Genomic DNA, 144,179 nt, shown 5'->3' with positions numbered 1-144,179 from the left:
TGAAATATTTTTTCTGGGCTTTTCTCACATCGTACACTTAGTCATGCATTTTGTTTATTGTTAAAAGATGTTTGAGTGATTTACACACACACACACACACACACACACACACACACACACACGCACAAAACACTCTCTCTCTCTCTCTCTCTCTCTCTCTCTCTCTCTCTCTCTCTCTCTCTCTCTCAAGCAGATAAATTTTGCACGAGAGCACTGATAGCTGTGTGGTGGTTGTGACGGTGGTGATGTCAGCGGTGTTGGTGGTGGTGGTGGTGTGTGGTTGTGATGGTGGTGGTAGTACGTGGTTCTGGTAGTGGTGATAGTGTTATGCTAGTAGTTGTGATGGAGTGTGGTTGTGGTGGTGGTGGTAGTCGTGGTGGTAGTGTGGCTATGGTGATGGTACAGTATGGCTGTGAAGAACCTAAAGGAAGGAAAGAAGGATGTGTGGAATGGGAAGGAATTGGGTGACAAGTTGGGGTTAGAAGACATTGACTTAAGTTTGCAATATAATGTTGGCGTTATGTAAAATAAATCTCTCAGGGAAATGCGCTACGAAGCCTCCTATGCCACCCAGAATACGGGACATAGGCTCAGCAGTAGCATATAGTACGAACTTTGGCCTAATTGATATTTGCTCCACAGAAAACGATGGAAACGCCGGAGGACGAGATGTCAACCCTGGCCAGCGAGATGGCAACTGCAGGCGAGGGGGAAGGCGAAGCTGCAGCCCCAGAAGACAAGGTTGGAACTGCAGAAGAGATGACAACCTCAGAAGATGAATGGCAACCTCAGAAGACATGGCAACCTCAGAAGACATGGCAACCTCAGAAGAAGGGATGGCAACTACGGAAGAAATGGCAGGTGTAGACGACGAGATGGCCGCTCGAGAACATGGCAAGCCCTGCAGAGGAACTGGTGCAGCGTGTGTTGTAGCTTGTACTGATAGGTGATGTGGTAGGGAGGGTAGCAGCAGCTGTGGCGGCACCTGTATAGCGTTACTCTGGTAGGCATTGCATTCCTTAGGCACCTTTGATGTTCCTGTATTTCCCCAGGCGATGCAGAGACGGCTGCGAGGGAGAGACGAGACGGCCGAGAGACCAGGGGAGACCGGAGAGCCTGCAGGGAGATCGGAGCGCCGGACAGGACAGGTGACAGGTTGTATTTTTCTTTGTATTTTCCTTTAGGGTGTGATTGTGTGTGCGTGATTTTTTTTTTTTTTTGCGTGTGTGTGTGTGTGTGTTTAGTTCCCAGCATACTAGGCTGGGTGTGGCAGGTAGGTGGGTCTGGGGAGGGAGGTGGGGTGGGGGGAGGCGGGAAAGGGGGGACTTCCTTCCACTTCTATCTTCCTCTCCGTCTGTCCTGTCTGCCTGTCCTCAGCGCAGCCGAACGTGCTGGGATGGTGTGTCTGTCTGTTAGTGTCTGTCTGCTTTAGTGCTTCTTTCTCTTCCCCACCTTTACTTTTTTATGCGCTTTTTCTTTTTCTGTCGTTCTAGAGTGAGCGTGATGGAGAGAGGGTAGAGGGGCGAGTAGGAGCGAGGGAGCGAGTTGGAGATAGACATAGGACCTACTACATAATTTTAATTGCTAAAGGTATCTTGCCCGTATTTAACTGATATACTTTGATAATACTTGAAACATTTGCTCTAGTCCAATACTTTTGTGATATACTTTGAGATACTTATACTTTAATATATAAAATCTTCTGCCAGAGTAACCTAACAGCTGCTGCCATTGCTACTTGTATACTTTGTAAATGTATTGTAATTGTAAACTCTTGTAAAACACTAAAGATAATAAAAGAATCAGCTGTATATCAACTTTACTTTGCCCTTTATGGTATTACAAATGACTAAAATACAATATCACAGAAAAAGTAAAGTATGCAAAGAAAGCATACAATGATATACTCTAGTTCCCAAAGACATGGAACAGAGTACACAGTAGACTCCAGCACGTTAACTTGCTGGTATAAACTCTTGGGTATAAAAACCCACAATTCAACTTTGACTTTATACCAGTTCCACCATCTCGAAAAATCCTAAGTCCAAAAAGCACTCCAATTTGGACTTAGGATTTTTTCGAGTGACTGGATCTGGTATAAGTCTTAAGGGCACCAAAACCCTTACTTCGGACTTAGACTTTATACCCACCAGAGAAGTGGGTATAAAGTCTAGGGATATAAAAGCCCTACTTCAACTTAGAAACTGTGACCAAAAGAGGGGGGGGGGGTACAACACCTACTTTACCTTAAAAAACTCTACGGATGTAAAACCCCTGTTTCAACTAAAAACTCTACGGATGTAAAACCCCTATTTCAACTTAGAATATTTTATGGAGTTTGGTATAAAATCTACGGATGAAAAACCCTTAATTCAACTTAGAATCTGACGGAGTTGTGAAAAAACTCTGCGGATGTAAAACCCCTATTTCAACTTAGAATATTTTAGAGCTACTGTGTGTAAAAATCCACGGATGCAAAACCCTTATTTCGGACTTTTGCAGACCCCCTCCCCCAGGTACAGCAAAACCAGTACTTTGGTCAGCTATGGTTTATTGATGGGTAACTACAGTATTTGTACAAGACTGACTAGCTTCATTACTTAGTGCAATTAGCACTGCCTTGACTAGCAGTAATAGCCTTATTTCGGCTGTTTATAATCCTCCAGAGTTATTTCCTCTGGTGCCTGCAGTTTATTCATGTTACTGCCAGACTGTTTTATATATACTCTGGTGCTGAAGCTCCTGTACACTGGCCCTCCAGGTCATCTCGCTGGTTGGTAGTTTTCATAGTACTTCTTACCTTAGTGTTCTCCATTCAGGTTTTTTCCCATGTGTACTTAAGGTATCTTGATAAGGAAACCTGCAATGAGTGTACTGCAGACACACTGCATGTAAGTCTGACCAGCTATTGTATCCAGTGTAGGTAATGGTGTTCTTTACCCATGTCCTATTTCAGAGTAGATCCAGATACTCCTATGTATCCCTTCACTAGTGCTGTTATCAAAGCCTTCTTGCCATCGTGTCAGTGAAAGTTCTAAGTCTATTGTGCAGTCAGGTTTACCCTTTCGTCAAAGTCCAAATGAGGTACTGAAGTGGGTATACTACACCTTTATCAGAGTTCATTCATCAAGCCAGATCTAAAGACTATCAGTTCTCAAAGCAGCTAAGTTAAAGTATCAAGGCTTGAATGCCATAGGTAGTGTTAAGTTAATATTAAGGCTTGCATGCCATAGGTGATGCTAAGTTAATATGAAGGCTTCAGTGCCATAGGTAATGCCAAGTTAATATGAAGGCTTGAATGCCATAGGTAATGCTAAGTTAATATGAAGGCTTGAATGCCATAGGTAATGCTAAGTTAATATGAAGGCTTCAATGCCATAGGTAATGCTAAGTTAATATGAAGGCTTGAATGCCATATGTGACGCTAAGTTAACATGAATGCTTGTATGCCATAGGTAGTGCTAAGTTAATATGAAGGCTTCAGTGCCATAGGTAGTGCTAAGTTAATATGAAGGCTTGAATGCCATAGGTAATGCTAAGTTAATATGAAGGCTTCAATGCCATAGGTAATGTTAATATGAATGCTATGGTAATGCTAAGTTAATATGTCTTCAATGCCATAGGTAGTACTAAGTTAATATGAAGGCTTGAATGCCATAGGTAATGCTAAGTTAATATGAAGGCTTGAATGCCATAGGTAGTGCTAAGTTAATATGAAGGCTTGAATGCCATAGGTAGTGCTAAGTTAAATATACGAAAGCTTGAATGCCATAGGTAGTGCTAAGTTAAAAGCATGAAGGCTTGAATGCCATAGGTAGTGCTAAGTTAAAAGCATGAAGGCTTGAATGCCATAGGTAGTGCTAAGTTAAAAGCATGAAGGCTTGAATGCCATAGGTAGTGCTAAGTTAAAAGCATGAAGGCTTGAATGCCATAGGTAGTGCTAAGTCAATATGAATGCTTGAATGCCATAGGTAGTGCCAAGTTAATATGAAGGCTTGAATGCCATAGGTAGTGAAGGGAGGTGTGACTCACTGGGTAGATTCACTATCCTTTGGTCCTATTCACCCCTATTTAGTAACCATGTGGTAGGTAAGGTCCAGGGATAATAGGTAAAGTATCGATCTCCTCTAATGGCTCGAATAAAATTACTATTATTTACTGCATGTGTATAGATAAGCTGGTCAGTTACAGTATTTGTACATGGTTGTCCTATTCAGATTAAATTTTCAAAGTAAAACATCAGTGGGAATTAAGCTTTGTCTCTGGATCCTAACTCTGCAGTTCATACCATATTGTTGTTTGTTGTCATCCTAAGTAGGTATTTAACAACACTAGTCCAGTCCTTTATTCCGGCAATCTTTACAAGGTGTTTTCCTCTATAGGATAAAAAGCGTCAGCAACCGTAGTCCTAACTAGTTGGTTCATTATTTCCAAGTGTCATTTATCCGATGCAAATTCTTGTGTTTCCTCCAAGACCAAGGATCTTTCTGGCCAGGACAGGTTTCTCATCAGGTGAAAGGCGAAGAGAGGCAATGTGTGGAGGTCCAGTTTTATTGTATCCATGTCATATATAATCTGGCCAAAGTTCTTCAAAGTCTTATAATCCAGGACTTAAATAGATATCTCTCTGGGCAGGGTGGCGAATTCTGATCGGCTGAATGGCGAAGAGGCGAGTAGTGGTGGTGTCATCGATGGAGTGCCTAAGACAGGCGAGGAGTGGAGATGTGGATGGAGTGGCGAGAAGTATGGCCTCTGGAATGTCGGTCTGGCTGCTGTCTTCCCACGCGACCACACCTGCGGGAGAAAGTCTGAGGAAATCACACTGCACAGGTAGAGTTTGTTTTTAGTTATGTTTTCATCAGTGTCTGTGTCCTCCACCTGTACTGAAGCCAACTGGGGTTTAATATTCAAGGAGAAAGTGTTTAAAGTGTGGGAAATTTTCAGAGTAAAAGAAAAGAATCAGTTGTAATAGTCCTAGAGAGGGCCCTGGGGTGTGGTGAGGGGTAGGGCGAGGGGTAGGGCGAGGGGTAGGGCGAGGGGTGGGAGGAGTGGGGTGAGGGGGGTGAGGGATGGGGTGGGGGAGGGGGACGGTGGGGGGAGGGGGGCGGTGGGCGGTGGGGGGCGGTGGGCGGTGGGGGGCGGTGGGCGGTGGGGGCGGTGGGGGGCGGGGGGATGGGAAGTGGTGGGGAGAGGGGGGAAGTGGGTGAGGGGGGAGTGGGTGAGGGGGGAGTGGGTGAGGGGGAGGGGAGGTGGTGGGGTAATGGGGGGAGGGGAGGTGGTGGGGTGAGGGGGTGAGGGGAGGTAGTGGGGTGAGGGGGTGAGGGGAGGTGGTGGGGTGAGGGGGTGAGGGGAGGTGGTGGGGTGAGGGGGGGAGGGGAGGTGGTGGGGTGAGGGGGGGAGGGGAGGTGGTGGAGGAGGGGGGGAGGGGAGGTGGTGGAGGAGGGGGGGAGGGGAGGTGGTGGAGGAGGGGGTGAGGGGAGGTGGTGGGGTGAGGGGGGAGGGGAGGTGGTGGAGGAGGGGGGAGTGGGTGAGGGGGGGAGTGGGTGAGGGGGGAGATGGGGTTGGGGGTGTGTGGGGTGAGGGGAGGGAGAATAGGGAAAAGGAGAGGGAGGTGCAAGGGGTGGGAGAGTAGAAGCCAGCAGCTAAACGAAAGAGGGAGAAGGGGAATAGGGAATAGAGCATATCCATTCCAGTACTCAGTAATACACAGTCCAACCCATCCACTGTATCCAATCCAGTCCATCCCATCCCCACGATATTCAACCCAACCCAACCCAACCCCACGACATCCAAGCCAGCCCAACCCAACCCCACGACATCCAATCCAACCCTACGACATCCAACCCAACCCAACCCCACGACACCCAACCCAACCCAACCCAACCCAACCCAACCCCACGACACCCATCCCAACCCAACCCCACGACCTCCATCCCAACTCAACCCAATCCCACGATATCCATCCCAACCCAACCACACGATATCCCTCCCAACCCTCCACAACATCCAATTCTTCCCTCAGTATAAAAGTCCTTTCAACCAACCCCACCTTATATAACCATCCCAACCCCACAATATCCACACCAACCCCACATCAAATAGTTTTCAGGTATAAAGACAGAGGTAATTGAGGTATGATAAAAGATTTCCAGATTTTATTAAACAAAAGTAAGTTTTATTTTGAGCTGGCTTCATCAGTAGAGTTGTCAGCGATCAGGAAGGCTCTGGTGGGTAGGTGGGTAGGTGGGTGGCAAGTGGTAGGTAGGTGAGTGGCAGGTGGCAGGTAGGTAGGTGGCAGGTAGGTGGGTGGCAGGTAGGTGGGTGGCAGGTGGGTGGGTGGCAGGTGGCAGGTGGGTGGGTGGCAGGTGGCAGGTGGGTGGCAGGTGGCAGGTGGGTGGGTGGCAGGTGGCAGGTGGGAGGATGGCAGGTGGCAGGTGGGTGGGTGGCAGGTGGTCGGTGGGTGGGTGGCAGGTGGTCGGTGGGTGGGTGGCAGGTGGTCGGTGGGTGGGTGGCAGGTGGCAGGTAGGTGAGTGGCAGGTGGCAGGTAGGTGAGTGGCAGGTGGCAGGTAGGTGGGTGGCAGGTGGCAGGTAGGTGGGTGGCAGGTGGCAGGTAGGTGGGAGGATGGCAGGTGGTAGGTAGGTGGGAGGATGGCAGGTGGGAGGATGGCAGGTGGTAGGTGGGTGGGTGGCAGGTGGTAGGTGGGTGGGTGGCAGGTGGTAGGTGGGTGGGTGGCAGGTGTTAAGTGGCAGGTGTTAAGTGGCAGGTGTTAAGTGGCAGGTGTTAAGTGGCAGGTGTTAAGTGGCAGGTGTTAAGTGGCAGGTGTTAAGTGGCAGGTGTTAAGTGGCAGGTGGACGACAGGTGGACGACGGGTGGCAGGTGGGAGGTGGGTGGCAGGTGGGAGGTGGGTGGCAGGTGGGAGGTGGGTGGCAGGTGGGAGGTGGGTGGTAGGTGGGTGGTAGGTGGCAGGTGGGTGGTAGGTGGCAGGTGGGTGGTAGGTGGCAGGTGGGTGGTAGGTGGCAGGTGGGTGGTAGGTGGGTGGCAGGTGGGTGGTAGGTGGGTGGCAGGTGGGTGGCAGGTGGGTGGCAGGTGGGTGGTAGGTGGCAGGTGGGTGGTAGGTGGCAGGTGTTAAGTGGCAGGTGGGCGGCAGGTGTACGACGGGTGGCAGGTGTACGACGGGTGGCAGGTGGGTGGGAGGTGGGTGGGAGGTGGGTGGCAGGTGGCAGGTGGCAGGTGGGTGGCAGGTGGTAGGTAGGTGAGTGGCAGGTGGCAGGTAGGTGAGTGGCAGGTGGTAGGTAGGTGGGTGGGTGGCAGGTGGTAGGTGGGTGGGTGGCAGGTGGTAGGTGGGTGGGTGGCAGGTGGTAGGTGGGTGGGTGGCAGGTGGTAGGTGGGTGGGTGGCAGGTGGTAGGTGGGTGGGTGGCAGGTGGTAGGTGGGTGGGTGGCAGGTGGTAGGTGGGTGGGTGGCAGGTGGTAGGTGGGTGGGTGGCAGGTGGTAGGTGGGTGGGTGGCAGGTGGTAGGTAGGTGAGTGGCAGGTGGCAGGTAGGTGAGTGGCAGGTGGCAGGTAGGTGAGTGGCAGGTGGCAGGTAGGTGAGTGGCAGGTGGCAGGTGGGAGGATGGCAGGTGGTAGGTGGGTGGATGGCAGGTGGTAGGTGGGTGGGTGGCAGGTGGCAGGTGGTAGGTGGGTGGGTGGCAGGTGGTAGGTGGGTGGGTGGCAGGTGGTAGGTGGGTGGGTGGCAGGTGGTAGGTGGTAGGTGGGTGGGTGGAAGGTGTTAAGTGGCAGGTGGGCGGCAGGTGGACGACAGGTGGACGACGGGTGGCAGGTGGGAGGTGGGAGGTGGGTGGTAGGTGGCAGGTGGGTGGTAGGTGGCAGGTGTTAAGTGGCAGGTGGGCGGCAGGTGGGCGGCAGGTGTACGACGGGTGGCAGGTGGGAGGTGGGTGGCAGGTGGGAGGTGGGTGGCAGGTGGCAGGTGGGTGGCAGGTGGCAGGTGGGTGGCGGGTGGCAGGTGGGTGGCGGGTGGCAGGTGGGTGGATGGTGGCAGGTGGGTGGCAGGTGGATGGTGGGTGGCAGGTGGCAGGTGGGTGGCGGGTGGGTGGTGGCAGGTGGGTGGGTGGTGGCAGGTGGGTGGGTGGTGGCAGGTGGGTGGGTGGTGGCAGGTGGGTGGGTGGTGGCAGGTGGGTGGGTGGTGGCAGGTGGGTGGGTGGTGGCAGGTGGGTGGGTGGTGGCAGGTGGGTGGGTGGTGGCAGGTGGGTGGCAGGTGGCAGGTTGCAGTTGGTGGTAGTGGGAGGTGGTGGGTAGGTGGTGGTAGGTGGGTGGCAGGTTGCAGGTGGTGGCAGGTTGCAGGTGGTGGCAGGTTGCAGGTGGTGGTAGGTAGGTGGGTGGTGGGTGGTGGGTGGGTGGCAGGTTGCAGGTGGTGGTAGGTGGGTGGCAGGTTGCAGGTGGTGGTAGGTGGGTGGCAGGTTGCAGGTGGTGGTAGGTGGGTGGCAGGTTGCAGGTGGTGGTAGGTGGGTGGCAGGTTGCAGGTGGGTGGTAGGTGGGTGGCAGGTTGCAGGTGGGTGGAAGGTGGGTGGCAGGTTGCAGGTGGGTGGCAGGTTGCAGGTGGGTGGAAGGTGGGTGGCAGGTTGCAGGTGGGTGGTAGGTGGGTGGCAGGTTGCAGGTGGGTGGCAGGTTGCAGGTGGGTGGTAGGTGGGTGGCAGGTTGCAGGTGGGTGGTAGGTGGGTGGCAGGTTGCAGGTGGGTGGTAGGTGGGTGGCAGGTTGCAGGTGGGTGGTAGGTGGGTGGCAGGTTGCAGGTGGGTGGCAGGTTGCAGGTGGGTGGCAGGTTGCAGGTGGGTGGTAGGTGGGTGGCAGGTTGCAGGTGGGTGGTAGGTGGGTGGCAGGTTGCAGGTGGGTGGTAGGTGGGTGGCAGGTTGCAGGTGGGTGGCAGGTGGCAGGTGGGTGGTGGGTGGCAGGTGGGTGGGTGGTGGCAGGTGGGTGGGTGGTGGCAGGTGGGTGGGTGGTGGCAGGTGGGTGGGTGGTGGCAGGTGGGTGGGTGGTGGCAGGTAGGTGGGTGGTGGCAGGTAGGTGGGTGGTGGCAGGTAGGTGGGTGGTGGCAGGTAGGTGGGTGGTGGCAGGTAGGTGGGTGGTGGGTGGGTGGCAGGTTGCAGGTGGTGGTAGGTGGGTGGCAGGTTGCAGGTGGTGGTAGGTGGGTGGTGGTAGGTGGGTGGTGGTAGGTGGGTGGTGGTAAGTGGGTGGTGGTAAGTGGGTGGTGGTAGGTGGGTGGTGGTAGGTGGGTGGTGGTAGGTGGGTGGTGGAAGGTGGGTGGTGGAAGGTGGGTGGTGGAAGGTGGGTGGTGGAAGGTGGGTGGTGGAAGGTGGGTGGTGGAAGGTGGGTGGTGGAAGGTGGGTGGTGGTAGGAGGTGGTGGGTGGTGGTGGGTGGGCTGTACGTGGGTGGTGGGTGGTGGCGGGTGGGCTTTAGGTGGTGGTGGCGGGTGGGTGGTAGGTGGTGGTGGGTGGTAGGTGGTGGTGGGTGGTAGGTGGTGGTGGGTGGGTGGTGGTGGTGGGTGGGTGGTGGTGGGTGGGTGGTGGTGGTGGGTGGGTGGGTGGTGGTGGTGGGTGGGTGGTGGTGGTGGGTGGGTGGTGGTGGTGGGTGGGTGGTGGTGGTGGGTGGGTGGTGGTGGTGGGTGGGTGGTGGTGGTGGGTGGGTGGTGGTGGGTGGTGGGTGGTGGTGGGTGGTGGGTGGCAGGTGGGTGGTAGGTGGTGGTAGGTGGTGGTGGGTGGTAGGTGGTGGTGGGTGGTGGTGGGTGGTGGGTGGTGGTGGGTGGTGGGTGGTGGTGGGTGGTGGGTGGTGGTGGGTGGTGGGTGGTGGTGGGTGGTGGTAGGTGGTGGGTGGTGGTAGGTGGTGGGTGGTGGTAGGTGGTGGGTGGTGGTAGGTGGTGGTGGGTGGTGGTAGGTGGTGGGTGGTGGTAGTTGGGCTGTAGGTGGTGGTGGCAGGTGGGTGGTAGGTGGTGGCAGGTGGGTGGTAGGTGGTGGTGGGTGGTGGGTGGTAGGTGGTGGTGGGTGGTGGGTGGTAGGTGGTGGTGGGTGGTGGGTGGTGGGTGGTAGGTGGTGGTGGGTGGTGGGTGGTGGTGGGTGGTGGTGGGTGGTAGTGGGTGGTGGTGGGTGGTAGTGGGTGGTGGTGGGTGGTGGGTGGTGGGTGGTGGGTGGTAGGTGGTGGGTGGTGGGTGGTGGGTGGTGGGTGGTGGGTGGTGGGTGGTAGGTGGTGGGTGGTGGTAGGTGGTGGGTGGTGGGTGGTGGGTGGTGGTAGGTGGTGGGTGGTGGGTGGTGGGTGGTGGGTGGTGGGTGGTGGGTGGTGGGTGGTAGGTGGTAGGTGGTGGTGGGTGGTAGGTGGTGGTGGGTGGTAGGTGGTGGTGGGTGATAGGTGGTGGTGGGTGATAGGTGGTGGTGGGTGATAGGTGGTGGTGGGTGATAGGTGGTGGTGGGTGATAGGTGGTGGTGGGTGGTGGTGAGTGGCAGGTTGCAGGTGGTAGTAGGTGGGTAGTGGGTGGTAGGTGGGTAGTGGGTGGTAGGTGGGTAGTGGGTGGTAGGTGAGTGGTGGGTGGTAGGTGAGTGGTGGGTGGTAGGTGAGTGGTGGGTGGTAGGTGAGTGGTGGGTGGTGGGTGGGAGGGGGGTGGGTGGTGGGTGGGTGGTGGGTGGGTGGTGGGTGGGTGGTGGGTGGTAGGTGGGGGGGTGGGTGGGTGGGTCTTAGGTGGTGGGTGGGTCTTAGGTGGATGGGTGGGTCTTAGGTGGATGGGTGGGTCTTAGGTGGGTGGATGGGTGGGTCTTAGGTGGGTGGGTGGGTGGGTCTTAGGTGGGTGGGTGGGTCTTAGGTGGGTGGGTGGTGGTAGGTGGGTGGGTGGTGGGTGGTAGGTGGGTGGATGGTGGGTGGTAGGTGGGTGGATGGTGGGTGGTAGGTGGGAGGGTGGTAGGTGGGCGGGTGGTAGGTGGGCGGGTGGTGGGTGGTAGGTGGGTGGGAGGTGGGTGGGTGGTGGGTGGTGGGTGGTGGGTGGTAGGTGGGTGGGTGGTGGGTGGGTGGTAGGTGGGTGGGTGGGTGGTGGGTGGTGGGTGGGTGGTGGGTGGTGGGTGGGTGGTGGGTGGGTGGTAGGTGGGTGGGTGGTGGGTGGGTGGTGGGTGGGTGGTGGGTGGTGGGTGGGTGGTGGGTGGTGGGTGGGTGGGTGGTGGGTGGGTGGGTGGTGGGTGGGTGGTGGGTGGGTGGTGGGTGGTAGGTGGGTGGTGGGTGGTAGGTGGGTGGTGGGTGGTAGGTGGGTGGTAGGTGGGTGGTAGGTGGGTGGTAGGTGGGTGGGGAGTGGTAGGTGGGTGGGGAGTGGTAGGTGGGTGGGGGGTCGCAGGTGGGTGATGGGTGGTAGGTAGTGGCAGGTAGGTGGGTGGTGGCAGGTAGGTGGGTGGTGGCAGGTAGGTGGGTGGTGGCAGGTAGGTGGGTGGTGGCAGGTAGGTGGGTGGTGGCAGGTAGGTGGGTGGTGGCAGGTAGGTGGGTGGTGGCAGGTAGGTGGGTGGTGGCAGGTAGGTGGGTGGTGGGTGGTAGGTGGGTGGTGGGTGGTAGGTGGGTGGCAGGTTGCAGGTGGTGGTAGGTGAGTGGTGGCAGGTAGGTGGGTGGTGGGTGGTAGGTGGGTGGTGGGTGGTAGGTGGGTGGTGGGTGGTGGGTGGTAGGTGGGTGGTGGGTGGTAGGTGGGTGGTGGGTGGTAGGTGGGTGGTGGGTGGTGGGTGGTAGGTGGGTGGTGGGTGGTAGGTGGGTGGTGGGTGGTGGGTGGTAGGTGGGTGGTAGGTGGGTGGTAGGTGGGTGGTAGGTGGGTGGTAGGTGGGTGGCAGGTTGCAGGTGGTGGCAGGTTGCAGGTGGTGGTAGGTAGGTGGGTGGTGGGTGGTGGGTGGGTGGTGGCAGGTAGGTGGGTGGTGGGTGGTAGGTGGGTGGCAGGTTGTGGTAGGTGGGTGGCAGGTTGCAGGTGGTGGTAGGTGGGTGGCAGGTTGCAGGTGGTGGTAGGTGGGTGGCAGGTTGCAGGTGGTGGTAGGTGGGTGGCAGGTTGCAGGTGGTGGTAGGTGGGTGGTGGTAGGTGGGTGGTGGTAGGTGGGTGGTGGTAGGTGGGTGGTGGTAGGTGGGTGGTGGTAGGTGGGTGGTGGTAGGTGGGTGGTGGTAGGTGGGTGGTGGTAGGTGGGTGGAGGTAGGTGGGTGGAGGTAGGTGGGTGGTGGTAGGTGGGTGGAGGTAGGTGGGTGGTGGTAGGTGGGTGGAGGTAGGTGGGTGGTGGTAGGTGGGTGGTGGTAGGTAGGTGGTGGTAGGTGGGTGGTGGTAGGTGGGTGATGGTAAGTGGGCTGTAGGTTGTGGGCTGTAGGTTGTGGGCTGTAGGTGGTGGTGGATGGTAGGTGGTGGTGGTTGGTAGGTGGTGTTGAGTGGCAGGTTGCGGGTGGTGGTGGGTGGGTGGTGGGTGGGTGCTGGGTGGGAGGTGGGTGGGTGCTGGGTGGGAGGTGGGTGGGTGCTGGGTGGGAGGTGGGTGGGTGCTGGGTGGGAGGTGGGTGGGTGCTGGGTGGGAGGTGGGTGGGTGCTGGGTGGGTGGGGGGGGGTAGGTGGGTGGGTGGTGGGTGGTGGGTGGTGGGTGGTGGGAGGGTGGGGGGTGCGTTCTTATGGAGGTGGGAGGGAGGTGGGTGGGTGGGTGGTGGGTGGGTGGGTGGTGGGTGGTGGGTGGGTGGTGGGTGGGTGGTGGGTGGGTGGTGGGTGGGTGGTAGGTGGGTGGGTGGTAGGTGGGTGGTAGGTGGGTGGGGGGTGGGTGGTGGGTGGTAGGTGGGTGTTAGGTTGCAGGTGGGTGGTAGGTGGGTGGTGGTAGGTGGGGGTGGGGGGTGGGTTGGTGGGTGGTAGGTGGGTGGTGGGTGGTAGGTGGGTGGTGGGTGGTAGGTGGGTGGGTGGTAGGTGGGTGGTGGGTGGTAGGTGGGTGGTGGGTGGTAGGTGGGTGGTGGGTGGTAGGTGGGTGGTAGGTGGGTGGTAGGTGGGTGGGTGGTAGGTGGGTGGTGGGTGGTAGGTGGGTGGTAGGTGGGTGGGTGGTGGCAGGTGGGTGATGGGTGGTAGGTAGTGGGTGGGGGTGGTAGGTAGTGGGTGAGGGGTGGAAGGTAGTGGGTGGTGGGTGGTGGGTGGGGGGTGGTAGGTAGTGGGTGGGGGGTGGTAGGTAGTGGGTGGGGGTGGGGGGTGGGAGGTGGTATGTAGTGGGTGGGGGGTGGGGGGTGGGGGGTGGTGGGGGGTGGGTGGTGGTGGTTGGTGGTGGGTGGGGGGTGGTAGGTGGTGGGTGGGGGGTGGTAGGTGGTGGGTGGGGGGTGGTAGGTAGTGGTTGGGGAGTGGGTGGTGGGTGGTAGGTAGTTGGTGGCAGGTAGTGGGTGGCAGGTGGTGGGTGGGGGTGGTAGGTAGTGGGTGGGGGGTGGGGGGTGGTAGGTAGTGGGTGTGGGTGGTGGGTGGGTGGTGGGTGGGTGGGGGTGGTGGGTGGTGGGGTGGGGGTAGTGGGTGGCAGGTGGGTGGTAGGTAGTGGGTGGGGGGTGGGGGGTAGGTAGTGGGTGGCAGGTGGGTGGTGGGTGGCAGGTGGGTGCCAGGTGGGTGGCAGGTGGGTGGCAGGTGGCAGGTGGGTGGCAGGTGGGTGGCAGGTGGGTGGCAGGTGGGTGGTAGGTGGGTGGCAGGTGGGTGGCAGGTGGGTGGCAGGTGGGTGGCAGGTGGGTGGCAGGTGGGTGGCAGGTGGGTGGCAGGTGGGTAGTGGGTAGTGGCAGGTGGGTAGTGGGTAGTGGCAGGTGGGTAGTGGGTAGTGGCAGGTGGGTAGTGGGTAGTGGCAGGTGGGTAGTGGGTAGTGGCAGGTGGGTAGTGGCAGGTGGGTAGTGGCAGGTGGGTAGTGGGTAGTGGCAGGTGGGTAGTGGGTAGTGGCAGGTGGGTGGTAGGTAGTGGCAGGTGGGTGGTGGGTAGTGGCAGGTGGGTGGTAGGTAGTGGCAGGTGGGTGGTGGGTAGTGGCAGGTGGGTGGTGGGTAGTGGCAGGTGGGTGGTGGGTAGTGGCAGGTGGGTAATGGCAGGTGGGTGGTAGGTGGTGGGTAGTGGCAGGTGGGTGGTAGGTGGTGGGTAGTGGCAGGTGGGTGGTAGGTGGTGGGTAGTGGCAGGTGGGTGGTAGGTGGTGGGTGGTGGCAGGTGGGTGGTAGGTGGTGGGTAGTGGCAGGTGGGTGGTTGGTGGTGGGTTGTGGCAGGTGGGTGGTAGGTGGTGGGTAGTGGCAGGTGGGTGGTAGGTGGTGGGTAGTGGCAGGTGGATGGTAGGTGGTGGGTAGTGGCAGGTGGGTGGCAGGTGGTGGGTAGTGGCAGGTGGGTGGCAGGTGGTGGGTAGTGGCAGGTGGGTGGCAGGTGGGTGGTAGGTGGTGGGTAGTGGCAGGTGGGTGGTAGGTGGTGGGTAGTGGCAGGTGGGTGGTAGGTGGTGGGTAGTGGCAGGTGGGTGGTAGGTGGTGGGTAGTGGCAGGTGGGTGGTAGGTGGTGGGTAGTGGCAGGTGGGTGGTAGGTGGTGGGTAGTGGCAGGTGGGTGGTAGGTGGTGGGTAGTGGCAGGTGGGTGGTAGGTGGTGGGTAGTGGCAGGTGGGTGGTAGGTGGTGGGTAGTGGCAGGTGGGTGGTAGGTGGTGGGTAGTGGCAGGTGGGTGGTAGGTGGTGGGTAGTGGCAGGTGGTGGGTAGTGGCAGGTGGTGGGTAGTGGCAGGTGGGTGGTAGGTGGTGGGTAGTGGCAGGTGGGTGGTAGGTGGTGGGTAGTGGCAGGTGGGTGGTAGGTGGTGGGTAGTGGCAGGTGGGTGGTAGGTGGTGGGTAGTGGCAGGTGGGTGGTAGGTGGTGGGTAGTGGCAGGTGGGTGGTAGGTGGTGGGTAGTGGCAGGTGGGTGGTAGGTGGTGGGTAGTGGCAGGTGGGTGGTAGGTGGTGGGTAGTGGCAGGTGGGTGGTAGGTGGTGGGTAGTGGCAGGTGGGTGGTAGGTGGTGGGTAGTGGCAGGTGGGTGGTAGGTGGTGGGTAGTGGCAGGTGGGTAGTGGCAGGTGGGTAGTGGCAGGTGGGTGGTAGGTGGTGGGTAGTGGCAGGTGGGTGGTAGGTGGTGGGTAGTGGCAGGTGGGTGGTAGGTGGTGGGTAGTGGCAGGTGGGTGGCAGGTGGGTGGTAGGTGGTGGGTAGTGGCAGGTGGGTGGCTGGTGGGTGGTGGGTAGTGGCAGGTGGGTGGTAGGTGGTGGGTAGTGGCAGGTGGTGGGTAGTGGCAGGTGGTGGGTAGTGGCAGGTGGGTGGTAGGTGGTGGGTAGTGGCAGGTGGCTGGTAGGTGGTGGGTAGTGGCAGGTGGGTGGTAGGTGGTGGGTGGTGGGTGGTGGGTGGTAGGTGGTGGGTAGTGGCAGGTGGGTGGTGGTGAGTGACAGGTTGCAGGTGGTGGTGAGTGACAGGTTGCAGGTGGTGGTGAGTGACAGGTTGCAGGTGGTGGTGAGTGACAGGTTGCAGGTGGTGGTGAGTGACAGGTTGCATGTGGTGGTGAGTGACAGGTTGCATGTGGTGGTGAGTGACAGGTTGCAGGTGGTGGTGAGTGACAGGTTGCAGGTGGTGGTGAGTGACAGGTTGCATGTGGTGGTGAGTGACAGGTTGCATGTGGTGGTGAGTGACAGGTTGCATGTGGTGGTGAGTGACAGGTTGCATGTGGTGGTGAGTGACAGGTTGCATGTGGTGGTGAGTGACAGGTTGCAGGTGGTGGTGAGTGACAGGTTGCAGGTGGTGGTGAGTGACAGGTTGCAGGTGGTGGTGAGTGACAGGTTGCAGGTGGTGGTGAGTGACAGGTTGCAGGTGGTGGTGAGTGACAGGTTGCAGGTGGTGGTGAGTGACAGGTTGCAGGTGGTGGTGAGTGGCAGGTTGCAGGTGGTGGTGAGTGGCAGGTTGCAGGTGGTGGTGAGTGGCAGGTTGCAGGTGGTGGTGAGTGGCAGGTTGCAGGTGGTGGTGAGTGGCAGGTTGCAGGTGGTGGTGAGTGACAGGTTGCAGGTGGTGGTGGTGAGTGACAGGTTGCAGGTGGTGGTGGTGAGTGGCAGGTTGCAGGTGGTGGGTGGCAGGTGGCATGTGGCAGGTGCGTGGTAGGTGGATGGTGGAAGAGTAGGTGGTAGTCAGACTGGTGGTAGGTGGGAGGTGGGTAATGGTGAGTGACAGGTTGCAGGTGGTGGTGAGTGACAGGTTGCATGTGGTGGTGAGTGACAGGTTGCAGGTGGTGGTGAGTGACAGGTTGCAGGTGGTGGTGAGTGACAGGTTGCAGGTGGTGGTGAGTGACAGGTTGCAGGTGGTGGTGAGTGACAGGTTGCAGGTGGTGGTGAGTGGCAGGTTGCAGGTGGTGGTGAGTGGCAGGTTGCAGGTGGTGGTGAGTGGCAGGTTGCAGGTGGTGGTGAGTGGCAGGTTGCAGGTGGTGGTGAGTGGCAGGTAGCAGGTGGTGGGTGGCAGGTGGCATGTGGCAGGTGCGTGGTAGGTGGATGGTGGAAGAGTAGGTGGTAGTCAGACTGGTGGTAGGTGGGAGGTGGGTAATGGTTGGGAGGTGGGTAATGGTTGGCAGGTGGGTGGCAAATGCGTTGCAAGTGGGTGGCAAATGGGTTGCAAGTGGGTGGCTGGTGGGTGGCTGGTGGGTGGCTGGTGGGTGGCTGGTAGGTTGGCTGGTGGGTGGTGGGAGGTTGCAGGTAGGTGGGAGGTTGCAGGTAGGTGGGAGGTTGCAGGTAGATGGGAGGTTGCATTTAGGTGGGAGGTTGCAGGTGGCAGGTGGTAAGTGGCAGGTGGTAAGTGGCAGGTGGTAAGTGGCAGGTGGAGGGTAGGAAACTGAAAATAACAAATCAATACATGGTTTAAATAATCAAACATTTCACAGAGTTGTCTCTCCGTGAGCGTAAAGCTTAACTGGACCAACTGAATCAGTAAATATAATGACAGTCAGTTAACGTATACAAGTACTAGGCCTGTACTGACAAAGGTACTGACTGACTAACTGGTAAAACGAATACTGACAGGAAGAGAAGTCTGAGGATGTAGTCTACCTGAATCAGCTAAATATGTGGACTGCCTGACTGTGGGTGTGGACTGTGGGTGTGGACTGTGGGTGTGGACTGTGGGTGTGGACTGAGGGTGTGGACTGAGGGTGTGGAATGAGGGTGTGGATTAACCGATTAACTCAACATCTGGACGGTGGGTCTGGATTAACTGAACTGGACGGGAGTGGACTGAAAATGTGGACTGAACTGGACTGAATTGTGGGTGTGGATTACGCAGATTGAACTGGAGTGGACTGTGGATGTGGACTGACTGGTTGGACTGGACTGGGGGTGTGGACTGACTGGACTGGACTAGGGGTGTGGACTGACTGAACTGGACTGGACTAGACTGGACTAGGGGTGTGGAATGACTGGACTGGACTGGGGGTGTGAACTGACTGACTGGACTGGACTAGGGTGTGGACTGACTTGGCTGGACTGGATTGTGTGTGTGAGTGTGGACTGGAGTGGACTTTGGGTGTGGACTGGACTGGACTGGACTGTGGGTGTGGACTAGACTGGACTGGACTGGACTGTGGGTGTGGACTAGACTGGACTGGACTGGACTGTGGGTGTGGACTGGACTGAATTAGGGGTGTGGACTGACTGACTGGACTGGACTGGGGGTGTGGACTGACTGACTGGCTAGACTGGGATGTGGACTGACTGGGCTGGACTGGATTGTGTGTGGGGGGGTGCGGACTGTGGGTGTGGACTGGAATTGGGGGTGTGGACTGACTGACTGGATTGGACTGGGGGGTCTGGACTGACTGAGTGGACTGGACTGGGGGTCTGGACTGACTGAGTGGACTGGACTGGGTGTGGACTGACTGGACTAGACTAGGGGTGTGGACTGACTGACTGGACTGGACTGTGGGTGTGGACTGACTGGCTGAACTAGACTAGGGGTGTGGACTGTGGCTGGACTGGACTGAGGGTGTGGACTGAGGGTGTGGACTGAGGGTGTGGACTGTGGATGTGGACTGACTGGACTGAACTGTGAACTGACTGGCTAGCTGGACTGTGAATGTGGACTGGACTAGACTGTGGCTGTGCACTAAGTCGACTGGACTGTGCACTAAGTCGACTGGACTGTGGACTAAGTCGACTGGACTGTGCACTAAGTCGACTGGACTGTGCACTAAGTCGACTGGACTGTGCACTAAGTAGACTGGACTGTGCACTAAGTAGACTGGACTGTGCACTAAGTAGACTGGACTGTGCACTAAGTAGACTGGACTATGGACTAACTGGATTGGACTGTGGACTGAGTAGACCAGACTGTGGACTGACTGGATTGGACTGTGGACTGACTGGATTGGCTGACTGAAGGATTAAAATGACTGATGCTGACTGATGCTGCTAGGATGTGGACTGTGACAGTATGGACTGAGTGATGTGGTGTGGATTGTGACAGGGTGTGGACTGTGATAGGGTGTGGACTGAGTGACAGGGTGTGAACTGAGTGACAGGGTGTGAACTGAGTGACAGGGTGTGGACTGAGTGACAGGGTGTGGACTGAGTGACGGTGTGAAATGAGTGACAGGGTGTGACTGCGACAGGGTGTGGACTGCGACAGGGTGTGGACTGCAACAGGGTGTGGACTGCAACAGGGTGTGGACTGAATGACACTGGGCATAGACTGACGATCTGACAGTGAAATATAATTGGGGAGTCTGATTGGCTAAGGGGCTGGACTGATAGATCATAAGACTGGGCTGACGGGTTTACAAGGCTGTGGACTGACAGGGGTTTACAAGGCTTTGGAGTGAATCAGTAAAGGTATGTAGTAATGCAGGCTGTGGAGTCAATCAGTAAGGGTTTGTGGTGATAGTGGGTGTGGACTACCTGAGTTTTTGAAGGTGGGGACTGTCCATGGGTGTAGGACGACTGACTGGTTGTGGGTGAGTCACTGACGTGTATTTTGATTGAACTGACCTACTACCAATGACTGACTGACATGATGAGGACTAACATAGGGTGTGGACACACGGGTCAGTGAGGCTGTGGACTGACTGGGTCACTAGGGCTGTGGACTGACTGAGTCACTAGGGCTGCGGACTGACTGGGTCACTAGGGCTGCGGACTGACTGGGTCACTAGGGCTGCGGACTGACTGGGTCACTAGGGCTGCGGACTGACTGGGTCACTAGGGCTGCGGACTGACTGGGTCACTAGGGCTGCGGACTGACTGGGTCACTAGGGCTGCGGACTGACTGGGTCACTAGGGCTGCGGACTGACTGGGTCACTAGGGCTGCGGACTGACTGGGTCACTAGGGCTGCGGACTGACTGGGTCACTAGGGCTGCGGACTGACTGGGTCACTAGGGCTGCGGACTGACTGGGTCACTAGGGCTGCGGACTGACTGGGTCACTAGGGCTGCGGACTGACTGGGTCACTAGGGCTGCGGACTGACTGGGTCACTAGGGCTGCGGACTGACTGGGTCAGTAGGGCTGCGGACTGACTGGGTCAGTAGGGCTGCGGACTGACTGGGTCAGTAGGGCTGTGGACTGACTGGGTCAGTAGGGCTGTGGACTGACTGGGTCAGTAGGGCTGTGGACTGACTGGGTCAGTAGGGCTGTGGACTGACTGGGTCAGTAGGGCTGTGGACTGACTGGGTCAGTAGGGCTGTGGACTGACTGGGTCAGTAGGGCTGTGGACTGACTGGGTCAGTAGGGCTGTGGACTGACTGGGTCAGTAGGGCTGTGGACTGACTGGGTCAGTAGGGCTGTGGACTGACTGGGTCAGTAGGGCTGTGGACTGACTGGGTCAGTAGGGCTGTGGACTGACTGGGTCAGTAGGGCTGTGGACTGACTGGGTCAGTAGGGCTGTGGACTGACTGGGTCAGTAGGGCTGTGGACTGACTGGATCAGTGGGGCTGTGGACTGATTAAAGCTGTCGACTGACAGACAGTAAGGGTTTGGAGTACTGGAGAATGTGGGGTGAATCATGAAGGGCTTGGAGTGATGGATGTGCACTGAATCAATAAAGGTTTGAAGTGATAAAGTGTGTGGACTGACTAGAGTGAATGTGATCGACTAGAATGTAGACTGACTAGATGTGCCGACTGCTGATCAGTGAGTCAATTGGTTAAAGGTACTGAGAGGCGGAATCAGTGACCGTGGAGTGACTGGGCCTGTGACTGCCTGACTGACTGGGGGTCAAACAAAGAGGGAAGATGGTTAAGTAATCAGGACGGGGCGTGATATAAATTTATAAAGGGCCAGTGATGAGGCAGGACTTAGCTAACCAACTGACAAAAGAGGCAAACGACTTGAGTTATTAAAAAAAAGCAGAAAGGTGAAAGCAAGTCCATAAGGTTATAGAGTTATTTATGAAACACCTTTAATTCATGTGATCAGCCTGCATTCCACAATATAGTGTAGTTAGCAACGACACAGAAAAGCCAGGCATTCATTACGTTTCAAGAAGTAATAATATGGGTCATGTCTACACCTTGGTGCTCTTTTAAAATGATACGACCCTATGACAGAACTGACGACGACTAAGGGGTGACCAAAGCCTAGAAATGATTAACTGAAGGCCGAGTGTTTGGAGCTAAGCCGAGTCGTGAACTAAATTTACTATATCCTGACTAACGACTGATTGGTGTTAAGTCAACTAAAATATTGTGAGGTTCAAAGTCCTCGTACATTACCGGATAAGAAAGATGAGGATACTTCTGGGTAGGCAGCGCATCCTCGGAGGGGTAAATTCAAGACGAGGTATCAATGGCACCGAGCAGTATGTTGAGGTGGTACAAGCTGGATGATTTCCCTCCTGTAAATGCCATATAAAATTAGCAGGACTTACATCAGTGTATTCGTTATTTCTGACTGTCTCTTTGTTGAAAATATCCACACTTATTTTATCGTCAAATATGTTCACATTATTTTGGCTTTGTCACTTACTGTACTAGATATTTTGCCCTTGTTATACTGTCTCATTGTACGTAGTGTTTTGCGAAGTACTTACCTAATCTTCCCTTCAGATGACGTTTTGTTGAGGTCCCTCCCACGGTCGCTGTCAGCATCATCTCCCACGGTCACGGTCAGCATCACCAGTGTCCCTCCACCATCGGCTTCTCTTCAGCATCCCAGCCTTCACTCCACCTGCCAAGTAGGTATCTTATTTATTTTTACAGTTCATTCGTCAATTTAGGATTTTTTTTTTTTTTTTTTGCGGTAATATTACGTAGCTCAGACAGACTACGAAAGACCTACGGTGTTGCCCATCCATAGCACTTTTTCGTAACTGGCACAAAGTTCTGTGTTAATTATGCTACAACTTATCAATCAAGACGGGGATTCAATTTTGAGCCAAACTAAAATTAAAGTATCGTCTCCATAAAATAAGCATGTCAGATGCAGCCATTCATTATGTCAGCTGGATTCCAACATTTTTCTAATATATTAAAACTACAAATTCAAGAAACTAGCAATTTAGTTTAAAGGTAGCAGTAGAAATTTGACAAGCAAAGTCTTCCTAAATAATTGCAATGTAACGACCAAGAACGTTGAAAATGCTCTTTATGGCGAGGACTTCCAGTTCTTTAATAACTGTACTGAAACAATCTTATTTAACTCAATAATTTCAAGGACTGTGGTAGGTGGTGGCGACCATCATCCATTCACTTGATGTAGTGGTGCCTACTTCTTCCTTAGCCTTTATCATTCTTTTTCTGTGCCTGCCCTCCTCTCATACTATTTCTCCCATCTTTCCTGTCACTTCTTATTGCTTTTCTTTCCTTTACATGTGCTTTATACTGAGTGACAAGCCAAATGGTTTCCTGTAAGCCAAGAAACCATTTACAACGCTGGGTGTTAACCATATAACCAAACCATACATGCTGCCTACGTGTCAAGTGGGTGGGTGGAGGGTTAGTGCCCCTCCCCGTAAAACAAATAACTCAGTAAAATGGCCACCCCTTACGGGATTATAGCGTCTGGCAATAGATAGATAGACTGATTTCAAGGCCGAGACGTGTAAGCATTTTGGAGACGAAACTAAATTGCTGATCAACGTATGCAACGGTATAATCGTTATATTAAACAGTATAATCAATCATATGCCATACCTGTATCAAAAGCCATAACTAAACTGTACCTGGCGTGATGAAATGCCAACACTGCTCTGGCATCCCAGTTCAGTTATCCTCTCATTTTATCTCCGACCTCTTGTGTCATAGGCATGATTTCTTGTATTCTTTGCTCATCTCGTCCTCTGGTTTCCTCTCGTAGTACCTTCTTTGCTGTTCTAGCCACCTCGGTAAGTGCACTTCTGCTCACACGTCCCTCCCTGTAATAAGTGTCTGTGAAGAGACAGATCTCTAGTCCGATAAGCTATTTCAGAGTTATTTCATCTGCTACATAAACTATTTGTGTCCATAATTATTCGCCATCTATAACAGGACACGGAATCTGAGCGGTAATCTTGTTGGTCTATTTCATTAACGCCTCTTATGACAATGATATCTTAAGGAAATTGTTGCAAAATACTTAATGACACTAACAATTTCAGTTATGCCGGAAGTATATCTATTTTTCACATAAAAGTATTGAAGTGACAAGTAAATCACTTAGGAAGAGGCACCAAGTCCATTATGCCAACAAGATTACCTCTGTCAACAAAACTGTTCATCATTGCAGCTGCCAGCAATACCACAGCTTCCAAAGGCTCCGACGACTCCCCCACAGGCCAGACGATGCCCACACAGGCCCGACGAAGACCCCGACAGGCCCCGACGACGCTCCCACGGGCACAGACGACGCCCACACAGGCCTCGGCGTCTCAGGTCTGTACTCCGGCACCGATCCTCAGCATCCGCCTGAAAGATGATCGTATTTGTAACAGACATCCAAATTATTTTTCTACATGGCTGTTTATTTTCACTGTCGTGCAGATATTTAACTGACCAAGACATGTAATTAGAGTCAGATAACACTAAAACACATCTTACCATTTACAGCTTCCACAGTTCCCCACGCTGACGCTTCATCTCCCGCCCTCATCTAATCCTGGCGACATCACAGCTGTCTCGGCAGCTCCTCACCCCCTGCAAGATGAACGTACTCTCAGCAGCAGTTCTCTTGAGGTGTTTGTATGCACAAGGATGTTTTAGTTACACATGCAGATATTTTAAAAGTTTAAGGTCAGCAAGTATAAGCAGATTTATCATACAGCAAATTTATCTTACCACTGCAGCATCCGAACCTTCCGCCGGCCACACAGCTTCCGCCCATGACGACGACATCTGCCCACGCCGCAGCTTCTGCCCACATCACAGCTTCCGCCTCTTCCCCAACGTGGTGGGTATGCCGTCTGCATCCCTGTGGAACATGAACACTGCTGCATCATTTCTTCTAAGTTTTATGATCAGTTATTTTATGGGAATGTTCTTTACAGTATTACGCAATGCACTTTTAAAGGTTAAATGCTGGAAAAAGATATGTGGTCTTGAACTTACGCATGTGCAGACAGATAGAACTTTTGATAGCATGTTACATCCCCAAAGACGTGAATTGTTTATTTGTTTAGTAGTATTTTCACAATTATTCTCTCTGGTTTGCTTAGTGTTTGGTAGCTGTGTCAAGTTGAAAGTACAAGCTAGCAATCTTATGAACAAACTTTAGCACAAGACTGAAAACTTAAATGATTTCTTACCATTGCAGCTGCTGTTGACGTATTTGTTGCACTTGCACACCAGCACTGAAGCTCCACTTCGACGCTGCAGTCCCACGCTGACGCCGCACACAACGCCGACACAGTAGGCCCCAACGACGACCCAGCTCTAACGCCGACCCAACGACCTTCACGCCGACACAACGACGTCCACGCCGACACAACGACGTCCACGCCGACCCAACGACCTTCACGCCGACACAACACCCCCACGTCGACGCCACAGGTTGCGCCCCTCGTCGTAGGCTCTCGTCTGCATCAGTCTGTAAGATTAACATAGTCACAGCAACAGTTCTCAGTTATAATTCTCCATCAGTTGTCTTAATTCAGTATATGTTAGTGATAGCATAGTGACGTTCCCATGAGATTAGATTTCTTTAATACCTCTTCCTTCACGATTTGTTTTGCATAATTGTGCCATCTTCCTATACATTTTGTCCAGTATCTACACAGTGCCTAAGTTAAGTAACAGAGTAACATTTAGCACCTACAAGTAACGTGATGCTATAGCCTGTTTTCACCTGCCTTTATCACTCACACCTTTACTGGTATGTGTAATATATTAACTATTTCATTACGTATGTCGTGGCTACATGAAATTCGATGGACTTACGCTAAAAGATAGGATTTTTTTTTTTTTTTTATATGTCCGATTCTGGGCATAGGCTTCACAGCCTGCTCTCAAGGCCCAGTAGTCCTCCTACATGCCATACACCTCTACATGTCACCACTTCGACGCTAACACCCATCGTTCATATTGAATACATAGCTGGGCTGTCTCATATTGGTATTAGCGGGGATATTTTTTCGACATGTCGGCGGGTATTCTGGTAGATCTGTAAAGTCTGATTTTATGAAATTCAGATCCTTAACCTGTTCCCTGTCCCAGCAGGGATTTGAACCTGGGTCCGGTAGGACTGCAGGCCACCTCTCTACCGATTGAGCCACCGCCTCCCCTTGATTATTAGTCAAAGTCTCCAGTCTGATTACACTTTGCTATCCACTGAGCATGGAGAGATTATGGATATCTGTCAGGTTAGGGTACACGGACTAGAGATATCCTACTGAGCTAACGAGAATACGGTCACAAGGGAAAGGTTGCTAACAGCTTACACACCAGCATCCCGTTGATGTAGTAGCTCGCTCCCTCGTGGGTCTTATCTCCTCGCTCCTCTGCCCATCCGTCCTCGCCCCCTCGCCCGTCCTCTCTTCTCCATCCTTCCTCGCTCGTCCGTCCTGCTCCATCACCCCTTCTCCCGTCCTCGCTCCCTCTCAGCACATCGAGTTCAGGGAAGCTGCGTGGTCGATGATGCATCTCCGCTCTTCTGTGCTCGCCTGTGAAAAAAACAATTATCAAAACCTAATCTGCTTTTAGTGCTGTCTTATATCAAAATAAGGCCACATACAGGTTTAGGAAAAAACATATGTACATTAGGTGTTTAGGTCTTTACTCTTCAAGATTAATATTCAACCATTATTCAAAATTGAATTTTGTCATGTGTTACATTTGGCTAATTTCAATTCCATTTCAGGATCATCCAGTTACCTGTCTCATCGCTGAAGTTACTGCTGCTGCTGCTACTGATGACGACGGGGACGGCGACGATGCTGCTGCTGCTGATGCTGTCGCTCCTTCGTTGGTGGTGTATCGCCGCTCAGACAAAAACTCGTGTCCAGCAGCCAACAACGACAACCACAGACATGTCCGGCCGGACAACCATACAACCATCATCAACGAAGTAAGCTAATAGATGACCTAAGACTACCACGCCTAACTTTACCCGGCCTAGAAAGCCAACCTAGTTGCCAATAACTCTGCTGCCTAACCCACCTAAGCTTGCCCCATGACCCTCCCTGCTCCTGGCTATCCCCCACCCCCACCCCAGCCTGCCCTCCACCCTACCATCACTACACACCAGCGAGGCAACCTGTGGGGAAAAAGATTAAACCATATAAGTATAAAAGGTTAGGGCATATTATTACAAGAGATTAATAAGTGCATGTAAAGGATTAAGTAGTGCATTCAAGAGTTTACTCGTTTGTTCATATAATTATAGATGCTTACTTGCAACAACGATTATCGCAAAATTATAAGCAAATATAATAGCAATTTACAAAATTATTGCATATACCTGTTGCTGAAGCTGCTGTGTTGATCCTTCAGTACGATGACGCCTGTATAATTGTATTCTGGCTGCCTCTGACGGATTTATTCAGATCAAGAAGGGTGTCCAACAGAAGGGATTAAAAGCAGCCTCCATCCATCCATTTTGGTGCTGGAGAGGGACACCATGTGGTGGCACTGACGGTACCAAAAGGATGGTGGGCTGCAGGACGGGTAACTTCATGGTTCATACATGCATCTCTTGTAGTGAAGGTGTTAATTCTTGCTTGACATTCACTCATCACTGCTGCTGAACATTGTGCCAGCGACCGAAGTAGAGCCTGGAAAAAAAATGCAGAGTTTAGCTAATTTGTGGAGACGAAGATTGAGGCGAAATACGAATATGTCATTTATATTACTGAGACTTATTTAGCCATAACATTTTCTATTTCTGCCACTGAGCTTGGTGACAGAGGAAGTAAAACAACGATATTGTGGACCAGATTAATGAGAGAACTGATATAAAAACGACCCAGAAATCAGGGTATTATTGCCAATTATTACAGTCAAGCCCGTCGGGTATTCCAGCCTTTCCTATGACAAATTCCTCAAATTAGAAGAGGGAGGGGGTCTTCTCTATGACATATCCTTCGCAAATGTGTCTTAGGTTAGGGGTTAAGTTTGATTACGTTAGGTCAGGTTAGGTTACGTTAGGTTAATTTAATAAAGAAAGAAATAGGCGAGAATTAGCCTCAGAAACATTCGAAATATGGGTAACTTCTGCCCCTAGTGAAAAAAAATGAAAAGAAAAACTTATCTCGGTCGATTTCAATAATTTTATTTCGTATTTGACTTCAACCCCAAATAGGGGTTAGGCATCACTTGTGGTGGAAATTAATCTAAATCATTCGAAACAGGGGTAAGTCCTACCCCTAGTGAAAGAAAAAAAAATGAAAATACCCCGACTGTAGTAAACGATAAAAAAACCGAAATCAGTTTTAACCTCTTCAGTTCTATGACAATCTTTTTTGTTTGGAGCATGCTGGCTTCAGATGATTTATTGAACATAGGACTTGTAATAGTGAAGGGGTTAAGGCTATACCAGACCCCACTAGACAAAAAATTCTCTTAAGCGGATTTAAATAGCGAGAATAATAGGCAAAATACGCTATATTGAAGGAGATGATTACATTGTTGAAGGCACATCAGTGGCAGAAATTGATCCTGTAATAAACCCTTCCAGTCTGCTATCAGGCAACCACCAGACGATTTTATTCAGCTTAAGGGATCTCTCGTAGTTAAAGGATTAATGAAGGCTGTGTCTAACCTCTCCAGTTCGAAAAAATAATCCCCATATTTTGAAAACCTATCCCTAGTTTCAGAAAAATACCCATAATTCTTTTAATTCGTAAAAATAAGGTAAATGCGGTTGTCTTCAGATGCGAGGAATAAAATCGGATAATTAGTCATCGGTTCACTGGAGTTAACGGGAGGATTTAGTCACGATCAGGCACCAACATACGTGGCCTATTGCCAGTCTTGCTGTTTGTGGTAGAGTAGGAAAAATTCTTATTGTAAAACTATATATACTAAAAATGAATTAGGCAGACAGCAGGCAGTAATGAGGACAAGAGTCTTGGTGTTGGCAGCATTGATATTTCACCAAGTTGAAAATACAGTCTGCCGGCTTCCTTCACCTCACTGGCAGACATATTACAAAGACCGGTAAATTTCCTAAGAATATCTGGCTATTTCTTAAAAAAAAAATAATATAAATTAAATTCGAGCTTCTTTTCCCCCCGAAAGCCACCAAAAACTTGGAAAATAAGTCACGCTTGAAATGATACACTTTTAAATTCCCTTAACAGACCTGAAATGGAGAGGAAATATCGCCAAAGTCATCAGCTGGGCAGGTGGAGCCAGGAGGTCCGTCTTGTAGGGCGTCTGGGGTTCAAATGAGAGGCAGTGGTTGCCGCCATAACGTCATCAGTTTGGTTAGTTCACCGCACCGCCACCAGAACCACACCCACCTACCCACCCCCACCTGCGCTTGTTTTCCGCCATTTTAAGGTCAGTTTATGCTATTATTACTACTTCTAGTGCTATATTCCTATATTTTTTCGTAGAATTAATACAGCTGACTTAGATCTCGTGCAAATCATATCCTAGGTTAAATAATGGGATCATATATTTGCTTGAAACCAGTGTTACGAGTCGAACTCCATCCTGTACACTTTTCCATACGTATGTTAATTCCCAAGCCCATGTTTCTTCTTTCTATATTATTTGCTGTTGATTATGCCCTACCAAATTACTGATACTAAATTAAATAGATAAAGTTAATAAGCTTCGTTTCACCTTATTCTTCGAAGCCTCATATTTGGATCGTTATCTTGGTACTGTTTTACTCTCTTGATCTCCATTCCTAACTCTGTATAAAACTAGGCCATAAGAGCATATTTCTAGAGCATTCTTCTAGAGCATATATCTTCCGGTAGTCATAAGGTGTGATTTTGATATATAGATTATTTTGAAACATTTTTAGGGAGATAGTACTGTCTTAGATATTTCATACAAGCATTCCTACTGTGCTGGGCCTTCTTTCCTTTATTTTAGCTAACTCAGACTATTTCTAGAGCTTAGATAGAGTCCTAGGAGCCAGATAGTGTTAATAATGGTACCATTAACCCTGTCATGGTCGGGACAGCTCCTATTCTAGTCGACATCAGGGTATTTTATTAAGTAGAGTGAGTGAAAGTGGTCTAACAGTGAGGGTGTGTGTGGGTGCTTGGTGAGTGTGTGGGGGTTGGGTTTGTGTGTGTGTGTGTGTGTGTGTGTGTGTGTGTGTGTGTGTGTGTGTGTTAAGTCATGGTATAGATGTTATGTTTATACTGTGTCGATGGAATTTCCCAACATGATCTTTATCCCCAACAGCACCAGGGGCTGAACCACACAACCAGCAACACCACCACTCTCATCACCCAGGGAGGTATGCGCTCCACGAACACAACCAGTGGGGAAGAAGTAGCCTGTTTGGAGGGCCTTGTTCTCGTCACGCATACCATCTCACTCAACGGATGGGGGTATAGTGTATGTTGTTTTTGTGCATGTGTGTGTGTGTGTGTTTGTGTGTGTGTGTGTGTGTGGGACAGAGAGAGGTTGGGAGGTGCATATGTTAAAGAATGATACAGTATATAATTGTCAATGGTGTAAATGACGATAGTATGGTGTAAAACTGTGTTTGTGTGCGTGTATGAGACAGACAGAGATAGAAATGGAGATAGACAGCGATAGAGATAGAGACAGAGACAGCGAAATAGAGCCAGTGAATTTGGCAGAGTAGAGCTGCACGCCAAACCTCACACCACAGAGGTCTGGCTGCAACTGATGTCTTTCTCGCTGCCACACTCGCCCCGACTCCACTCTGACCCCAACTCGAAGGATTTTCCAGTCTATTCTCCCTAATTTGCTTGTAATTCCACCTGATTTTCCACTATAAGGTAATACACTAGCGATAAATTAATGTATTTAGAGGGATTTTGATGATCTGGTAAAGTTATTGCGTTATGTGTGCTGTACGGTCGAGTGCCTGAAAGATTGGTTTGCCAGACGTAAAACGGAAGGTTGGATCAATAATTGACGTATTTTTTACTGTTTATATTTATTTAATGGGTAGTTTTTGTCCCAGCACAGCACACCATATCACCACACACACAATACATGCATCACAACACACCCCAGCACACCACAACAGGCTGTGCAGCTGCCAGGTCATATAACCACCCCTAAACGTCCCCTATCTCCCTGCAGGAGGACGGTGGACTTCAGGAAAGGGAAAATTCAGCCTGCAGTCCACTGGGATCACGTACAGACCAACCTACGACCACAAGAACAGCCGGAGCAAATGCAACAAGGGGTGATTAAAACGAAGTCTATGAGTGTGTAATTGATTTTATTGCAATCTAATAAAGGGAATACACCACAGAGTAACATTCATTGCACCCTCAGTAGCGTAGGAACCCGAGGAGAGGCGTTTAAAAACAATAAATTTACCCTAGTTACCCCTTTATTAATCATAGAAAACGGTTGGATCGGAAATTTTAGGGGTAAAAAAAAGATATTTGGGTCTTCCCTCATCACCATCATCATACGACACATGATATCCGAAGCAGTGTCGACCATAGCTAACGATGCAGGCGTGTGTGTGTGTGTGTGTGTGTGTGTGGCGATGACATGTTTGGTCAGAGGCTATGACAGTGAAACAGCTGGCCTGGCAGCTTAGTTCTTTGACAGACGTAGACCAGATTACTTGGCCTGTCACTCTGGTCTGGCTCCTCTCTATCGAGGCAGGTAGTGTTCTTATGGTATTACAGTGTCCCAGGATTTATTTTGGGGTGTTTTATTTTTCCGAGACCCATCAGTTGTGCCCCGTATATTCTATCAATCCAACTTTGTCTCGACTTTAGTACAGTTAGTCCTTTTGATTATTTTTGATAAATCTATAACTTTTCGTGTTTTCGTAAAATCTAGCCAATCTGACCTTTTTTCGATACATCCAGAAAGTCAGGTATTCAAAGACATTTTGTCGTACATGGGGGTCAGTAACATACTCAGAACTCGTAACATAAATTTTATTGGTTACAATTACTCGTACATCTGAATGTAATGACTTAATAATTACATGTTGATTTATGGCTCACGTTTTCACTAAGTAATTAATAGACTCAGATCTGTACCTAACAACTGAGGCTCACATAGGCTTCAGAGACTTGAACTGGGTGAAGACTAGCATAATTTCCCTCTTTCCTGATATAAAATACATCACTATAACTAAGCTCTTCTAGCCTTAGGTCCCTAAATGTTAGACTTATTCACTTGGTTTAGTGAGGATATAAGGTACATATTCCCGTTGTCTGAGACTCCCTAGCACCTCTTTCTTGCCTGTTTTGCATATTACACATTAAGATACACTAATAACATACGTAGAAATAATCTTAAGAAAAAGGTGCTACAAGGAATAGTGCCAAGATGGTGATAGCCAATATCCTCTTCAGGCATAAAATGATCCACAGGTATACATGGCGAGTGATGAGAAGGGTGGGTGGTGAACTTAATGAAAGGAAGGCAATGATTGATTATGTGTGTGTGGATGAAAGGATGCGAAGATGTGTAATGGATGCAAGAGCTTATAGAGGTTGGGGGAGTGGACTTTCTGACCACTACTTGGTGGTGGCCAGAATTAAGATTCAAGTAAGATGGAGGAATAGAAAAGGGAAAGACGAGAGGAAGGAGTAGTTGCAAGAAGAGTGGAAAGGTTACAAGAGGATGAGAAAAAGGCAGAGTATAAGAGAGAAGTGGAGGAACGATTGGGCAAATATGAATTGGAGCAGATGGGAGACGTGGAAGGTGTGTGTAGGATATTTACAGAAGAAATATGTGCAGCATGTGATGTGGTGTGTGGAAGGAAGAGAAGACGGAGAGGGGTGCAAGGAACAGCGTGGTGGACTGAAGAGGTGAGACAGGCTGTGGCACAAAAGAAGAAAGCATACAATGAATGGATGAGAAATAGGGGCATGGAAGAAGTTGAGAGGCGGAAGAGAGAGTTATATGTAGAAAGAAAGAGAGAGGTGAAAAGATTAGTAAGAGAGAGTAAGAATAGAGTGGATGAGGAATTGGGAAGGAATTTGAGTGTAAAATGGAGGGACTGTAAGAAAATGTTCTGGAAAGAGGTGAAAAGAGTAAGACAGGGTGGAAGTGAAGTTAGCAGGGGAGTGAAAGATAAAAATGGTAGATTACTAGTGGAGAAGGGAGAAAAAGTGAGCAGATGGAGAGAACACTTTAAGGAATTGTTGAACATAGAGGATGGAAGTAATGCGAGTATAAGTGGCTGGGGAATGGCTGGGAGAAGGAGGGAGGTGAGAAGACAGGAAGAAATCAGTCGGATAGAAGTTGTGGAAGCAATGAAGAAAATTAAATCGGGGAAAGCCCCAGGAATTGATGGAGAGTGTGGTGAAATGCTGAAGCATGGGGGAGAGATAGTAGTAGAATGGATGTGGAAGATGTGCAGATTGGCCTGGTAGGAAGGTAGAGTCCCGGAGGATTGGAAGTCAGGTATAATTATTCCCTTGTACAAAGGAAAAGGGGAAAAAGAAGTGTGTGGTAATCAAAGGGGGATTTGTCTTCTTAGTATAATAGGAAAAGTGTATGGTAGGATACTTATTGACGGAATTAGAGAAAGAACAGAGAAATTAGTTGGAGAAGAACAGGGAGGCTTTAGGAAGGGAAGAGGTTGTGTAGATCAGATATTCATTCTTAGAACTTTAGTGGAAAAGTTTCTAGAGAAGGGAAAGAAGTTGTATGCGGCTTTCATGGATTTGGAGAAAGCATATGACAGGGTGGATAGACAAGGATTGTGGAAAGTGTTAAGAATATATGGAGTAGATGGGAAGTTGTTGAATGCTGTGAAGAGTATGTACGATGGTGCGAAGGCTGCAGTGCGTGTGGATGGTGAACTAAGTGAATTTTTCTCTTTGAAAGTTGGGTTGAAACAGGGATGTGTCATGTCTCCATGGTTGTTCAATCTGTACATGGATGGGGTAATAAAAGAGGTACAAGGTAGGGTAATGGATGTTGGAGTGGCCCTGGTGAGAGTAGATAGTGTTTGGAAACTCCCTGTACTGTTGTTTGCAGACGATACTGTGTTGTTGAGTGATGACGAAGGGGAGCTGCAAGGCTTGTTGGATGAGTTTGGGAGAGTGTGCAAGAAACGGAATCTAAAGGTGAATGTAGGGAAGAGTAAAGTGATGGTCTTTGAGAAAGGTGAAGTCAGTGAATGGACAGTGAGGTTGGATGGTGAGGAATTGGAAAATGTGAGTACGTTTAAGTACTTGGGTAGTGTGATGAGTAAGGATGGAGGTTTGGAGGGTGAAGTGCTTGAAAGGGTACACCAGGGAAGAAAGGATGCTGGTTCTTTGAAAGCAGTGATAAGAAACAGGGAAGTGAGCATGGAAGTGAAAAAGTTACTACATGACAGTATTGTGATACCAACTCTAACGTATGGAAGTGAAGCTTGGACGTTGTTGGAAGGACACAAGTCAAGAGTGAGAGCAGTGGAAATGAGTTATTTAAGAGGAGCCTGTGGAGCCACAGGGAAAGACAGGCTGACGAATGAGGATATAAAGGAGCGTTGTAGTGTGGATGTGGATGTGATAGGAAGCGTTATGAGAACACACTGAGGTGGTTTGGCCATGTGGAGAGGATGGAGGGTGAAAGACTGACGAAGAGAGTGTATGTAATTGAGGTGGAGGGGGGAAGAGGGAGGGGGAGGCCGAGGATGAGATGGAGGGATGGGGTGGAGAGGTATATGAGATAGGGGAGTGTAAGTTGGGAGCAGGGTAGTGAAATGGCGGGGGACAGGGCGACTTGGAGGCCACCCCAAACGGGATTGAGGCGTCTGGCAATAGATAAAGATAGACAGAAGATTAAATAACTAAAGCTAACACTGATTTGAACTAATACACATCTGGTCCACAGGTCGTGCTGGAGTGTGCTGCCTTGACGCTGCTTCCTTGCCACACTGCTGAAGTTTGGTCTGCCGTGGCGTGAGAAGCCTGACGGTGGTGTGGTGTCTTCCCCTACTCTGACATGCGTGGTGGTGGTGGTGGCGGTGGTGGTGGTGGCGGCTGTGTTGGTGGCGGCGGCGGCGGCGGCGGCGGCAGGGTGTCGTGTCTTCCCCAGCCGTGAGATTACTTGCTGCTGCTGCTGGTGATCTGCCCTGACCTGCCGAGAGAAGCCTAGTGGTGATGGTGTGATCTGCCTTGCAAGTCGGGTCGCTCCCCTCCAGGATGTTCTGTGGACAAATGCTACTTTTGAATGCATATTTTATATTGCTGTCTCTATTAATGTATTTTATACTGAAGTATTAATAATGAAAAATTAAATTTTCTGTCTTGTTTCATTCCTTTTTAACTGTGGCTTTGACTTAATATAGGTGGTAAGTATATTGCGCTCTGCAGTCTTGTGTGTTGTGGGGACGGCTTTTGTGATGAGCCAAGACATTCTGATCGCTTCACCAAATTACTACTCAGCCTTGTGATCAGTGGACATAAAAGATTATACAATACAATGATATACAGCTAAGCATAAAAAAGGTTATGGGAATTCTCCACCATGCAATCAATGGACCTAAATTAAAGCCTATATTATAAAGCTAAGCCTGAAGAGGGTTGTGGGAAGTAGATAATGATGCAGGATAGATACTGGTAATGTTCACTGAGCCGTGTCCGCAACACACAAGAACTGGGTGGCGTAATATATGGACCACCTTGTATAATGAGAGGCCGTAAGTGTGTGCTGACTCACAAACTTGCCATCAATGCCCCGTCATAACTATTATTGTGTCTTGTAGGAAGCACAAAGAAAACAGGCCACAGAAAACCTCCTTGTCTCTTGTTCCTCCTACACAAACATACACGCCTTTCACTTTAACTTGGCACAGAGTTTTATTTAAAGCATACCAGAATGTCAGGCAGATCAGTAGCAGAAATAGACAATACTACAGCCCTACATTCTTTCCACAGCACTCATTCGTGACTAACATCATATTCTAGTGGTAACTATCGCTACTACTCGGCAAACTGTATGGAAACTATAAGCTATCTGTCTATCCATCTATCTATAGCCAGACGATTTAATCCCGTAAGAGGTGACCACAAACAAGTCGCCTCTATGCCACCCTGTCATTCTGCATCACTCCCCCTAATTCACACACACGCTCTCTCATATACATCCCAACTCCATCCTCCACTTACAAGTAATACATTAAAACAACCGTGAATTACTGCCGCACAAGCTGAGCCGTTATCTTATCCAACACAAACACGAAGGAGCTTTAAAGAACAGAAAACAATACCTTGATAGCAGAAGACACTAAGACCACAAGTACTGACAACCTACACCAAGAAACATAACTAATTTCAGTCAGAGACCAAGTGAATATGAAAGGCACACAGTTCATCACTTCAGCTCAAGATCCGTCCCACCTATGTAACCTTAGGTTGCATCATCCTCTCCACAAACAAAATCGAACAACCGCCCAACACTGCACAGAATATCTTTGCAACATATCCCCTCCTCCACCCAACTCTACACTTGCCAGACACATACATAAACACATAGACACCGCAGCCAGCCAAATCTTTCTATACCAAACACATACATAAATACACAAACACCCCAGCCAGCCAAAAATTTCTTTACCAAACATATACATAAACACACAAACACCCCAGCCAGCCAAAACTTTCTATACCAAACACATACATAAACACACAGACACCCCAGCCAGCCAAAACTTTCTATACCAAACACATACAGAAACACACAGACACCCTAGCCAGCCAAAGCTTTCTGCCAAACAGCATCCTTCATGTCCCACCATCAGGCATACACCCTTCAGATACTACCGAACCCAGAGACACGAGTACACCAACCTTCCCTGCTACAGTACTAACACAAAATATAACACACATACAATCTCCTGTGCTCATACTGCAAAGAGGCACCCCCACACCACAGCACACCCACTCACTTCCTGCACCACAACACAGACAGTCCTTCAACATAGCACAGGGTTCACATCCAGAGGAGCCTAAGATGTAACAAGAACAACAACAACAACTCAGGCCAAGTAAGAGTGAAACGAGTATAGTTACGAAAGGAAAATTATTTCGAGTTATTTTGTAAGCGCTTCGGGTACATAGAGTTACAAGGCCGCAGGGAACGGACTACGTACCGAGGGTTATAATACTGTGGCGGCTTAGGGGGCTTTGTACCACCTTTTCTTCAGTGATTTATTGTTCAAGCGAGCGAGCGTACTGAGCAAGCGAGCCAGAACACTATGTGACATGGTATAATAGGGTGGCAGAGAACAGCGCCAAGACTGTGTTGTCTAGGAAACTGTTCAAGCCACAACGGATCTAGGGACGTCATTAGAAACCTAGTAAAAGAATAACAGGAGTTACCTGAGGAACTTTTCTCAAAATTTGCCGCGCCAGTGCTGATAAAATGAAAATAAAAGTACCAAACTGAGCACCAGAACCGAGTTATTCTAGAAGTTAAAAGCTACTGCAGATCTGTTCAGACAGCTGGAAAGCTTATGAAGAAGCAATTGGTACTACTTAAGTTAAATAGACTTAGCTTTTAACATCAAGCGAGATGGATGGATGGACGGATGGATGGACGGATGGGTGGATGGATGGATCGATGGACGAATGGGTGGATGTGGAATCGTGGATGCTTGGACCGATGGTAGAGTTCCTGCTGTTTCGTCCTTCCACCTGCCGACAAAAATCATCATCAATATCATCATCATCATAATCATCATCATCGTATTTCTCGTCCTCATTACCACCATCATCATCATCATCATTATTTACACCGTCATTCTCATTCTCATTACCATTCTTCTCCTCCTCCTTATCATCATCATCATCATCACCATCATATTATCATCATCAACTACCTATTTATCTATATCTGTTTATCTATAGCCAGACGCCTTAATCCCGTAAGGGGTGACCACAAGTAAATCGCCTTCATGATGTACTGTCCTCTGCCATTTAGCTCAAGTATCCCACTCATATGTTTCTACTCATTCCCTCCATCTCATCGTCGGTCTCCCTATCCCCCTCTATCCTTCCAGCTAAGTCATGTGCACTCTTCTAGTCATTTTCTTATTCGCCATCTTCTCCACATGGCCAAACTATCTCGAAGTATTTCTCTTAACGCTTTCAGTCTCATCCACATCGGCATCACAACGCTCCTTCGTCTGCCCATTTGTCTGTCTGTCTCTCTATGAAACTCCACATGCTCCTCTCAAGTAGCTCATTTCCACTGCTCTCACTTTTGACTTGTGTCCTTCCAACAAGATCCAAGCTTCACTTCCATACTTTAAAGTAGGAATCACAGCATGCAGTGCCCCCCCCCCCTTTTTTTTCATACTTTCATCCTCAGTTCCCTCTTCCTAATCACTGCTTTTTAGAGAACAAGCAACCCTCCTTCCCTGGCGTATCATTTCAGTCACTTCATCCTCTAATCTTCCATCCTTATTCATCATATTACATAAATACTTAAATGCACTCACATTCATCCACTTCCTGGCTATCCAGCCTCACTGTGCATTTTGTAACCTCATACGTTGAGATGTTAAAGCATCACCACCATCAGCATCAACATCATTATCACCATCAATATCATCACCATCAGCCTGTGACACACCACTGCATGATAAGGACCCTCTCACCTTTCTCCACTCTGATCCATTGATTGTTAGCTTGTTCCGTCCTTGCTCGGTAGATCTGCATCATATCATCTCTCCATCTTGTTCTCTGTGCACCTCTTCTTCTCAATCCATCTCTGGCTTGCCATTCAGTTACGCTCGCTGTCCTTCTGTTATCTCTTCTCTGAAAGACGTGACCTGAGGCGTGTGTGTGTGGAGTTACCTGGAAACAAGCTCAGAATTACTAGATGCGGGAGCTTCAGGCCCCTTAAGTTAATCTCCTTGGTGTGGTGTGGTGTGGTGTGGTGTGGTGTGGTGTGGTGTGGTGTGGTGTGGTGAGGGGGGGTTGTGGTGTGGTATGGTGAGGTTTGTGTGGTGAGGGTTGTGTGGTGTGTGAGGGTGGTTATGTGTGGTGTGGTGTGGCAGGGTGGCTTTGTGTGGTGAGGTGTGTGGGAGGGTGGTTATGTGTGTTGTGGTGTGGGAGGGTGGTTATGTGTGTTGTGGTGTGGGAGGGTGATTTTCTGTGGTGTCGTGTAGGAGGAGGATTTTTTTGTGGTGTGGTGTGGTGTGGGAGGGTGGTTTTGTGTGGTGTGGTGTGGTGTGGGAGGGTGGTTATGTGTGGTGTGATGTGGGAGGAGGATTTTTTTTGTAGTGTGGTGTGGTGTGGGAGGGTGGTTAAGTGTGGTGTGGTGCGGGAAGGTATATAATTCTGTGTGGTGTGGTGTGGTGTGGTGTGGTGTTGTGTGGGAGGAGGATTTTTTGTGGTGCGGTGTGGGAGGGTGATTTTGTGTGGTGTGGGAGTGTGATTTCGTGTCGTGTAGTGTGAGAGATTGGTATGGTGTGGTGTGATACGGTGTGGGAGGGTGGTATGGTATGGTGTGGTGTGAGAGGGTGATGGTGTGTGACTTAATGTGTGGGATTGGTAGAACGTAAGTTGGCTCCACTATAATCTCTAAAGCCTATATGAGTACAACACCTCTCATCCGAAAATGGTTAGTGAGAAGCAGACAGTCAGGGCCGGTCCTAGAGCTACTGTGATAAAATGTAGAAAATCATGTGTTGTATCCTTAAAATTAAAAAGAATATGTGAGGTTAATTCTTACCTTTAAATAAAGACCAAAATATATGTATTACTTCACTCATATTCATCCACTTCCTAACGATACATAAAGAGACGGTGACCAGTGACTTATGGAACCCTGTGCTGTGGTCTATGGGATGTAATAAGCTTTTCAGAATATTGCGTAAGTGTCTCTTAATTGTATAGGTAAAAGGTCCTATGTTCTTGGCCTAATATTTACCCTTGAAATAAAACTATGAATGTGTGGAAATAATTCTGCCATTTGAATAACTATGGTATCATCAACCAAGATATATATACACGAACAGAAGCAAGCACACACACACACACACACACACACACACACACACACACACACACACACACACACAGTCACCAAAACACGAAGTTAAACAGAAAGGAAAGGGAGAGGTGACTCAGCCAATGACTTGAAGATCGTCGTCATCATCATCGTCGTCGTCGTCTTCGTTGTCGTAATCATCACCATCATCATCTTCCTCGTCGTCATCATCATCATCATCACCGTCAGCAGCAGCAGCATGTCATCACCATCCCAACACTGTTAAAAATGTACCGTAGTACAGAAGTTATATCAATATCATCACCATTATCATCAAATACATCACTATCATCTAACCATATTCTAGAGTTTGCATCAACATCATCAGCAACAACATCCGTCTTCATCAGCATCATTATCATTATCATCATCATCATCATCAGCCTGTGACACCACTGCAGGATAAGGACCCCTCTCACCTGTCTCCACTCCGATCCTTTGGTTGTTAGCTTGTTCCGTCCCAGCTCGGTGGATCTGCGAGTATCATCTCTATCTTGTTCCCTGTGTGCCTCATCCTCTCACTCCATCTCTGGTCTGCCATTTAGTTACGCTGGCTGTTCATGTGTTACCTGCTCTATGGAAGACGTGACCTAAAGACTGCGTGTGGACTGACCTGTAAACAAGAGGACAAATATTCGTGTGTTACAGCATCACTACTATACCCTGTTCACTCTAACTTGGCGTAAAATTGCAATCTCTTTCTTAAATTTTGCGTTGTGACAAGGGGTTAACACTAGAATGGTGCTAGTCACGAAGAAGTGGTATGGAAATGATGTAGAGCTGTAAGTTTAATTCTTTCACTGAACTACGGGAAATAAGCTGCAAAAAAGACAACCATCTTGGTCTTGGTAAAATGAAGGAACACCACCACAATATACGTGTACGTGTGTGTGTGTGTGTGTGTGTGTGTGTGTGTGTGTGTGTGTGTGTGTGTGTGTGTGTGTGTGTGTGTGTGTGTGTGCTCTTCAGGACAAAATAATTTACATATAATTTTTTTTCCATCACATTGTCCCTCTGAAATCTGAATCGCTCTTATCAGTTTACATTCAGGTCCCAAACTGTACTGTTGGGTGGACAGGGACAAGGGGGCAAGCAAACCTAGTCCACCAGTCTGATCGGCACGAGAATCTACAGGATGACACTCACACTGCTATTTCACTGGTGCTGAGACACCAAGATTGAGGCGGTACAAGGCCTCCTCATCTCCCTCACACCAACAGCCCCCTTGTCTCATCAGAATTACGTCTAGTAGCCTTATATAATATTATTTCTTTGGGCCTGTCAGTGCGATATCCTTGTGTCCTAATGTAGTCACCTTAATGGCTAAAAACAGCAAATATCCAACACTTACCTCAGGGGAATGATGCACAGCAACACACAAACACCCTCGTCCTTCCACTGTCATACGGCCACTAGCAAAAGTAGCCCAGTAGCGACGCTTACCAAGACGACAAACTTGTCCAACTACTTTTACAACCACTAGATGGTACCCGGGCCTTCTCATGGTAGGGGCAACTCTAGTATTTTATTCCAGGTACTGCTTGGCGATAGCATTCAGCTGAGAGTGAGTCATACTGCTATGAGTGTTAATGCTGTCTCTATTAACTCTCATGATTATACAGGTCTCTTTACCAGCCCTACCCAAAAATAAATTGTGTGTGTGTGTGTGTGTGTGTGTGTGTGTGTGTGTGTGTGTGTGTGTGTGTGTGTGTGTGTGTGTGTGTTGTGTGAGTGTGGTGCGAGGTGCCTGTGTGTTACCATGGCAACCTCCCGACACCATCACAGTTACATACACACATTTTCTCACCAGCAAGTTCCACTAGAGAGTACTATGTGTGTGTGTGTGTGTGTGTGTGTGTGTGTGGATGTAGGTGGGTGGATGCATGTGTTGTTTGTGGAGGGTGGGGGGTGGGGGTGAATGGTTTGATGTGGTTGCTGTGTGTGTGTGTGTGTGTGTGTGTGTGTGTATGTGTGTGTGTGGATGTTTGTGTGCGGGGGGGTGGGGGGTGGGGTGTACAGATTGATGTGGTAGCAGTGTGTGTGTGTGTGTGTGTGTGTGTGTGTGTGTGTGTGTGTGTGTAGGTGTGTGTATGTGTGTGCGGGTGGGTGGGTGGGTGGGTTTGGATCCGATGGCGTGAAACCCTGGAGGAATTCAATTATGAAATCATGTACCGCCCCAGCAAATTCCATACCAACGCGGACGCCCTCTCTCGGCTCCCCATCCACGCTGCCCAGCTGGAGCCAGACCTCCTCCAGCAGTGGCATCGCAAGGAGCGACCTCCTTGGATCCCCCAGCACCTATTCAAGAAACTGTATTGCTAGGGCGACCACCTACTGACCCCATCAGGCCATATCCTCCTAGCCCCTGACACCGCCCTCGATGCCCTACGACACCTGCACACCCACAACGGCATTCACCTGGGTACAAAAAAAAACACTGCAGGTCTTCATTGACACCTACTGGGCGCCAAATCCTTCCACCCTTGCCAAGGAAATTATCCAAACCTGCCGCGCCTGTGCCCTTGATAAAGACATCACCCGTACTGCAGGTCCGTCGGGCCATATTACCGCCCACAAACCTTGGCAGCTGTTAGCGATTGACGTGGTGGGACCCTTACCTCCAAAATCAGGCTATAGGTAAGTTATCACTTTCATCGACACGTACTCCAAATTTGTCGTGGCCTGCCCAGCAAAGGAACACTACGGTGTCGCAGTGGCCGATGCCCTCCGGGACGTGTTCCCTTACTTTGGCATCCCGCAAGCGATCCACTCAGATAACGCACCCGAATTCACCAGTAAGATCTGGGAGGAGCTGGCCTATACCTTTGGGTATAACATCTCCCACTCATCTCCTTACTGGCCCCAAGTAAATGCTGTATGCAGGCGGAGCCATCGCACACTAATGAATCGGCTCCGCACCCGGATAGAAGCCACCAAGAATGATGACTGCCCCGCCCATGTAAAAATCGTGCAATGGGGCATCAACTCCTGCCCCCGAGAGGACGGAATTTCACCATATGAGCGAGTTTTCGGGGAAACACCCCTCCTCCTGCCCCTTCGGCAACATTTGCAACCCCCCACCTCAACCCCCACAACAGATCCATTACACCACCTCAAAAGCGGCCTGACCCACCTTCAACACAACCTGGACCTCAGCCTCGACACTGCCTCCAACCCCTGTAAGCCGGGTGACACAGTTATGATAGCCCAGCTCCCAACCCCCCACAAGCTCACGCCGCGTTTCACGGGACCCCACACCATCATCCACGTCCCTAACCCCTATCAGGTAACCGTCGAGTACCACGGCACTCCCTGCACCCTCCGAAACTGGCACGTGCACTCCTTCTGCACTCCTGCCCCCACCACCCCGGACCTACGACCCGTCCCACCCTCTGCTCCCGCGCCGCCCCCTCCTACCACCTACGACTGCTACATCTCCTCCCCATCTCTCTCTCCCTCCCCCTCCCCCGCTGCTTCCACCTTGCCTTCCATCACGCCGCATCACACCTCACCTGACAACCCACCACCACCACCAACACCCTGCCGCTCTCCCACCTCTTCCTTACCCGCCACCCCCTCCCCCATGCCCAGCACCGTGTGTCCTGCCAACACCCCCACACCCCCGCCCCAGCTGCCGCCCACCACCGCCCCCACAACTCCCAGCCCACCGCCCGCACACGCCCCACCTCCACCTACACCACCCACGGCCCCACGACACCACTACCCACTCACCCCACACCCCGCTCCCCACGCTGTGCCGCCCACACCCCTGCCACCCCACGCACCTCACACACACACCAACCCCGCACACCCACATCACCCTCAAAACAACCATCACACGCTCCGGGCGCCTCTCCCGTCCACCCGCCCGATACACCCACTCCCCCACTCCACCTGCTTCGCCGCAAAATTACACCCCTACCCCTGCCCTAAATCATCTCACACTCATGATACACCAAGGATATTATATATATATATATATATATATATATATATATATATATATATATATATATATTATACTGTATACAGTATATAATTATGTTATGCAACGTATTCTGTCCCGACTTCTCGGGCCCAGTTACGATGCAACTCTGGGTCCGTATTTCCTGACCGGGTCAGCTCTAGCAAGGAAGGGAAAACACAAACACCACGGGTAGACAAATACACTAGTATATTAATACAGAACAATTACACACACACACACACACAGTGTTCTATGATCAGAGTCGAAGTTACACAATGCTTTCCACTGATATTTATCTCAATCACTTGTCCATCTGATACAGAATCTTTGTCTCACATCTGGGCTATTTCTCTCATCATATCACAAGCAATATGTCGCCAATATAGGTAGTACATGAACACAGACAAATGGACATATAACAACCCAGTATACCCAATTCTTAAGCCTAGGTGCTCGCGGAACACAGACGGGTCCTACCTAATACATCATCATCATCATCGCGTGATATATACGGAAGTCCCTAGCTAACTTTGCTTCTCTACACGTATCACACAGGCCGAGAATATACCATAGGTCACACGGGGCGCGTAAAGGGAAGAGGGGCTTAATGCGGATAGGGAGGGTTACTCTCTGGGGAGTCGGCCCGGGGGTAGGGAGGAGAAGAGGAGGGGGGAGGGGAGATATAGCCTGAGATCTTGCTGTTATGTGAATGGTGCGGGCTTGTCTGTCACTGGTCGAGAGAGGGGGGGGGTGTCTCAACCCGGGGCTGGGGCTATACACTCCGCGCGATTCATAGGGGTTTGATTCATCGATGGAGGGGATACTATAATGGGGGGGGGGGAGAACGTGCCGCGTATGGGGATAGGAACAAAGGATAACAGTTTGTTGGTAAGTGGGGGCGCTCACCATCCACTCACTCGATGTAGTGCTGCTGTCGGGTGTCTGCCCTTTCCTCTCCTCCATCCTTCTTTCCTTCCATCCTCTTCTGTCTTCCTTTACTTCATTCTTTCCTTGTCCTTCTGCCTACGGGTAACTTTACACTTCCTCTTCTGTCTTTCTTTCCTTCATTCTTTCCTCTTCCTTCTGCCTGTGGGTGACTCTACACTGAGTGACAAGTTAGATGGTTTCCTGTACACCAGGAAACCATTTACTAAGCTAGGTGGTAACCATATAACCAAATTTTGGCGCCTGGTGGTTTAGTGAGTAATTATTGCGCTCCAATCGGATTGAGCCAGTGAAGGTTTATATCCAAGGGGTGGTTGGGGTTGATTGCTTATGTAATGCCACTCAGGGATAAGTGAGGCTGGTCACTCTCATCTTAAATGTTGGGACCAACTGCTTAGCCCTGGACTCCTCTGCTCCTCATGGGGCAATGTAGGATTGGATGATGGATGGATGACAGGTCACTGAAGGGGAGGGGTCCACGACACTGGGGAGGTATATGATCACGAGACCTGTCACTCACGGTTCTGAGGAGGGGAGGCCACGGCCCCTGGGGAAGAGGGCCTATGCAGGGAGCTCCAAGTGGCAGCCGGGCGTGGGAGGCAGGCCGTCCGGGGAGCTGTACAGGACAGTGGGGCCCATGGAGTTGCCACTAGTCTGGGAGTAATGGGGCGGTGTCTGGGGCGGCTTCCTTGCTGCATCGGCCCTGCAGGAGGCAGGGCTCTCGGGACTGGGCCCGAAGCCGGGCAGTGTGCCATCGGCCCTTGGTTGTCCTTGGGGTCCGGGGTAGGGCCTGGTGGAGTCCCGGCCCGAGTGTCAGCCGGGAGTAGGATGCTGCCGAGGTAGGGCAGCCTATACCCTGGTCCGGGGTGGCTGTCAGGAGAGAACTGCGACCGCCTGCGCCGAGGGAGGCCCACTGGTTCTGGGGACTGCAGCCTCTGCTACAGGGGGAGGCTGACAGGGGAGAGCTGCGGCCTCTGGTCCTGCCGGAACCCGTCAACGTCTGGGGTGACCCAGGCTGCAGGGACCAGACTCCAGGACTTGGGGGCATCTCGTCTGGTCTGGACTCAGGAGGGGAACCTGTAGGAGAAGAAGCTCCAGCCCTCCAAGGAGAGAGCTGGAAAGAGTGGCACCTCGCTCTAACACCAGGGCGCTGGGGCAAGCCGGAGGTGACTCCTTCCGTTAGGCAGCCCCGTCAGGCACTGCCTGTGCTCCTACATGGAACAGGGGTACGAGGGCATTCCAGGCACTCCTGTTGTAGGGCTAGGATCACCTGCACTGGAGACGTCGGAAGAGGTCGAACGTACACTCTCTGCTAGTGCCGCAGCTCCAACTGAGCGTGCCCTCCCTTTGTTGGGTTGGGGTTACCTGTCCTGGGGACATCAGGAGGAAGAGGCCAGACGTACACTCTCGGCTAACACCACAGCTCCGACAGAGCATGCCCTCCTACCATCTGGGAAGGTCCTGTGCCTGTAACATCGGGAGCCAATCCAGAAGATTCGGCGTCTGAGAGTGTGTCTGGGAACTTGCCACTGCAAGTCCCACCCCGATTCTGGCGAGCACTTCCTCTGCTGGAGAGTAGTGTACTCTTTCCGTACACTACTAGGTGGTCTGGCTGCGCAGAAGAGGGGCGCCAGGTCATGAGGGAGATGTGTCGTTGCTGCCTGGACACCTGCCCAGGTAAGTCAGCCCCTCCATTGTCTCCTTGTGGGGTGGGTGTCACCCCCTCACTCTCTCCTCTTGGGGTGGTGGTGTCGGGCTCATCCCGCCGCGCTGGTATTTCAATATATATATAATATATATCCATCATCCAATCCTATGTCACCTCATAAGGAGCATAGGAGCCCGGGGCTAGGCAAACTGGTCTTGACATTTAAGAGGAGAGTGACCAGCCTCACTCATCCGAGTGATATTACATGAGCAAAAATCCCCATCCACCTCTTGGATATAAGCTAGCCTGGCTCAATCTGATTGGAGTACCTTAATTACCCACTAAACCACCAGGTGCCATAATTTAGTTATATGGTTACCACCCAGCATAGTAAATGGTTTCCTGGTGTACAGGAAACCATTTGGCTTGTCACTCAGTGTAAAGTCACCCATAGGCAAAAGGAAGTGGAAAGAATTAAGGAAAGAAAGACAGAAGAGGACAAAATGAAGAAAGTGTCAGAGATGAACTAGTACAGAAGAATATGAAGAAAATGATGCCCAAACATGTGGTACATAGATTGAAAAGGCTTCACTGAACCATCCATCATCCTCCATTCTCTGAGCTATATAAGGAAGAGGAAAGAAAGAAGAAAGGCAGAAGAAAAAAAAAATGAAGGTAGTGTCAGAGATGAACCAGTACATGGAAATATGAAGAAAATGATGCCCAAACATGTGGTATAGTACATGGATGAAGTGGCTTCATGAACCATCTATCATCCTCCATTCTCTTAGCAATATAACTATGGATCTGGGTTGAAGCCTGACTGTTGTCGAGTGTATTCTAGGGAAATGTGACAAAAAAAAAAAAAAAAAAAAAAAAAAAAAAAAAAAAAAAAATGCAGCAGTACTGTTGGGGACCTAGATGCAAATTTGACATGTTGTGTTCTAGTGGAATTTTGTGGCTTTGGGTTCAGCAGGTTAGGTTTAGTACTGTGACCCAAGATAAAAGGGAATAAAGCTGGGTACATGAATTTAAACATAACACAGATTGATAACTGGGTCTGATATGTGAGGCCCGGGATCGAAACCATCATGGCCAGTTCACTTTCTATGTCACTCTCATCTTAAATGTCAAGACCAACTTGCCTAGCCCCGGGCTCCTATGCTCCTCATGGGGCAACGTAGGACTGGATGATGGATGGATGGATTGCGACTGTAGCAGGTTATGTTCAGGGGAAATATTGTGACCCAACATAAAAGGGAATACAGTTGGGTGCCTGAATTTAAATATGACTGCTGTGGACTGGTAGACTAGTGCAGAGATTTGCTGATGTCCGTGAATGACATGTCGTGACAGTAAATGTAGAAAAGAGTAAAGTGATGGTTACTGGGAGAGAAGGTGACTCCCAGTGTGATGTTACAGTGAATGGAAAGAGACTGGAATTGGTGAGAGAGTTCAAATACCAGGGTACAGTGATAGAAAGGACAGGAAAATGTGCAAAAGAAGTGGAAAGTAGAGTGACACAAGGAAGGAAAGTAGCTGGTGCTCTGAAAGCCTTGATAAAAAAACATAGGCTTGAGTGCTGCAGCTGCACGAGGCTTACATGAAAAAGTGTTAGTGCCAACTTTAACATATGAATGTGAGACTATGGTGTGGCATGAAAATGAAAAGTCAGGAGTGACAGCTGTGGAGATGGGACTGCTGAGGAATGTGTGTGGAGTACAGAGAGTGGATAGCATATGGAATAATGTGATGCGTGAAAGATGCGGAGTGAAGAAGTCTGTGGACACCAGAATCAAAGAGAGTGTACTGAGATGGTGTGGTCATGAAGAGAGAATGGAAGACAATACAGTGGTGAAAAAGGTATACCTGAGTGAATTTGAAGGAGGAAGGAGGTGAGGTAGGCCAAGAAGAAGGTGGAGGGATATAGCGGGTGAGTGTGCAAGGAAGAGGTATGGAAGCTTGTGAGGCTAGGGGACTGACAAAAAACTGAGCTAGCTGGTTGAATTTTGTGCGGAGAGGCACATAACCAGGGATTTGGCACCACTTTTAACGTGACAGCGTTCAGATTGACTCTATCAGATAGATATATGTAAAGCTACAGAACGTGGTGAAAGGGTTTTGGCCTATATGATGAAGCCAGGATTCCATGGGCTTGATTGATGAGTGAATGGAAGCATGGCCCATTGATCTGAGCAAACTTGGGCTGTCTGGACGTTGATACTCCTCACCCTGCCCTAGGGTGGGAAAGGAAGTCTGGATGATGATGATCAAGAAAACAGATGTAAATGTTGTCCCCTGATTGGAGGTGTTAATAGGATGGTTATAGTATGGGTACCCTGTCAGTATTACACTTTATAACATTTTTATTTTTGGTCTAGCTATCTTCAAGCTGTTTTACAAAGCATAGGAAGGATCTTTAGTACTGAATTGGGTAATGAAAGCTATATTTAACCATTCTAGTTTGAAAAGTCTCAGAAGGAGTTGTGGTGTACTGAAACACATCCCTTACACAACATAGACTTACTGTTTGGTCTCCATTGACCTTTAACCCCTGCTGTGCTTATTATTTGTAAGGTAGTATACCTCCACTTAATCACCGTTTTATGACCATCGTAAACTGTACCTTGTAAGAGGTTTGCAGCAAGGTCTGTGCACACCTTCATTGTGTCTCATAAGGTCTGCAGCTCAGCAAGAGTTAACCTTCCTGTGCTCTCACAAGTTCAGCATTTATTTTGGCTTGCATCACGGAATGACAAGACTGAGAACAGAGATAGATCTGGCATAGGATATATGAAAGAAGTGACGTAAATAGGAAAAGAGGAGGGCAGACATGGAAAAAAAAATGGTAAAGGATAAGGAAGAAGTAGGCAGCACTACATCATCATCCACTCACTTGATGTAGTGCTGCCTACTTCTTCCTTAGCCTTTATCATTCTTTTTCTGTGTCTGCCCTTCTCTCTTCCTGTTTCTCCCATCTTTCCTGTCACTTGTTATTGCTTTTCTTTCCTTTACAGGTGGCTTTACATTAAGTAACAAGCCAAATGGTTTCCTGTAAGCCAAGAAACCATTTACAACGCTGGGTGGTAACCATATAACCAAACCATATGTGCTCCCTACGTGTCAACAAGTGGGTTGGTGGAGGGTTAGTGCCCCTCCTCGTAAAACAAATACTGTAACTCAAAAGTCAAATGGCCATCCTTTATGGGATTATGGTGTCTGGCAATAGATAGATAAACAGATAAAAGTAAACCAGTACATTAAGGTAGTTTGGATATCACAAAAGGATACTGAGGACAGCAGGTTGAGGAAAGCCACAGGTAAAAATATGGAGGGAAGAATGCCCCAAGGCAGAGCCAGGAAGACATACAATGAAATCCTGAGTGGAAACCTCTGGGATTAGGGACTGAGTAGGGCAATGGCTTAAGATTGCAACACTTGAAGAGCTGCACTCATGTAAAAAAAATGTACACATATTAGCCCGACGCCCTAATCCCGCAATATTAGCACTGTCAGTTATCTCTACACATAAACATAACATAATGGAAGTCCCTGACAAATTTATTCAGGTAAGAGTATGTCATAGGAGCCTGTGAATGTCTTCAGTAACCCTCTCATGATCATGAAAATTTTAGTATTCTATTCCAGCAAACATCATGTGATTTTATTGAGCCAAGAGTGAGTCATAGGAATTTTAGCATTAATATTTTCATCATAGTGATCCATCCATCCATCCATCATCCAATCCTACATTGCCCCATGAGAAGCGTAGGAGCCTGGGGCTAGGTAAGTTGGTCCTGACAATTAAGATGAGAGTGATCAGCCTCATTCATCCCTGAGTGGCATTATGCGAGCAATAACTCCAACCACCCCTTTGATATAAACCTTCACCATCTCAATCCAATTCGAGCACCGCAATTACCCACTAAACTACCAGGCGCCAAAATTTGGTTATATGGTTACCACCCAGTGTAGTACAGTATATGGTTTCCTGGTGCACAGGAAACCATTTGGCTTGTCACTCAGTGTACAGTCACCCATAGGCAGAAGGAACAAGAAAGAATGAAGGAAAAAAAGCCAGAAGAGGGAGCGCAAAATCAGATGTAGGAAGAAGGACAAGGAAAGAATGTTGCAAAGAAAGACAGAAGAGGAAGGATGGAAAGGAGGAAAGAGAGGAAAGGGCAGACACCTGCGTGCAGCACTACATTGAGTGAGTTGATGGTAAGCGCCCCCAACCTACCACCATGTACATTATATTCATGCTATTTTAAGGCAAATTTGTTAAGCTTAAATGAAGAGTATGGCTGGTAGAGCATATCACATGAGAAGCTTTCCTTGAAGACTCTTGAGCTCATTCTGTACAGTCTGTCGCAATATAGTTTTTTCCTTCTGGTTCATGAATGTGGCTTCCACTGCTTGAAGGCATAAATCTTGTATATCCTCCTCTGGAAGGCTGAATGTCTGAAAGCAATATATGGGTACTTATGTCAATGAAATTATTAACTGATTTTTCATCATAATAAAGAGCTAGTTTCCATGATCATAAAGGGTGGGGTAATGTTCATAACACCCATCTCTATTCCTGTACACAGATTCAAGACCTGTGAGACATAACACCCACCTCCATAACTGTACACACACTCAAGACCTAAAAGACCCACAGATGTATGCTCAGTTAGTCAGAATTATGTGGGAATAATGTGGAAATTAACACAAAGTTTGGAAAACCCTTGGATGTATTTATTCCAGAGTAGCTTTTTTTTTTGTTTTTCAACAAGCAGTTACCTGAATTTGTGGAACTCAAATACTCTTGTTAAGGAACTTTCAGCCTAAATTCTTTTCCCAAAACCTTAACAATGCCTTTACCACCTTCAACAGAATCATTTATATATGCACGAAATCCCACATCCCGAGTGGGAACATTTAAAACTTTAACCCTAGCTTATGACACTGAAGGGTAGCCTACCCAATGTATGACTGTGCACCCCAGATGAGGAGGAACAACTGTGACCAAGTATGGATGCCAAACCTCCGCAACCTACCCCGCATATTGTGAGAAGGACCTCAGTCTGCCTGACAAGGTGCCATCTCCCATGTGGGGGCAGTTGCACCCTATGAAGTTTTTTATAGAATGGGAGATGGTTCTCTGACAATGATTTCCCTCCTACTTACACTTGCCAGAGACAGTGAGTGCAGTCCTTGGGCCTTAAACATAAACAGTATGCGATGGGGTAATGCCATGTGAAGATTCAACTGTATATCGATTTATTGTATATTGATGTCTATTTAACATGAGGTCAATGGGGATACAATGGGGGTCAAGGACCACATAACCTAAATTCTCAAAAACCATTTCTGCCACCCACCTGAAGTACTGTATGTCCTAGGTTGGTCCAAGTCGTCACAAAAGTACCCCCGAGGCTACGAGAGTGCGACACAGTATTTTCCATGTCACAAATTTCAGTATTTCACACACAAATAATTCATCTCTCCCCTTAATAACACACACTGCACTACACCAGCACTAACATTTAAGTGGGATATATTCCTTAAACCCTCGGGAATGTAGAATTTTGCGAATAACTTGTTTGCTCTCCATATCTTATTTTAGTATCATTTTTGTAACTGTTAAATTCTAGACATGAGCTGCCAAGTACGAGCCACCCTGTCTTATCCCCCTTTGTTTATCAGATGGCCTTTTACATTATATGCAGCTTTAAATTTTGTTTCTAAATCTTTAAAAGGTCATTAAGTACTGTACAATATTGCTCATTACAAGCTTAAAATCATTATATTATTGATAAAAAATATGAAAATAAAGGCATGTGAAATACTGTTTGTAACATCAGCTAAAAGAAAAATATGAACTACAGTACACTTCACACCTGAAAGAACTTGAGTTTGTGTAAGTGAAACGGGTTATATTTAAACCTCCAGTCTGAAAAGCCAACTAAACAGCACATTTCTAATAATGTATTCTTTTTAATGAAGTTGAACACTGCAGCAGAGGTAAGTTTCATAAGCTGCTATTTTTAATATTCATAAAGTATGCACTTCTGAACAATGAATTAGCATAAATTCTACTGTACCATCACCAAAGCTATGATGTGTTTTACATAATCATAACAGTAGCATAAAAGTTTTGTTACCGGGAATACATCAAAACATGGCAACATCTGATCAGCTTAGCACACCAGGCCTGTTGCATATGTGCAGCCATGAGCAAAATTTCTATTTCATAAGCATTGTTGGTATTACATAACTATTTTTGTCAGAGCTATGTGAATTACACAAGACAGTGCTCACTGCTGGGAGTAAACTGCCAGTTAAATTAGCTCATGATTGTATACACTGTACTGTAAACATGCATACCAGGCTGCCCTTCTTGCTTCCTCACAAGAACACAGCCACCCAATCCACTGCTCCACTGGCTGCTAAACACATATCTGTGTAACATCTTCGCTTATGTCAGGACATTAGTGAAATAAGTAATACTGTATATGAATGGGTGTGTGTTTTATGGACGGCATGTTTGGCGGAGGGTTAGTGCCCCTCCCCGGAAAACAACTAACTAAAAAAACAAACAATAAGCCTCGGACAAGGACTGACCAAACGATGACGACCAAGGACCGGACAAAGGACATGGTTATTGGAACGTGGAGTGTAAGGGGGAGCGAATGATGAGGTGAATGAGAGAGAGATTGTCCAGGTGATTGAGGGTGCGAAAGTGGATGTATGTGGAATAAATGAAACAAAATGGAGGGGAGGAAGTGTGAGAGAATGGGAGTATGAATGGGGTATAAGAGCAGGAGTAGGTGAGAATGAGAGGGCAAAGGAAGGAGTATGTATAGTTGTGAGTAAAAGATGGAAGAAGAGCATAAGACAGTATGGATCAGTTGGGTCAAGGATTGTGTGGGTAAAGTTGAAAGTTGGAATACAAATGTGGGCGATTGTGTGTGTGTATGCGCCAACGCAAGATCATGCTAGTAGAGTGAGAGAAGAGTTCTGGACAAATGTAGAAGTGTGCATGGAAAAGTTTGGAAGGAAAGAGAGACTGTTTTTGATCGGTGATATGAAATGTAAAGTTGGGAATGTGAAGGTGGATGGAATAGTTGGTGAGTGGGGTGTGCCTGCTGAGATAGATGAGAATGGGAGTGCATTAGTGGACATTTGTGCTGGGAGGGGGTTGGTGATAGCCAATACCCTCTTCAGGCATAAAATGATCCACAGGTATACATGGCGAGTGATGAGAAGGGTGGGTGGTGAACTGAATGAAAGGAAGGCAATGATTGATTATGTGTGTGTGGATGAAAGGATGTGAAGATGTGTAATGGATGCAAGAGCTTATAGAGGTTGGGGGAGTGGACTTTCTGACCACTACTTGGTGGTGGCCAGAATTAGGAGTCCAGTAAGATGGAGGAATAGAAGAAGGGAAAGACGAGAGGAAGGAGTAGTTGCAAGGAGTGTGGAAAGGTTACAAGAGGATGAGAAAAAGGCAGAGTACAAGAGAGAAGTGGAGGAACGATTGTGCAAATATGAATTGGAGCAGATGGGAGACGTGGAAGGTGTGTGTAGAATATTTACAGAAGAAATATGTGCAGCATGTGATGTGGTGTGTGGAAGGAAGAGAAGACGGAGGGGGGTGCAAGGAACAGCGTGGTGGACGGAAGAGGTGAGACAGGCTGTGGCACAAAAGAAGAAAGCATACAATGAATGGATGAGAAATAGGGGCATGGAAGAAGTTGAGAGGCGGAAGAGAGAGTTATATGTAGAAAGAAAGAGAGAGGTGAAAAGATTAGTAAGAGAGAGAGTAAGAAGAGAGTGGATGAGGAATTTGGAAGGAATTTGAGTGTAAAGTGGAGGGACTGCAAGAAAATGTTCTAGAAAGAGGTGAAAAGAATAAGACAGGGTGGAAGTGAAGTAAGCAGGGGAGTGAAAGATAAAAATGGTAGATTGCTAGTGGAGAAGGGAGAAAAAGTGAGCAGATGGAGAGAACACTTTAAGGAACTGTTGAACATAGAAGATGGAAGTAATGCGAGTATAAGTGGCTGGGGAATGGCTGGGAGAAGGAGGGAGGTGAGAAGACAGGAAGAAATCAGTAGGACAGAAGTTGTGGAAGCAATGAAGAAAGTTAAATCGGGGAAAGCCCCAGGAATTGATGGAGTGTGTGGTGAAATGCTGAAGCATAGGGGAGAGATAGTAGTAGAATGGATGTGGAAGATGTGCAGATTGGCCTGGGAGGAAGGTAGAGTCCCGGAGGATTGGAAGTCAGGTATAATTATTCTCTTGTACAAAGGAAAAGGGGAAAAAGAAGTGTATGGTAATCATAGGGGCATTTGTCTTCTTAATATAATAGGAAAAGTGTATGGTAGGATACTTATTGACAAAGTTAGAGAAAGAACAGAGACATTAGTTGGAGAAGAACAGAGAGGCTTTAGGAAGGGAAGAGGTTGTGTAGATCAGATATTCATTCTTAGTTCTTTAGTGGAAAAGTTTCTAGAGAAGGGAAAGAAGTTGTATGCGGCTTTCATGGATTTGGAGAAAGCATATGACAGGGTGGATAGACAAGGATTGTGGAAAGTGTTAAGAATATATGGAGTAGATGGGAAGTTGTTGAATGCTGTGAAGAGTATGTACGATGGTGCGAAGGCTACAGTGCGTGTGGATGGTGAACTAAGTGAATTTTTCTCTTTGAAAGTTGAGTTGAAACAGGGATGTGTCATGTCTCCATGGTTGTTCAATCTGTACATGGATGGGGTAATAAAAGAGGTACAAGGTAGGGTAGTGGATGTTGGAGTGGCCCTGGTGAGAGAGTGTAGTGTTTGGAAACTCCCTGTACTGTTGTTTGCAGATTATACTGTGTTGTTGAGCGAAGACGAAGGGCAGCTGCAAGGCTTGGTGGATGAGTTTGGGAGAGTGTGTAAGAAACGGAATCTAAAGGTGAATGTAGGGAAGAGTAAAGTGATGGTCTTTGAGAGGGGTGAAGTCAGTGAAAGTACAGCGAGGTTGGATGGTGAGGAATTGGAAAATGTGAGTACGTTTAAGTACTTGGGTAGTGTGATGAGTAAGGATGAAGGTTTGGAGGGTGAAGTGCTTGAAAGGGTACAGCAGGGAAGAAAGGTTGCTGGTTCTTTGAAAGCAGTGATAAGAAACAGGGAAGTGAGCATGGAAGTGAAAAAGTTACTACATGACAGTATCGTGATACCAACTCTAACGTATGAAAGTGAAGCTTGGACGTTGTTGGAAGGACACAAGTCAAGAGTGAGAGCAGTGGAAATGAGTTATTTAAGAGGAGCCTGTGGAGTCACATGGAGAGACAGGCTGACGAATGAGGATATAAAGGAGCGTTGTGGTGTGGATGTGGATGTGACAGGAAGCGTTATGAGGAACACACTGAGGTGGTTTGGCCATGTGGAGAGAATGGAGGGGAAAGACTGACGAAGAGAGTGTATGTGAGTGAGGTGGAGGGAGGAAGAGGGAGGGGGAGGCCGAGGATGAGATGGAGGGATGGGGTGGAGAGGTATATGAGAGTGGGGGGTGTGCGTTGGGAGTAGGGCAGTGAAATGGCGGGGGACAGGGCGACTTGGAGGCGATTTGTTTGTGGCCACCCCAAACGGGATTGAGGCGTCTGGTAATAGATAGAGAGATGTTTGGTGACACTGCAATGCTGAACTTCCTGGCTTCTGTCTCAGACTGTTCCTTTGCTCATTTACCCAACAGTTTCACTGACCAATACACACTTTGCAGCACCAATGACCAAACATACACACACACTCACCCTCACATTACTGTGTAGTGAATGTGCATACAGTACTATACATTAATATTCTCAACACGACTCATTCACCTGACACAGTTTCACTCACTGTCACACCCACTGCTGTATCAATGATGGCTCCCTCCCCCTGTGCACATACATGCTCGCAGACATGCATGCATGCACGTGCACACACACACACACACACACACACACACACACACACACACATTAACAAGACAGTTAGAGAGACATAAATTCTTGACTAACATTATACAGATGAGGAGATGATGAAAAAATTTATAGTGACCATGATCCATCCCAGGTGAGAATATGCAGCTGTAGTGTTGACCCCACACAAAAAGAAAGATATAAACAAGATTAAGAGAATACAAGGAACAGCAACCAAGATGGTCCCCAGCCTGGCAGGTCTGTTGTACACAGAGAGACTGGAAAAGCTGGATTTGCCTTCCTTAGAGGAAAGGAGAGAGAGGGGCATCATGACTGCAGTGTTCAGGGCCATGATGGAAGTAAATACAATTGACAGAGAAGATCTATTTGTATAGGATACAAGAGTAACAATAGGACACAGAATGAAACTGAAGAAGCCAAGCTGCTTGAAGGATATCAAGAAATATAGTTTTTCTTATTGATGCATAGACCTGGAGAATAGCCTGGACAAAGAGATCGTCCAGCCTAAGAACTTAAACAAGTTTAAAGCAAAATTTGACTTTCTGAGAAACAGAGATGGGACCCCACAAGTGTAGCTCATTTCCTGTATATCACAATTAGATAAATACAACTAGGTAAATACACACACACACCAAGGGTCAATTCCCAGCATTGTACAGCATGATTTAACATCCCTCCTCATGCAACCAGCACCACACTTCACAATAATTCAGTATACAGAAAAACAGCCATCACAGCCATCCAAAATCTCTAGTTACAAAATATCCTTTATGAACCCCACCAGACATTTATCTTCAGAAACTCTCCTTCCCATAGATAAACTAGTTAATACTGCCAGGCTATGATGTCCCCATTTTAGTACAATGCAAAATACAATTAACAACTGCCCATTATATCCTCACTGCAATTCAGTCCCTTACATGACAACACACTTCTGGTACAGTATGCATCTCATGCACCTTAATTGTAACACAACACATTTCTGGTACTCATCTCGTGCACCTTACTTACACGGCAGCACACTTCTGGTACTCATCTCATGCACCTTACTTTCACAACATAGACCTTCAGCATAACCATAACAAAGTATCTCTGAAAATGCCCAATTAAGTGGGCAAGTTCTTGAAGAGTACAGGGTTTAGATCCAGATATGATTGGGTCCACAACAACAACAGTTTGAAGATTGATATACTAATGACAAACACTGTTAACAGATGTTTCAGGGAACACTCACCTTGGCACACAGATAATATTCTTCACTCAAGGTGGTGCAGAACACGCCTTTGTCATCAGTCTGTGTCAAACAAAATGGCATATTAGTTTACAAACTACAGTAAATTCATTTAAGTAATCATCATCATCATCCAATCTCAAGCTGCCCCATATAAATAGCAGTGTAGGGGTCTGAGTTCACCCCACTGTGACTGGACTCCATAAAAACCAGGTCCAAAAATTATCCATAAGAGCACAAGACATGTCTACCAAGCAAATACTGTTCCTGATACTTACAGAAAAAGATGGGCAGCCTAACAATGGAGAGGGGCAATGTACAGACACCCCCCACACACACACACAAAAAAAAAAAAGAGATCTGAAAGGGGCAAAAACTTGTGGCTGAGCAGAATGCAGTCATGAAGAACAATGAAGACTAAACAGACCCTACATGCCAGCATCACGAAGTTGCATCACCTACAGTGGCACTAGTTTAATTCAGCCGATGAAACATCAGTGACCTTGAAGGAAGATCATCATATCATCATATCTGGAAACAAGAAGAAATGCACCCTCTACTCCATTCTCTGGGTCTGGGATATCCCCCTGCCCTCTGCCATGTAACCATTTCTAATGCTTGTGTAGTGTTGAAAGTGGCTTGAAATCTCTTCCTTAAGGATGCCTCCTAAAGAAGGTGCACAGAGTGAAAAATAACATTCAAATAAACTCACACAAATAATCAGTGGATGCTTAAGTTCCTTCCAGCGTGCAAAGTGATGCTGCTCTACAGTCTTCACAGTTCCTGATTTAACATTTGAGGACAAACATATCTCTGAAATATAAACAAGACAGTGTTCATCATCTAAGGGAAGAAGAGCTCCATCAGGTGAATAATGTTGCATTGTAATCCCTAAGTATCCCATGCATCCCTTTTGAATTAAAAGATATTTACAGGAATGTTACAAAGAATATGTACAATGTATGTTGATACTCTACTTTTAAATCCACTCAACAACAGTCATATTAGTCCAGCTGCCTAAAGTTTTTTTGTGACTGAACTGTGCTTGGGATTATGGATGAAGTTTTATTTATGATTCTGATACTAAGGCATGTCCTTAGCTGGGTACCACTCTGGCACTATTGGGAAAATTTAACATGTTAACTGCCTGCTGTCCTATATTGGATTTTGATAATACATTACTCCCACAACAGCAACTAGTAAATTGTGTGGATCTTGAACCAAAACAGTTTTCTTCAATTTGACACACAACTACATATTTACAAACCGAGAGGTATAAGCTTATTCCTGACAACTGTCAGGTGATCTTGTGTACCCCCACTGCCAGGGTGGAGGAAGGTCCCATGTCCAATACGGTCCACCAGCCCAGCATTCAGTATTGCCTGCACCTCATCTTCATTTGGCACCTTATTTTAAGGGAGGGAAGCACCATGACATTTCACAATACTGTAAATTAATTTAAAGTTACTGGTGACACACTCTGCAAGTTATCTATCTATCTATCTGTCTATCTATCTATTGCCAGATGCCTCAATCCTGTTCAGGGTGGCCACAAACAAATCGCCTCCACGTCGCCCTGTCCCCCACCATTTCACTGCCCTGCTCCCAACTCATACCCCCCTCTCTCATACACCTCTCCACCCCACTCCTCCATCTCATCCTCAGCCCCCCCCCCCTCCGCCCCTCCACCCCACCCACACACACTCTCCTCGTCAGTCTCCCACCCTCCATCCCCCCACATGCCCATAATGCGAGTATCAGTGGCTGGGGAATGGCTGGGAGAAGAAGGGAGGTAAGAAGACAGGAAGGAATCAGTAGGATGGAAGTTGTGGAGGCACTGAAGAAAGTCAAAATGGGGAAAGCCCCAGGAATTGATGGAGTGTGTGGTGAAATGCTGAAGCATGGGGGGAGAGACAGTAGTAGAATGGATGTGGAAGATGTGGAGATTGGCCTGGGAGGAAGGTTAAGTCCCGGAGGATTGGAAGTCAGGTATAGTTATTCCCTTGTACAAAGGGAAAGGGGAAAAAGAAGTGTGTGGTAATCGTAGGGGCATTTGTCTTTTTAGTGTAATAGGAAAAGTATACGGCAGGATACTTATTGACAGAGTTAGGGAAATAACAGAGGAATTAGTTGGGGAAGAACAGGGAGGCTTTAGGAAGGGAAGAGGTTGTGTAGATCAGATATTCTTAGATCTTTAGTGGAAAAGTGTCTAGAGAAGGGAAAGAAGTTGTATACAGCCTTCATAGATTTGGAGAAAGCATATGACAGAGTGGATAGACAAGGATTGTGGAAAGTATTAAGAATATATGGAGTAGATGGAAAGCTGTTGAATGCTGTGAAGAGTATGTATGAGGGTGCTAAGGCTGCAGTGCGTGTGGATAGTGAACCGAGTGAGAGTTTCCATCTGAAGATTGGGTTGAAACAGGGATGTGTAATATCTCCATGGTTGTTCAATCTGTATATGGATGGGGTTATAAAAGAGATACATGGTAGGGTAGTGGATGTTGGAGTGGCCCTAATGAGAGAGGGCAGTGTTTGGAAACTCCCTGTACTGTTGTCTGCAGATGATACTGCATTGTTAAGTGAAAACGGAGGGGAGCTGCAAGGCTTGGTGGATGAGTTTGGGAGAGTGTGTAAGAAACGGAATTTAAAGGTGAATGCAGGGAAGAGTAATGTTATGGTCTTTGAAAGAGGTGAAGGCAGCAAATGTACAATGAGGTTGGATGATGAGGAAATGGAAAATGTGAGTACGTTTAAGTGCTTGGGTAGTGTGATGAATAAGGATGGAAGTTTGGAGGTTAAGTGCTTGAAAGGGTACAACAAGGAGGAAAGGTTGCTGGTTCCTTGAAGGCAGTGATAAGGAACAGGGAAGTGAGCATGGAAGTGAAAAAGTTATTACATGACAGTATTGTGATACCAACTCGGACATTTGGAAGTGAAGCTTGGATGTTGTTGGAGGGACACAAGTCAAGAGTGAGAGTAGAGGAAAATAGTTGTTTGAGAGGAGTCTGTGGAGTCACATGGAGAGACAGACTGACAAATGAGGATGTGAAGGAGCATTGTGGTGTGGATGTGGATGTGATAGGAAACTTTAGGAGAAACACTCTGAGGTGGTTTGGCCAAGTGGAGAGGATGGAGAGTGAGAGACTGATGAGGAGAGTGTATGTGAGTGAGGTGGAGGGGGAGAGAGGGAGGGGAAGGCCAAGGATGGGATGGAGGGATGAAGTGGAGAGATATATGAGAGAAGGGGGTGTGAATTGGGAGCAGGGCAGGGAAATGGCAGGGAACAAGGTGACGTGGAGGCGATTTGTTTGTGGCCACCCTGTATAAGGGATTAAGGTGTCTGGCAATAGATAGATAGATAGACCTTTCATAAACTGTACTGTATATACTGCAACAGATTTACCTCTAAATAACAGTCAATGATAACATTACTGTACAAGTCTTAATTCCTGCCCATCTATTCTCTAGTGTTTTCAGTAATTTGTTTTTACTATTCACTACTACTTTAACCTCCTGATATCAGCCTCCCTGCACCCTATCCCCTTCCCACAACAACTGGGAATTTTCATAACTTGGATTTTCCAAAAAGAAGAAGAAAAAAAAAAAAAGTTTCATACAAATCTATCACAAATGATACAAACACACAAAAAATGTGTGTACTTATCCTCTGTTGCCATTGTAGTGATGTCAACTGGCTAAGTGTATATCTACTACAATATATATATATATATATATATATATATATATATATATATATATATATATATATATACAGTATGTATATACTGTATATATATACAGTATATCCGTCCATCCGTTCGTCATCCAGTCCTACATTGCCTGCCCCATGAGGAGCGTAGGAGCCTGGGGCTAGGCAATTTGGTCCTGACATTTAAGATGAGAGTGACCAGCCTCACTCATCCCTGAGTGGCATTATGTGAGAAATAAACCTCAACCACCCCTTGGATATAAACCTTCACCAGTTCAATCCGATTGGAACGCCATAATTACCCACTAAACCACCAGGCACCAAAATTTGGTTATATGGTTACCACCCATCATAGTAAATGGTTTCCTGATGTACAGGAAACCATTTGGCTTGTCACTTAGTGTAGAGTCACCCATAGGCAGAAGGACAAGGAAAGAATGAAGGAAAGAAAGACAGAAGAGGATGGAAGGAAAGAATGATGGAGGAGAGGAAAGGGCAGACGCCTGAGAGCAGCACTACATCGAGTGAGTGGATGGTGAGCGCCCCCACCTACCACAATATATATATATATATATATATATATATATATATATATATATCAAACCTCGATTTAAGGGACTTCCATTTAAGGATTTCGGATTTAAGGGACTCCATATTCTACCTGACAAACGGACAAGACCATTCAAAACTATGTATTGTCTAGGTTATATACATTAATATGTTTCTTTATACAGTACTCATAAAATAATATTCATAATCATAAAAATAAGTGAAACAATCACTGCATTTCATATGTGGTAAAACAATGGACATTTTCAAGTAAGGGACATTTTCAATTAAGGGACAAGTTGATTCCCCATTTAGTCCCTTAAACTGAGGTTTGAGGGTATACAATACATCAACTGGCTGGTGTATATCTCTGCTGGTGCGTGGGTGGCTGACTGCTGTCAGTGCACGTGTACTCTGCCCCTCCAGGCGCCTCTCCCCCACCCTCCTTTGTCCTTGCCTGCCTCTCCCCCACCCTCTTAAGTTCCCCAGGTGGGCCTCCCATCCCCATCCCTGTCCCAGCTAGACTTTCTCCATACCTTCATGCACACGAGAAAGCCTGCCACATTACTCTCAGTGAGTATGGTGGCAATGACCAGGAAATATTAAAACATCCTCAGATGTGAACCGGCGCCTGTCGACCACGTCCTCTGATGTGAACTGGCATCAGGGGGTTAAGGAACACTTAATGATCCACTATCTCACCTCTTTCTCAAATGCAGATGGGGTGAGGAGTAATAGTTAAACTATCTATCTATCTATTGCCAGATGCCTTAATCCCATCAGGAATGGCCACAAAAAAATCGCAGCCTTTGCTTACTTCTTCCTCACATAAAAAAAAAAAAAAAAAAAAATCGCCTCCATGTCGCCCTGTCTTCTGCCATTTCACTGCCCAGCTCCCAGCTCACATCCCCCTCTCTCATATGCCTCTCCACTTCATCCCTCCATCTCATCCTTGGCCTCCCCCTTCCTCTCCCCCCTTATTAAATAGTTAAAAATTGTTGCCATGCATCCTCAAAAGGAGCCCTTATACTGTGGCTGGCTTTGGTAGTGCTGATTATTCTATGGAATGGAAGCTTACCCTTGAGACAAAACCAGTTAAATACTGTATTCCTAAAAATTTGTTGGAAAGTACTAGAAAATTAATTGCAAGATGTGTACTGTAATTAAATCTGCAATGTGTGAGAAAGGGCTGTATTTGGAAACTTCCTGATCTGCTCTTTGTAAATGATACTGTATTTAGTGGAGACAAAGGGAAACTGTAAGGCTTGGCGAATGAGTTTGGGAAAGCATGTAAGAAGCAGAATTTAAAGTAGACTGTAAAGAAGTGGAAAGTTGTGGTATTCGAGACAAATGAAGTCAATGAATGCACAACGAGGTTTGATGGTGAGGAAATGGAAGGTGAGTGTGCAATTACGTACTGTACTTGGGTAGTGCGATGAGTAAAGTTGAAAGTTTGGAAGATGAAGTGCTTGAAAGGGTACAGCTGGGAAGAAAAGTTCTTAGTGCATTGAAAGCAGTGATAAGAAACAGGGAAGTGAGCATGGATGTAAAATGTTGCTGCATGACAGTATTGTGATCCCACTCTAATGTATGGAGACGAAGCTTGGGCCTTATTTGATGGACACAAGTCAAGAGTGAGAGCCCTGAAAATTAGTTATTCGTAGGGAGCACATAAAGTTACGTGGAAAGACAGACTGACAAATGAGGAAGCGAAGGAGTGTTGTGGTGTGGACGTGGCTGTAAATGTGACAGAAAGCATTAGTAGAAATACACTGAGGTGGTCTGGCCATGAGGAAAGGATGGTGAGACAGACTAATTAGGAGAGTGTATGTGGGTGAGGTGGAAAGGGGGAGAGGGAGGGGAACCAAGGATAAAATGGAGGGATGAAGAGGAGAGGTATATGAGAGAGGGAGGTGTAAGTTTGGGGGAGGGCAGTGAAATGGCAGGGGACAAGGTGATGTGGAGGCAATTTGTTTGTAGCCACCCCTAATGGGATTAAGATGTCTGGATATGGATATATACTGTAGATAGACAGACAGATATTCTAAGTGTGAACTTTGCTCCTGTTTGCTTGCAGCTGAATTTCTTGCCTAAAAAAAGATCACAGTATGGATGATTTTTTGAGACCACATCCCTTACAGTAGTACTTCATAGGATTGGCAATATGCACCCACCTCCTATTTATAAAGCCTTAAAAAATGAAAAACCAAATGCTTTTCTGCTCCTCTTTTTAACTGGTTGAGGTAGGAAGTAATGGCGAGTTCTACTCCTCTTATAAGTAATGCTTAGTGCAACTGGGCAAAAGAACCAGCTCATTACGTTAACAAAGCTGAGATGTGCATTCATCCTATATACAGTATATGGATACATAGGAAACTGCTAGTAAGTTCCATGATGTTGCATAGTGGAGGTTAAGATTCAGTGATTTTTGATGAAGAGGAGAGACTACCATAAAGCTGGAGGACAACAATTTGTTGCATCATTGAAAGGATGGACGTTAAAATCTCACTGCATGATGGTCTCTTGTTACTGATAATGATAAACAGTACAGGTATAAATGATGGGAAGGAATAAATCAAATGATTTACTCTTGCCATGAACCAGATGGAAGTCAATTATGAAAGGTGGAGAAAAAAAAAAAAATCTACGCTGCTACTGTACTGTGGTTGATTGACTGACTACCTGATTAAACAAAAAATTTGTGACAGGATTACAACAGAGGTCCCTGCTGCCATACAATGGAAGTAAATGCAGAACAAGGACAGCTACTGTATATACAGACATATACGTAAATAGATAACATAACAACAAAAACTGCGAAGTGTATATAAAGTGACAAGGTCTACTGTCATAGTTCTTTAAGATCAAAGATATCATTATTATTATAATCTTGCAATTACACGGTTTAAATCGGTTCGGGAGAGGCCCCTGATAATGATGGGGTAATTTAATACCACTTACTTGAAAACCCCCTCCTAAGATGAATATATTATTCTGCAAATGGTGTTCTACAAATAAAACAGAAAAACACCATCTCTGATTGAAGACATCAAGGAAATGTATAGATGTTCCAGTGCTTTAGTTGCATAAAATGCAGTATTAGAATAAAATAATATGTGTAGTGAAATGAGCGGGATCAGAGGATACACAAATTAGAAGTGAGTGGGAAAATCAAGGCTGGGTAGCGAGCCAAGACAGAAAATCTAGTTGTATTCATACCTCTGCCAGATGTACAGCCAACTTCAACCCACATTTTTTGGCTTCTTCAAGGACTGGGATGTAGTCAAGCAAGGACCCAACATGAGGGTTGCCACTCACATCCAGCCCACACACCAAGTCCTTGTACTCAGTCTTGGAGTCAAAGTGGTGAAGTTCAAGGTTAGAGGCCTCTTCTTTTTTGTAGGGAAAATAAAATCAAACAGAAGTCATATCATGACTTTTAACAGTTCATACTGTAAACTATCAACTGAGGTATTTATGGTATGGCGGAGTCATCTTGGATTGTACTACTAGTGGAAAAATATTTGTATAAAATCTTAAAAATAATGGAAATCAATGACAACATCTGTCAATGAAACTTGCCATAGTTACCCCTCTTTAGAATGACTGTTGAGGTAAATGCAATATTTGCAACACACAGAAGAAAAAAAAGAGGCATTTTGAGTAGACCATCACTAGGAGGTGATGGTCCATAGAAACCTTGAGACACCAAAAGGAGACACCAAAAGTAATATTAAACATATGCACAGACACATAGATCAGTGAAAATGTTTCCTGCATTTATGCTCATTTCTTGGTAGACAGGAGAAAAATGTTAGACTAGAAAATCATGAATCGGGTTCGGATTGGCTCTATCAAATGAGTATATGTGAAGCTAAAGAGCGTGGTAAAATTTTTTGGCCTATTAGATGGATCCATGATTCCACGGGGTTGAATGATGAGTGGATGGAAGCGTAGCCCATTGAATTAGGGCAAACTTTGGCTGTCTGGATGCTGCTACTCATCACGCTGCCTTTGGGTGAAGAAGGATGTCCAGATGATGAACCATACTCCTAGACATTAATGAATAATGAACTGAGAAAGAGAGAAGGGAAATTTTATAAAACTAGCACGTCTTTTGGTTGCTTATCTGGTTGCTGGGAAAACTCCTTTCACCTTACTAACTCTACTTACTCCTTACTCTGGAATATGAGGGAATACAAAGAAGCCCTTTCCCCCCGATCCAATGCTGAACCTGAGATACAACTTCAGACACAACAGCTTTCTTTTGTCCACATAGTTGTCAATTCTTTTTTCATTTTCATTTTTTCCTATCTTTCAGATCCATTATCTGTCAAAGCACATGATTTAAATTTTTTTTATTCCTTCACCTGTACATTTTGTTTCAGTGTTATAGTGCACAATATTATCCATCCATCATCCAATCCTACACTGCCCCATGAGGAGCGTAGGAGCCCAGGGCTAAGCAGTTGGTCCCGACATTTAAGATGAGAGTGACCAGCCTCACTCATCCCTGAGTAGCATTACATGAGCAATCAACCCTAACCACCCCTTGGATATAAACTTTCACCGGCTCAATCCGATTGGAGTGCAATAATTACTCACTAAACCACCAGGCGCCAAAATTTGGTTATATGGTTACCACCCAGCATAGTAAATGGTTTCCAGGTGTACAGGAAACCATTTGGCTTATCACTCAGTGTACATTTACTTAAATACATTATGATTTTATCACATTGAAATAAGTAACCACGGATCTTCTTACAACATAAGAAAATCATAAATACATGTTAGTGTGGGTATGATGTTCTGTATGTGGGTGCAATGTACCAAACACTCTTAAATCATCATGTACAGGTCATGACTCATGTGGGACAGGAAGTAAATTACATCACTATGTAATGCCACAACTTTAAACCCATTTTTATTGTCGCTTATCACAAATATTCACCAACTTAACCACATCAACATAATACTGAGCAGTTTAAAGAAATAAAGAATATTAATACAATGAAAAATTATATCACTTGGGGGTGGGGGAAGACAAAACCCTCACACCCACCAAGACACACGGGAGGTTGACATATGCCACTCGGTGAGCTGACTGGCATCCCCACAGCACTGCTACAACTACTGGTTTCATTTGCTTCATTGCATATATAACGATTTTGGTAGATTTCTGTTACATCACCTTGTACAGGGCAAAGGCAACACTACCCTACATACAGTATTATTCACAGAACTTTTCCAACTCAATCCACTCCTATCTCTAAACCTACAGTAATGCTCCAATATGTGATGGGGTTAAGGCAAGTGAAAGCAGATCGCATACTGAGAAACTGCATACTGAGGCCAATTTAGCATGGATTCAACTGAGACAGGGAGGGAGTTATGGGCCACAAGACCTAAAATCTCAAAAAATATTTTTGCCACCCACCTGAAGCATGGTATGTCCCAGACTGTTATTGAGTAGTCATCAAGGGTCCCCCACTGAGGCTGGGTGAGAGTAATGAAGTGTTTCCAAAGTCACAGTTTCAGTATTCACACACAGAAAGTTATCTCTTCACTTAATATTGCAAACTACATTATTTTTCATGCATCTGCACTGTTATTTTGTGACAATGGTGGGGATTCAAATCACATGCAAATACTGAGTGGCAGTCTTTGCTAATACATATGTCTGTTGGCATATGTCCGTAAGGGATCACCGCTGTTAGCCATAAAAAAAAATGTATAAGCGACTTTTGCTTTTGTTAATCCGAAACTGGGTATAAGTTTTCATCAATTGTTCTAACGACTGAATGCATACTCAGCCATCACATACCAAGGTGTTAATGTACAAACGTCTCTAAATTCCTTCCCTATCACCTGAAACAGGGATGGTGGATTGCCAGAGAATGGCAACTTTAGCTTCCACTCCGTGAGGTTCACATTTAAATGAGCCTAGAGCAATAACCATAGCTCTAAAATTTAGTTTTATCTGCCTTCATTTCATAGAGACACTTAAGGAAAAGAGGTTAACCTTCTCTGAAACCACCATTTGTATTTTGGGGAGGTCTCACAGATGCATCTCAGACCAAAGGCCTGAATGCAAGAACAAGGACTGAGTTGGACTTGAGGCTTGGGTTGGTCTTAATATGGACTAGAATCATACTTGCCAGAATCCAACATGCAGAAACAAGGCTTGAGCTTTTCACATCCCGATTCAGTGCTCTTAAGTCCAAGCTGCCTCTGAGTGGGGTTGAGTCAGACTTAAGCCTTGTGGACTTATTATTTAATGATTCTGATGGGTAGATTCACTTTTAAAATGATGAGTACTTAATCAACAACCCAAAGTACAACAACAGATGGTGGCTGATAAGAACCTTAGCAAAAAAAGAATCTGAAATTTATAGAAAATACTTAGCTGTCAAGAAGATAATACTCTAGTGTTGCTGGCAATGCCGTATGATATCCATATTTGCCTTATGTTGTCATACGGCCGGCAGTGCCTATGTGGAACCAACACCACTCTGAAACCCACAGGCATCACCAAAGCTTTTGCATTTACTGGACGAATACTAACTCTATCCCTGATTTGCCTTTTTATCTTTACTGCATGCAGACATAATTAAGACCCATTAAATGACAAGTTCAGGTGCACCAGCAGGTCTGTCAGGACTGCTAACGGAATACCATCCTTCTCCCCTGTAGACAAGACATGGTGGTGACTGGACTCGTTGGAGTTATGGGACCTAATTTTTCACCTAGACCTCCTCAAACGTGCATAATGGCCTGACTCACTGCACTGTCACACTATACTTTTTGCTAGGACAATTCTTCACTGTTCTTCATATATTAAATATGTTTTCTGTATTATTTGCATTCTATATAGTTTTAGAGAACTCTGACAAATTCATAAATGGAAATCAGCAAATAACAAAACAAAATCATGACACCCACCAACTGGCCTAGAAGGGGGAAGGATGGGCAATGACTTCAATTAGACCATGTTATGCGATCCTTTACTAGCTTTCTTGATTGAAATGATGTAGGTTATTCTTACAAGGATTAGTCATCATTAAGGAAATAATAACATTGCCTGTTGGACAGTTCTTGTACAGTAATTTGCAATTTTTATAGCCTACTATCCTTCCCTGTTGGAAAATCAAAGTACTGTATAGGTTATTCTCTAGCTTAGAGCTATATTCTCTACCTACTTTCAAGTAAATTTATTTATTTCTGAATAATTATTGTAACTTACTGGACAAAGGGAAAGTAAGCATTATCACACAGGCTACAATAATGCTTGTATAATATTTGCAAATGAAATGTGACCTAACCAAGTCTCAGTAAGGATAATTCATCTTGATGATGACACATGACTGCAGATATCAGTTAATTAATGTTTTATAAAACATCTTTTGGTTTATTTTACCTTATTTGCTAGATTTAGTATTCACGAGTTGGCATAATGACTGGTAGATTTGAAAATAGTCGAGGGTTTGCTACAAGTCTCCGACCTGAGCCAGACTTTGTGAAACCAAACTTGAGCTTTAATTCAGGATATGGCAAAGTCAAGCTGGCTGAGGCCAACTTGAGTATGCCATGAGTCTGGGCATTGGGACCATCTCAAGCTCAACTTCCACGTCCAACTCAAGCGTCGTTCTGGCATTTGGACCTAAAGGGTGTGGCTATGGTCTTCACAATTCTGCCAAATGCCATAAAGGCAGAAAAACCTATCCCAATGTTCCTAAGGAAATATTGGCACTTCAAGTTTTTCTGTATGGTACATGGGTAGTTCCCCCCATCCTGCAACATCCCTTGAGGGCCATTGTCAAGCTATCCTACTATCCTACTGCAGTACACATTCAATTTCTGCACCATGGATTTCTATTCTTTTCTTTATTTTGCAGATCCTGCTACAAAGTTCTCTCCTATTCTCTCATGTATAGCTTCTTGGTACACTCATAAACAGATTTTATTGTTTCTTCTCTCTCAAGTGCTCATGACTTGTATGGATCCTCCACAGTAACTACAAAGTACTCTATTGTCACCTGTCACCTAGTTTCACACAACTACTTCAGGAAATGATACATAAAGCCTTGCTGATCACAGCTACTGCCATGGACATGAAGACAGCAGAATTGCAAACCACAGAGCAACAATTTGGCATTATCCAGTAAAGAGGGAAGTGTAGCTTAACATCATTACATCTTATTTATGATTCATCCACAAACAGAAAGAAAACCTGGAGGAAACCCCCAGCATCCTCCTGGTTTGGAAGCAACATGGCAGCTCACATCCCTGCTGTCCAATCATCATCCTTTTTCAAACTATCTATTCCTCATAATCCCAACCTATGCACAGATGTTTCACCTGAACTCATGGAGTAGTAAACTGTATAGCTATCCTTAATGGTCCTAAGTACTCAGCTAAAACAACTGACTATGGTAGGTGATCCAGTGGGTACCTTTCAATAAATGACACCAGGTGGCATATGACCACAGAAAACTAATTTGACAACATGTCTATTCAAATACTAGATGAAGTTGGCTCTAGGTAGATTTGAAAGCCTCCTTAATGTGCTGCTGTTCTACAGTACTTCAACATACACCACAAACAATGCTACTCTTCCAGCTTACATTCTTTATGCCTCAATGATCTGGGACATAAGGTCTCTATGTTGCATTGGTATGACAGTGACACAGTGAACATCACAATGGAAATGTATGGGAATGACATATCCCAATATTTTAAAGTGAGGAATGGTCCTTACATTTGTAATGCTGTAACAGATTTCTCTATCTGAGTGAAATAACACTAACCAATGAAAGATGTTGCTCAGGGTTTGAATATATTTTCTGACTGGGATAACACGTATACAGTGTACTGTATATGTAAAAGAATGCATCTTGTCACTGTGAACTCCCAATATCACAAGCCACTGCAGATGTGGCTGTAATACAGTAAATCCGTGACCTTTACATACTCCTTGTGTTACATCTACAGTATATACCACATGAGAAGGGATTCCCTTAAGGGGGGTCCCCTCTCAACCTGCAGAGATATCTATAAGACAACCCAGTCTTTCTCAGAGGCTGCAGGTTCAGCACTTCAATCTATGTACACCAAGTCTCAGTAACTCAGCCATCTCAAGTTCTGCTATTTTTCACACACAACAGGCCTATGGGGTAGGCAGAGTCAAGTGATTTTCAAGACTCCTCCTCCCTTCCATCATCATCTCAGTAATTGGACTACTTTCAGGCATGCAACTTTACACTTTAAACACTCTTATGGTTAAGGTGAACTCAATTATTATGAAGAAACTGAGGCCCAACATCCCCAACTCCCAACACCCCATCATGTATTACAGCTTGTGGAAACTGTATCTCTTCCCATATCCCAGCAGACATGCCATCTCTCACTGTCCTACTTTACATACCCATCACACACATGCAAACATGCAGTATACACATGGCATACAAATACACACACACACACACACACACACACACACACACACACATGCACCTTGTGGATACCATGTCTTAATAACAGGATCACCTATGGTCATGCAACTTTGCACACACACACACATAGTAGGCCTATGGTAGGGTCTTGGCTTATTAATTTTCAAAGTTCACCTCGATATACAGTAAAAGGAAATGGTCACCAGGAGATACAACAATATTTGATAGCAACTGAACAAGTTGCGTCTGGTTCATACTTACACTCACACGATAATGTTTGGCAAGGGCAAGTGTAGTATGTGCATCTTCCACCCCACGGGAACGATCCACTGACAGCAAGAGCCGCACTGTTATCTTGTTGTGTTCCATTTCGCTCCTGTCCCCCAAAATAAAAATCAGGTAACACATAAATGATGATAAACAGTTTTTGTAGATCCCCAAATCCATTTGTTCTCACACTTAGAAAGACAGAGACACCCAGAAAGAATATGCATCAGACCCTCTTTAACCATCTCCAGGCACCGAGAGAAGGTTAGAAAGAATCTTTATCTGAACTACTAAGGCTACTATTTCCCCCAGACTCGTATGTAATCAACCTACGCCCTCTTTTCCTAAAATGCGTTTTGCACACAATCACGTTCATTGCCTCCCCAAATACGAGTATCCGTTTGCACTCCACATTCCTCGTATGATATGTGCATCCCCCATGTACCCCTGCATATCCTTAAGCTGCTTCACCCACATGACCATTTAACTCCCCTTCCAAAACTGCAATCTTATCATCCTCTACATCTCTCACTACACCTATTAAGTCGTCCCAGAATCTATCTTTTTCTATATCATCCAACCGAGCCTGTGGAGTATACACCCACATAAATGAAATTGAGAGTCTACTAAACAAAATTTTCACTTGAGTCTACTAAACAAAATTTTCACTAGTATTATCCTTTCATCCTCCTCATTACATTCATGACATATTCCACCCATTTTTCCTTAACCCGCACACTCACACCACCATATCCATCTGCACTTCCATACCAAAATAGCTTAAATCTACAATCCTCCCAGCAATCATTCTGGTTGATCCTCCCCTGTACCTAACCTCCTGTACACAACCAACATCGATCCACCTCCTACTCATTGCCTCAACTCCTTTCCTCGCTCTATCCTTCAACCTACCCACATTCCAAGATGCCACCCTGATCCTCTTTGATTTAGTTTCCTCAGGCTTTTTGTCATGTCGCAAACTTAAATAATGGGGAAAGACAACCCACAGGTCCCACCTACCTATCCAGTCCCAAGTTCAGGCATAGGACTTGGAACCCATAGCCCACCAGTCATGACCAGTGGCTCTGGCAGAGGCTTTGGGACACCCTGCCAACCATTCAAAGGTCTGGTTCAGTTGGCACTGTTTTAGTTGGGTGACTATGGGCCACTGAATATGATGAGTCTGATTGCAAGGTACCTTTCATATGCATTTATCATAAGGCAAGGCAATGATGAGCCAACTGTGTGGGTAAATACCAAGCGCAATAATGAGCAAATTTTGTGAGTAAATACCAAGGGCAATGAAGAGCAAATTGTGAGGGCAGATATTGTAAGAAGTTCCACTCCTAACAGGGTGAGCAGTTTTTAGACAACTCTGGTATGTTTTCTGGCAAATTCTGCAATGAATAGTCTGAAGGGTATGGTTAATAAATTACAGTTCTTGTTTCTGACCATGAAGGTGGCATGAACTGGAATGTGCCAAAATTCACCATGCAGACTCATTAGCACCACATACATTCTGTGGTACTGCCGTGGTCTCCATCCTGGTATGCAATCATAAGGAACTCTGGGCTTTCTATGTAATGAGGAAGTGGTAAATCCAGTACAGCAATTCCTTATTCAACACCACAAGTATGTTCCTAAAACTACTGTGCTGCATTGTAACCATACAACCAAATAATGGGGCTATGTGGTGTCTACTATGGTGTCTCTGTTAAATGGTTGAAGAGATGCAAATGAGATATCCATTTGGGAACCAAACCTCCACACTCTTTCCTGCACCTTATTGTGGTTAGGCACTGTCTACCGTACAGAAACATCAGTTCACTGCAACAGATCATTAAGACAGCACTGAAAGGACAGCTCTTTGCCTGTGACTGATGGGTCTTTTCAGAAAGACAAACCAGGGTTAACAATGAAAATAACAACATGAACATCATGAACAATCAAGTTATTATGTAAAGTGACAGTTGGGTTACACCAAGAACCACCATATTCTATCTATCTATCTATCTATCTACAGCCAGACGTTATAATCACAAAAGGAGTGGCTATTTGTCTTAGAGCTAGTGGTTTTACAAGGAGGGGCACTAAATCTCCACCAACCTGTTTGTTGACACATAGGGAACACGTGTGGGTTGGTCAGATAATAAAACAATATTTTATCTGTTTATTTATTGCCAGATGCCTTCATCCGATAATGGGTGGCCATAAACACATCACCTCCATGTCACACTGTTCTCTGCAACCTGGTTGCCCTCTCTTAAACTTACACCCTCCTCTCTCATATACCTCTCCATCCCATCCCTCCATTTCATTCTCAGGTTCCCCTTCCCACCCTCCTCTTTACTCACATGACTACAAATATTTATCAAAATGAATCTCATGTTGTGACTGGGCATACAAGTTAAAGTCTGTAATTAAATTAGCCCTCTGGCTGCATTAGGTGACAGTAAACACCAATTATTTTTCATGATGCGTCAGGCAACTACAGTCCACACCTGACAAAAAAATTTTCCGTCCACATATCTGTTGTTTTTGTACAAATATGGTAAGTTTTGATTTCTTTTATGTGACAACATACAGTGTACATGTGTCTAGTGTATACATACAAGTGAAAAACGTTGCTTGAAATAATCTTGTCATTATTGCAAAATTTTTCTCAGAAAATGACAATTTTCTTGTTCAAATACAGTAAGTTTTTACTTCTTTCATGTGACAACAAACAGTGTAGATGTGTCCAGTGTACATATACAAGTGAAAAACCTTTCCTGAAGTAAATAATCTTGTCATCATTGCAAAACTTGACAGTAGTAAAAATTAATTATTTTTGCATTTTTTCTCAGAAAATGACAAATTTCTCTTAGAAACATGCCTTTTTTACCACTATCACAGTAAATAAAGGAAACTTTGTGGTTATTTCCTATAAGAAAAGTAGCAACAAAGTTATAATTAGAGTTTTCATTTTTAGGGACAGGCCACATCCAGGGGAATGACCGAGAAATGCTAAGTCCTGAGCAAAGGGTTAAAGAAAGTTACATACAATGAGATTAAAGCTAGTGTGAGTTGTATTAACCCTGGCCTTTCAGTGGACATCTTGACCACTTAATACTGAATAATGATGTGTTGAGTGAAAACTGTTCCTATGTTAAATAAAAAGTGCATGCATCATCCATCCATCATCCAATCCTGTGTTGCCCCATGAAGAGCGTAGGAGCCTGGGGCTAGGCAGTTGGTCTCGACATTTAAGTTGAGAGTGACCAGCCTCACTCATCCCTGAGTGGCATTAAATGAGCAATCAACCCCAACCACCCTTTGGATATAAACCTTCACCGGTTCAATCCGACTGGAGTGCAATAATTACCCACTAAACCACCAGGCGCCAAAATTTGGCTATATGGTTACCACCCAGCATAGTATATGGTTTCCTGGTGTACAGGAAACCATTTGGCTTGTCATTCAGTGTAGAGTCACCTACAGGGAGAAGGAAAAGGAAAGAGTGAAGGAATGAAAGCAGCATAAATGGGGAATTACAGTACAGTACAGTATCACTTTTTTCTTGGATAACCCTATTTTTCTTGCTCAGAGAGGACTGATGGATATTGAGAGGCACTGCTCAGCACTGTGTGGATGATATCTGCTTGGAGAAGGTCACTGATGTGACCCTAGAGGAGCATGCTGAGCTGTGATATAGGCTGAGGATGGTGTGGAGGTCTGGTGTGGGGCTATTACCAAAATGAGGTCCTGTTTGAGCAGTCTATGTGCTAACTTGTTTTCTCTCTACTAACAGTACCAGCCTTGCAGTAATCTCAGCTATCTGTCACTCTGAGGAGGATTTATTGCCCTTCTGTATGAAATAGTTATTCCTGATTCTGACATCTCCTAAAAAAGTGAACTTTGGTCTGCACTTCTTTAGGGATACCTGTACTTGTCCTTCCGACTTTTAGATGACATGGGGCATGTGGTCCATGGCTTGAGGAGGACTGTCTATTGTCTGATGTTTGCTTTTTCCTATAGGAGTGCTTAGGTGGGTTACTAAATATGTCAACACTGGGGAGATCCAAAAAGGATTTTTCAAGGAGCTACTTCATTTGTGTGGAAGCCAGTTCCTCAACTGCCCTGAAGTCACCCTCCCAGTGTATCTTAGATGTCAGTGAAGCAGGTAATATTAAGTTGCTGTGGTCCCTTTGGTATTTTCTGTCAGCCCAGGTGTCTTAGTTGTAAGCTGGGTCTATTGCCCAAGGTTTGCTGGTAGACGTGATGAGGCTGCATAGGGCTCTTCTGAAATAAGTTGATGGGAAACCTATACAGGTACCGCAACTGAATTTAGGTCTGTCTACCAAAACATTTGCTTTGCCAAAAAATCAGGTACAGCATACCTTCATCATCTGTGCAGGATATGTACTTAACATATGTGTGAATACTCATCTTACTATGGATGTGCGTAATATGAACTTAACATCTCTCCTAGTAAGTGGACTAATATCAAGACTACATCTGGTGTTATAAAAATGACAAAGTTTTATTCTCAGGACAGGCTGTTCTTAGTATGACCAGATAAAAGTGAATATCTTTAATTAGGTGTATACCAATTCTGGGCCATTTATATACCATACAATATTATGGTCACAATGATTTAACTTGAATTCATAGGAAGCTTAGTTAAAAGCAAATTATTTAACTTCCATTATACATTGGAGGGATACCATGGGATATGAAGTATAAGAATGTATGGCTGTGTCATAAGTAACTGCTAGATATTTCAATCTGTTCATGAAGAGAATAAGCATTACCCACATTACTTGTGGCAACACTGCTGATGCAGCCAAAGAGAATGGAGTATTGCATCATATTTCTCTCTTCCTTATGGAGGAAAATGGTTAGGAAAATTATACACGAAATAAAACAATGAACTACATAAATTCATGCACTGAAAATATCTTTTTATACATGAAATTTAGATATGAACTACACATATTCATGCACTGAAAATATCCATAATACAAGTCTAAAAAAGAAACTGTTTAATTAGACTCACAGTGAACATTGCATAGCAGGACTCATAAACCGGGCACTTATTTTGCCAGCCAATAATACAATAGTCCCTCAATTATCCGACGTCACAAAGCCAAAAGCATGTCAGGGCAGTGGCAGTGTCCAGATAATGAACAATATCCCCCCGTACTATACCCAGACCCTACCTAAACCCAACCTCCAAACTATACCTAACCTATTTGTACAATATGTCTGCTTACTTTGGCAGTGTTTTCCAGTCATTCAGGCAAATTTAGACCAAGAAACACATAGGAATATCCAAAATAATTTTAAACACCAAGAAAACCATGCAAAAAAACTACTGAAAACCAAAAAACACCCTACCTATACACTATTGTATGTACCGTACCCCTCCCTAATTTTGGCAGTGTTTTCTGGTCATTCTGCCATATTTAAACATCAAAACACACACAGGAATATCCAAAATAATTTTAAACACCAAGAAAACCATGCAAAAAAAAGAAAGAAAAGAAAACAAAAAAATATCCCACCACTATGGCACTGTTTTCAGGTCAATCTACAATTACACATCCAAACACACACAGAAATATCCAAAGCAATGCTAAACACCAAGAAAACCATGGAAAAAAAAAAAAAATGCCTATAAGTACAGTACCCCTCCACATACTGGCAGTGTTTTCCAGTAATTCTTCCATACTGAGATATCAAAACACATATAGGAATATCCACACTAATGCTAAATCCCATAAATACAATACATAAACAACAAAAATCCACGAAAAAAACAAGATGGTTGGAAAATCAGTTATCACTGACACTAGTGATGGCTGCACATACACACACACACACACACACACAGCCTCACTTTCCGACTTTCTAACACACTGTTCATAAGATTAAATCACAATTCCGCAATAAACTTAGAATGTGCAGTTCCGCTTCCTCAATAACGCAGCCACAATCCAGTTTCACAATTTTCAATGCAAAGTATACAAACAGGGGGTAAACCCATTGGTAATGTAGTGAATTATTGTCTTTATAACGTTTCCACTGTGAATACTCACTGCTAACTTGGGATACCACGTGTTGATACCAGTGTTGCCACATTTTTAGATGGGAATTAATGTACCAGCTCTTCAAAATTATCGTTTTTCACTGGATTTATCATACACAATTAAATTAACTTTTTCATAATGTTTAATAATCTGATGTATTTTAAACCTGCCGCTGATACCTTGGTGTATTTACTGAAACCGTACCAATTACAATTATCTTCCTCAGAACCGTACGTTTGTAAGGTACTGACGTATATTCAGATGTATATCTATCACTTTCTATTTTGCATCAGAGTTAGGGCATACCATAAAAATCTCACAATGCTAATTTTATAATAATATAATCATATACCCCAGGGGGGAGGGGGGGTTTCAAGAATACTCCCCCAGTATCCCTGCTTGTCGTAAAAGGCGACTAAAAGGGTTGGCGGAGGGTTAGTGCCCCTCCCCGGAAAACAACTAACTAAAAAGACAAACAATAAGCCTCGGACAAGGACTGACCAAAAGATGACGACCAAGGACCGGACAAAGGACATGGTAATTGGAACATGGAATGTAAGGGGAGCGAATGATGAGGTGAAAGAGAGAGAGATTGTCCAGGTGCTTGAGGGTGCGAAAGTTGATGTATGCGGAATAACTGAAAATAAATGGAGAGGTGAGAGTGTGAGAGAATGGGAGTATGGATGGGGTATATGTGCAGAAGTGAGAATGAAAGGGCAAAAGGAGTATGTATAGTTGTGAGTAAAACATGGAAGAAGAGCATAAGACAGTATGGATCAGTTGGGTCAAGGATTGTGTGGGTAAAGTTGAAAGTTGGAATACAAATGTGGGTGATTGTGTGTGTGTATGCGCCAATGCAAGATCGTGCAAGCAGAGTGAGAGAAGAGTTCTGGACAAATGTGGAAGTGTGCATGGAAAAGTTTGGAAGGAATGAGAGAGTGTTTTTGATCGGTGATATGAATGGTAAAGTAGGGAATGTGAAGGTGGATGGAATAGTTGGTGAGTGGGGTGTGCCTGCTGAGATAGATGAGAATGGCAGTGTGTTAGTGGACATTTGTGCTGGGAGGGGGTTGGTGATAGCCAATACCCTCTTCAGGCACAAATTGATCCACAGGTATACATGGCGAGTGATGAGAAGGGTGGGTGGTGAACTGAATGAAAGGAAGGCAATGATTGATTATGTGTGTGTGGATGAAAGGATGCGAAAATGTGTAATGGATGCAAGAGCTTATAGAGGTTGGGGGAGTGGACTTTCTGACCACTACATGGTGGTGGCCAGAATCAAGATCCAATTAAGATGGAGAAATAGAAGAAGGGGAGGACGGGAAGAAGGAGTATTTGTAAGGAGAGTGGAAAGGTTACAAGAGGATGAGAAAAAGGCAGAATATAAGAGAGAAGTGGGGGAACGATTGGGCAAATATGAATTGAAGCATATAGGGGACGTGGAAGGTGTGTGTAGGATATTCACAGAAGAAATATGTGCAGCATGTGACGTCGTGTGTGGGATGAAGAGAAGACGGAGGGAGGTGCAAGGAACAGAATGGTGGAATGAAGAGATGAGACAGGCTGTGGCACAAAAGAAGAAATCATACAATGAATGGATGAGAAATAGGGGTGTGGAAGAAGTTGAGAGGCGGAAGAGAGAGTTATATGTAGAAAGAAAGAGAGAGGCGAGAAAATTAGTAAGAGAGAGTAAGAAGAAAGCGGATGAGGAATTTGGAAGGAACTTAAGTGTAAAGTGGAAGGACTGTAAGAAAATGTTCTGGAAAGAGGTGAAAAGAGTAAGACAGGGTGGAAGTGAAGTTAACAGGGGAGTGAGAGATAAAAATGGTAGATTACTAGTGGAGAAGGGAAAAAAAGTGAGCAGATGGAGAGAACACTTTAAGGAATTGTTGAACATAGAGGATGGAAGTAATGCGAGTATAAGTGGCTGGGGAATGGCTGGGAGAAGGAGGGAGGTGAGAAGACAGGAAGAAATCAATAGGATAGAAGTTGTGGAAGCAATGAAGAAAGTTAAATTGGGGAAAGCCCCAGGAAATGAAGCGTGTGGTGAAATGCTGAAGCATGGGGGAGATAGTAGAAGAATGGATGTGCAAAATGTGCAGATTGGCCTGGGAGGAAGGTAGAGTCCCGGAGGATTGGAAGTCAGGTATAATTATTCCCTTGTACAAAGGAAAAGGGGAAAAAGAAGTGTGTGGTAATCATATGGGCATTTGTCTTCTTGGTATAATAAGAAAAGTGTATGGTAGGATACTTATTGACACAGTTAGAGAAAGAACAGAGGAATTAGTTGGAGAAGAACAGAGAGGCTTTAGGAAGGGAAGAGGTTGTGTAGATCAGATATTCATTCTTAGATCTTTAGTGGAAAAGTTTCTAGAGAAGGGAAAGAAGTTGTATGCGGCTTTCATGGATTTGGAGAAAACATATGACAGGGTGGATAGACAAGGATTGTGGAAAGTATTAAGAATATATGGAGTAGATGGGAAGTTGTTGAATGCTGTGAAGAGTACGTATGATGGTGCTAAGGCTGCAGTGTGTGTGGATGGTGAACTGAGTGAATTTTTCTCTTTGAAGGTAGGGTTGAAACAGGGATGTGTCATGTCTCCATGGCTGTTCAATCTGTACATGGATGGGGTAATAAAGGAGGTACAAGGTAGTGTAGTGGATGTTGGAGTGGCCCTGGTGAGAGAGTGTAGTGTTTGGAAACTCCCTGTACTGTTGTTTGCAGATGATACTGTGTTGTTGAGTGAAGACGAAGGGGAGCTGCAAGGCTTGGTGGATGAGTTTGGGTGAGTGTGTAAGAAACGGAATCTAAAGGTGAATGTAGGGAGGAGTAAAGTGATGGTCTTTGAGAGAGGTGATGTCAGTGAATATACAGTGAGGTTGGATGGTGAGGAATTGGAAAATGTGAGTATGTTTAAGTACTTGGGTAGTGTGACGAGTAAGGATGGAGGTTTGGAGGGTGAAGTGCTTGAAAGGATACACCAGGGGAGAAAGGTTGCTGGTTCCTTGAAAGCAGTGATAAGAAGCAGGGAAGTGAGCATGGAAGTGAAAAAGTTACTACATGACAGTACAGTAATCACTCCAATATCCGACGTAATAGAGCCATAGGTAGGTCCGGATATTGGTTCTGTCCGGATATTGGGCCCCAGCTTATGGACTTGTACTTATGGACCCAAACTCAGAGAACACCTATACAACTCCCTCTGGACATGCATAGCACCTATTTAAGACCCAAATCACACCAATAAGGCACATAAATGACTGAAATAAATGCAAAAGAAACATAAAATGAGGGTTTAGAAGTAGGTTCATACATTAATAAACATTCTGGTGACTGGCTCCTGGACTGGTACTTATAGACCCTAACCTAGCCTAACTCAGAAAAGCACCTTCCTACTGCACATGCCTAGCTCCTAACACCCTATTCACACCAATAAAGGACATTAAAGAGTGAAATGAGGTAAGTATAGTATGGAAAAAAAGTAGTGTATGAAACATTCTTATGTCCGGATAGTGGGGATGTTCGGATATTGGGCGTCCGGATATTAGAGTGATTACTGTATTGTGATACCAACTCTAACGTATGGAAGTGAAGCTTGGACGTTGTTGGAAGGACACAAGTCAAGAGTGAGAGCAGTGGAAGTGAGTTATTTAAGAGGAGCCTGTGGAGTCACATGGAGAGACAGGTTGACAAATGAGGATATAAAGGAGCATTGTGGTGTGGATGTGGATCTGATAGGAAGCATTAGGAGGAATACACTGAGGTGGTTTGGCCATGTGGAGAGGATGGAGGGTGAAAGACTGACGAAGAAAGTGTATGTGAGTGAGGTGGAGGGGGGAAGAGGGAGGAGGAGGCCGAGGATGAGATGGAGGGGTATATGAGAGAGGGGGGTGTGAGCTGGGAGCGGGGCAGTGAAATGGCGGGGGACAGGGCGACGTGGAGGCGATTTGTTTGTGGCCACCCCGTATGGGATTGAGGCGTCTGGCAATAAATAAACAGATATCATTTAATACAAAAATAAAATTACAAGGAAAAGAAATAGCCTTTCTGCCACTCAGGAAAATCAGTCTGACCAGCAAAAGAATGCAGTCCACAGAATTTAAATGGATAATTCATAGAAATGTGCTTACTCTTGCAGGTAATAACCCAGTAAGACAATAAAAAAAAAAGTATTTTCCGTGATCACCATTACATTAGCCCTTAAGATCGTCATTTGTAAAACTGTGTAACAACTGTGCATGATTAGCTATGCGTGCCACAAATTTTACTGCCATGCTGGCTTATAGTATATCGTATCGTATCATATAAAATCATCTCTCCTGGTGTCGCCCATCCCTACTGCTAACTGACACAGCGACGCCTCACCCGCCACCGCTGCTGGCCGGGAACCCTGTTCAAGCTTGATATTCAAGAGCCATGCTGTAGCCTGTACTGACCGATATCAACCGCCAAGTGGGAGATTGTGATTCCGGAAGTACTTCTGTAACACAATACTGCAAGTTTCGGACGAGTTTGACGCAATCACAATTCCGTAACTGAAATCATGCGGTCCACAACTGCGGATTGCGGAAATGACTGCGGAGGTGCCCAGCTCTGCCTCAGTATCAACTCAGCCACCATCTCTCGCAACTTATGGTGGCAATAATGAGTCTGACCCTTCAACCTAATGAGTGTCTCCACAGAGCAAATGCAGAGAGATTTAATCCTTATCCCTAGGTCCTGACCAATCTCCTAATGTCTTTTAATGCTTATGTCTTCATCCTTGCACAATAATATAATGTGCTTAGATGGGACCATTATACCATCCAAGACTTTGGTCATTACTTCTAAGAGGCCATGTTTTAGCATGGCCTACTGGTTCCTAATGCTACTCACTCTGTTTCACAAGATTTTTCTTCCTTTTAAAATATGCACCTTTCTTTGCACTTCTTTCCAGTAATATATCACAAAAACAGCCTGTGCTGCCTCTCCAAGTCTCCTATGAGGCACACTTACTTCTAGCATTACTGTACTTAGTTTATGTGAAATCAATCTCTCTGCTCGTTACGTAAACCCTGAGTTGCATAGACTCATGTTCAGTGTATCGTTGAATTCAAGTACAGGGTATTCTTACTTTCATCATTCATACTGTCATATCCCAGCCTACTACTATACATACTCCCTCACTGCCTACCCATAGCTTATTCAGATCTCCACCTAACATCATGACTGCCTCCACAACTAACTTGGACATCACAAAAAAAAGTTTATCCTGATTCCTATTCTTCACCCCCCTACATTGCCAAGCCTGTGAGGTATATGTTGGTACAGGCATCCCTTACGTTAACAATGCTGATTTTTAAAAAAATCTCTTTTCAGTTAATGATGATCAGTTTAATTTTAAATGATAATATGATCATTAACTGTTTTTGATTTGTGAAGTGAATATAAACCATTCATATGTGTATTCCTGGGAATAAATGACTGCAAGTTGACCTGGCGAGCTATTACCATCATGTTACCTGAACTGTACCAACAGAAATGTCTGGCACTGACAAGGAACCAACTCATGGTGGTGTTGTGTCTATACACTGGGTGAAGCAGTTGTGGCATCCACCTAGGAGCAACCTCCTTGCCTTTTCCTGCAATTTGCTATGAGGACACTGGTCCACCTTGGCATGCATTGGATACAACAAGGGAAGACCAGATCACTACATGGTTTATGTGCTATACTGTACAAGTAAGACAGCCCCACAGAGGCAGCTGTTTACCTGTGAATGACTGGTCTGCTCAACCAGACTGACCAGGGTTAATGACGACGACAATCACGAGGTGTCTTTATCTCTTATAAGCTATATTCTCTTAAGTCTACAGTCGTAGCCCTGTAAGTAATTCATATGACTGAAAATTTATTCTAAAAGACTTAAAGTCCAAAAATCCACCACCAATGATAATTCACCAGATTCATTTATTTGTTTCACTAAAGTTAGTACACTCTAACAGCACCCACATCTGTTCAAAAGATACGTAAAACAATATGAACACTAAAAATACACACACCTTTGAGTTGTGAGAAAGGATGCAATCTACAACCAAATGCAGACATATCACTTCTCATGCTTTTTTCAATGTTTTACTACAACCTTTTAATTCACACATCCCATAACTTCTACAACTTATTATATATTCCGAGGATGAGGTGGAGGGATGGAGTTGAGAGGTATATGAGGGAGGGGGGGGGTGAGTTGGGGGGAGGGGAGTCAAATGGTGGGTGACAGAGTGACTTGGAGGCGTTTTGTCTGCGGCCACCCTTTGCAGGATTAGGGCGTCGGGCTATAGATAGATAGATAGATTATACATTCTTAAACTGTATCTTCCTTACTTACTCTAATATCCTCCTCCCATATACAAAACCTCTCTTACAACACTTTGTTGACTTCTCCCACAACTTGCCCACCTTTAGCCTAATTTGTAGCCTACCCTCCCTGTAAAACAACTAACTCAGTGTCAAATGGCCACCCGGATTGTGGTGTCTGGCAATAGATAGATAGATAGACAAAAGTGCAATTAGAGCCTTCTCTTAATTCCATAGGCACTTTCTGATATATTTCCATTAAAATTTTCCTTCTGCACTCTCTGAAAAGGAATGTGGTAGGTGTGGGCTCCTTCCATCCACTAATTCAATGAAGTGCTAAATTCACGTGACTATACACTGTGTGAAAAGCCTAACGGCTGCTACAAGCAAACCCAAGAAACAACTTACTGTACTATGTTGAGCGTTAACCATAAAATCCACAACTGGATGATTCATGGTCTTGTGACTTTAGGAGTTCCAATCAGACATGGCCCAAAAGGATTTAAGTCCAAGGGATTGATGACAATTACTGCATACGTAATGCTGCTTAAAGATAAGTGACTGGTCACCATGGCCTTAAATATCTGGATTAAACAGCTTCATCAAAGGACTTTATGCTCCTCACTGAACATTAAAGATTGGATGATGGCTGATGAAAAAAAAGAAACTTCACTCTACTGGAACATTACTTTCACTTAAACTTACTCTACTGGAACATTACTTTCACTTAAACTTACTCTACTGGAACATTACTTTCACTTAAACTGATTTTCATTTAGCATGGCATTTTCTAGGAATATGTCAACAGTTTTAAGCAGGAAATGATGTACTGTAGTGTGAACATTTAACTTTTTAATTTTTAAACAGAGACCATTCAGTGCAGCAAAAATGTCAGACCCTAAATTTCATCCCCCCATTCTCTTATACTGAATGGGATTATGTGAAATCACATTCTCCAAGTCTTCACTTCAGATGCCTCTGATTATTACCCAATTATTTGGTACCTTTATTTCTGGTGCTACCTATGACAAAGCAATCCTGATATCAAAATACAGTGCATCAAAACTTACCTCACCACTTTGAGAACAGTATCCATATACTGCTTCTTGGTCATCTTCCCTGGAATATGTTTAGGCGTAGTACGCAATTCCAAGTACCAAACATTGTCTGCAGCAAACTCCTGTATCACATTCCTGGTTATATTCTCTACTGCTTCCAGACTGTCAGACAGGTAATGTAGGATTCCAAACACTTTGAAGCACCTGTAAGTCAAGTAAGCATAGTCTGTGTAGCTGATGGATAGTATTGAAGACAAAAAGGTAGTGGTGTACAAACGATACATTCCAGGTGAAACTTAAAAATGGACAGCCTCACTCTTATGCAGCAGAAATGCCAATTAACTCTTCTATAACCAACCATTACAAATGATGATCATTGTCATTATTCAACACTGTACATAGCTGCTGTTGTTGCTGAGTAACCCTGGTCTGTCTGGGCATGCAAACCCATCAATTGCAGGCAAGCAACCATCCCCGCAGGATTGTCCTGTTCAATGAACTGCTGTTCCCATGTGATAAACAGCACCTCACCATAGAGAGTCATGGGGAAAAGTGTGGAGGCTCGGTTCCCAGGTGCATGCCATTATTTGCATTCCTCCATCCAGTTAACAGGTGCACCAAAGTAGGTTCCACACCTCCCAGTTATGTGGTTACCACCCAGCACTGTAAATGGTCTCCTGGGTTACATGAAACCATTAGGCATCTCACTCAGCGTAGAACTGCATGAACTGGAAAGAAGAGTATTAAAAAGTGACAGGAAGGATGGAAGAAACAGGAAGAGAGGAGGGCAGACACAGTAAAAGAATGATAAACGTGAAGGAAGAAGAAGGCAGCACTATATCAAGTGAGTGGATGATGGATGCCACCATCTACCACCTAGGACTGTTCAATCAGGGACAGAAGTTCAACTAATATTTTATCTCTCCTAATCTTACTTTAATTTTTTGTTCTTTGTTGGCTAATATTTCGAAGATGAGAGAATCCGGGTATGTTCCTCTTTGATATGCTTCACAAAGGAATGTCATGGACATGCCCTAAGTGTGAAGTGGAAGCAGCGAAACAGCAGGACTTCACAAAGGAATGTCATGGACATGCCCTAAGTGTGAAGTGGAAGCAGCGAAACAGCAGGACTTCACAAAGGAATGTCATGGACATGCCCTAAGTGTGAAGTGGAAGCAGCGAAACAGCAGGACTTCACAAAGGAATGTCATGGACATGCCCTAAGTGTGAAGTGGAAGCAGCGAAACAGCAGGACTTCACAAAGGAATGTCATGGACATGCCCTAAGTGTGAAGTGGAAGCAGCAAAACAGCAGGTGAACTTTTTTCTCTTAGAGTACTGTGCATCCTCAAGCTATGTGCACTCTGAGGTCCAATGGTTTTCAGACTGAACATTCTAAATTCTGCTTACAGGGGTTTGGGTGCTATACAAAGCTCTCCTCTGTCAGTCTTCTTTTTAATGTTCATTTCAGCAATTAAGTCCATTGTATGGTATTGCTACCTATAAAGTTGATTTGGCAACTTTCCTGGATAACAGTATCATTTGTGGGGAAAAATTTCTGATATCCAGGAGCACATCAACAACATACAATGAGACCTTACTGTACTGGTAATTACAAGTGGAATATCATACGAATAATGATACTCACTTTCAATTTTCAGTTCCATAAACATATGGAAAAACTGTATAGTACACTGTCATACAGTTTTTGAACAAGGAGTTACAAGAATATCCCTATATAAGTGGTTCAATAAATGCTGATTTGCATTTGTGAATATTAAGAATAAGGGAACTTGCTCAAAATGCTACAATATATGCTCTGCACTTGTGACGTTAGGTAATTTGAAATATGCACAACCTCAGAGACTGGATCGATGATGCTTATACAGATTCTGCTACTCTCGGTCATGAACTGAAAATGACCCTTTTCCCTCACATTTCTCATAATTAGTGAGTTTGCATTCTTAACCATCCAATTTTGTCTGTGTGAATACAAAAGTCTCACAATTAACCATTCTCAACCATCAAATCTGCACTAGTGAATATGCCATTTCTCATAATTCAAGCAACATTTTGAAACAATTTAACTAAATTTAGCCTAAAACAACACAACCAACACTTCATTTTAATCTGAATTATTACCCCATTCAAATAAAAAGCTTTTCTCCAACTCCGATATCTACTGAAGCACTTCATGAGTGAGTGTGGAGTGCACGAATCATCACACTTCATGGCTGGTGGCATGACTGGAGGCTGGTAGCTGGGGCAAGAAAGCTCCAAAGAAAACAATGTAACCAACACATCAATGCAGCATACTTATGTTTTGGTTTTAACATGGACACTATAATCTCTCTTAACATCCCCTCATCCATAACATTACAAGCTACTCTCTCATGTTTGTTAAGAGTCCACAAGTCCCTCCAGTAATCCTAATGCTGTAATACCATATAATGGAGTACAGTATTGTATTATCGAATTTTTGTGGTAATATTGGCAACTTGACTTTTTTTTTTTCTATTTTAATTCAGCAAACAGAAGAGAATACTTTCCAAATATTTTTCCCTAATAATGAGTGTGTTCCTTATGATGAAAGTCTTAGTCTGAAACCATTTTTGAGTTCATCATGTTGTGGACTGTTGGCTGACAAAAAGAAATAGCAGAAACACTAACAAAATTAAAATTGTACTGGGAAATAAGTTTTTGTGTGGCACCTGGACAGCCTACTTGAATCAAACCTGCATACCTCCTGCATACTAAGGATTCTATAAGGTACCTTTTGTCCCAATACGGTTAGCTGATATCTGGTAACATATAGAGTTACCCTTGTTCCACGGTGGGGTAATATTGACACCTGGTGGGATGATATTGGCATCAGCTTAAATATTGGACTTCTGCCGTGATTATTATTTTGTAACCTTGTTTACGTATGGAGAGGAGAAAGAGTGATACTGAAGACCGTCATCATCTGGTAATAGTTGATTTAACAGAGGAGTCACATGAGGAATCACTTGTATCTGTAGCTGTCCCTGGGGTCCACAGCCAAGTTGGGGATAAAACCAGTAACACAAAGGACAAAACAAGGACAACAGAGCAAAGACTCTAGTGACCAAAGATTTGGAGAAAAAGGAAGGGGAAAAGGACTGCGTGCTGACAGTATTCACCTACAGCCAGCACCAGAGTTGTATGCACTACAGAGGACAGATTCTGATGATCAATGTGAAAGTTGACAAGTACGGTGAAAGTCCTCTCATTCGGCATCTGTCTTATGGTATTTCTGGTCTTTCGGCGGTTATCATAAATAGTCCCATCACAAAAGTTCTCAGCTATTCCAGCACATATGCTGAGCCGATCAGCACCCACAATGGGGTTGCCAGTCATCGCTGGTAAACATGAGCCCACAGTTGCCAATTTGGCGCTATTACGGTGCGTTCACAGAGAAAGCGGGTTACCAACGCCGACCTGCGCCAAGAATTAAACCATACAAACAAGTGGGGGTGTTCATAGAAGAAGCAGGGCTGAGCGTGTCAGAGCAGGAAGCCTGCTTTAACCTGCTTTCGGGAATCCTAGGACCATTCTTGCCTGCTCAACCCGTGCGGGTAGAGGTGGGTAGAGGTGTACAGACTGGGTCTGCGCGAAATTGTGTAGATCGCGACATGCCAGTAATATGCAGAAATCATTTTTTTTTTTTTTTTGCCTTTTAAAAAATCAGAATCGGACATTGTGGACTCAGGATTAGTATGGAACAAAGATAACGAAATTTAAACATTTTGTGATGGAAAGGCTATTAGTTGTTCCCGCAAGAAATTGCAGGAATAATATATCTCCTTTTAAGATCACAAAAAAGATGGTGATATTCTCCAAGCTCTTCTGTCATGCAGTTCATTTCATGTGTTGCTATTTTTTCCCTTTTGATCTTTGGGTGAACACTGTCAAGCAACATGAACTCATCAGACGAGCTTGGCATCTTCACTGTATGCTTGGTAGATCACAACTGACTGCTACCTTGTCCCTTTAAATACCTTGTCCCTTTAACGTCGTACGGGTCGGAGCTGGTTACCTGCTTCCTTTGTGAACACCTACCCGCGCAGGTAACCAGCGCGGGTCGGCACCAGAAACCAGCGCGCAGGCAACCTGCTTTCTCTGTGTACGCAGCCTTAGTGCAAGATCTAGCACTTTTCATAATAATCAAGCACCATAAATATTACATTTTCTTCCACATCTAGCACGTCTTGAAGTCCAATTTAGCAAGAAAAATTAAACAGTTCATCTATAGCTTAGTGCATTTAAAAGTTGAGCTTAGCACTTAAGAAGATTTCTGCTTGCCAAAACTGCATGTGCCATCGGCCATCATGACTGGCTTTGTGAGCGGGACCTTTCGAAAGCTTGAAAACTTTGTCGTGCTATTTTATGGTGTATGTATGTAAATAAACCTAAGCTATTGTAAGTTCATGTGTAGTGCATCATTAAATACACTAAATATAAGATGCTTATTAAATATTTAGTGCTTAGGGTTGACCAATAATACTTGCTAGACAGTGTGATTTTGGGTGACAGACCATCACTGCTAGAAACTTTTTGGCAGGCTTTCCCGGTCATCTGGCAGTTTCTGCTCTTCCGGCACCTGCATGGTCCCAAAGATGCTGAATGGGGGGACTTTTAATGTACATAGTGAAATATTAAAGAATGCTTCTGCTTATGGGTGACTCTACACTGAGTGACAAGCCAAATGGCTTCCTGTACACCAGGAAACCATTTACTATGCTGGTTAATAACCATATAACCAAATTATGGCACCTGGTGGTTTACTGGGTATTTATGGCGGTCCAATCGGATTGAGCTGGTGCAGGTTTATATCCAAGGGATGGTTGGGATTTATTGCTAACGTAATGCCACTCAGGGATGAGTGAGGCTTGTCACTCTCATCTTAAATGTCAGGACCAACTTGCCTAGCCCTGGGCTCCTAGCTCCTCATGGGGCAATGTAGGATTGGATGATGATCATGATGATGAAAGAGACAAATGGCAAAGATGAAGGTTTCTTTATATTCATGGAGCCAGAATCGGAAGACCACTGCCCCAATGACAAAAACTGTACTGTGAGAAACCTGATGGTGTACTCTTTTGTTAAGAGTAGGAAAATGTTATTTAAAAAGCAAAAATGACTTTGGGTTACTAATAACTTGGTAAATAAATGGAGTAAAAAAAAAAAAAAGTGCTAAGTGATTACTACCAATTCATGAGCTGATGATGGATAGTGAAAATGTTTAATTTTTAAGGAAAAGTTTAACTTAAAATATTGAAGCTGTGAAGCTTTTGACAAGTGTCTTTCTTACTGTATTTAGAAAGTAACAATATGTAATTTATGGTACTACAAGACTTACCAGTACAGTCTGTTTTTTTTATCCTTGAAGATCAATTGCAACCATTGTTCTTTCCCTATCCATGCATAATGAAAAGCTTTCTGAAGGTTGTGAAATGATCTGGCACGGTTCCTTTTTTTTTTCTTTTCTTTAACAAGCTTAGGGCATTATTTACTTCAAAGACAATACATACAGTAGTAACTGAATTTACATGTTTTGCTAGAACAGCTTTGATGAATAACAACCACTTTCATAAGCATCTGTACCCCATTTTATGAATAAAAAACCCAGCATGGTGATAACACCCTTTTCATGGGCTAATGTTGGCAGGGGTTTTCAAATACTTCCAAAAATTATTTTAAATTTCATGAGGAAAGTATTGAAGAGCATACCTTTAAAATACAGTATATTGTTTCCACATATATGGGAGTGGGGAGCAATGAAAGGATATGGAAAGAAATTGAAAAATACAAGTTGCCTGAGGATATCAAGAAATCCAGTTTTCCACTGACCTGTGGAACAGCCTGGACAAAGCGATCATCCAGTCCAAATACTTAAATGAGTAAAAATCAAAGTTTGACTGGTTGAGACACAGAGATGGGGCCCCGAGTGTATCTCACTTCCTGTATATCACAACTAGGTAAACACACACACACACACATACACAAAATATAACCTGAAAGATGAAGTAAGGATTCTGAAGGCGTAAATTATGAGTGAAGAGATATAAATTATGATCATTTTAACAAAATTATGGTCATTTTAACAACACACTGACAGCTTCTGTTATCATGTTGTTCATCTCTTCACCCCATTCTTGGGTGAGAAAAAGAGGTTCGAATGATGATGATGGTGATGATTCTTTCTGGTTTTGATCCTCTGGATCCTATCCTGTTCACTGCATAAGGTCATAATTAGGGGCCTAGAAAAATAATCTTTAAGGACATGGGATACCAGTCTCAATATTATCTGCACTGATGAAAAAAGAAGTCAAGGATCTGGTTATAAATAAGTGATATATGGTTCATACTCATCAATGTATGCCCCAAGACAAGTCTGCTAGCTATATGGTATGTCCTTTCCAATCATAGTACAGTACATACAGCAGTTCCTACTACATTACTGATGACGAGATGTAAAGGTGTTCAAGTTCTATAGGCCAACACATCATCAACAATTTTTCACTCCAATTATCAATTCATACTACCAACTCAGTTTCAGATCGTTCAATAACTTCAAGGATGTGACATCTCGCGTTCTACTTAACTCTTCCAGTGAACGGTTATGACCCTGTCTGATTGTGACCTCTGCAGAGTCTGGCAGGTGATGCTCTCCAAGTTGCTCTCGTTTGACCTCTAGAAGCTGCAGCACTGTGGCATCACTCAGTGATCCTGTCAAGTGGGCATGCAGTTCCTGTGATTGCAAACAATATTTTGTGAAAATAAAGTGCACAAGGCTCGGTGAGTTATATTATTACAGAAACTTAGAAACTGACAATTAGCATCATCCATTTCAAACGTCTATCTTACAACAGAAGTAAAATCATATTCCTGGCATGTCTGTGGGTTATTTTTATTTCTACATCCAATTTTAGTTTTGCAGATTGATCTAGACGATAAACACTTAGCTACCGTACCCAATACTGTACTGTACTTTGATGATAATCACCCCTCATCAGTCTGCAATGTTTAGGTTTTCTACATACAAACATGAAAATGCAAAATGTTAGTGTTTCTTATTTTCTTCAGCATCATGTAATTCTGCCATTTGATATAGGCTCCTTTTGTCACCATGCATGAATTTATCACGGCACGAATATTCATCATCATCGTCATCATCCGGACCTCCTATCCCACTCTAGGGAAGGGTGAGGAGTAGCAATGTCCAGACAACCCAAATTTCCCCAATGCAATGGGCCATCCTTCCATTCACTCATCATTCAAGCTCCTGGAATCCTGGCTCTATTGGATACGCCAAAAACAGCCACTACTTTCTGTAGCTTCAAAAAAACGTATCCAATAGAGTCAATTCGGAAGCTGCCACATTAAAAAGGGGTGCCAAATCCCTGATTGTGCACTTCTCCTCACAACATTCATCCAGCCAGCTCGATCTTGTCAGTTCCCCAGCCTCATCGGCTTCCAAACCTCACTTCCTCACACACTCATCTACCATATCTCTCCACCTTTTCCTTGGCCTACTCGCCTCCTCCCTCCTTCAAATTCTCTCAGATATACCTTTTTCACCACTCTATTGTTATCTATTCTCTCCACATGACCATACTATCTCAGTACTCTCTTCGATTCTGGCGTCCTCCAACTTCCTCACTCTATACCTATCACAAATCACGTTATCGTATCCTATCCACCCTCTGTACTCCACATACATTCCTCAACAGTCCCATCTCCACAGCTCTTATTCTTGACTTATCATTTTCATGCCATACCACAGTCTCACACTCATATGTTAAAGTTGGCACAAACACTCCTTCATGTAAGCCTCGTGCAGCTGCAACACTCAAGTATCTGTTTCTTATCAAGGCCTTCATTGCACCAGTTACTTTTCTTCCTTGTGTCACCCTACTTTCTGCTTCTTTTGCACATTTTCCTCTCTTTTCTATTTCTGTTCATGGATATTTGAACTCTCTCACCAATTCCAGTCTCTCTCCATTCACTGAAACATCGCACTGGAAGTCACTTTCACTCTCAATAACCATCACTTTACACTTTTCTACATTTACTCTCAAGGCATGATGATCACAGACATCAGCAAAACTCTGCAATAGCCTACCAATTTCTTGTCCAGTACTGCAAGCAGTAATGCATCATCAGCATACAACAAATCTGAGATATTCCATCCATCACCATTCATTACCAACGCCATCCCCCTCTCCATTACTCGTGTTTTTACTACTATCACCCCATCCATATATATATATATATATAATGAGCAACCATGGGGGCATCAAACAACCTTGTCGCAGGCCCACACCAATCGTGAACCATTCACTTAGATGCCCAATAACCCTTACACATGCTTCACTACCATCATAAAAACTCTTGATGACACCTACATCGTACATGTGCAAAACTTTCCACAATCCTTCTATCCACTTTGTCATATGCTTTTCCCTGATCCATGAATGCCATAAACACCTGATGGTCCTTCTCACAAGCCTTCCCAGCTATCTGTCTCACTGCAAACATTTGATCTACACATCCTCTGCCACTCCTTCAGCCACCCTGTTCATCACTCACTAGGACTTCTGATATCTCTCTTACTTGCCCTATAATAATTCTTCCATATACCTTCCCTACCACACTCAATAAACTTACACCACGATATTTCTTGCAAAACTTTGCTCACCTTTATTTTTGTATGGGAGTACAATCACAGCCTTTTTCCACTCTGCTGGTGCTGTTTCACTCATCCAAGCCTTTTTACATATCTCCAACAAGCATTTCTTTCCACTCTCTCCACTACATTTAATCATCTCTGCATTTACCTCATCAACCCCAGCTGCTTTTCCATTTTTCGGCTGCTTGAACGGCGTTCTTCACCTATGGGACTGTAACATTTCCTGGCATTGCATTCCTTTTATGCACCCCTCCAAAACTAACCATGTTTACAGAGGCTCTGCTCTCTCTATTCCCATTCATCAGGCTTTCAAAATATTCTTTCCATCTGGTCCTTACTTCATCCCCATGGGTTAATAATCTACCACCTAAATCCTTCACACCATTTCTTTCCACTTTCTCTTCTACATTTCCACACCTCTTTCCAGAATAACTTCCTATTTTCAGAGTAGTTTGCATTCATTTTTCTTCCTTGATCATCACGTACCTCCTCCTTTTTCCTCTTCACTTGTCTTTTTATGTGCTTCTTGCTTTCAGTATATTCAGTTTTTATTTCAACTGAGCCCCTGTCCTATAACCACTTTAGTCACTTCTTCCTCTTTTCCTCCACTCCTCTCTTAACCTCATCATCCCACCATGCCGTACCTTTCTTCTTTGGTGTTACTCTTGCCACACCACACACCGCTTTAGCATTCCTAACTTTGCAATCCCTACATGCATTCCACAGGCTGTCCTTATTTCATCCCCATGGGTTAATAATCTACCACCTACATCCTTCACACCATCACATTTCTTTCAACTTTCACTTCTACATTTCCACACCTCTTTCCAGAACAACTTCCTATATTTAGAGTAGTTTACATTCAGTTTTCTTCCTAGGTCATCATTTACCTCCTTTTTCCTCCTCACTAGTCTTTTTATGTACTTCTTGCTCTCAGTATATTCAGTTTTTATTTCAACTGAGCCCCTGTCCTGAAACCTCTTTAGCCACTTCTTCCTCTTTTCCTCCACTGCTCTCAACCTCATCATCCCACCATGCCATACCTCTCTTCTTTGTTGTTACTCTTACCACACAACACAGCGCTTCAGCATTCCAAAGAAATCCCTATATGCATTCCACAGGCTGTCCAGATCCATTTCATTCCAATTCACTGATTCTAACTCTCCTCTGCTTTGGTCCTGTAATCATTTGAACGAAAATTTATGATGAGATTAATACTGTTATATCCAAATTATTCTGATAAAGATTAAAAGTAACTGAAGTCATCATTTATGGTTTATTCTGAAAGTTAAGAACTGGTAAAGAGCGAGGAAGAAAACTGGAGAGTTCAATAAGAATGTAGAGCTGGACATTCCATGGGTTAGATATGCACACACATGGAGCATGAGACAAGCTATGCGCAAAAGAAGAAAGCATATAGCGAGTGGATGGGAAGCAGGGGTGCAGACAAAGTTGAGAGATGGAAGAGAGAGTTATAGGTAGAGAAGAAGAGAGAGGTGAAAAGATTAGTAAAAGAGAGTAAGAAGAGAGTGTAAAATGGAGTGATTGTAAGAAAATCTTCTGGAAAAAGGTAAAGAGCGTTAGACAGGGTGATAAAGAAGTTAGTCGGAGAGTGAAAGATAAAAATGTCTGATTACTTGTGGGGAAGGGAGAAAAAGTGAGCAGAAGGAGAGAAGACTTTAAGGAAGTGTTAACCCCTTCGCTCTGATGACGTAGCTTTCTAATTAGTTCTTGCTACCATCATACCACTCTTTTTACCATAGAAGAGACTTTTCGAACTGGAAGGGTTACGTACAGTCTTAATTAACCCCTTCACTTCGAGTCATCATTCCCTAGTTAATTAAAAAAATTTTGACGGTAACATACATAAAACCCAGACATCATGGTAGTGAAGGGGTTACACATAAAGAATGAAAGTATAAGTGGCCGGAGAATGCCTGGGAGAAGGAGGAAGGTGAGAAGAGAAAAAGAAATCAGTAGGATTAGAGTAGTGGAAGCTATGAGGAAAGTCAAAATGGGGAAAGCCCCATGAATTGATGGAGCATGTGGTGAAATGCTGAAGCATGGGGTAGGGATGGTAGTAGAAAGGATATGGAAGATATGCAAATTGGCCTGGGAGGAAGGCAGTCCTGGAAGATTGGAAGTCGGGTATAGTTATTCCACTATACAAACGAAAAGGGGAAAAAGAAGTGTGTGGTAATTATAGAAACATTTGTCTTAGCGTAATAGGATAGGAACAGTATATTGTAGGATACTTACTGACAGAGTTAGGGAAATAAGAGGAACTGGTTGGGAAAGAACAGGGCAGTTTTATTAAGGGAAGAGGTTACACAGACCAGATATTCATTCTTAGGTTTTTAGAGGAAAAGTTTCTAGAGAAGGGAAAGAAATTGTATGCAGCCTTCATGGCTTTGGAGAAAGCATATGACAGGATGGATAGACAGGGAATGTGAAAAATATTAAGAACCTATGGAGTATGTGGGAAGTTGTTGAATGCCATGAACAGCATGTATGGGATGGCTAAGGCTGCAGTGTACGTGGACAGTGAACTGAGTGAATTTTCTTTTTGAATGTTGGATTGAAGCAGGGATGTGTCATGTCTCCATGGTTGTTCAACCTGTATATGGATGAGGTTATAGGAGATACAAGGTAAGGCTGTGGATGTTGGAGCGGCCCTAATGAGAGAGGGCAGTGTTTGGAAACCCTCTGTACTGTTGTTTGCAGATGATACTGTACTGTATTGTTAAGTGAAGACGAAGGGGAACTGCAAGGCTTGGTGAATGAGTTTGGAAGGGTGTGTAAGAAATGGAAACAAAAGGTGAATGTAGGGGGGGAGTAAAGTTATGGTTTTCAGGAGAAATTAAGTCACTGGATGTACGGTGAGGGTGGATGATGAGGAAATGGAAAAAGTGAGTGAGTTTAAGCAGCTACAAGTACTTGGGTAGTGTGATGAGATGGAAGTTTGGAGGATGAAGTACTTGAAAGGTGCAACAAGGAGGAAAGTTTGCTGGTTCTTTGAAAACTGTGATAAGGAACAGGGAATTGAGCATGGATGTAAAAAAGTCGCTGCATGACAGTATCATTATACCAACTCTAACGTATGGAAGTGCAGCTCGGACCTTGTTGGAGGGATGCAAGTAATGAGTGGGAGCAGTGGAAATGAGTTATTTGAGAGAAGCATGCGAAGTTACATGGACTGACAGATGAGGGAGTGGAGAGTTGTGGTGTGGATGTGACAGAAAACATTTGGAGAAATGCATTGAGGTGGTTTGGCCATGTGGAGAGACTAATGAGGAGAGTGTATGTGAGTGAGGTGGAGAGGGGGGAAGAGGGTGGGGGAGGCCAAGGATGAGATGTGGGGATGGAGTGGAGGGGTAAATGAGAGAGGGGTCTGTAAGCTGTGAGCAGGGCAATGACATGGCAGAGAACAGAGCGACGTGGAGGCGATTTGTTTGTGGCGTCTGGCAATATACAGAACTGCATAATGTACTTACGATTTTTGGCAATCTTTTGCAGTAGGTTAGCAGATCCATTCTGGTTTTGATTGTAGTCCTTTTGGATGACAGAATTACCAGTACTGATATATATATATATATTTTTCACTTTTGGCACAGACCGTACTCAACATTCACAGACTTTATAATGCTTGCCTTGAAGGATCCAAGCTTCTTATAAATGTCCATAAGCTGCAAAGCACTGATATCCTGAGTGCCTGAAATCAGTCAACAGAAGAGAAGCATCAGATTACAGCCTTTCAAGATCAAAAACAACAAATTAGGATTTGATCATCATTAGAATTTTTTTTGCTTATGAAACCCTAACCCTTTTATTTTCCCTACAGGATCAGTACTGTAATATGACTTGGTACATATTTTTTCTGTTTACATTCTGTATTTACACTTATATAGGAAGGGAAGAGGTTGTGTAGATCAGATAATCATTCTTAGATATTTAGTGGAAAAGTTTCTAGAGAAGGGAGAGAAGATGTATGCAGCCTTCATGGATCTGAAGGAAGTACTGTATATGACAGGGCGGACAGACGAGGACTGTGGAAAATATTAAGAATATATGGAGTAGATGGAAAGTTACTGAAGGCTGTGAAAAGTATGTATGAGGGTGCTAAGGCTGCAGTGCATGTGGATAGTGAACTGAGTGAATTTTTCTTTTTGAAGGCTGGATTGAAACAAGGATGTTATGTCTCCATGGTTGTTCAATCTGTATATGGATGGGGTTATAAAAGAGATACAAGTACAGTAGGGCAGTGGATGTTGGAGCGGTCCTAGTGAGAGACGGCAGTGTTTGGAAACTAACCTGTACTGTTGTTTGCAGATGATATTGTGTTGTTAAGTGTAGACGAAGGGGAGCTGCAAGGCTTGGTGGATGAGTTTGGGAGAGTGTGTAAGAAACGGAAGCTAAAGCTGAACTTAGGGAAAAGTAGAGTTATGGTCTTTGAGAAAAGTGAAGTTAGTGAATGCACAGAGTGGTTGGATGAGGAGGAAATGGAAAATGTGAGTGCATTTAAGTACATGGGTGGTGTGGTGAGTAAGGATGGAAGTTTAGAAGATGAAATGCTTGAAAAGGTACAACAGGGAAGAAAGGTTGATAGTTCCTTGAAAGCAGTGATAAGAAACAGGAAAGTGAGCATAGAAGTGAAAAAGCCACTACATGACAGTAGTACTACTGTGATACCAACTCTAACTTATGGAAGTGAAGTTTGGACCTTGCTGTAGGGACAGAAGTGAGTGAGAGCAGTGGAAATGAGCTATTTGAGAGGAGCATGTGAAGTCACATGGAGAGAAAGACTCACAAATGAGGAAGTGAAGGAGCATTGTGATGTGGATGTAATTGGAAGCGTTTGGAGAAACACATTAAGGTGGTTTGGCCGTGTGAAAAGGATGCAGAGTGAGAGACTGATGAGGACAGTGTATGTGAATGAGGTGGAGGGGGGGAAGGGAGGGGGAGACCATGGATGAGGTGGAGGGATGGAGTGGAGAGGTATATGAGAGGGGTGTGAGCTGGAAGCAGGGCAATGAAATGGCGGGGGACAGAGCAACATGGAGGCGATTTGTTTGTGGTCACCCTCTATGGGATTAAGGCGTCTGGCAATAGATAGACAGAGAGATCTTTGTTTAGCATGAATCATCCCAGGATACGGGATGGTGCATTTAAGTCATTTAGGTTGTGCAGGTAGTGATATCATCTAACATCTGTTCTGCCAACACCGTCCTAGAACATGAAATATTATGACTGTGTGCTTAGACTGTTCAGATGATCTCTACTTTCTGTTCTGCATACACTGCACTTGATCATCATGTTATCACCTCCTATAACACCCTTCTGTATGAGGGAGTCTGTCTACAAAAAAAACAGTAGGGGCAAGGTGGGTATGACTTGTACAGTACAGTACCGTATACAGTACAGTAGTGCCTTCATAAAAATGGAGAAACTGAATCTGTCCATTACTTAACTATTATGTTAATCACAATTGACAAATAAAATCTCTGCACTAAGTACTATAAGGTACTGAATGCTGTCATCTCTGAGGTGAGGTGCTACATTGATCAACTGTCAACGGGAACTACAAGATACTCAGCTACATCCTACATCAAAACTTCAGGAACTGAGCATCAGACAGACCAGCCATTACTAGAATCATGAAAAGGTTATAGTTATTACCTCCACTGCAAAATTCATTGAAGCAGCTCTAAATATTTAATGTATACACTGGTACCGGTATATTTTTTCAAACTGCACAGTCACTAACTACTGTATGTAACACGGGCTTTGTTTACCTCTCTGTGGAGTAAAACTTTCATGTGTGTGTGTGAGGGGGGGACCTCACCACATACAGCTTCTAAAAATGGTGTCATCAAATATTTTTCATCTCATTATCTCCCTTCTTAATGACCCTTCAACATCCCTCTCAATTCACTGCAGTGCTGGATCCCTCGCCTTCTATATATAGCTTTTTCAGTCTACTGTATATATCTCTCTCCCTATGACCTCCAGTCTTTTAAATGCAATGTGCCAATGCACTTCAGATGAACTGATCCTAATTTTGACTTTCTTCTATTCAAGCTTTCCTCAAAAGGGTAACTTTATGCAGGCTTCCAACTATAATTTTTTTTTCTTTTTGAATTAAGCCAAGAAACCATTTAAAACACAGGGTGATAATCATATAACCAATCCATACGTGCTCCCTATGTGTCAACAAGTGGGTTGGTGGAGGATTAGTGCCCCTCCCTGTAAAACAAATAACTCAAAGTCAAATGGCCACTCCTTATGGGAATGTAGCATCTGGCAATGGATAGATGGATAGAATTAGATATTTGTATAAACAAATAAACTTTTCTTAAAGTTAAACTTTTCATTGTTAGATTCCTAACAAGCACTATAATAGTGAACTTCCGGTAATCCGGCATCTGATGGTTCAGAAAACCCGATGGTTCGGAGTTTTCAACCCAGGGTCATTATTAGCTTTTTGGGGTACTGTAAAAAAATAGAGAAAAATTGGGAAAAAATTGAAAAATATTGGTGGTACTACTGTACTGCCCCAACACTACTAGCATTAATATGACCTCAAACAGCCTGCATTTGCACTACAGTGGTAAGAAAACTATCATTTTTTGATTATTATAATTTATTTTTTTTTTTTTGGGTGTGTTTTGAACATTTTTAGGTACCTGTCTGATAGTCTGGAAAATCTGATAATCTACTGTACAAGGTCCATGGACCACTGCTTTCCGGATTGAAGGACTTTTACTGTAACATGCCAAATATGCGGCCCCTGGCATCCAAACATTTATAAAAATAATAACTCATATGACCACAGTTTTAATTTTTGCCTGAGCCCCTCCCCATAAAACAACTAACTCAAAGTCAAATGGCCACCCCTTACGGGATTATGGTGTTTGGCAATAGATAGATAGAACAATAAGTCATGTAAGCAAAAAATCAAACGGGAGTGTCTAGTGATGCAAAATAGTGTACTCTACTGTATTGCAGCAAGGATTAATGCAGCTCTTGAACAAAGGATCACAGTGTTTGAAATTGGCTCATTTGACATTATACAGGTGACTTAAGTTTTCAAAAGTGAGTTAGTGAGGAATATATTCATTTTCATTTATTTTGGAATGGCTAAGGCAAAACTAATAATCATTATAAACTTGGTGGCAACCATCATCCACTCACTTGATGTAGTGCTACCTACTTCTTCCTTCACCTTTATCATTCTTTTTCTGTGTCTGTCCTTCTCTCTTTCCTATTTCTCCATCTTTCCTGTCACTTCTTATTGCCTTCACAGGTGGCTTTACATTGAGTGACAAGCCAAATGGTTTCCTGTAAGCCAAGAAACCATTTACAATGCTGGGTGGTAAACATATAACCAAACCATATGTGCTCCCTACGTGTCAACAAGTGGGTTGGTGGAGGGTTGTGCCCCTCACTGTAACACAAATAACTCAAAGTCACGTGACCACCCTTTAAGGGATTATGGCATCTGGCAATAGAGAGATAGATAGAACTGGCATGAAGATGTAGACATAAGAAGAACGGTATAACTTTAGAAGTAACCAACGTTACCAATTTTCATTATATTACGTCCCTGAACTATTCTAACTAAGACTTACCTTTTAAGCCTAGTTTGAGTTGGGGGAGCAAATTTTGTAGGGGTAGTCATATAGTGGCTTAGGTTAGGCTGTCGCTCAGTAACAGATGGATGTTGCGCCACATTGGCTGGTGCAGGCGTGTGCATTCGGTCTATGTCAGGCCCTAGGTTAGGCCTAGGTTAGTTTGGGTTAGTTTAATGCAAAATAGTGTGTTTTTAATTAATCTTGATCTTGATTTTGGGGGATAAACCCACTTTTGGAAATCTTACTCAAAATTCCAAAAGGGGGATTTTCCCCCCAAAATGAGGGTCAAAACTAATTAAAGCACAGTATTTTGCACTGGAAACCATAAAAATAATAATAAAAGAAAGTGTTGGTTACTTCTAAAAATTTACCAGATGAACCTATGTGGTACTGGTACCAGTACTCACAAACTTATTTTTATCTCCATAACTGATTTTAAATAAGGCCAGCAACCTCCTGACATTAACCCAGTAATCTTTATAAATGGCCGGTAATGTGGAAAAAATAGCAGTAAAATAGAAGCCTCCAGTTGAGCTGCAATGACAAGTGAAACAAATATTTTAAGACCAAAGATGACTTAAAAGAGGATTCCAGAGGTAAAAAAAATAAATAAATCATTAGACAAGTACTTACTGCACAAAAGCAACAAAACTTGTATGTGAAGCTGCAGACTGCCCTTTCTATGATTATCACAGTTTTTACTAACTGCCCATAATGGCATATGTACACTTCCAGCCAACTGATATGGTGCCTGATGGTGCTGCCTCAAACTGGTACAGTAATACCAAACCTCAGTCATGGTTAGGATTGAATTACATGGCTCTAGGTTAGGTTCAGTGTGGTTGGGGAAGGTTAGTGCCTATAGTGGCTTTTCGTACTTCACTCACGTTCTTGATCTAGCCTATTAAGATACTCAGGGAAGACACTGTAGTGATATATAAAAATAATAAATTTCCAACAAAATCTATTCTCAGATTCCACTAAACCAGACCAAGGTCCACCAGAAAAACACAAAACACAGTTTATGTTTCAAACCGTTATGGTCAACTTGTAAATAATTGCCATTATTTGAATTGGTATCTAGTGATATAGTCTGCCACACTGACAACTCTGTATGTATAAGTGGTGGGTGGGGGGGTGCCCATCATCCACTCACTTGATGTAATGCTGCCTACTGCTTCATTCATATCTAATTTTTCTGTGTCTGCCCTCCACTCTCTCTATTTCTCCCCTCCTTCCTGCCACTATTTATTCGTCTTCTTTCCACTCCAAGTGGCTCTACACCAAGTGACATGCCAAAAGATTTCCTGTAAATTGGGAAATCATTTACAACACTGGGTGGTAGCCATATACTGTACCCAAATAACAATGTGATGCGGAGCCTAATAATCTACTATGGTGCCCTTGTTAGCTGGGTGGAGATGTAGATATGTTGTCTACCCAGGAATCAAACTTCAGTACTAATCCCAATTATCCCATTCCCAGAGGCTCACAATGGCAGGGCACTTGTCAGTTACAAGGGAGGCGGTGGCTCAATCGGTAGAAAGGTGGCCTGCAGTCCTAACGGACCCAGGTTCGAATCCTGGTTGCGGCAGGGAACAGTTTAAGGATTTGAATTTCAATAAATCAGGCTTTACTGATCTACAAGAAGACCCGCCGACATGTCGTAAAAATACCCCTGCTAATACCAATACACCAGTCCTATATGAGACAGCCCTAGCATGTATTCAATATGGACAGTGGGTGTTAGCGCCGAAGTGGTGACATGTAGAGGTGTATGGTATGTAGGAGGACTGCTGGGCCTTGATAGCAGGCTGTGAAGCCTATGCCCAGAGTCGGACACAAAAAAAAAAAAAAAAAATCACTGCAGAGGAACAGGATGTCCCTACAAATGCAGATGCTTGCCTGCAGTTGGTGGGTCAGGTTGGCAGGACGGTCTGCACAACAGCAACTTTATGTAAACCCTCAACATTTTTTTTTTTTTTTTGTAATCCTTAGGAGTACATAAGATCATCTTTTAAAAATTAATAAAATTTCTTACCTAATCTGAACTAATTCAGTGACTCTGTAAAGATGTACACAAGCACGCTTTCGAGTATGATGAGGTCGGATCACAGAGTTATACATATAGAGTGCGCCACCCTGGTTTCAAAGTGACGCAACCGGAAGTGGCTCAGCGGCCATATTGGGATGCCCAGTCTCACGCTCAATTCAAAACAGGTAAGATGTTCTCGCTTCTCTGTGATCAGGAAATAAAATAGAATGGAAATATATTCAAGCACTGCATCAACTTCAAGAAGAGGAGGGCCTTCATTTAGGAAATAAACTCAGGGATATCCATCTTTCATGGCACACTCAAAAGATGAAAGTAAAACTTGCTGCGCAAACACTGAGTTCTAGTGTAGCTGATGCATTAATCTTCTGTCGGGATTCATTACATCTCCCACAGTTTAAGGATTGTCAGGGTACAGTTAAATTTCTGCAAATGGCGATAAACTTTTTGATGTACTGAACTCGAGAAACAAATTTGCTAGAGGAATGAAAGCAGCACTTCAACCTGAGACAGAAGTAGTTTCAATGTCATTCTTAGATCAAGCATTTGCTTATCTAATGACTATCACTAATTCTGATGACATCCTCATGTACAAAACTTATAGAAAGACACCTTTCATTGGTTTTTTGGCTGCCATTAAGAGTGTTCAGGCACTTTATAAACAGTTTGTAGGTGTAAATAAGCCACTCCAGTACTTTCTAACTTATAAGCTGTCACAGGATCACTTAGAACTCTTTTTCTGTGCAATTCGAGCATCTGGTGGCTTTCGAAATAACCCTTCTGCGTTAAACCTCATGGCAGCATACAAGAGACTCCTTCTGAGGCATGAAATAAAAACGTCAAACGGGAATGTCTCTGCACAAGACCTCACTGAAGTGCTCACATCTGCAACATCTAGCAGTGTCATGAAGAAAGCTTTAGAGGATAAAACTGAAGATATTATGATGGCAAGAAGATATGATATCATTCCTCGTAGTCCTGCCCAAGAAGATCATGATTATGTAGACTGTCCAAACTTTACAGATGTGTCAGATTATAAGGAAGCTGCAGTAGGTTACATTGCCGGATATGCAGTTAAAATGGTAAAGAGAAATATTTCATGTCCAGACTGCTTGTTTGCACTTACAGCAACAGAAATTAAGAACAATGATAAAAGTTGTGCATTGATACTGGTTAAGGACAAAGGCGGCTTGATAAAGCCCTCTATGAGTGCTGTGTCTGTCTGCAGATCCACAGAGAAAATATTTCAGAAAATGTTGAAAAGTCATGACAAAGAGCTACGTAACATTCCCAGAATTTCCTCTCTAGTTGCATATTCTGTATTGAAAGAGACTGGTAGCACTGCATTTAAAACACATAATTCCCATATGTTTGAATGTTCACCTGATAATAATCACATTTTTTCTCTTATTAAAGCAGTGGTGCTTGCATATTGCAAGATACGTTTGCATCATCTTACAAAAGCAACCACTGCTAAAGTAAGAGGCTGTTATGTTAGGAAAACACTAAGTTAGTATTATTTAAGAACCAGTAAGTGAGGGCACTCACCATCCACTCAATTAATGTAATGCTATTAATAAATTGGTATATGTTCGCTTCTAATCGTTTTTTGTGTATCCAAAGTAAAATGGTGCGTAGAGACAAGGTAAGGGGACCGGGAATAACTTTTCTTCTCACTTCATTCAGAGCGCAATAGTAATGGAGAAAAGGCTTAAAATAGCTAAAGTAATTATATTGATAACTGCTCTATCTATTTACATCAGGATATAATGCAAAAAACACTCGGGAAAGGTTAGTATTTGTGAATTATGATGAGCTGTACGGGAAGGTCGGGACTCGGTAGAGTGGGCATCCTAAGATGGCCGCCGCGCCTGGCCCGCTGGCTTCACTTATCGCCCATACCACAACACAGGGACGCGCGCTCTATATGTATAACTCTGTGGGTCGGATCCATCAATTAACAAGGAAAATACGGTTTGTTGAAATATTTAACAATGATAACTATTGCTTCAAACCATAACAACGAATATTTTAGTGGCAGAAGGGGAAGAATCAACACAGTAACTTAACAGTTTTGTTAAGAAGGAGTGAACAACTAAACATACTTCACGGTACGCTTCACGGTGCGAAGAATTGCCGAATCGGCAATTACCGAGCACAAGTATAATTACTGAATCTGCACAGGAATTACCAAATTGGCACTATGAACTGCAAAATATGATACTATTCATTACCAAACAGCTTCATTTAAACTTCATTATCTGAAAATCAGTAAAGGATTTGTATTAGTTACTCGGGAAAACATGCTAAAGTTAGCAAAGGTCTTACGTCTTTAGATAAGACTATTTTGCATAAATACTGAATTAGCTTTACAAATAAATGTGTAACCGGCATGTTTTAACCTATATATTGATGTTTCCGTATTTATCCGCACCATTTTTCTAAAATAAACGTTGAGTATAAGCGGCCTGTGTTTTCTGGGCTTTTTTTAGAACGGAAATGGAGTTCTTGAGCTACTTCTTGGTGTCTGGCACAGACTATGGCATTTAAGGAGATGATGATCTTTGTACCAATCAAAAACTTTGATACTATAGTTGTTAAGGGAGCAATCTCATTTTTCATCTGGTAATATGAATTTTTGTCTTCCGCCTTTAATTTTTCGCAATTTCAAAACTTTTTATACACCAAATGTGACTATATACTGCTATTCTGCCCAGAATTTCAGCACAATTGGACTTATTTTAGGCCGTGCAGAAAGACTTTTTTTTTTTTTTTTTTTTTTTTGGAAAAATCGTATCTGCTCAGAACTGCTATAAGTTGTAACAATTTCCTTTGACACACAGACAGGTGACACCTAAATGATGATTCGCTACTATTCCCGTGTGTATATGAAATGTACAAGTACCAAAAAAAAAAAAAAAAAAATGGGTTTACACTTTCCCTAAAAAAATCATGCCCTCACTAAACAATCGTTTATAAAAAAATATTTACGAACTAAAGATCGCCGATAGCTGTGAATATAGATATTGCTTTCATGATTATAATGCAAAAAATTTAAAAGAATCGGTCAATTACTAGCGAAGTAGTTACACTTTGAATGTGAAAAAAATGTCGAGAAAAGGGCATTTTTTTTTTTTTTACTCTTCTGGAATTCTGTATAACAGCGTGCTAGTGTAACATAATACCAACAAAAAAAAATAATTATTACATACCTGACTCTGTTGGACAGTCTCAGAGAGGTCAGATTACAGTTGAGGTCAATCAGGAGTTAGTCAAGTCACCTGACGTGACATGCTGAGTGGCAACTGGGGGCCATCCTTGCCACTCCCCCACCCCACCATCCATAGCCATGTGCTAATGAGTGGTACACCAATACTAAATTTCCCTCACTAATCTTTTATTCCTTATATTTACGGGGTTCACTGAGCAGACTCCCTACAAGACAGTCGTTGCTGCACTTGGCAGTGAGATTGAAGTCTGTATGCTTTGCTTGCAATGATGAATTCAATGTACCACCACAATCTTCACATTTCAACTTACAACGACACAGTCAGGATGGCATTACTCTCGTCAACATCTGTACTTGCATGATGTTGTTATGGAATCAACAGCCAGATGTCGTATAGCAGCAACTGAAACAGGCGTTGGTGGCGTGATGGTGACAAGGCTGCGAGGTGTCACGAGTTGATGGTTGAGGTTCACTATCGCTCTTTTTCCATCTTCTCTCCATTGCTTTCTTCCCCTTCTCAATCCGTCGCTGTTTCTTCTTGCTTAGGGGAGGCATTTCCACAGTCTGAACCGGGGAACAGCAAACAATATCGGAAGAATAGCCGACAAAAACAGAGTCATAGCTGTAATCATAACCCCTCCCCAGAAAATTAGCACTCTGATCTGCTACTCCCGCTGCCGTACATCCACTGCGGGGCTTCCATGAGCTGCGCTCATCTTACCCTAGAGTCAAGTCAGTTTTACCCTAAATTCTTCTATTTTACCCTAAATAGTCGGCAAGACTGACTTCAATTGTATATATATATACTGTATATATATATATATATATATATATATATATATATATATATATATATAGATAACTTCAGAGTTTTGTGTTTATTTCTATAATAGGTTTGCGTAATATTCTTAATTTTCAACTGACTGTGGCACAATTTTTTTGTTTGTAGTTTGGCTGAAAATTACCCTACAATTACCCTATGTTCTGCATTACCCTAAACACTACCCTAGAAGGGGTCTGATTACCCTAGTTTAGGGTATTTTACCCTAAAATGGAACCCCTGATCCACTGATCGCCTGAGTGGTGCCAAGAGTATCGTACAGTAATATTATGACAAACTCCCTAAAAAAAAAAAAAAAAAAAAATGACCTAAAATGCAAAATAACAACGAAATGCAACGTGGTTCAGAATAGGACATTAAAGGGCCGCTTCACCCTTATGGCTATTTAAAGTTTAAAAAACGCGTGCTGACAAAACACGTGCTCCTACGCCCGCCAAACTCGCTGAGCAGATGCGGTATGCCATAATTGTTTCACACAAATTTTTTGGGAAAGAAAAAAAAAAAACGATTTCTGACCCAAAAATCGAGTTTTCCCCCTTAAGAATGGGTAAAGAAAGCCCGCCTATAATAGTCCTGAGACTGGGATGGGAGACGTGCCTCCCCTCACCTCCCCTCCCCTCTTTCTCTCAAAATATAGTGGGCCTCATCACCTCTCTCTCTCTCTCTCTCTCTCTCTCTCTCTCTCTCTCAAAATACAGTGTGCCTCATCACCTCCCCCCCCCTCTCTCTCTCTCTCTCTCTCTCTGAAAATGTACAGCATGTTAACACAAGAAAAAAAAATCATGCAAAGTAAGCCATGCTAGTCACCAGCACTCCGCTCACATCTCGAACCAAGTCAGGCAGTCATACGAGGTCAGTACTGTCCTAGCTATCGATGTAGCCTGTTTATCTATCCACTTTTCTTCCTATCTATCTATCTATATCTATATACCCACTCATCCATCTACTGTATATGCATGTGTGTGTGTTCTTAATTGGTATCTTTACAGGAATGTCGAGTCCTGTCCTGAGCTTTTATCAAGCATATCCTTAAATTTATGAATAGTTTTGGCACACACTATATCATTCGGTAGTGTATTCCACTAATCAATTACCCTATTTGGGAAACTGAATTTCCTTACGTCGTTATCCCCTCTTTTTATGTAGTTTTTTTGCGGTGTCCTCTTGCTGGTGCTTCCCCATAAGTTGTATACTCAGTTATCTCTATTTTCTCGTTCCCTGAGATGCATTTATATAGTATAATCGTGTCTCCTTTTTTCCTTCTTTTTTGTAGTGTTGGTAGATTAAATTTTTCTAGACTTTCTTCGTAGCCTAGATCCCTTAAGCTTGGTACCCGTCTTGTAGCTGCACTTTGTACTTTTTCAATCTTGTCTATGTGTTTTTTGAGATGAGGACTCCAGATATGCATACTCCAGGGTTGGTCTGATCAATGATGTTATCTTTCTCAGCATGTCTTCATTTCTGTAATTATGTGAATGCTATTTTCACATTAGCAAGCACTGTACACATGTTTACCTTCTTACTGATGTGGTCAGCCGGAGATAGTCTGTTATAGATAATCACTCTTAATTAGGTCCTTATCCCTTTCTGATATGTGTAGGTTGAACTTCCTTACTTATAATCCGAGTGTGGTCTTTTTTCACTTTTACAAAACTTAATTACATGACAATTGTCCATATTAAATTCCATTTGCCATTTATTGCTCCATTCACGAAGTTTATTTAATTCTTCGTGTAGCCTTCTGCAAGAATCTGTTAGTAATTCTCCTTTGTATTTCTGCATCATCAGCAAACATATTTAGATAGCTTCCATCTCCAGTGTCACTGCTTATGTTATTTATAAATACTAAAAACATAACTGATGCCAGCACTGAGCCTTGTGGAACTCCGCCAGTCACTATTATCCCTCCAACTTAAATTGGACTAAAGTTGAAATAAAGTTGGACTGAAAAGTTGTTGGATTAAAGTTGGGACTTAAGTTGGCACATAACTTGGCAAGTATACTTGTTAACTTAGCGGCTAAAATGCCCGCCGTGCACGCCGCCGGACCTCCCACCTCACCACCCCCCACCCCACCACCGGGCCGCCACCGCACCACCACCCCAGGAGGACACAACGGTGGGATTAGTGACCCCGTTCAAGAGGGTCACCAGTACATCACGGTCCTGGACCCTTGTTCCCCGCAATTGTCCCAACCCCAGGTGATCAGGGAAAGTAGACTACATTGCGGGCGGAGCAATGATCGCCAGAATAGGGGTGGGACTGAACCAAATTCAGTCCCAGGTAACACCGTATTGACGGCTTTGTTACACCCTCTAGGGCAGGAGGCCCAAGGGCAAGAGGCCCAAGGCTACGGCCTAATAAAAAGTAAAAAGGGGAAAGCGACCCCAGGCTACGGCCTAATAGAAAGTGTGAAGGGGAAAGCGACCCCAGGCTCCGGCCTTAACACACTAGGGAGAGAGAGTTGCCCCAGTGCATCACTCTCTTGCTGTTCTCCCCTTCAGGAGCAACATCCCGTGGACGGTCCCAAGCCGCAGCGTGAGGGCGACCCCGTTTGCCCGGCAGATGTTCCTGTTGGGGTCGATCGGCTCCCGGCTACGGCCGGAGTACGGATCAGGGTAAAGAGCCCCTGCTACCGTACGTGTAGCACTTTCCTATTACGGAAGCAACACCCCGTGGACGGTCCCAAGCCGCAGCGTGAGGGCGACCCCGTTCGTCCGGCAGTTGTTTTTCGTATGGGTAGACACTAGGTAATTCTCTTGACCTAGGGTAGACACTCGGCTCTGGCCGGGGCACGTACCAGGGTAGAGAATCCCCTGAAGGTAGACTCAATCCGTATTGGAGAGAGTGTGGCCTCTGTGCCCCTCACTCCGGCTTGTCTCCTACTACGGGAGCAACACCACGCCGGCGGTCCCAAGCCGCGGCGAAAGGGCGACCCCGTTCACCCTATAGGTGTCCCCCGTACGCCGGGCAAGTTCACGGCTACAGCCAGAGTGTGTGACAGGGGAAAGCGACCCCAGGCTCCGGCCTCCAGACACACCCGAGAGGACATGGGCAACGTGAGTCCTCCTCCAGCCTCTTTCCCTTCGGGGAGCCCTTCGTCACCACCCGGGAATATAGCCCCGGAGGAGACACTAGAGTGGTGGCAAGGCCCGATATCGGGCTTACCGCCCACACCCGGGAGTTCCTTGTTCCTGTCCGAGCCCCGTAGGAGACGCTGCCGCAGTCCAGTCCTGACGGCGCCTCTCCCCCTTGGTGCCCGCAGTCCCAGGACGCCCAGGCTAGACTCTCCAACTCCCGACGAAGGTGATTCGGGCTCCCTCACTCCCCGGAGTCGGAAGAAGCAGGCCCGAATACTCCGGCTGTTTGGCCCCAGTCCCGAGGGCCACCTATCAGGTCGAGGCCCCCAGACCAAAGGGCCTCCCTGCACACCCCACCAGCGCGGCCCTAGTACGAGGGCCGCCTCCCAGGTCGAGGCCCCCAGCGTGAGGACGACCCCGTTCGTCCGGCAGTTGTTTTTCGTATGGGTAGACACTCGGCTCTGGCCGGGGCACGTACCAGGGTAGAGAATCCCCTGAAGGTAGACTCAATCCGTATTGGAGAGAGTGTGGCCTCTGTGCCCCTCACTCCGGCTTGTCTCCTACTACGGGAGCAACACCACGCCGGCGGTCCCAAGCCGCGGCGAAAGGGCGACCCCGTTCACCCTATAGGTGTCCCCTGTACGCCGGGCAAGTTCACGGCTACAGCCAGAGTGTTTGACAGGGGAAAGCGACCCCAGGCTCCGGCCTCCAGACACACCCGAGAGGACATGGGCAACGTGAGTCCTCCTCCAGCCTCTTTCCCTTCGGGGAGCCCTTCGTCACCACCCGGGAATATAGCCCCGGAGGAGACACTAGAGTGGTGGCAAGGCCCGATATCGGGCTTACCGCCCACACCCGGGAGTTCCTTGTTCCTGTCCGAGCCCCGTAGGAGACGCTGCCGCAGTCCAGTCCTGACGGCGCCTCTCCCCCTTGGTGCCCGCAGTCCCAGGACGCCCAGGCTAGACTCTCCAACTCCCGACGAAGGTGATTCGGGCTCCCTCACTCCCCGGAGTCGGAAGAAGCAGGCCCGAATACTCCGGCTGTTTGGCCCCAGTCCCGAGGGCCACCTATCAGGTCGAGGCCCCCAGACCAAAGGGCCTCCCTGCACACCCCACCGGCGCGGCCCTAGTACGAGGGCCGCCTCCCAGGTCGAGGCCCCCAGACGGGATAGCCTCCCTGCACCCCACCTACGAGTGCAACTTAAAGTGACTATTACCCAGGAAACAGGGAAAACAGTGACAGTGACTCCCCAAGAAACCGTAGTCAATAGTGGCCCATCAGAACTCAATGCTAACAGGGCAGAAAGTGAACTTTGTGAATTATCCTAGTCCCTCCCCATATAAAAGAATCAGAGAGTTTTCCATGAACATCAACGTAAGGGCGCAGGCGAGTCAAAAGCTAAGTATACGTGTATCCGTGCCAAGGTGACAGAGTCGAGTGTCGCTGTCCGCACCCTACCTCTTTTATAGTAATATTCGCAAACCAGACTCCCAACCTTGTTTATTCCTAAAGTGAACAATCTCATTTATATACTGCCTACAAGTGACATGTAAACCCTATTATAGGAAACTCACAATCTCCCTGTGTGATTATTGTAGTGTGTATGATTACTCTGTGGAGCCAAGTGTTAACTCTGTATCTCTGTGTCCCTGTATCTTGAATATCATTCTATGTGTATTGTTACGAGTAGGATCTAGGTAATAGATGTGTTAAGGTATACTGCCTGGTTTTTATGTCCTGTTCCTTTGTTAGTGCTTTACTTCCGGTCTAGAAAGAGGACCCCGCTTCAGTAGCTCGTGTTTTTACGACGAGAAGTCGCCTTAAAAACACAGCATTACAGCGGCCTATGTGCCACGTATAAGTGGGACGTAAGTTAGCACGCAAGTGGCACTTAAGTGGCAGATAAATGTCATATAAGCAGCACTTAAGTGGCAGTTAAGTGCAACTTAAGTTGGACTACAGTTGTTCGATTAAGTTGTTGGACTAAAGTAGGGACTAAAGTTGGGCCTTATTCGTTGCACTCAACTTAAGTTGGACTAACATTGCACTGAAGTGCGACTAAAGTTGGACTAAAGTTTTTGGACTAAAGTTGGCACGTAAATTGACACTTAAGTTAGTAGTTAAGTCAGCACTGAAGGTTGATATGCAACAGCCAAATCCACCACCACAATCATCACCAGAGACAATACATTCTATCACATTTCACGACGTACAGTACCTTTGCCACAAACCGCCTTGACTAAGACACTGGAGTGGCATGTGAACCAAATCATATCCTTCAAGGACTAAAGGAGAGATTCACCCCCTAGACTGACTATAAACGCACTAAGAACAGAGGAGGCAGGTGAAGTAGCAAGGGAAGTGTGAGGAACAGAGTGACGAATGTATGTAAGGAGGCCTTGGCGAGAATGAATGTGATAGTGGTAGGCCTATCCCCCGAATCTGAGTGGAGATCTGGGTCTATGAGTGAGGGAAAGCTTCCTAAAGGCATATGGCAGCAGGATGATGAGACTAATCATTGAGAAAGATCAGCCAGACAACGATGCAGACTTCTGTTCCACGGTAATATTTTGTATTTTCTAGGTTTGGGAGCCACTGTCTGCAGAGACTACTCTTTTAAGTTTGGGGGTTAAAGTTCTCTTTCAGGGATGCTACAATCAACAGAAGAAAACGCTGATGTATTAAGGATAAGCTTTTAACAAATTTGCTTAGGATTGCAGACATTCATAAATTTTCTTCTAAGTTTGGGGGGTTAAAGTTTTCTTTCAGGGATGCTACAAGCAACATAAGAAAACGCTGATATTTTAAGGGTAAGCTTTTAACAAATTTGCTGAGGATAGTATGATTATTGCAAAGAAGACATTCACATAATCTAAACCACTTATCATATTAAGTAATATTGAAAAAGTCTCATTAGTGATCTCCGCTTTCCGGTGGGTTAAATTTCGATGTTTGGTACTGTGATTCCTCTAATTATGATGCCATGGTTAAAAAACAAAACAAAAACAAAAACGCAGATCAGTATCGGAAGGCGCCAGGGTTGTGAATGATGAATGCCAAGGTTAAGAATGAAGAATGCCCCAGAGGAATCATTCCTGTCTCATGAAAAGTATATGAAACTAGAAACAAAACAGTAGTCGACAAAAAGTTAACACCACATGATTCAATAGAACAAGACGGCGTAGGAGAGAGAGAGAGAGAGAGAGAGAGAGAGAGAGAGAGAGAGAGAGAGAGAGAATCATCCTAGAAAAATAAACTCAGCACGTAGTGCAAAAAATGTATGAATAATGGAAATCTGCTCCCAGCCAGCCTGACCAAAACATGCAAACATGTCGACAGTATATATATATATATATATATATATATATATATATATGCCACCGCTGATACTGTGTCTAGGTCATTAGCGGGTGCTGTGCAGTACTCCATTATGTTCTTACCTAATTGTATCATTACAGGAATGAGTCAAGCTCGTACTGTCCCGTGTCTTAAACCACATTTATCGTACATATCCTTAAATTTGTGAATTGTTTTGGCACACACTATTTCATTCGGTAGTGCATTCCATTGATCAATTGCTCTGTTTGGGAAACTGAATTTCCTTAAGTCTTTATCACCTCTCTTCTTATGCAGTTTTTTGCAGTGTCCTCTTGCTGATGCTTCTCCATATGTTAAGTAATCATTTATGTCTATTTTCTCCTTCCCTGATATGCACTTATATAGCATTATCATGTCACCTCTTTTCCTTCTCTCCCGTAGTGTTGGTAGATTCAGTTTGTTTAGTCTTTCTTCGTAGCTAATTAAGGTCCCTTAAGCTTGGTATCCATCTTGTAGCAGCCCTTTGAACTTTTTCAATCTTGTCTATGTGTTTTTTGAGATGAGGACTCCAGACTACTGATGCATATTCCAGGGTTGGTCTAATGAATGATGTTATTATCCTTCTTAGCATGTCTTCATTTATGTATGTGAATGCTATTCTCATATTTGCAAGCAGTGTATACACGTTCCATACCTTCTCGCTGATGTAGTCAGCCGGAGATAGTCTTATTGATAATCACACCTAGGTCCTTCTCTCTTTCTGATGTGTATAGGGTTTTATTTCCTAACTTATAATCCCAATCAGGTCTTTTTCCACTTTTACCAAACTTGATTACATGACACTTGTCCACATTGAATGTGTGTTATGTTGTATGGGTACCTATTCTACAAGCTAGGTACATGTTTTCTGTGATTCCACCCAACCCAAATCCAAGTTGATAACTTAGATGGGCTTGGTGTTGTCCTGGTAAGCTAGCTAGGTTAGCCCGCTCAGTTCTGAAGATATTACTGATTGGAGGTGGAGGGGGGACTGTAGTATGTTTTAATTGAGGTGTTGTATTGCCCTACGAGTGAAGTGGGTATTGTACTCGTAACGTATTTTACAGTTAGTGTAGGAATGTCTGGATGTGAAAGGTTGTTGAGAAGGGTCTGATAATGTCTGTGTGATGATGGTTCTTAATATTGTTTGACTCATATAATGGCAAGGGTATTGTGCTAGTGCGGGTTGTCGCGTGCCTCTGTTATCGAGATAATATTCTTTAACAGGGAGGATTTTAGTTTCAGAGTGTACTGTAAGTGGGGTATGGAAGTAGTATTAGTGCAGCTATGTAGAACATTGTACTGATGAAGTGGGTGTCAAAATGGGGGCCCATGCTGGGGAAACATGGGACATCATAGAGCTGTCATACTGTTTGTAGTGTAAGTGTTTCTTTTCATTGTCTAAACTCTGTCCATAGTGCGTTTAGTCAGTCGGGGAAAGGGGGGTTATTTCTTGCATGTGACCTTCGAAGGTATGATTAGGTCCATGTGCCACTCCTATGATATCAGTGAAGGTAGTTTGTGGCAATCGAAAAATGTATTGTCACTGGTGAAGAGTCTGGTGGTGGATTTGGCTGGAAAAATTGTCAGCCTGTTGTCCTCGGCTCATGCTTGAAGTGTACTGAGGTATCTTGCTGCAGTGAGCTGGCTGTGTCTGCGAAGTTGTTATGGCAATAGCATCTGCATATGCTGCAATATTTGTGGAAGATTAGGGTGTGAGAATATTATGCATGTATATTTAAAGAGGGTCGATGAAAGAGTGGAGCCGTGGGAACTCTTTTAGGGATTTAAGAGATTTTGGGCGAGGATCCAATGTCACTTTTCTTATAAATATAACAGTGAAGCGACAGGTAAACCGTAAATCAGCGCAGCCTGGTTAGATGCCATGAGACGTCTGGCGGCCTACATCCATATCTCAGGCTTTTAAGCTGTTTTATATACAGTATATATATATATATATATATATATATATATATATATATATATATATATATATATATATATATATATTTGTGTGTGTGTGTGTGTGTGTGTGTGTGTGTGTCCTGTATCTTCAACAACAAACAACTCAGCTCTTCGTCTTTCAATATCCATGAGGTTTCTTTCTCCCGGCACCCATCATGGAAACATCGTTTTACCTCCCGCGTAAAGCTTACTTCCAAGAGACTGCTTGCGTTAAACGGACACCGAACATATCGTATTTTACCCCTGTGCAGTAGGCGACTTTGTACAAGGGTATTATTAGCTCCTGTGTCGAGCACTACTCTGATGTGTGAGGGACTTGCCATATACAGTTCTTCTAATCAGGGTGGAGTCGAAGGCTGTTTGCCACATTAACTCACCTTCACTTACTGACTCCCATCAGTATGTCTCTCTTCGCGACAGTGTTGCATCTTCATCCCTCTACTCTTTCTGTTTCATTGGTTGCTGCTCTTCTGAAATGTCTGCTGGCATCCCCCCTCCCCCCCTCGTTTCGACAGACACGTAGCACCCGTCTGGCAACACTCTCTCATCCAAGTATTACCCAGTTTTCTAATGCAAAAGTTAACCGATACTCTTAGTCGTTCTTGGATGCAACTGGCCAACTGTGGAACAATTTTCATGATTTTATTTCCCTCTGTCCATAACCTCTCATTATTTTTAAATGTATTGTGTCTAGGTATTTGGCCTTTGTTTTTTTTCTTCTTTGCATAAAATAAGCATCTCGAAGTGAACGGCTCGATTTTTTCTCTCTTGTTTTGCTTCTCCCAGAAAAACAACTTGCACGCCTCTTTTCCTTGCATTACACACACACACACACACACACACACACACACACACATATATACACGCGCGCGAGCGCGCGAGCGCGTGTATATATATATATATATATATATATATATATATATATATATATATATATATATATATATATATATATATATATATATACACCGCATATTATCGGAATTGAAATACTAACTTCAGGAGGTGATTTCAGGACTGATTTTGAGTAAGAAATGCTGTATTAACATAGACCCAATTCTTAACTACTTCTGATGGTCTTCGGGAGACCATTCGATAATCACTTCTGCGATGCACCACAAGTGTTATTTTGGGGGTATAACAACTATACTTATTATTATTATTATTATTTTTTATCGAGGCGAAGATGCACTTGACAGGTTGGTGATGATTGGCTGAATGCAACTTGTCCTAATATATCCTAATATATCGTTGTATTTCATTTAATTACCGGTAATGTGAATCGAAACCTGCTAATTATTTGGAATACAACGATGTTATTCGGACATGTGGCATTCAGCCATTCATCACCAACCTGTCAAGTGCATCTTCACCTCGATAAAAAAAAAGAAAGAAAAAAAAAACAGTATAGAATGTGATGCTGTTTATTTACAAACTAGTGTTTTCGTGTTCTCACTTTTTTGGATGTGGCGGAGTGGGGATGGGGGGTTCACACGAGGTTGTGTCTGACCCAGGGGTTTCCACCACCACCCGCTCACTGACTAAACCTCTAATTATATTATTACACATTACTCGCCATGGTTATATGCAGAGGCCAGAAGCAAGGACAAATAAGCCAAAGTGAAACATTTATACTACACAAAATAAGATAACTAAATCCAGTAGTGTACTGATACATCTCAAGGATACAGACGTGTGGTGTAGGAAAATTTTGAGAAGCCTCTGTAAAAAAGATCCCCAGATGGTAGAACTCTTGGCGAGGCGCAGGGAAAAATAACAACACCCGAACCCACGTAACCTGCAGGCAAGATTAACACTTTGCTAAATATTACGAGTAATAATTTCGCTACTGATGGCCGGAACAACGCCAAAATAGCCCCCTCTCTACCATGGGGGAAAATCAGTAATTGGCCGTGTTTGCGGGAGGAGGAGGAGCAGGAGGAGGAGGACGCGGCCATGGGAGGGTGTGGGGGACGCATAGTAAGGGTGCGTGAGGTAGGGGTGTGAGTTGTAGACTGCATGGAGAGGGTTTGCATGGGTGAGGTAAGGCCTGCATGGGTGAGATAATGACTGCATGGGTGAGGTAATGACTCCATGGGTGAGGTAATGATTCCATGGATGGGGTAATGATTCCATGGGTGGGGTAATACTTCCATATGAGGTAATAATTCCTGCATTAAACTGAATGAGGAGGGGGAAGAGGTAGCGAAAAGAAGGGGGAAGAGGTAGCGAAAAGAGAGGGAAAAGAGGTAGCGAAAAGACAGGGGGAAGAAGTAGTGAAAAGGAGAGGGGGGAGGAGATAGTGAAGAGGAGGAGGAGGAGAAGGAGGAGGAGGAGAAGGAGGAGGAGGAGGAGGAGGAGGAGGAGGAGGAGGAGGAGGAAGGAGGAAGGAGAAGAAGAAGAAGAAGAAAGAGAAGAAAAAGAATGTGGTCCTTTATAGTCCTCTGGAGGACTGGACCTCTCCATTACGGAGGGTTACAGCCAGGAAACCTTCCCACGATGGCTTAAGTCGAGATGGGAAAAGGTGTGTAGTGACGAGGTGGAATGGATGTAAGGAGGTTTGTGTTGTGTGTTTGTATGTTTGTTTGTGTGTGACATCCAGATCTGCCTTTTAGCTCTGGGTGCTGGGGACCCTGTCTAAAGGTCCATTGGTCGTCCCACGAATCGAGGACTTCTCCCTTGCCAAGCAGGCATACTTCTGGTTACACTACCGCAACCCCTGTAGGGAACTGGTAAAGAATTAAATAAAAATAGCCTAGCAATAAATCCTGTGTAACGGTGAACAAAAAAAAAAAAGATGCATTCAGAAATTAATCAAGCAAGGTGACTACAGTGGTGAAGGAGACGGAGAGGAACACCTGATATAGTGAAAGTGATGAAAATTGCCATAATTAAGATGACACAATGTGCGTGGGGGAATTAAGTAAAATGGAATGAAATAAAACTAAAGAAAAAAGAAGAGAGGATGTCGTAAAGATTAATTTGGGTGAGATGAAGTAGTTACATTCAATCTGGGGCGTAGATAGATGGATGATACGCATTACCGGCGCCAGCCTTCACGATAATGAGAGCAAGCTGAGCCCACCGGATCTTGCAACACACTGCAACACCCCGCGTTGTGTATGTCTGTGTCCCTCATCCTCCCTCCACACACACACACACACACACACACACACACACACACACACACACACAAATACACACACACACACACACACACACACACACACACACACACACACACACACACACACACACACACACTGCCAGCACGCCACCCAGACCCCTCCACCAACACAACAATGATACCTCCACACACGCACATCCCCATCAACTCTAGTAATTTCACTGAAATTTATGACGATTCAAGTAAACATACAAATCCAGCCACACACACACACACACACACACACACACACATTTTGCATGGTAATACTGAAGAAGTGATTTCGTGTCTCATGACCGAGTTTTCACCTCATTTCACGTGCGAGCACGACATACGAGGAGGGTATTGTTTTGCTACGCCTTTGCGGCAACAATACAAATCAGTTTTCGTCCATCTGTAATCAAACTAAGTGAGAAAGCTGATGATTAGCCGAAAGGCTGACCTATTGTTTTTGAGAACAATAAATCAAATGTCAAGGACAAATGGCAAAGTCAGATTCATGAATTTTGGCCCGATTTAGATCATGCTTGGAGATAGGGTTGAAGGTAAGGCAAGAACGAAGGGATGCAATTTTGAACACACTCAGTCAAAGACCCAGGTCAAAGGGAAATGTCAAATTTCTACCCATAAGTGTCTTTGTGAACCATTTGACTAAACCTGCTTTGATCTGATTCTCACCAAATCTGGTGGAAGTGTTGAGGGTCAGACAAGGAGATGACCTACTGTTTTTTTAAAACAGAAGGTCAAAGTTGAGGGTCACGTGGTAAGGTAAAAAATTATATATTAGGTATATAAATATACAAATAAATAAGTAAATAAACAAATATCTATTTATCTATCTATCTACCTATCTATCAATCCATCTATTTATCTATCTATCCATCCATCTATCTATCTATCTATCTCTCTGTCTATAATCCAAGTGAGATCAGACTTTGTGGAGGCTTTATGCTAAAGCAGGGATCAAGGGATTCGTTTTTGAAAATAATTCAGCAAAGATCGAGAGCACAGGTGAAGGTCAAATGTAAAAGTCACATGACAAAGTCAACTTAAAGTTTTGCTCTGATTTAAGCAAAACTTGGTGAACTGGTTCAGTGTAATGGAAAGGCGAAGGGATTCGACTTTAAGATCATGCAGTCAATGGTCAAGGTCACGGTGCAAGGTAAAAGTTCAACGCGTGTGTAACTGTGTGTGAACAGTAAAGCAGAATTCATTCTGTTTTAATCAGACCTGGTAAAATGTTTTTAGCCAAGGGATTGCCCTATTGTTATTTTAAAACAATAGCTCAAAGGTCAGTGTCACATGGTAAGGACAACTTAAGCAATTTTTATCTGATTTAGACCAATCTTTACAGTGGGGTTCAGGGTAATGCAAGGAGTAAGTGATTTGTTTTGGAAAGAACAACCCATTAAAGATTAAGTTCACAGGGCAAGGTCAAATGTCCTACTTTATAGCATGGTGGAATGACTGATAGTCAGCGAAAGATGAAGTGATCTGATACTGAGGTCAGTAGGGCCAAAAGATCAGGTTATAGGACAAGGTCAACACAGTTTGGTCATATTTTGAGCAAACCTAGTGGAAGGATTCAGGGTCAGGCATGAAAGATAATCTAATTTTTAGGAGAATCGGTCTAAGTTCATGGTCTCATGGCAAAGTAAAATAATCGGCCTTTTCACCATTAAATTGGTGTAGAGCTTGCGTGTTGTACTGTTTGCTCTCTTCAGCATGTATTTATTTGCAACCACTCCCGGACAATTATATTTTCACGAGTGAAGGCGAAGCCCTCCCGAGTTTCCCGTCAAGTAGTGGCATTTTCTCACATACGAGCGGCCCAACCTAGCCCAGCCCAACCTGGCCCTGCCCAACTTGGTCCGGCCCGACCGTAACGCTTTTGAGAAGCTCGTAGCTCAGTAAGCGCAAGGCCGATCAACGCGTGATTTGCACCATATAATAGCCCAGTCATTAAGATTTGTTTTTGACAGGTTTCATCACACCCAGACAGTGCACGTGACACGCGCCAAGTGCAGAATGTCAATAATCATCAAAGAAGGCCACAGGCCAGACAGTTTGTCGTAAAGGCATCAAACTTTGTAGGCAGATAGCCACAATATACGCTAGGCGTTCTCGAGCTGTAAGACGACATTTTAATGTTTTCGGATTTAAATGGCCACCCTCGTCCCCAGCCGACAAAGGCGTTTTACTGGTTAGAGTATTCCTTTGAAAAGAAGAGAGTACACTGATGTTTTCCCAGGCAATGAAAAATACTAGGGATATTATTCTAACTACCACTAGAGGAAGAGGGTTTTGCTTTGGTTCCCTCCAGACGATTTTATGCAGCAGAGGAAACCATGGTCAGTAGATACGTAACACCTTCATTTCGATGAAGTATTTCCATTTCATTCATACAGGCTTGGAGAAAGTTTTCGATCTGGTGAGGTTAGATATAGCCTTCAATAACCCCTTCAATACGAGAAACATTCCTACTTTGAAAAAACTCGTTTCAGTGTATCAAAAATAATGTAAGCAATGATGTTACCGAATTTGAGGGAAGTTAGATATAACCTTCATTAACCCCTTCAGTACGAGAAACAGGTCTACTTTGAAGAAACTCATTTCAGTGTATTAAAAATAATGTAAGCAATGATATTACCAAATTCAAGGGAGGTTAGATATAGCCTTCATTAACCTCATCAATACGAGAAGCTTTCCTGCTTTAAATAAACCCATTTCAATGTATCAAAAATAATGTAAGCAATGATGTTACCCAGTGCAAGGGAGATAAGTTATAAAAGCACATCTGACTGTTGCACCAAAGGAAATAATCTTAGGTCAGTGGGTCCGAGTGTATGCACGCTGGGGTTGTAGGTTAGCATCTCCACTAAACACCTTGAGGATTATCTGTAAACCCTCTTAAGCCTTGGTAGTGTATAATATTGCTTTTGTCTTCACATATACAACTTATCAAACCCTTCTCACTCAAATCAGAGTGAATATAATATCAAAGGAACAAAATACGAACAACAAAATTATGTCACAAAAGTATCTGTTATGAAGACTTGTATATTCTCGAAATTTGTTAGAAACTTTTATGAATATAGCCACGGGATAATTACAACCCACACGCTTCATTGACTGAGAGTGAAACTGTAGGTGAAAGATCGCGAAAGAAGGCCATCCAACTCAGCTAAATGTACTGTTGAATCGACGACAATGTTCGCCAAGTATTCCATCTCTTTTACTCATTCCTTCTGGTTGTTAGCATTCCTAAGCTGAGAGATATATGATATGTTTCTCTGCTTATGGGATGCGTCAGGGAGGGAAGTGATGAACATGCCGTAAGTAGAATAATAGGCGAAATTTTGTCCGCAGCTGTATCTGTAGCATATTAAAAACTAGTGCATGGAAGGATATGGAGTGCTCGGTGAAAAGTTGTAATATAAGTACATCTTTATAGCCACTGACTGGTGAATTTATTATAAATGGAGAGTATGCAATGGTGCCCGACAATAATTTCACTCAATTTTTAAGTGTAACAACTATGAAACTACAAATTATATTTAGATGTTTTACAAATATCAGTATCAATATCCCTATCTATTTATTCATCTGTATATCTATTTAGCTATCTATCGTCGTTCGACTGACCATATCTATGTCTCAATGTATGTATGCATGTATGTATCCATATAAAGAGAATGATTGTCTGTCTGTCAGTCTGTCTGTACTCTATGGAAACCGAGGGGGGTGCATACTGAACTCTCTAAATAGTTCTATCAAGTGCAACTTTAAGACGAATCAAAATGTTTACGTTACACTTGCAAAAGTGACGCCCCTGATGGCCAAGATTAGGAGTAATTATAGAAATAATCAACTCAACATGACGGAAGCATGGTAGACAGTTACCCGATTTTTACAACTATATCATTATTATAGCTACAGCTGGTCGGATGGGTGAACGCACTACCTCTATGGGTGGACGTATTTGTGGGATGGGCAGGGAAGGTGGCGTGGAAGGGCAAGGTTGGTGGGTGTTTGGGTAGTTGGAAAATAGGTCCATGGAGAAATGGTCCCAAGGAGGAACATAAGTCCAGTGGATAAAATGGGACCCCGGGGGTCTTCTCCCACAGGGGGTGACCATCCAAGGTCCCAGGGGCCAGTCAGTGCCGGTATGGACGATCATAGGGTTTTACTCAGGCAACGTCTGGTACTCCTGCTAATAATATAAATAAATGAATAAATAAATAAATCTATCTATCTATCTATCTACATTATATCCGAATACCACATCACAGGATTTAGTCATTGTTCAGTCTCATTACTTATCACTTTGAAGTGGATCAGTATTTGTGGCTGTAAATGTACAATAAATGTACAGTGATGGTAATTGATTAGAACAGAAGAGCTTATCTAGAGAGCAGTATATATTATTTGTTTATTTATTTACATGATTATTTTAGTGGGGATGGGAAGTGGAGGCAGCGGTATAGGACGTACAGGACAATGAGCACTTTAAATACGGTGCGGATGAATGATGAGCTTTGACTTTTGCACGTAGGCCAGAGCGTCATAGAGTTTATTTTCCCACTACAAAACCTCATTCAAGGATGCTACGCCGCCGAAAGCACTGTTTATGTATGTTAATGTATGCCACCATGGAATCCCACAATGCTTCATCTTGAAAAGCGTACTGTAAAATACATTCCAGGTATCAAACAAAGTGTCATGCAACGTTAGTATAAACAGTGTGTGTGTGTGTGTGTGTGTGTGTGTGTGTGTGAGAGAGAGAGAGAGAGAGAGAGAGAGAGAGAGAGAGAGAGAGAGCTTTGTAATTTCTCTTTCGGCAGTTTAAAAGGTTACTGGAGTGTTGAATATCAAACCTCTCTCTCTCTCTCTCTCTCTCTCTCTCTCTCTCTCTCTCTCTCTCTCTCTCTCTCTCTCTCTCTCTCATTACGTTGGCCCCTTCCAACTCTGACCTTCACGGTAGTAAGGCCAGCAAAGTTACATGACCACACACTCCACCTCATGTTACCGCGACTGCAAGTGACGCTGGTTTAGAAGCTGTTGAAATACATCAGTGTTTTGGCATAGCATTTATAGACTAACTCGCATTCGCATCAGGTGCTTGTGGTGGCAGCGAGGGAGAGGCAGCTTATGAATGAGACAGTTTTCCTGATTAAGGATGTTGTGTGTGATGGATGTGCTGGATGCTACTACGGTCTTTTTATTTATTTTTGTATGTAATTTCATGAACAGTTTTATATACCATTTCGTAACTTTGAAGAGCTACAGTTGTGTTCCGTATCTGAATGTTAGGATCTGATTAGTACAACGGTGGCTCAACAAAATAGAGTGGAGGATTATTTGCCTTGATCATTATTCCCCTCACAGTGATGAGAACTTTTAAAATTTAGTCCAATGGCCAGACGATGTTATTCAGTTTTGAGACAATTTTTCGGTCTCCAGAAGTTAAAAGGATAAGTCATGAGAAAAGCATATATATATATATATATATATATATATATATATATAATATATATATATATATATATATATATATATATACTTTTAATATGTAGGTTTGTTAGTGCCCACAATAACAAGCAGGGGTAAGACTTTTTTTATTTTTATTTTTTTACCGACATGAGACCGACATGAGTATAAGAAATGTATGAAAGCAGTAGAAACAGGATTATTGAGGATGGTATGTGGACTCTGTAGTATAGTTAGGAAAAGATATTTAGAGATAAGTGAAAGACATGAAATACAGAAGTCTGTTCAGCAAAGAGTAAATGAGAATTTGAGTAGGTGATACAGCTACACAGAATGTATCAAGAGAGTGGCGAAAAGGGTAGCATAAATTGTATGCTGTATATGAGTGTGTCTTGGGTAAGGGGCGGCGTAGAAGTCCAAGAAATAGGTAGATGGATAATGTAAGTGAATGTATGAGTATTCAAGATATGGAAAATGAGGAAAGATCTGACAAAAATTTGAGATGGATGGCTGAAGCACCGGGTATGTATGGATATGCACATGACAAGGGTTGCACCGCCTTAACTTGACAGTCAGCAGGATGGTCTCTGACTGAAAGACATTATGAAGCAAATTTTTGTGTGGATCATTTGGTCTGTGTAGCGTAACCGAAGATTCCGGAAATGTGACTGATGGGTGAATTTACGTAATGTATTTGACAGTCACAAGCTCATGTCCTTAACTGTTCCTCTAATGGATTCCGACAACCATTATAATGTGAAAAAGTGTTATGATGATGATGATGATGATGAATCGGCTGACCCTAACCCTTTCAATACGATGATGATTTTCTTATTTGCTCACGCTATTCCAGAACGATTTATCTAGCTTTGGGAGACCTTTCAAACGGAAGAGGTTTGATACGATCTTCATTAACCTCTCTACCACTATGGTGCTTTCCTTAACTGAACAAAATCGTCTGGTATCATCATGCACAAATTAGACATTGTGTTCTCTGGCTAAAGGGAGTTAATGGAATAATATTTTGTATGGAAAGTCTCTATGATTTAATTTCGTTGAGAAAATTGTTTGCTTTTAGAGTTTAAAGACAACTTGGGCTCTAAATTACCTTTTAAATTGTAATTAAAATGAATGATGACTGGATGCACTAAATATCACAAATACTGATCGCTTTCGCAAGGAAATAAAATAATATGCTGTACTTTCAGTAGAGGACTATATAATCATGTGAGGTACGCAGTTCACTGATCCAGTACAACATATGCGACACTCTTGCAGTTAATGTATATGCTTCACCACCATCCACGAAAAAGCACCTTCTCTCTACTGCACAGAACACCTTCAAAACATCCATCTCCTAACACCCAGACATACGTACCGACACATGACAACCGCACCCTTCCAGAATCTTCAGCCATACATTATCCTTCCAAAACGTCCTACAGAAATACCCAGCGAGGAAACTACCCATCCCATAGAGACAAGAGTTCCTCTTGTCGGAGTGCCATGTAATATCACCCTTCTGTATTTCAGTATCAACACAAATCCAAGCTTATATCAGACATTTCAGCATTGGCACATATCGTAACATACACAAATCCCACTTTTCACTGCCAACACAGATAATAAATTACATACATCCTTCATTTCGGCACCAACACAAATAATTAGTTATATGCATTCCAGATTTTAATAACATAGCCATTAGTAACTTTTACATATCTCACTTTTCACTAACAACACAGATCATAATTTATTCACATCCTAAATTTCAGTACCATCACGGAACATACGGTACACATATCACACAGTTCAGTACCAACACATACTATAACATACTGTACATCACATATTTCAATACAAACGCAAATTTTAAAATCAGTTACACACAGCCCCTATTTCAGAGCCAATGCAAATCTTTAACACATGTCTCATATTTCAGTAACAACACAAATCGAAACTAACACAAAATCCACATTTCAGTAATAACTTGAGGGGCACTCAGTGAAGCACATCTCTCCGACAAGGGCAACGTAATTTCCAAACCACTCTTCATAATGGGCTAGGTTTTATCATCGTTAAGGTTCCACAAAAAGTGTTTTCCTGATTCAGAATCTGTAATACGATCCGGATCGGTCCCCAAAGTTAATCAATTGTTCCCTGGGACATGGGCTATCTACCCACCAAATTTGGTTCATATCTCTCCTTTAGTTTTTGAGTAATCCTGCTAACAGACAAACAAACTAATAAACATTGGTCCCAAAATATAATCGATTGTTCCCTGGGACATGGGCTATCTACCCACCAAATTTGGCCCAAATGTCTCTCTTAGTTTTTGAGTAATTCTGTTAACAAACAAACAAACAAAAACAAATAGGGGGTGAAAACACACTCTCCTTATCGAAGAGAACGAAACCATAACTTATACAGATTCCACTCTACCTTCATTGCAGTGCCGTCCTTTCACACAGCACACTTAGTTCAGGCACATATTCTCACAAGACACGCCTTCAACATTATCTCGAAAAAAGATTCCGAAGGCATTCGACTGAAGCGCCCAGCTTTACGTAATACAATCGACTTCACATCTTCATGCGTGAGGGCCATGAAAATATCAACAAGAACAATAAATAGACAGCAAAAGCCAGCCAAAACTATCTGGTGCCTGTGAATTCAACGCAAGTTTTCGAGATGAAGGTACGAGTGGGCATATTCCGCCAAGGTAACATTACTGACCACATACAACTCTTAGGGTCGAATTCTCGTCGGCTTAACATGCTTTCTAGCATCTCTTCCTTAGCAGTTTATTTTGTTTACTGCACTTTACTATTATCTTGTACGCTGTTTATGACCCTTTAATATCGACATAGAATGCATGAGTATTATACAAAAAAATATTATTGCCCCACACGCAAAACTATATTGGCAAGGAAGAAGTGTTTGGAAACTTTCTTAACCGACGAGAATATGACTTTTAGAATTTCCCTACCCAAGTGTAGACCAGCGGAGGGGTTCAGCTGGTGAGTGAGTTCAGGCGGAGTCGCTGAGCCGTGACACATGCCCTTATGATTGAAACTTGTAAACACATCGTAGATCCCAGGCCGAGTAAAGGTTAAGAGCGAGGATTGCTGTGCCGCGGAGGAGGTGAACCATGTAAAGGGAGAAATTAAACTCAATGTAAAGTCACCCGCCGTATTCCAAGATACCAAGACTGGAATGATATGTGGTGATTTATGCAATTAGGCAGACTGGCGCACCTCCGAGATGGTGGTTTTGTTGGTGGTGGAGGAAGCTGTATGTTTTCTCCTAATTAGTGAATGTGGGCAAGATCATGGTGGGCGAGACTGTGACCTGGATTCTACTATCTTTACGGCCCCACATATAATTTCTAAGTCCACCGCGCGTGCTGAGGAGTGAAAGCGGTTGCCATGAGATACCTTCCTAGGTAGTTTATACACCTACACCATGTAATTTTGTGTCCTGAGCATGCAGTTTATAGACTCACTCAGGGCAGTTTATACTGTTTACACGTATATTTTACTTAAACCAGACACCTTGAACAAATTAACCCCATTGCTTCTGTGCTGATCTATAGCCCCTGCAAACTGCATCACCGTATCTCGTCATGTTTTCTACGTCTACAAGGAGAGAAGGAGTAACTTTTTCATGTACTCCAAGCAGTATTTTTTCTCTACAGCCAACCGGTTATATAGCCGGCAGTTTATATAGCTAGCTCTCTCTTTAGTCGACGGTGGAATTCTGATGGAGAGGCCGAGGGTGAGGGAGGCAAGCGGAGTTGTTTTGAATCGGTAATGAATGTTGTGGTGGAGCAAAAAGTTGTTGTTTTCCCTCCTTTCTTCCACTATTCCTCCCCCTCCCACATTACTCCTTTTCTGTAGCACTTTTCCTCCTCCTCCTCCTCCTCCTCCTCCTCCCCCTCCTCCTCCTCCTATGTAACGCTCTTCCTTCTCCCTATCTTGCCTATCTTCTTCTTCCTCCATTCTTTCTCCTGTTATCCCTTCACCCTTCGGCCCACCATCTCTTACTTGCACTGGTTCATCTTCCCTTGGCGCGCGGTAGAGCAGGGATGTACTGTTCTCGTTCCTGTGTGTGTGTGTGTTTGTGTGTGTGTGTGTGTGTGTGTGTGTGTGTGTGTGTGTGTGTGTGTGTGTGTGTGTGTGTGTGTGTGTGTGTGTGTGTGTGTATGTGTGTGTGTGTGTGTGTGTGAACAAAGTAAGTCAAACAGTAGTGACCCGAATTTAACTAAGCTTGGTGGAAGGGCTGAGGGTCAGTCAAAGAGTAAACATATTGTTCTTGAGAACAATAAGGGATGGGTTACGGTCACAGGACTAGGCCAGATTTGACCTACAGTTGCAATGCCAGTAGAAACAGTTCTTAATCGAATCAGATCAAACTTGGTGACAGGGATGACGGAGAGTCAAGAACGAAGGGAATTAACTTTGAGCACAATCAATTAAAGCTCAAGGTCACACGGCAATGTCAAATTTCATTCACCTAAAGTTGGGGTAAACTTTATTGAGGGACAATGCCCAAAAGTCTGCCCCAGTTAAATGGGGAATACCACAGACTAAGTACATTATGTGCTAAGTATATATATACTTAGACTGTGGGTAATACTTGCAAGCGTAAACATCGACACCTAAGCGCCTCGTACTGGGCTACTAATCAGATAGAGTAAATCCGACGACACTTACATCACCGTGTAAAAAAGGGTTGCCAAACTACGTATCTATCTATCTATCTATCTATATACAGTATATATCCCATTGGAGCCCAGCGTCCAGAGTATTGGACAGAACTGGGAAATTTCAAATCTTGATAAAGTAGGGAACCCTCGGGTAGGGACCTATGAGCTTCGTGACTGTGAGCCGATAGGTGGAGGGCGGTACGCTTATTACCCTCCCAGTGCAATGCCTCGCCCAGCAGCTCTGGGATCCAATGGGTTAATGACTGGCAAATCCATCGGCTTGTTTAACCCATTGGAGCCCAGCGTCCAGAGTATTGGACAGAACTGGGAAATTTCCAAATCTTGATAAAGTAGGGAACCCCCGAGTAGGGACCTATGAGCTTCGCGACTGTGAGTCGATAGGCGGAGGGCGGTACGATTATTATCCTCCCAGTGCAATGCCTCGCCCAGCAGCTCTGGGATCCAATGGAATATATATATATATATATATATATATATATATATATATATATATATATATATATATATATATATATATATATATATATATATATATATATATGGAGCCTCTGTGGTACAGTGGTAAGTGTGCGTTTTTGTACACTGATGAACAAGGGTTCGCGTCCCACCAGGGTGATAAACTTTGAGAGCGTTCTTCTGGCCACGTACTGCATTGGCGGACACAAGGAGTGCTGTGGCTGAACCAGTGTCGCATACTATAAAGTATGCTTGCACCCAGTCGGATTGAGCGGGCCGATTACACCTGGTTCACAGACTACACACACATCCAAAGCCACTCCAACACTACAATTACAAGCACTTCTCACCCTACATACAATCTCTTCCAGACAGCCTAAGCCACTTGGTAGAGATACATAGGCTGTATCGTCCCCACTTCGGTTGGGATAGGCCGGTCTTGCAGTGGACACTCAAACGGCTGATGATGAGATGATATATATATATATATATATATATATATATATATATATATATATATATATATATATATATATATATATATATATACACTTAGACTGTGGGTAATACACTTGCAAGCATAAACATCCACACCTAAGCGCCTTGTATTACCATTCAGATACAGTAAAACCAACGACAGTCACACCACCGAGTAAAAACGGGTTGCCAAACCCTTGTCATACACATCTCGTGTACAAAGTTTTTCCATCCAGTTCGATCAGATGTTATTTCTCTAACATCATCAGCCTCCAGTAACATGCTTTCTCACACACACACGTACCACATCTATCCGCCTTCTTTTTTGACCTATTACGTCTCTTTCCACCTCAAACTTGCTTAGATGAACCTTTTCACTATCCTAATCATAATTATTCTCACTACGTGATCATATCACCTAAGCACACTCTCCTCGACTCTGGTGCCTACAGACTTCCTTGTCTATATCTTTCACGAATCACATCATTCCATGTTCTGTTCACTCTGCATTTCACACACATTCCTCAGAAACACCATTTCCACTGCTCTTACTCTTGACTTTTCACATTCATGTCGCACTAAAGTCTCACACGCATATGACACTGCAGGCAACAAAACTTCAAGCATGGCTCTCGCAACTACGGTACCACACTCAAACTTTCGTTTCATATGAAGGCCTTCACAATAACAACTATTTTTCTTCCCTTTGTTAACCTAATTTCTAAATTTTTGCATATTTGCTTTTCTTCTCTAACATTGCTCCTAGGTAAACTCCCTCAATAACTGGAGCCTCGCTGCATTTACCATTACATCACATTGTGAGTCAAGTCTTTCAGCAACCATCACTTGGTTCACATCCAAATTTACTTTCAAAGTCCGACAGTAGAAGACATAAAAAAACTCAGCACCAGTCTGCCAACCTCTTTTCCACTATTTGCCATCAACACAGCAGCATCTGCATATATCACTGCACACTTAACTATTCACTTGGGTCACGCAGCGCAGAGACTATGTTGACTGTCTGCTAATCCATACGATCTGGGTTCGAATTTCTGCACTTGTGGATATTTTTCTTAACCTCAGGCATGTCACTTAAGCATACCCAATAGGATTTGCCTAACGGGTACCTACCAGGTACCTGACGGGTTCCTTGTCGTTGAGGTGTGTGTGCCTCCCTCTATAATGTCTTCTGCCATAGGTTCTGTTTATGATGACATAACTTCAGGGAGTTTGCCGCTGCAGCATTTTGGGAGTGTGCCCAGTCATGAGTGTGTACAGAAGCCAACATCTTTCCCCTTCCTGCGTGATGCCTTGTGGTTCATCACTGTAAACCTTTAATACTCAACCCTCTCGAAGCATCACTCCAAGAGAGATGTTCGTTTAAACGTTGGTTCTACTCTTCTTCAGACATCTCTGCTTCCCTTCAAGCTCTTCCATAGCCTCCATATATATATATATATATATATATATATATATATATATATATATATATATATATATATATAAAGAGAACATCACACAACCTTACCTCAATCCAACACTGATCTTAAACGGTTCCCTTTAATGCACACCAACCTATCACTTCACTATTATCTTAGGATCCCTTAAATGCACACCAACCTATCACTTCACTATTACTTAAAACTCTTAAACGCATTCATTAGCATTCCTTCCACATCATACATACACAAAGCCTTCCCCAGCCTCTCTCTCTTTACAGTGTTATGCGCATCTTCCAGATCCCTAAATGTTTTAAGTACCTTCTTAGTCCTTTTCATAGGCTTCTTCCACTGTCTGTCTTAATGCATATATTTGATTCAAATATCCTTTACCACTCCTAGAGCTACCATATTCATCACTCATCGAATCATCTGAAGTATTCCTTACTTTATGTTAATTCTTCATATACTTTTCCTGCAACATATGTAAGGCTCACACCACGAAAATTTTGCACTCACTTCAGTCACCTTTATTCTTGTACAGGGGTGTACTCACAGCCATTTTCTGCTCTACTGATACATCCAAGCAATCTTACATATTTCCAACAAACATTTCATCCTATTCTCTCCAGTGCACTTAATAATTTCTAAATATATCTCATCAATATCTGCTGCCATCACACTCTTCAACCACGGCACGTCATTCTTCAATTTTGCCAGTGTCATGTATCCTGGTTCTACATTCCTTCTCTGCACAGCATCAGAATCTGTCATGTTTGCTAATGCTGTGCTGTCATCATTCCCATTTGTCAACAGTCAACCATTCAAAATATTTCCATATGCTCCTTACTTCACTTCCATTGGTTAATATTCTTCCACTTTCTTCATCTATTTGATATGGATGAGCTGTGAGATAGGTTGTTGTTCTTTTTTGGATCTCTTAAAATAGAGCTTCTATGGTCCCCAGGTATTGCGTGTGCTCGCTCGCCCATGGTTAACAAATAGCGGAAGTCCTCAACTGTATTTTGTTTCCTTTCTTAGGTCCTACAGGTGCCTGACTGTCAGGTCTTATTCTCCATCAGTACATATCAACCATGTATTAATTTTGTCTAAATTCTGTTGGAGAGATCCTCTGTCATTTATACGCTTTTTGACATCATCTGCAAGTCTTAATATGAAATTACTTGAACTTACATGAATATCATGTATGTAAATTATAGAGAATTGGTCCACTACCGATCCTCGAAGGTATTTTAATTGCAACAGGGGGATTGCTCCAACATTCATAATAGCACTCTATCTTCGGTACAATCGTCAGTCAACTGTCTGTCTATATTAACTGACACGTATTTAAATAACACACACGCAAAATATGTGAACATGTAAAGATGGCAATGCACCCAAAACCACCGGAACAAGGTCGGGATAGTGAAGTGACAAGTAATCCTATTCCTATGTTTATATGGCTTCTTCTTCTTCTTCTTTTTTTTTTTTTTTTTTTTTGTGTGTGTGACCTGCATGGTTCGTTAATAGTTATACCATTATCATGAAACTTTTCGGGTGCGCTTACGCTACACCATAATGGCGCGTATTCAAGTGAAAAAAAAAAAAATGTAAGGATGGGATTATTTATCGTTTTACTGTCTCGACGTTATTCCAGCAGTTTTTGACTTACAGCATCCCTACATCTTCATACATCTGATTTATTTATCTTTTTAATACTTCAGCCTCTATGTCAGTGTTTGAATCTAAATCCTTCCATCAAGTTATATCCACACCAAACAACAACTTTTTGAGTTATAGGGCGAAAAGTTTGACACTGTCCCGTGATCTTAAATTTATACCGATCTCAAAATTGGCATAATGCACCTTTCGCCCACCCTTCACCATTCTACGAAGTTTTGTTTAAATCGGATCAGAACTGTAAAAGTTGACCTATTTCCGAACTATTATCTTTGACCTTTTTTGGACATCTATCGTTTGTCCGACCCAGTGGAGAATGAAACCTCCCTGCGAAAAACGCACTGTGTTCAGCTGAGCCATTTTAGAGCTAGGTGGGTCTAAGAAGGAAGAAGAAATTAGAAGAAGAAGAAGAAAAGATGATGATGATGATGATGATGAAAAGGAAGAATATGGAGAAATCAGAGTTTTGTTGACTGTGTTTTAGCATGTTAACGTTAATTTTTAGTAACTTTAAGAGATGTTTCAGAAATAGACAACCATGAGGATTAAGGTAAATTTATAAAAAAAAAAAATACCCCCGTGTATGCGAGTTACAAAGGATTATATTCGTTAAGGAATATGGCGCGTCGAAGCCATCCCTACATACGGTAGGATGTCTTCTGACACAGATTTTATCATCAGTTTAATGTATAATGCTGTAAAAATGCTTACCAAAAATCTAAGAATATTTATCAAACGTTAGAGAGAAAGAGAGAGAGAGAGCACGAGCGCCGATTCGCTGAGTAGGAGGGCGGAGGGAGCGAAGAATTATTGAGAAAGTGCAAGAGGAGGAGGAATAGTTGAGCAGGTGGGGGAGGATCAGGAAGGGGAGTGAGAGGCGAGTGAAGGGACAGGAGGAAGTGATAAAAATAGAGTAGAAAGAGAATAAAAGAGAAGGCTGGACTAAATGGTGGAAAGGATGTGGGCAGAGAAAAATACGAGGAGGGCAAAGAAAATTATGAAAATAGTGATGCGGAAAACAGAAAAGAGTAGTTGAGAAAGACTGAGGTAAATGAGAAGGTAGGAGGAAATGACAGAGATAGTGTAGGCTAGAGAGAATAAAACTGGAAGCTGATGTAAAGAGAGAGGAGGTGGACGATGTGGCCATAAAGAAATTAAATCAGCGTGTGGTAAAGCTAGAATTTGTATTTTAATGTATGAGAGAGAGAGAGAGAGAGAGAGAGAGAGAGAGAGAGAGAGAGAGAGAGAGAGAGAGAGAGAGAGAGAGAGAGGAAATGAGGTTGAAAATCCATACTTCGTGGGTAAAGCATTGCGAGGTGGCGAGTGAAAGGTTAAGTGGACGAGGAAAAAAAAAAGTGTCGACAATGAAGCAATTAGGATATGAACAAGGGAATAAAATCTTCACTACAGTGGGATGTGGGGAAATTGAGACGTATTTTATAAAAGAACAGAGAGAGAGAGAGAGAGAGAGAGAGAGACACACACACACACACACACACACACACACACACACACACACACACACACACACACACACACACACACACACACACACACACACACACACACACACACACACACACACACACACACACACACACACACACACACACACACACAGACGGAGAGATGAGTGGTTGACGCAGAATAGAATTAATACTGGACAGTACTGAGTGCAAGGTATCATATAAAAAGAATGTTAAAAATTAGTAGACAGCAGCTAGGTATCATGCAGGAGAGCCCTAAAAAAATATAATTCTGGGTAAGAAAATTAAGAGAAGCAAACGCGTTCGTCGACTGCGTGACCTGTGTCGCGTCATTAAGGCGTCAAAGAGAGGTGAGGTAATGAAACAGGCATGGTGAGCAAATGAACAGGTGAGATGGGCTGAAATATTGTTAAGTGGTGGGGTTGGGAAAGAAAAATAGCTTATGAAAGTTATTTTTCATATAGGATCCGTGATTTGTGTGCAAGAAGATTTATTTCAAAATATCATCCAAAACTGAAGCTAAAGAACGGTTGAGAAATGGGTGTTGGCGGACAAAGAAGTGGGTGGGATGAGCTGGCATTCTCATTACGGGTGGGCACGGGTCATAAAGGCAAACCCTATGAAAATGGGTGCTGTAAAAATGCAGGAAAAACTTATTCCAAAGTTTTCTCTAACACGAACAAGATTATCTGGCACTGTTCCAGTATGTTTTGCGACTTGCGGTGCAGAAAAAAAAAAAAAATATATATATTGAAGAGACAGCTTGAATGGACACTTGGACGGTCTGTGTAGGAAGATGTGACTGTGTTGAGATCTAGCAAATGTTCAGAGAGATTATTAACACTACACCTCGATTGCATGCATTTGAAATGATGGTAATTTTTATAGCAAAACTTCCTCTGTACCCAATACCATTAATAGCTTTGTAATGGTCATATGACTTTATACGTTTCCCAACATATATTGAAAAATATTTTGAGGACTTGAGAAAAGGTGAATAGAGATTGAAGAACCAAAGGGTTATCTGTCTGTTGAGATTAGTAAGAAATACCTGAGGAAGAGTGGTGATGAGTGAAAGAAGATGCCGTACCGAATTGAAATGATACAAATAGTGTGCAGGGAGCAGAGTGGCTTCAGGGAGGGCAGAGAATTTGTTCACCAGATGCTTTCTCTAAGATGTCTGGCATAAAATTTTAGGAACTGGACAAAATCTTCCTTAGCAGCATATATGAATGTAATAAGTAGTCGAGTAGATAGGGACCGAGGGACGTACTAAAAGCATATGCTATGGAGCGTAGCATAGATTATTTAAGGCCATTCAGAGCATGTACCGGTATGATGGAGTAAAGGCAGAATTGGATGGAGTGCTGGTGGAGAAATTCACGTTACACCTTATGCTGATCTGAAATACAGTTGTCATGTCACCAAGCAAAAGCAAGACCACCAGCTAGGGAAGTGGTTGTGAAGCAAGGGGGTGGTGACAGGGGACTCTCAGGGTCTCTCTTGTCAGATGATCCAGTGATGAATAATTGGAGATGAAAGATGAAAGCTGAGGTTATTGGTAGTGGGACTTTGCAAGGCGTGGGGAATGAAACGTAAAAACAATTCCAAGAAAAACAATGTGTTGGTGTCTACAAGAAACATACAGAGGAACTGTTCGATTAAAGCAAATGGAAGTACATGTGTGAAGGTGTTAAGTATTGTAAGGAGCATAGGAATGTATTCTCGTCAGTTAAGGAGGCTCCTACGACCTCTTCCTATAAAAGTTTATTTCTACAGTTCATCAGTGTACAAGTATCATCCAATTCTTCATTGTCCTGTGAAGTGTGTAGAGGTCCGGGACTATGTTGCTCAGTCCCGACATTTAAGGCAAGAATGACCAACCGTGCTCTTCACCGAGATGCATTATCTCATGTGAAGAATAAACTCCAGCCACCTCTCAGATATAACCCATACGGGCCCCAGTTGATTGGAAGTCCCCAACGTACAAGACTACTAGGTGTCTTTTGGTTATATGGGTATAACTCAAGGACGTAAATGCTTTTTATTTTTATTATTTTTAAGGTTATATGAAACCATTTGCTGGTCATTCAGTGTAGACACATGAAGGTTGCACTACGTGGAGTAAGTGAATGGTGGACGCCAACACGTAAATATATTCTTGCATGTTCTTATACAGTGCAGTAAGTGTCGATATTTATTTATTTGTTTGTTTATCTATCTATCTATCTACAGTATCTATCTATATTAATGACAAAAGAAAGTAACGTTAAGACATATAATATATCGTTCAGGATGAGGTGCTACAAAGCCTTCTATGACGACGAGACCACGACCCATGGAGTATAGTAAGGAGGGAGAACGAAAGGGAAAAAAATTGAACAGGAAACGGGAGAAAAGTGAACACATGAAACGTTGGAGGAACGTTTCGAGTAGTAACAGGAATAAGGACTGTACCAAAATATTAGGGAAAACGTTATATGCCAGTAGACTAGGAACCCAACACTGATGCATGGTAGTCGAACGTGAACGATGCTTTAACCTTTTCATACAGAGTACATATTTTTCGTTTTATTCTTGCCGCTTTTAAGCGATGTTATTCTGGGTAGGAGGGACCTCTTGTAGTGAAGGATTTTGACGATGAGTGTCTTTACCTCCTCCAGTTACAACACTTCAAGCTGAATCAAATCGTCTGAAGCTAGTGTGAAAAAAATGTAAGTAGTAAGACAACATTTACGAGCAAGTGAATGAGGTTTCATAAAGTTTGTTTCTGGTATAGTATTCCCTTAGAAGCTATACGCAAGATCTGTTTTTCTCGTAAATGTATGACAGGCTAGAGGGCACGACTGAACCGAACAAGCCACGTACCGTAAACACATTCGAAGCTGAATAGAGTTCTTTTCTTTAGTGGGAAGGTTGTTTGGGCATCTGAAGGGTCTGCGCCTGTCATTCTGGTGGTGTTGCGTCCCGCTTTTAAAAGTTTTTGGACTATAACATAATTTAAAGTTTAGAATAGAAAACCAGAGAAAGGCATCTCGATATACCGACCTCGGGAGCAATCACTGCAAGTTTCAGGGCACTCGAGCCTGAAATAAAGTCGTCAGGGCGAGGCAATGAGTGATGGCAAGAAGAACCAGAGCATCAACACTAGGCCTAACAAGAAGAAACCGAATAATAAAAAAAAGAACATTACTTAGCGAAATACAAAACTGCGGTGTCTCATTGCTGTGGTGACTCGAATGAAAAGTAATATAAATGGAAACCGTGTAGTCGTAGAAGTGACGGCGGAGTGAATTAGAGAAATGGGCAAGATGGAGAAATGAATGCGTTTGTAAGGACTTCAGTGTGGAGGTTGACGTGCTACGAAACAACAAAAAGAGAACTATGTCCACTCGGTTAGGCCATATGATAAAAATAGAAACTAACAGAGAGAGAGAGAGAGAGAGAGAGAGAGAGAGAGAGAGAGAGAGAGAGAGAGAGAGAGAGAGAGAGAGAGAGAGAGAGAGAGAGAGAGAGAGAGAGAGAGAGAGAGAGAGTTGAATAAAAGGAAAACAAGAGGTTAACCGAGAGAGAGATAAGGTTACAATGCCGGGCAGAGCATGAGGAAGGGCAATGCGTTGTGGATGCTAAGCTGGTTAATGAGTAGAAAATGTAATGTTTGGAGATACTTTAGTTGAGAACGCCGCTGTGCCGTGAGGCGGCAGACTGACAAACAAACAGTTTTTATAAGTACTGGTTTTATAGATACACTGCTGGAGCACTAAACTGTTTTGTGGTATTGTGGATGATTTTAATAATGGAAGTGACTACAAGAAGTCCCTTAATATATAAAGTTAGTGTCAGGTTGAAGCTACTCAGATAGTAAGTGTGAATTTTTGTGTTTAGAAAGTATCACCCTACATCCCTCAGCACTCAACCTCAATAGATTACTTAAAACCATGCCACAACTTTCCTTTCCTGCACTTGACTACAGCATTCACCACATCACACCACGCAGCACTACAACTACACCAGATACAATCGCACGTCATCCCTTGCCTACCAATGCACACTATCATAAGCAATATCCTGCCATTATTGCACAGTACATAATTACATAACGTGCATTACACCAGCGGTGCACTGTTTGATACCATATTTTTATTTAGTTCACCGCATCAAACACTGCTCAGCTTACCAACGCAGTCAGGGACATTTAATGACGTACATCTAACCCGTTCATTATCAGGGGACTCTTAAGCTAAATGAAATGGTATCCAGAATAAAATAAACAAAAAAATTGTCATGGTCCTTAAATTGTATACTACTGTAAATTTTGACTGGAGAAACACAGTCAGATAACAAGAGCCAGTGAATAGTACCCAAGAATTGCATATTATTACCTGAGTTCCGTGCTTAGCATTCTAACCATGCAAGAGTGTCATCTGGCTAAAGTATATGTCCATTCTGTTCGTCAGGTGTGTTGGAGAGTACAGTAATATGTTGTACGAGGCAATGTTGAATTTATTGTCTAAGGGAGGAGCAAGGGCTGGTGGCAGAGAAAAGCAATTACCTGAGGCGTTAACATGGATGGTTTACACAATCTAGAGGGGGGTTTACTGAATAAATATACAACTGTTCTCTTATGAGCCAAAGTACACGACGTGTACAACCTGAAGAACACATGTATTAGGTGTAGATGTGCTGATATGTCCTTATTTCTGGGCCTCCTAACTGTCCAGACAGATCTTAAAGAAGCGCCTTAACTGCGATGTCTTCTACTTGCTGACTAAAGGGTTGTCAGCAGGTTCTCAAAGTTCAAGTTCCAGCGTTTGGCCAAAGTGCAGGAGATAGACCCCACAACTGACAGCAGGGAATGAGCTTGAAGCGAAGTTGCTTTGGCATTTTTTTTTTTTTTTTTTTTGGGGGGGGGGGGGGAGATGGCAGAGCATCACAGGCAACTGACTGTTGCCGCTCAGCAGGCAGTAACTTTGGGCTTTGTGTTTAGAAGATTACCACAGTCAGACTAGCTCATTGATTTGTGCCCACTCAAGGAATGAGTGTCTGCAAATGTCGCCGTTGGCGACTCAGCAGGTTATGACTGACAGGAATGCTGGGTTCCAGTGCTCGGCCACCTGTGGTTTTGTTGGCCAGTGGATCATGCCTCACCGCTGCCTCTTTCAGCGGCTTTTACAACGGTTTTTCTTTCATTATAGCTACAAAGTAATACTCTTTAACCAAGTGAAATAAAACATGCAACGCAACAAAACACTAAAGCTGTTGTTTATCAGACGTATGAAGAGACGAATGAAGGAAGAACAAGCACAGAAGTGCTAGGTAGAGGTGAGGCCCTATGGGGTTTTGCCAAAGTGAAACATCATCTGGACTTCGCTAGTGAAGCACCTTGGGTGAAAATCCTTAGGGTATGGAGTTTAGCTAGAGTAATTCACTCTGTGAAATTTTTTAGTGCAACTGTCTGACTTACTTTGTCGCTCTTACAGATGCTCTCATATCTGAAAATATTATTGTACTAGCTAAATTAGGTACATGAACACATTTTACAAACAGAAAGTACTTACGAAAGATAAATGAGATTAACATGAATGTTGCATAGCTTCACTATTATGGTCACATTTCACCACGGTTCCATCCATCCATCCATCATCCAACCCTACTTTGCCCCATGAGGAACGTAGGAGCCCGGGGGTAGGCAAGTTGGTCCTGACATTTGAGATGAGAGAGACCAGCCTTACTCATCCCTGAGTGGCATTACGTGAGCAATAAACCCCAACCATCCCTTGGATATAAACCTTCACGGGCTCAATCCGACTGGAGTGCCATAATTACCAATTAAACCACTAGGCGCCAAAATTTGTTATATGGTTACCACCCAGCGTAGTAAATGGTTTCCTGGTGTACAGGAAACCATATGGCTTGTCACTCAGTGTCGAGTCACCCACAGACAGAAGGAAAGAAGGAGAGAAGAGGCAGTGTAAAGTCACCCGTACGCAGAAGGACGAGGAATGAATGAAGGAAAGAAAGACAGAAGAGGATGGAAGGAAAGAAGAATGGAGGAGAGGAAACGGCAAACATCCGAGAGCAGCACTACATCGAGTGAGTGGATGGCGAGCGCCCCCACCTACCACTAACGTAAACTGGCAGCATAGGAACAACAGAACACCGCTAAACTGCACCAGAAATTAATAGGCATCGGTGTGAATAATGGGAAAGATCAGTGTATTAAGACCTGTGGAACCGTGATGCATTACAGGTAATGCACCACGGTTCCACAAGTCTTAATACCCTGATCTTTCCCATTGTTCACACCGCTGCTTATTAATTTCTGATGCAGTCTAGCGGTGTTCTGCTGTTCCTATACTGCCAATTTACGCACTAATTGGATGTGCCTTGTCCACTCTTGCACTCGTCCGTTCTGTGCTGCACCAGTCCTCTACGCAGTGTCCACGCGGTCGCCATTACGGCACCGACCATTTCTGTCTCTGGCTGCTCCATCGGAGTTTTGAGCGAGTAAAATGAGTGTTACGAAATACGTTCTCCTCCATCTCGCTTCACCTCTTAGATTTATGCCTTCCTATTGCTCCCTATGGTATAACTCCTGACGGTCCTTGTGGGCAGATCTGTGAATGACGATACTCAGGGTATCCAGCCTTTGAAAAGGGGAAGGGTGGGGTGATTTCTAGCAGAATTACCACAAGTTTGAATTCACTGCTAACTCATTACAAAATTCATATTTATTACCAATTCCCTCTTTTGATTGAAAGAACTGTGATAACACGTGTATAAGATATCTGTTGCACAAATTTTGACATAACATTGTTCTTTTACTATAAGTAATAACTGGTATGAGAAAATAGGAGGAAGATGCGTACGCCACTTTAAATCTGTGCCTGGGTACTGCTTGGTGTTGGGCTAGGGGGGGGGGGAAGTAGTACAATTGTGGTGTAGGAGAATTCTTCCTACTCCAGTTACCATATGGCAACTGTTTTGGATACCTCATAGGCACGGTACTAACTCCATCCTGATTCTCGAAACTAATGAACCAAAGTCACTAAGAAGTTACCCCAGCGACATTTTTAGCATTCTGATAGTAACATAAGAGAAAGTATTCCATACGAAGCCTGCCTATATAACAATGAAATACAGCATTACACCCAAGAAACACACAATGATCCTTACCTTAACTCAAAGTCAGAACACGAGAACACCTTTTATAAAAAGGCTTGCTCAGAACATATCACTTTACTGAATTTTTGCTCACGGCCACACCACAGAACTGCACCATCTTAGAACAACAACTCCCTACTCCGCCGACAACTAGTTATCACTGCAAACACCCCTTATCAGCACACCAACAGCCCCAGTCAAGCAACGCCACAAAGCACCACCCGACGCCACATCATAACTCTATCCTTCAAGCCACACTAGAACGTCTCAGCTTGTCGGAATCCCAGTCCACATACTATAGTCAGCATAACGGCTTAGCAGATATGACATAAAAATTAAAGCGAAAATTTATCGTGAAAATATTACTTTGGTCATCCCTTTGCAACCCATTACTACTTTGTATAAAGTCCGAGATCAATCTGCACCTTCGGTTAGGCTTGCACTCATCATAATGCGTCGGAACCTGACTCACAGGTTTGTGGGGAGTTAAGCGCCTAAATAACATGGCATGGATAAAAAATGATACGATATCATCTGTTTGAAAGTTAATGAAAGATCATATGTGGTACTGAAGAAAATAATGGAAAAGTATACTACAATAGACAGTGACGAAGAAAAGGAGAAGCGGTAACTGAGGATGTGAGAGGCATGTAAAAACAAACTTCTGTCGCAGTCATCCTCTGGCGGGAGGTTCGCAGTTGGGAGCAAGGAGTTGGAGAAGTTGCTGATAATTTAAATAATGATATTTTAATTGGAAAAGGAGTGCTCAGTATCAAGGCCTATCACTGTCGAGACCAACAGCCTGCGTGATAAACTGACCTAAATAAAGCTAAATATACAAGACGAGGATAAGATGATTTCATAAATCGTTTTCTTTCTCTTTATGAGCGGCTCATACTGTGTTGCGGTGATAATAGCTTCCAACCAAACTTCGTCATTCGATGCCATCGTCAAATTTGTAATTTGATTTATTGTCAATGTATTTTTTTGTGTATTATCTCTAACTTTTGGTTGGTTATTGTTGATAGCTGTTGTGTCACACAGTACTCATTTATACTCATAGGAGTGTTAATGTAAGTGAAAAAAAAAATGCGTTTAGGTTGTAACTATGACCTGACCTGATGCAACCATCAAAATGTATGAAGTCAACAGCATCATACCTGTCTACTGGGCCTGCATTACTAATAACGGTGAAGGGGACAGACAACACCAGATGGGACTGCTGTGTAATGTGTTTGCCACTCCACAAGGCAAGCGTAATATACAGACAATGATAATTGGCTACAGTTACTTCAGTGAGAATTACCCCAGTTGCGCCAGTTGGTTAAATATTCTTTACATTTTCACATTTCCAGTGTTATTATTATGCAACGACTGCCACCCCTTCCTTACACCTTGCACCAACACCACACCAGCTTATACCAACACGCTTTCTGCCACACCCCATACCCTACCACACCCCATCCTAACCACATCACCATCCCTGTCACAACCTATCCCATCCACACCACCACCTTTACTACACCTCATCCTAATCACACCACCAACTCTATCACCCCACCCCGGCCATATTACAGCCCTTACCACACCTCATCCCAACCACACCACCACCCTTATCACAACCCATCCCTGCAACACCACCACCCTTACCACATCTCATGCCAGCCACACCAGCACCTCTGTTACACTTCATCCCTGCCACACCATCACCCTTACCATCCTCATTCCTGACACATCACCATCCTTAGCACGCCTCATCCTAACCACACCACCACCCCTCCTACACCATCATCGCTGTCACAGCACCACTCCTACCAAACCATCACCCGTACCACACCCCACCCCTACTACACTCCTTCCCTACCACATCGCCAGCTCTCCCACACCACCATCCCTGCCACACCCCACCGCTCCTGCTTCACGGTGTGTACACGGGCCAGTCAGGGGGAACCGCAAAAATGGTGCACAATCTGTCTGGTGGAGCGTGCTCAATCGCCCCCCACAACTTTCTTCTCGCAGGGTTTTGTGTCTCAGGTGGGTAGAGAAAAAGCGAGAACAGGGCGCAATGACTGGTCGCTCTGTCTATGGTCATTAATTCCCAAGTAAGAAAAGGTCAGGGCTCTCGTAACACGCACAATTACACCCTTTTAGTCGATGTGTAATATCTTGGCACATAATAGTTTTGCATATTCCGATACTCTCCTATAAGTAACACACTGTTCCCCTTTTATCGTTATGTTTTTAGTCCACTGCATGATGAGGTTTTTACAGTGAGGTGCTGTAAACCATACAGTTTCGCTCTGGTGCAACTGAGCTGGTGCAGCTATTGACTGTATGAACGAGAACCTACTTCTTTCACGCAGAGCCATGCAGCTCAAGGGGTCTGTCCTCAAGCCTTGTGGTCCATGGAAAAACAGTTTACCAGCTTTCTTTCTGATGTGAATAATCATGTGAATTTGTTTTTATGAAGCATTTATACTGCGTTATTCAGAACTGCAGGTTCTAGTTGTACTATCTATAATTACAGTTCATTTTATGTAAGTAGCTTTGAGTATCTGATTTTTAATGAAGTAAATTTTTCATGGTACAGTATTGCTAGTGAATACGTCAGCAAGGAAAATGCTATAGTGATGCTGGGGGCGGGAGGTGCACTGTCACGGACGTGCTCTTTGTTATTACCACTCTCTAATCCCTTAATGCTTTCCTACCCATCATGTCCCCCGCCTCTACTGCTTCCTGTCACACTTTTACTTTTTCAGCTCCTCTCTCTCTCCCTTTGCAAGTTTCTCTATTAGCCACCCACTGTGTGCTCGTATATTCAGTTATTCATCCTTGTTTCATATTCTTTAGCACAATATTTTCATATTAGCCTTCCCTTCATCCATGCCTACTTTTTAGTCCTCCTCCCTGACCAACTTCCCTTTGTTAGTTTCACGTCCACTTTCTCAAATATGTTTTCTTCATATACTCTTACTTTACTCAATATCCACTTCATCTTCCCGTCACTGCTCTCCCTTCTATGCACTCCCTCGTCCCCATCTATATCTTCTTCCTTTCTTTCTGGTTTCCTCTCTTCAGGTTCTTCCCCCACCTTACTCAGTTTCCTTCAACTTTCTCCTTCCTTGTTTCCTTATTCTGCCTCCCCTTCCAATCTTCCTTTTTATTAATTTTCCTCTTCTCCCCCTACCATTCTATTCTGTTCCATCAAACTCCTTGCTCCGTCTCTCCCCTCTCCTCTCACTTTTCTGCCCTTCTCAATATCCTCCCATTTCCACCCCTTCTCTCTACCCTTCTCAGTTTTCGCACCTCTCATTTCTCATTCCTCTCACTTCCACCATTCTCGTTCCTCACCTCTCTGTTTCCATTTTTCAACGATCTCCCTCTCTTCCTATCTTCCTTACTCCTCGGTCTTCCTCACTTTTATGTGCTTTCCTGAGCTGCTACTCTCTCAGTCCTTTTTCACTATATTCACACATCTCATCCCTCTCACTTTCACTGTTCATCCTTATTAC

The 144,179-nt window shown here is 44.4% G+C and overlaps 1 protein-coding gene across 1 annotated transcript; it reads right to left on the bottom strand.

The window, feature by feature from the left end:
• Positions 1 to 49,399: 49,399 nt before the first annotated feature.
• On the bottom strand, positions 49,400 to 95,999 carry LOC145400200 (N6-Methyl-AMP deaminase-like). The gene is made up of 9 exons (XM_080272715.1): positions 95,916 to 95,999; positions 90,335 to 90,480; positions 83,722 to 83,913; positions 70,237 to 70,351; positions 63,743 to 63,874; positions 57,530 to 57,668; positions 56,975 to 57,075; positions 56,266 to 56,325; positions 49,400 to 49,543 (listed from the first exon to the last, which is right to left on the bottom strand). The coding sequence occupies exons 1-9, from the start codon at positions 95,952 to 95,954 to the stop codon at positions 49,400 to 49,402; spliced, it is 1,068 nt and encodes a 355-aa protein (XP_080128841.1). The 5' UTR covers positions 95,955 to 95,999.
• Between the last annotated feature and the right edge of the window lie 48,180 nt (positions 96,000 to 144,179).

Source organism: Coenobita brevimanus, chromosome 51 (genome assembly GCF_032717465.1).
Source record: "Coenobita brevimanus isolate Jiangsu-jjx chromosome 51, ASM3271746v2, whole genome shotgun sequence".
NCBI lineage: Eukaryota > Metazoa > Arthropoda > Malacostraca > Decapoda > Coenobitidae > Coenobita > Coenobita brevimanus.
Note: the sequence above shows the minus strand (reverse complement) of the source record. Positions and strands in the feature narration are given on the sequence as shown.

Bases quoted from the DNA above. Each gene is read 5' to 3' on its own strand.
- LOC145400200 (XM_080272715.1), bottom strand. From the start codon at position 95,954: ATGGATCTGCTAACCTACTGCAAAAGATTGCCAAAAATC. The intron at 83,914-90,334 runs GTTAAGTAGAAC...CTTGACTTACAG, and splicing joins CATAACCGTTCACTGGAAGA to GTGCTTCAAAGTGTTTGGAA. The intron at 57,076-57,529 runs GTTTGTAAATAT...TTTATATTTCAG, and splicing joins GAATAAGCTTATACCTCTCG to AGATATGTTTGTCCTCAAAT.